This window comes from Myotis nattereri, assembly GCF_964212035.1.
Source record: "Myotis nattereri genome assembly, chromosome: 3".
Taxonomy (NCBI): Eukaryota; Metazoa; Chordata; class Mammalia; order Chiroptera; family Vespertilionidae; genus Myotis; species Myotis nattereri.
The window spans coordinates 165,952,728-166,096,906 of NC_138077.1; the positions used below are offsets into that span (position 1 = coordinate 165,952,728).

The 144,179-nt window shown below is 38.6% G+C and overlaps 3 protein-coding genes across 10 annotated transcripts in view; 1 reads left to right on the forward strand and 2 right to left on the reverse strand.

Moving 5' to 3' along the window:
- Positions 1-964: 964 nt before the first annotated feature.
- SRSF11 (serine and arginine rich splicing factor 11) lies at positions 965-51,787 on the reverse strand. Of its 8 annotated transcripts, none has more exons than XM_081085900.1 (13): positions 51,696-51,787; positions 38,354-38,561; positions 33,251-33,384; positions 29,344-29,453; positions 27,385-27,477; positions 25,327-25,376; positions 23,803-23,930; positions 21,877-21,958; positions 13,769-13,900; positions 8,167-8,256; positions 3,538-3,633; positions 2,453-2,591; positions 965-2,347 (listed from the first exon to the last, which is right to left on the reverse strand). In XM_081085900.1, the coding sequence occupies exons 1-13, from the start codon at positions 51,784-51,786 to the stop codon at positions 2,150-2,152; spliced, it is 1,551 nt and encodes a 516-aa protein (XP_080942026.1). In that variant the 5' UTR covers position 51,787; the 3' UTR covers positions 965-2,149. The 8 variants fall into 8 exon arrangements, with proteins under 8 accessions (XP_080942026.1, XP_080942023.1, XP_080942027.1 ...); XM_081085897.1 differs by having other exon boundaries at positions 2,453-2,612; XM_081085901.1 differs by having other exon boundaries at positions 965-2,344; positions 38,354-38,564; positions 51,696-51,770.
- Positions 51,788-51,906: 119 nt separating this feature from the next.
- On the forward strand, positions 51,907-107,756 carry LRRC40 (leucine rich repeat containing 40). Its single transcript, XM_081085904.1, has 15 exons — positions 51,907-52,069; positions 56,893-57,074; positions 60,468-60,541; positions 63,065-63,194; positions 67,726-67,849; positions 71,142-71,284; positions 72,500-72,672; positions 75,510-75,597; positions 75,705-75,750; positions 87,068-87,176; positions 89,340-89,447; positions 94,870-94,980; positions 97,160-97,237; positions 102,969-103,154; positions 106,357-107,756. The coding sequence occupies exons 1-15, from the start codon at positions 51,919-51,921 to the stop codon at positions 106,460-106,462; spliced, it is 1,809 nt and encodes a 602-aa protein (XP_080942030.1). The 5' UTR covers positions 51,907-51,918; the 3' UTR covers positions 106,463-107,756.
- A 24,109-nt stretch (positions 107,757-131,865) lies between these two features.
- LRRC7 (leucine rich repeat containing 7) overlaps positions 131,866-144,179 on the reverse strand; it is a 481,537-nt gene continuing 469,223 nt past the window's right edge. The window contains exon 27 of the mRNA XM_081085905.1: positions 131,866-133,254. Coding sequence (XP_080942031.1) covers positions 133,147-133,254 — 108 coding nt within the window. The 3' untranslated portion in view covers positions 131,866-133,146. The remainder of the gene's footprint in view (positions 133,255-144,179) is intronic.

Consider the following 144,179-nt stretch of genomic DNA (forward strand, 5'->3'; position numbering starts at 1 on the left):
AACTTAAGTGTGGAGGCAGTCAGTATTCACTTGGTTTCAACTGATCGTGTTAAAGGCTTGTGTCCTGTGCAACCTTACCACTGTGCATAAAGTGTTCACTGAAAAATAACCTAGGTACGGGTTCCCGTCACTGCATTTTACATCAGTGACACTATTTTACAGCCCAAAACTTAATCCCTTTTGAAAAGTTAAGTATATTTGTATTCAGAGATTACAAGTGAGGAAACAGACTAATACTAGGTTTAACCAGGTGAAACTGCCAACATTTTACTTGTTTTGATTTACAAAAATGGCAGTCATATGGTTCAACCATCACCTACTAAGAAAGTTTTTGTAGGTTTAAGTAAATGTCACTTCTGTTCAACAGTTTTAAAATGACTATTAGGGCCATTACTAGAACTTCATAACTATAGACAAAATTCCTTTGGATAAAATCTTTAAAAAGTTACTTATTATAAACTGTAAAAACAATGCTGCTTTCTATATGGCATTTCAATTTTAAAAGTTAAAAAAATTATCAGACTTGGATAAGAGTTATACTTCCAAGTCTCATTTCCCCCTTAAACCCAGCCACTCTACACTACTCATTTCATAAATGAATAAATATTTAGTATTGTACATTAGATACATACCATTGAATTGCTATACTATTCCAGCAAAGGCAAATATTTCATTGAAAATATAAATTTAGTAGATATAGGTGGGATCATTTATCCTACAGTTACTTTACTCAACCCAATTCCTACACCCAAAATATGAGAAATTTATACTAAGAAATAGATTGTTTTAGAAATTAAAGCAACTTTGATAATTCTGATGGTAACTAATCACTACAGTGATGGATTGTATAGTAAATATGTAGATTGTAGGGGAAAGGACTTGATTTGTAAAATGAATGAGGTAAATGTCATACATTCAACAGCTTGTAAATAAATACAAATACGGTTTTACAGGAACATGAACATAGGTTTAAGGGTTTTATTATCAAAGACTTGTAAAACAATTTCGGAAACTGTACATCAACATGGCACAGACTGTAGCCTACTTTTGTTTTTACTGCACAAAAGTGAAGCTGGAAACTCCTGTAACTAAGAAAACAGTTGCCTAAACTACTTTGCATTTAACATGGAATCACCGTGGGCATAAGATTACTACTGCAGTAACAGTAACACAAATTTATTGGTTTTATACAACTTGAGATCAAATAAAAAGTACATTATCAAGTACATTTGTCTCACTTTAAAAGCATATGGTCAATTTAAAATGCACTACCCCCTTTTTCCAACATTGATATTAAAACAAATTAATAAAAGTGAAAAATTGAAAATTAGGACAAGAAATAAGTCTTTTACAGATGGACTCAGGATAGGCAGATAGCTTTCAATGATGTAGGTGTGAAATAAATTATTTCAGGGAAAAAAATTCCCAAACACCTTATGAAAAAGTATACAACTCTACTTCAAAATATGCTATTTACTCACTGCCAAAGACAGTTTTATTTCAAATTTTGTTTCTGTAATTAAAGCCTAAGCAGCCATCAAAAAAGGTTAGTGCATATATAACCTTTCAAAGTTAAACAAAAGCCACAAAATTTCAGCCACAAGGCTTAAAGGATTATCTATTTCAAATGCTTATTTCCAGATGTAACTATAAGAATGTTAACTTGTCATATCAACGAACAAGACCATAAGTAGATCCATCATGTTGGAGGATTTTAATGACATTGAGGATATTCCTGTCACAATTAACATGCAATCAGTGCATTCCCTACATGGCTCTATTACGGCAATGAATCAAATTCTAGAAATACTATAAGTGAACTTACTTAATAAAGGAGATTATACAACATAAACAATCCATGCCTGCTGTAGATGCATGCAGCTTTTCACTTCTGCTATGAAGCAGCACCAGAATAGTCAAGCTGCTTGGTTACTCAATCAGATTTCACCACATCAAGAATTGGTTACCCACATAGCATTTTCTAAAAACTTTTGGATGTAAATAATATCAATTACAGGAGCGTTATAACCATTTGTAGCTCAGAGCTGTATACATCTAAGGTTTGAGATGAACAAATACAGCATGAAGATATCACACAAAGGAATGACACTGATGCATGTATACAGGTGGATTCTCATGGAGGCCATATTCAGTCACTCATATCCATGTCTTCTTCATGATGATCATCACCATTCACTTTGGATTCTCTCAGGGGATCACCAGTTCCCTTTTCCACAGAACATTCTTTTGTTTTGGGGGAAACTGGTTCTGTTGGTTTCTTCTCCTCTTTTTTCTCTTTCTCGCTGTCATACCCCTGTTCCTCTTCATCATAATCCCGTGTAACCTGCTTTGCCAAGGAGAATAATAAAAGTAAACGTCTTCACAGAAAAATCACTTCTTATAAGTACTAGTACCACCTAAAATACCAAAATAAATTAGTATGTAAACATACTTTTACATCTTTATCACTCTCAGATTTTCTTTCCCGATCCTTTTCTTTATCTTTACTTTTCTTCTTCTTGCTTGTTGATCGTTCTCTTTCATCTCTGCCTCTTTCTTTGTCTTTATCTTTCTTCTTCTCCTTTTTATGCCTAGGATAACAGTAAAATGTTCTCAAAGAAAAAAAAGATGCTTTAAAGGATACGCTTGAGAATTTTAACCTGTAAGTATAGCAATAAGTTTTAACTTGTTTAGATGCTAAGCTTGACCCACGTTCACATGATATAAAGAGGGTACAGGGCCCTGGCCGGGTAGCTCAGTTGGTTAGACCATTGTCTTGATACACCACTAAAGTTGCAGGTTTGATCTCGTCAAGGCACAACAGGGGTGGGGAACCTTTTTTCTGCCAAGGACTATTTCGATATTTATAACATCAATTCCTGGGCCATACAAAATTATCAACCTAAAAATTAGCCTGCTGTATTTGGTCAAACATTTAATTAACTCACCCCTAATGCCTTGGCAAGGCCAGACCAAAATTTAGCAGGACCCGCGGTCTGGACGTTTCCCACCCCTGGACATACAAGAAGCAACCAATAAACACATAAATAAGTGGAATAACAAATTGATGTTTCTATCAAATTAATAAATAATAAAAAAAGACTAGCCCAGCCAGTTTGGCCCAGTGGTTGAGTGTCGAGCTATGAACCAGGAGAGGTCAAGGTTTGATTCCTGGTCAGGGCATATGCCCGGGTTGCAGTTTCAATCCCCAGTGTGCAGTGTGCAGGAGACAACCAATTAATGATTCTCTCGCCATCACTGATATTTATATATATCTCTCTCTCCCATATCTGAAATCAATGAAAATATATTTTAAAAAATATATAGCAAATATCCATTTTCAAAACACTGGACACAAGCCATGCTCAATAATAGAAGAAAACTAATTTGGTTACAGGCATAAAATGCTCAATCCTCCACAGTGTTTATTAAAACAGTTTCAAATTGTAAGAGAAAAAAGCACATTCATAAGCATTTTAATGGAAAAAAAAGTTCTGAAAATTAGAAAGAGTACACCTAAATCATTAGCATTCTTACCTCCTAGGGGACGGTGAGCGAGACAATTTTCTTTTCGGAGACCTGGGCTTTTTAGGAGATCTTGTGCCACTCCTGCTTCGTCGACGTCGTCTCTCTCTAGGACCACAAATGTACAAACTAGATTTTAAAATACAGACACATCATAGCAGATATGTCTATGATGGAGCTCCATTAGGAACTCAGAGCATTTTCAAATACAGTTTTGAGCTGAAGAATCAAATGAGTAGTAATAAACCACAATTCTTTTTCAAACCATGTCCCTTTCCTTTAATGCTCTCAAGAAAACCCTCATTTCCAGCAATTCTTAAAAAATTACATTATCAGAACATCAGATTTGTTAAACTTGAGGAAAGATTAACAATCAGTTTTTGATTCATACATCAGTGTCCAGAAGAGGTATAGGATCGTATGTTGCAGATACTAGTAAAATAAAAAATTACTCTTAAATTCACTGGGTAAAATTTAGAGAACTAAAGTTAATGTTAATGTAGGATCAAATTGATTCCCTATACTCCAGCAAGCCATGTTCCCCAACACTGCTTTGAGCAATCATTGTTTTAAGAAATATAGCCCTTTCCCTCTCTTTAAAACAGGGTGCAGAACCTTTTTTCTGCCTAGTGCCACTTGGATATTTGTAACATCATTCGTGGGCTATACAAAATTATCAACTTAAAGATTAGCCTGCTGCTGCTGCCAAAGCCGGTTTGGCTCAGTGGATAGAGCGTCAGCCTGCGGACTGAAGGGTCCCGGGTTCGATTCCGATCAAGGGCATGTACCTGGGTTGTGGGCACTTCCCCAGTGGGGGATGTGCAGGAGGCAGCTGATCGATGTTTCTCTCTCATCGATGTTTCTAACTCTCTCTCTCCCTTTCTCTCTGTAAAAAATCAATAAAATATATTTAAAAAAAAAAAAAAAAGATTAGCCTGCTGTCCTGGCTGGTGTGGCTCAGTTGGTTGAGCGTCAGTCATGCACCAAAAGGTTGCCAGTTTGATTGCTGGCTAGGGCACATGCACAGGTTGCAAGCTAAAACCCCGGTGGGTGGTGGTGGTGGGGAGGTTTGGTTGCAAGAGGCAGCCAATCAATGTTCTGCTCTCACATAGCTTTTCTCTCTCACTGCCCCTTCCTCTCTCTTGGTGAGATGTTCCCCACCTGTGGTTTAAAATGTGGCTTAAAAAAAAATTCTGCTGGTTACTATTCTCAAAAGCTATTAGGACTTGTAAGATTACAATTTAGGCACAAAATAAAAATAAAACCCCATTAATTTCAGTTGTCTAGCTTCCATAAAAGCTTTAGGAAAAAAAACCCCCACAAAAAACCACCAAAAACCAACCAAACAAAAAATTACCTTTACAACCCTGTGTGGCACCTCCCCCCACTGTCCTGGAAACATTACACACAACTTTTCATTCATCAAATATTATCAAGGTGATCCAATAATTAAGCAGTGTAAAGTGCTTATGAATAAGTATATTAAATAAAGGAACAGGCAAAAACAACAAAAAGAAAAAATAAAAGGAAAAAAATAAAGAGCCACTAGTTAGCAAGGTAAGAAAAATAAATGCTGCACACCCCACCTTTCCCTAAGACCTAGTTTGTCATTTTCTTAAATACTTACACATGGTTTCATTTTCTGTTTTAAATAGTTGCCTCTCCGTATCTGCAGGTTTTACATCTATGGATGCCAGAGGGTTAACTGTATGCATTATTCTATGCCATTTAATAAAAGGTGTGCCCCCCAAATGTATACACATATTTTGAATAATTATAAAGGCAGTGTTTATAAAATACATTTCATTTTCAAAATTGAGGCTTCAGCAGTTAAACTGTGCATACATCTTTTGGGGACACCCTGTATAAGGGACTTGAGCTTCTTGGATTTTGGTTCCTGCAGGGGTTCCAATATAATTTACATTTTCTGAAAATATTCCTCACCCTGAGAAGAAACCCCATAATAAATTACCTTTAGGTATCACACCCCAACCATCAATCTACTTTTTGTCTTTATAGATTTATCTATTCTGGACACCTGTCAATGGAATCCTACAATTTATGGTTCTTTGTGACTCACTACTTTCATCTAAGTTGCCAAGGCTCATCCACCTGGTAACATTTATCAGTATTTTATTCCTTTTCATTGCTGGATAATTCATTGTGTAGCTATACCATTTTATTCACACACGTTAGTTAATGAACATCTGGGCTGACTTTTTGGTTATTATGAGTAATAACACTGCTATGAAAATTAGTGTACACAGTTTTGTGTGTAACATTTTCATTTCTTTTGGGTATATCCTTAGAAGTGAAAATACTGTGTCAAAACTCTTAATTTTTTAAAGGAACTACCAACCGTTTTCCAAAGCAGTTGCACCATTTTATATTAATGCCAAAAACATACAGAGTCCCAGGTTCTCCACATACTTGCCAACACTAGTTACCATCTGTCTTTTTAAATAATAACCATCCTAGTGTCTGTGTTTTTTGTTTGTTTTTTTTTAAGTATATTTTATTGATTTTTTTATAGCGAGGAAGGGAGAGGGATAGAAAATTAGAAACATTGATGAGAGAGGAACATTGATCAGCCGCCTCTTGCACACCCCCCACTGGAGATATGCCCGCAACCAAGGTACATGCCCTTGACTGGAATCGAACCCGGGACCCTTCAGTCCGCAGGCTGACGCTCTATCCACTGAGCCAAACTGGTCAGGGCAGTGTCTGTGGTTTTGATTTGCATTTCCCTGATGACTAATGTATATCTTTTCATGTTTATCAGACACTTGCATATATTCTTTGGAGAACTGTCAATTCAGATTCTTTGGCAATTTTTTAATTAGGTTGTCTTACTATAATTGAGTTGTAACAGTTCTTTGTATATTCTAGATACAAGTCCCTTTTTGAATATATAATCTGTTACTTTCTAGCACTCTGGGTTGTTGTCTTTAAGTTCTTGACAGTATTCTTTGAAACAAACGTTTTTAATTTTGATGACCTCCAAAATTTACATTTATCTTTTGTCATTTATGCTTTTGATGTCATATCTAGAAAACCACTGCCAAATTCAAGGTCATGAAGATTTACTTCCATTTAGGGTTTTACATTTAGGTCATGTATCCATTTTGAATTAATTTTTGTACATAAGTGACCCTCCAAAGCATTTAATAATCAATGTAAGAAAACAATCACTACAGCAAAATGTGTAAACTAGATTGGAAGAAAATGGAGTTACTAAGTATGACCAGCCCTTACTAATCCTCTAATAAAATCCTAATATGCAAATCAACCAAACAGCAGAACCACCAGTCGCTATGACATGCACTGACCATTAGGGGGCAGACGCTCAACGCAGGAGCTGTCCCCGACTGGGGGCAGCTCCTGCGTTGAGCGTCTGCACCCAAAAGGGAGGCAACCAGCGGTGGGGACCCTGATCGCCAGCCAGGCCTACAGACTCTACCCTATATATTGGGAAGAGTCTCTTAGATTTAAAAATTAAAACCTGACAAGGCTACTCTAACACTGAAAAAACAGGATGATGCAGTGATGACATTCAAGGACTTTGGCTTGCACATTTTGTAGTCAGCCCTGATTCTGACACTTGTAACAACTATGTGACAAAGCCAATTACTTAACTTCTCTCTGCTTCAGTTTTTCCACCCATAAGATGGGGAAAATGGTACTACTGCCTCAGAAGGATCATGTTAAGTACTACTTTTTATAATCAGGGCAAAAAAATGTAGCTGCCCATACAACAGCAAGATGCCTTTCACCTGTATGAAAAGTATGATCACTGGTGCATGCAGCGTCCTGGATTGCGAGTCATGTCTGACTGCCCTGAGGGCACAGGCCAGGTTTAGGGACCCTCCCCCGGCTGTGCACGAATTTCGGGCACTGGGCCTCTAGTTTCATAAATATCAATGTTTATATACCATTGCGAAAAACACATTCCTGTGGAGTAAAGTTAGCAACATTTAATTTTCACACTATGGCAGAATTACAAGTCTAAGAATGACACAAATTAGAACTTGACTACTTGCTATTATTTTATCAACAAAACCCTATATATAGGGGGAAAAACTCTTTTGACTATTTATGTGGACATTTAAAGCATGACTTACTATGTAATAAAAATAAGTTTCATGTAATAATTCAAATCAGGATACAAAATGCATGTAGCAAACTAGAAAATGACCGCTGTTGAACTCCCTATTACGTCAAATTTACTCTACACAGGCATTCGCCAACCAGTGGTCCACAGACCACACTGGTGGTCCACATGGTCCAAAAGGTTGGCAACCGCTGCTCTACACTAAGCATGTCAAACTCACCACGAATTTGACATGCTTGTTCTACACCATAAAAAGTAAGTAAAAAGAAAAGAACTTTAGGTTATTCTTCACAAGTTGCCTCTAAAATTTGTTAACAATGAAGTATGTACAGAGGTAGGCAAAAGAAGTTTTACAGTTCATATGGAAAACAATACAATAAGTAATAATATGAGAATAAATTTTTCTGTATTCACAACTGTAAACCTACTTTTGCCCACTCCTGTACGTACTAGAAAACACGCAATGCTCACAATCTATTGACATCCTTGCAAATAGTTTTAAGAAATGCCAAGAATTTATAATGTCTTACCTGCTTGCACTTCTGGACCGTCTGGCCGTGCTATAACTTTTTGGTGGTGTTTTGGAACGTTTCTTTTCTTTGTCTTCTTTCTTTTTGTCTCTAATAAATGAACATAATTTATGAATGCATTAATAAGTTTCACCTAATAAAAACTTATACAGTACATAAAATAAACACAAAAGCACAGTGAGATCTAATTCAATCCTTAAAATAAAATGAGCATTATTCTGATACTAAATATAGAAATATAATTCAAATGGTATTACTTGTGATTAAAAATTTTTAAGAAAAAGAATCCTACTTTTCTGGTATTCTACAGAAAACTTCTCTCCAATAGAGAGCATAGACTATAGAGAGAAAATGATAAAGGATGTTGGCCAGTTTCTTGATTGACTGGTACAAAAACCAATCCTATCTAATAAAAGAGAAACATGGTAATTAGTGTACGTCTACTACCCTTCCCATTGGCTAATCAGCAAGATATGCAAATTAACTGCCAGCCAAGATGGTGGCCGGCAGCCAGGCAGCTTGAAGCGAACATGAGGCTTGCTTGCTTCAGTGACGGAGGAAACCAACGTTCCCCGCCTGCCTTGCCGGCCTCTGAGCTTGCAGTCTGAAACATTGTTACAAATATAGAAGCTAAACAAAACCCCAGAAACCTGCTTTCAGCCCGTGGGGATCTCAGAGCTAGAGCTGAAATAGTGTTTCGATTATAGAACACAAAAAAACCCAGATACTTGCTTTTAGCAACAGAGGCCTCAGAGCTGGAGCCAAAGCTAAAGCTGGCCCAGAATAAAAAAGAAAAAGAAAAAAAGGAGCAGATGGGAGCTTCAGTCACCCGCCAGCCTGAAAACAGCCCTCAGCCCCTCACCCAGACTGGCCAGGCACCCCAGTGGGGACCCCCACCCTGAAGGTTGTGTGACCAGCTGCAAACAGCCATCATCTCCTCACCCAGGCTGGCCAGGCACCCCAGTGGGGACCCCCACCCTGATCCAGGACACCTTTCAGGGCAAACCAGCCGGCCCCCACCCGTGCACCAGGCCACTATCCTATATAGTAAAAGGGTAACATGCCTCCCAGCACCGGGATCAGCGGAGCCGCGAGGCCTCCTGGCACCGGGATCAGCATGACAGGGGGCAGCGCCCAAACCCCCTGATCACCCTGCGGCTCTGTGTGTGAGAAGGGGCGGGGCCACAACCTCCCTATCCGCCCTGCTCTGTTGGTGACAGGGGAAGGCACCCCAACCCCCTGATCAGCCCTGCTCTGTGCCTGATAGGGGGGAGCTCCCCAACTCCCTGATCGCCCTGCGGCTCTGTGTGTGACAGGGTGCAGCGCCCCAAACTCCCCCACAGGCCCTGCTCTGTGTGTGACGGGGTAGAGCCATAACCTCCCCATCGGCCCTGCCCTGAGTGTGACAGTGGCGGCGCCCCAACCCCAATTGGCCCTGCTCTGTGGGTGATAGAGGGCGGCGCCCCAACCCCCTGATCCGCCCTGCTCTGTGCATGACAGGGGGGAGCTCCCCAACCCCGATGGGCCCTGCTCTGTGCGTGACAGGGCGTGGCGCCACAACCTCCCCATCGACCCTGCCTTGAGTGTGACAGGGGGCTGTGCCCCAACCCCCCAATTGGCCCTACCCTGAGCGTGACTGAGAGTGGCATTGCAACCTCCAGATCTGCCCTGCTCTGTGCATGACAGGGGGCGGTGCCCCAACTCCCCAATCGGCCCTGTTCTGATCCCAACCAGGGGCTGCACCTACGGACTGGGCCTGCCCTCTGTACCCCTCGAGCAGGCCTAAGCCAGCAGGTTGTTATCTCCCGAGGGGTCCCAGACTGCGAGAGGGCACAGGCCGGGCTGAGGGACAAATTTTTGTGTACAGGGCCTCTAGTAGTTTTAATAATTGTCTCTAGGCTCTTCAATAGTCATTTTTCTCTCAAGTGATTTGTTTTCCAACCCACCATTGCTCTATGTCTTCTGTCAGGCCAAAACCCATTATAATGCACTATCAAAATTAATTATTAGTATTCTCCCAAAGCACACACTCATGTTAACCTCTTTCATGGACTTAGCCGACTTTCTACCTTTGTTTCTGCTGCTAACTATTCTGGGCTACTTGGTGCTACTAGAAAAAATATCACATCATAATCAACTGGTACTGTAACCTTATCAATTCTAAGTCTTTTTACAGATTGTTATGAATTGACTTTTATTCCCCTCAGCATGTTGTTTTTTTAAAAAAATATATATTTTATTTATTTTTTACAGAGAGGGAGAGGGATAGTTAGAAACATCGATCAGCTCCCTCCTACACACCTCCTACTGGGGATATGCCTGCAACCAAGGTACATGCCCTTGACTGGAATCAAACCTGGGACCTTTCAGTCCACAAGCCGATGCTCTATCTACTAAGCCAAAGTGGTTAGGGCTCAGCATGTTTTTTAAAGGAAGTTATTATTTCTTTATAACAGTTTCTCTATTACTTGTGCTCAGTCTTCTCCTTCTAGTATCCCTATGATACAAATGTTTTGTTTCATGGTGTCCCAAAGTTCCCTTAAACTATCCTCCTGATCTTCAATTTTTCCTTTTGCTGCTCTAATTGGTTTTTTTCCTACCTTGTATTTCAAGTCACTGATTCTATCTTCTGCCCCACTTAATCTACTTTTGATTCCTTCTAATGTATTCTTTATGTCAGATATTAATCTTCATTTCCAACTGATTCTTTTTTTAAAATATATTTTATTGATTTTCTACAGAGAGGAAGGGAGAGGGATAGAGAGTTAGAAACATCCATCAGCTGCCTCCTGCACACCCCCTACTGGGTATGTGCCTGCAACTAAGCCCTTGATAGGAATCGAACCTGGGACCCTTGAGTCCAGAGGCCGACACTCTACTGAGCCAAACTGGTTAGGGCCCAACTGATTCTCATTTATGGTTTCTATTTCCTGTTTCATGCTGTTGTAGTTCTAAGTTTCTGGAAATCCTCACAAAGTTCCTGGATCATCTTTAGAACCATTACTTTGAACTCTGTACCTGACAAATTGCTTGCCTCCTTTTCACTTAGCCTTCTTTCTGGAGATTCCCCCTTTTATTTGTGTGTTGTTTGTCTCCCCATTTTTGCTGTCCCTTTGTATTTGTTTGTATGTATTAGATCAAATTGCTATGCCTTCCAGTCTTCATGGGATGGTCTTATGTAGTAAGTGTATTGTGCAGTCTCATTGGTGCAGTCTCTCAGACCTCTTGAGTTGGGGCGGGCGGGCTAGGAATGTCCCTTGTGTAATTTGTTATTTCCTATTGTAATTGGGTCTTGAATGTTGTTGTCCCATTCGTGGGAAGAATCTCCTTTCAGGATGGGTGAATGTGAGGCCACCCCATACACATTGTGTTGTGCAGGTGTGCATCTGATCACAAATGGTCTTGGACAACAGCTCTCCCACCAGGCAAAGGTCTTTGTTTCTAAGCTAACAGCTTGCCTGAGATCAACTGAGAACACCTGTTCCCTGTGAGGAGATTTGCTACAGAAATACTCCCCCCCACCCCCGCTTTGGATCACCATTTTCCCCAAGACTATGGACAAAGGGATCAATACTGTATTTGTTGAATGAGAAATCCCGTCCATCCATAAACATACATATACATTCATCCTTAACTATTCCACAATTTTAGAGATTAAAGTGTCTCTTGTTGCTCTAAGCCGATTCTCCCATCCCTTCCTTCCTTGGTCACCCTGTTCCATCAGTCACCCCTTCTCTTCATTCAAGTCATTTTATTTTGTTAATCCTCACCGAAGGGTATTTTTCCATTAGTTTTTAGAGAGTGGAAGGGAGGTGGGAAGACAGAAAGAGAGAGAAACATAGATGTGAGTCACAATGTTTGGTTGCCTCTCACACATGCCCTGACCAGGGTCAGCTATCAAACCTGCAACTGAGGTATGTGCCCTTGACTGGAATTGGACCCAGAATCCTTCAGGGCATATGTGGGAGGAAGCTTGTTTGTTTGACTGAATTAAGAGATGACCCACCTTGGAAAACACAACTAAAAGTCTTGTTACAGTCTCAAACAGTCAGCAAAACTATCCCAGAATTTTATGTTCCCAGTTGTTATATGTTTGCCAAGAATAAATGTTGTTGGTCCCCTTCTGTCCTTTTTAAAAATTACATAATTAAATGAATAGGTAAAGTAGTATAAAGAACTGCTTCTAAAAAAATGAGGCAAATATTTTAGAAAGAGATAAAGGACAGTTGCTAAAAGAAGTATTGTGTAGCCGAAACCGGTTTGGCTCAGTGGATAGAGCGTCGGCCTGTGGACTGAAAGGTCCCAGGTTCGATTCCGGTCAAGGGCATGTACCTGGGTTGCGGGCATATCCCCAGTAGGAGATGTGCAGGAGGCAGCTGATCGATGTTTCTCTCTCATCGATGTTTCTAACTCTCTATCTCTCTCCCTTCCTCTCTGTAAAAAATCAATAAAATATATTTAAAAAAAAAAAAAAAAAAAAAAAAAAAAAAAAAAAAAGAAGTATTGTGAAACAAAGTGTGACAACTCTACATAGGAAAAAAAAAACTAGGTATTTTTCAAGTGACAGAATTCTCTTGCCACTTTAAAGGTGGTTCAGAAGAAAACAATGATTTGGTAAACGTTACTCAAGGCTATCATGCTAATTTAAAGTTTCACTTTAAATGAAAAAGACTGATTATTGAACACATATTTAAGTCAAAATGTTTGCCTTTGATTGACAAATTATATATTTATATTGATTTCAGAGAGATAGGGAGAGGGAAAGATAGAAACATCAATGATGAGAGAACCATCAATCAGCTGCCTCCTGCAACCACCCCACTGGGGATCAAACATGCAACCTGAGGAGTCCAATCTCGTGGTTGATAGATCAACACTGAATCACTGAGCCATACCAGCAGGCAATATATTTGCTTTTTAATAAATCCTCACTTCAATTCTCTACTGGTCCCAAATCATGGGATAAGAGACTCTAAAATATGGCATATAGTCAATTTTAATATGTAACATATATTTATTGATTTCAGAGAGGAAGAGAAAAGGAGAGATAGAAACATCAATGATGACAGAGAATCATTTCTTGGCTGCCTCCTGCACCCCCCTACTGTGGATGAGCCCCCAACCCCGCGTGTGTTCTGACCAGGAGTCAAACCCTGACCTTCTTAGTTCATAGGTCAATGCTCAGCCACTGAGTCACAGCAGCCAGGCATTAATAAATATTTTTAAGTATTGATGATGAAATGTGTAAAGATGAATTAAAGCATGGTTGTCTGTCATAAACTCCTTGGCATATCACAAGGGATGGCTGGTAGCACTAAATCCTTAGTGGTGGTTGAATGGATAGGAGGAAAAAAGGAAAGTAGTAGGATAGCTAAGAGTTTCTACTACACAGAAATCTTACCTGGATCTTCAGCTATAAATAGAAATCTGAAGTTTATAAAGGAAACAAGAAAAACAAATGCTAGACTCATCAAACTTTAGTTTCTTCCCCCTCTATTGGTATTTCCCAATACCATCGCTTTTGTCTTTAAGTAGCACAGTATTTGGGGTCTTGAGAACTCTAAATTTTGTCTTCCCACCCAATGTTAACCGTCCACTATACCTGTTTTTGGATGTGCTCCTTGACCTTCTACCTCTCTCTCTGGAATGAGATCTTCTCCGTCTGGGACTTTTGGATCGTCGCCTACTCCTTGACTTAGAATGTGACCTCCTTCTAGATCTGCTTCTTGACCGCCTAATGAAAGAAAGCCAATACATGCACTTAAATAGGAAAGGTTAGTTGTGTTTATGACTATATCACTTCGTATCAGATAAAAGACTTATAAGCTTCATTAAGTGGGGACAATTTACTACCAGTTGCTATCATTATTTAGTCCATATAATGAACATTTTTATTACCCTAGAAATATGAATACCTTTTGTTGAAACTATCAAACTAGTCCTATGTCCATTGAAACTACAATAGCAAATGTAAAAATACTGCTAGAGCATGAAAAAAAAGATCAAATTAAAAAAAACCCTGAATGATTTGCATTATCTTCCTCAGTATATAGCACCCTAGCATGTTATTGATTCCTCACTATTGCATGTTAAATCTATCAATTACCAAATATTCATATATGCTTACTACATGCTTTATAAATACTCATAATGAGCCTATAATGTAGGTATCATTACTCCCATCTTATAAATGAAACCACTTAGTGTTGCTTCTATAATTTCTAATTTTGGTTCTCTAAAATATATCCTACTTCTTTAATTTGCAATTTAAGAGCAATGAAGGCCTTCCTTATACAGATTTATATAATTCAGTACAAACTGCCTTATTCTCACTACCATTCCTTCCTGTCATGTAAAAGAAATGTCTCTGTACCCTCTTCATTCCACTCCTCCCTCCAAACCTATAGTTTCTTTCTCTCCCAGAATTTAGGTAAAATTAACCCTTTTGATGTTGTCATTAATCCTCCTTCCTGTAGTTTACTCCCTTCTACATTAAGATTAAAAATAAACTGCAATATTTTGCTTAGACTTAAATCATTTATTTAACTTTTAGTGACGATTCAACCTTTCTCTGAAAATTTTCAAATATATTCTAAACCTTTTGCCTTCACATTTTCAAGGTGCCACAGGACGGACATTTTATAAATGGAAATTATCTCATTTATAAGCCAGCAAACAACTGAGTGCATTCATTAACTAACCTCTTTCAGCCTACTACTTTAGCAAAGAAAAATAATAGCACTTCCATTACAGAACATTTGTAATTTAAAAGGAATTAAAAAACCCAGCACTCTGGCCTTAGTATAAGTATGTACATTAAATACTGACCCTCTTCTTCTTGCTTATGTATTAACAAAATTTCTGTTGCCATCATTTTCTAAAATAGCTGTTTCAAAATTCATCACTGGTGTTTCATCAAATCCAACGACTTTTTATTTTAATCATCTTATATTTGACCATATTATGCAACTATTTACTAAAACATTTCCCTCTTAAAAACATGTCTATATCCTAGAAAATTTTCATGTAATGCTTACCTTTTTGTAAGTTCCATAAGGACAGGAAGTGTGTATATCTTACTGACCACAAACCCTTGAGAAATTACTAGTGTGTCTGACTTAAATGAAAGGTATGAATATAGGGTGTCCCCCCTCAAATGTATACACACACTTTGAATAATCGTAAAGATTTTTTTGGGGACACTGTATTTTGATTCTAATATAAAATATCAGATTCCTCACTTTCTTGAAAAAAAAATTATTTTAAATATATTTTATTGATATTTTTACAGAGAGGAAAGGAGAGGTAGAGTTAGGAACATCGATGAGAGAGAAACATCGAACAGCTGTCTCCTGCACACTCCCTACTGGGTATGTGCCCGCAACCAAGGTACATGCCCTTGATTGGAATTGAACCTGGGACCCTGGAGTCCGCAGGCCGACGCTCTATTCACTGAGCCAAACTGGTTAGGGCAAAAAATATATATATATATATTTTTTTACCATTGACAGTAGTACAGATGACCTCCATTTCCTCCCCATGTCTCTCCCCCTGCCCAGGCTTTCACCACACTATTGTGCGTCCATGGGCTGTGCATAACCTATCTAATAATAGACAAACATGGTAATTGACCATATCTTCGCTACGCCTCCCATGGGATAATCACCATGATATGCAAATTAACCGCCAACAAAGATGGCAGCTAATTTGCATACTGCAGGCAGGGCGGGACAGCGCCATTCCGCCTGCCCTGCTGCCTTCCGGGCCTGCTATCTGCGACCTGACCCGGGGCGGCTGGGCAGGGCAGCAGCGATCGGCCAGCCCGCCTGGGCGTCCCATGTGCGACCAACGTGGGGCAGCAGCGATCGGCCAGCCCACCTACCTGGGTGTCCTGTATGCGACCTGACTAGGGCGACCCATGTGCGACCCGATCCAGGGTGGGGCAGGATTGGCCCTGCCGTGTGCAAGACCTGGGGAGTCGGTGCAGGCACCAAGGGTTCAGGCCTGCCATCTGCCACCCGGGAAGTGGGCCTAACCCAGCAGGTGGTTATCTCCCGAGGGGTCCTAGACTGTGAGAGGGCACAAGTGGGGTTAAGGGACACCTCCCTCCCCTGCCAGCGCACAAATTTTTGTGCACCGGGCTTCTAGTAGTATATAAGTTCTTTGATTTATCTCTTTTCTGTCACACACCCTCTGATGTATGTCAGTATGTTCCATGTTTCCATGGCAGGGACTTATTTTGTTGGTCAATTCATTTTGATTCTACAATCCTTTTAGCTAAGTTGAATCACATTTTTCCTGCTTCTGAATGTATATAGAAAAAATATAGATGCAGAAAAGAAAACCATATGCCCATTCTTACACAGGATTTTTCCTAAACAAAGTGATTAATAATAGTTTTTAAAAAGCCAATAAACAGAAGTACCACATCAATCTATTTATTATAAGGTCCTGAAACAGTTATCTTTCAAGAATAATGTACAACAGAGCCATTTTAACACACTAGTTTATATGAGCTTTTAAAAATCACAAAAATAGAGACTTGTATATAATGTATCTAAGTAAAAAAACTTATTGAAAGAAATGGCCAATTTTATATGCTAGGATGCTTAAGATATTAAAAGCTATAATAATTATCTGTTATGAAGTGTTATTGCAAGTGTCCAAAACACTTTGTTCAAGGAAATACATGCTTCACTGTTATTTCCCATTAATCATACATATCAAAGTAATTCAAATTAAATGTTGAGAGCCCTGGGATGTACTTGGTACTATATGTAAAAAACATAGGTTCTCCTTTTTAAGTGTTAAAACTAAGCTTATAGGAGCACTGACCTGAAAGATAATGGAATTCTAAGTAGTATCAACATTGCATGTAAGAACAAAGAAAAAGGGGTCCCTCAAGTGGAAATGAAGGTATCAGAAAGAGCATTAGGTAGAAAGGAACATCAAGAGTAAAAACTTGAAAGCATAAAGAAAATGATTATATTCAGGTAAGCAGTGCTTTGGTTAACTGTTTTGGAGTGGTAAATGACAAGTGTGAAAAGAAGAACTAGGTTGAATAGTAAAAAAACCCCTGAATGCCACTCTAAGGTTTAACACCTTCAGGCAATAGGGAACTTCTCAAGGTTTAATAGGTTGTGATATAATTCTAATTTAGGTTTTTAATAGACATCTCTAGGAAGAATAAAACAGGGTGGGGGAAGATAGGTAAAGGAAATCAGACAGTTATACCACATGTTAATATTCTGCTATGGACTGATTGTTTGTGTCCCTCCCAAAATTCTTATGCAAAGCTTAATCTCCAATGTGATATTTTAATGTGGGGTCTTAGGGAGGTAATTAGGTCAAAAGGGTGCAGCTTTCATGATTAAGAGTAATGTCCTTTTTGAAAGAGATCTTAGAGACCCCTTGGCCCATTACAATACGAGGACACAGCAAAAAGATAGTACAGTATAAATAATAGGTCCTCATTAGACACCAAATTTGCTGGCACCTCAATCTTGGACTTCTCAGCTTCGAGACCAGTCACAAACAAATCTCTATTGGTTATAAGCCACCCAGTTTATAGTATTCTGAGTAGAGGAAGACACTGGATGAGAAATGACTTGATAATGTCATGGGGTCCATGAGGCCAAAATTATTTTCAAAATAGTAAGACTATTTGCCTTTTTAACTGTGCTGACATTTGCACTAATGGTAAAAGTGCTGGCATCACCTTAGCACAAACAAAGGCAGTGGCAACTGAACTGCCCTAGTAGTCACTGTATTCTTCACAGGCATTTGTAGTAAGTACTAGCAGTAAAAGAAGAAATAAAAATGTCACTCCCCATATGGATGTGCACTGACCACCAGGGGACAGCTCCTGCATTGAGCGTCTGCCCCCTGGTGGACAGTGCATATCATAGCAACCGGCCATTCTACCGTTCAGTCAATTTACATATTAGCCTTTTATTATTATTACTAGAAGCCCGTTGCATGAAGATTCATGCAATAGGCCTTCCTTCCCCTGGCTGCTGGCAACGGTTTTCCTCCGGCATCCGGGACCCAGACCTTTAGTCCTGCCACAGCGAGGCTTGGCTTCTCCACTGCAGCTGCAGCGGAGAAACCAAGCCTCTTCAGTCTTCGCTCTGCGCCTGCATATGCAAATTAACTGCCATCTTTGGTTAATTTGCACAGTCGCGATGATTGGCTGGTGGGCGTAGCAGAGTGACACCAATTTGCATGCTTCTCTTTTATTAGTGTAGATATAGAATGTCCCTATTTCCCCCCTTTTGCCCCCTCTACCCAGCTCTTGCCCCCCACTTCTCTCTGGCTATCACCATACTGTTGTCTGTGTCCATGGATTGTGCATATATTTTCTTTGGCTAATCCCTTCTTTAAATTTTTATTTTCAGATAAGTGCTAATAATTGCATTATTATATATTCTCTATTATATTACTTAGAATTAACACATTTTTTAATTGAACCCTTGTAAATTTTAGCACAATTTAATAAATTATGCTAGAAGCAATTAGGAGATTTATCATGTAATGCAGATACATTTCAATTAATATTTTATTAATTTTTAATATTTTAATTTGAAATAATCTCATACATGTAAAAAAAACCCTATAAAATACTACAGCATATATTCTTTTTAAAATATATTTTATTGATTTTTTACAGAGAGGAAGGGAGAGAGATAGTCAGAAACATCGATGAGAGAGAAACATCAACCAGCCGCCTCCTGCACATCTCCCACTGGGGATGTGCCCGCAACCCAGGTACATGCCCTTGACCGGAATCGAACCCGGGATCCTTCAGTCCACAGGCCGACGCTCTATCCACTGAGCCAAACCGGTTTCGGCAATACTACAGCATATTATATGTACCCTTCACCCAATTTCTTAGGTGTTAATAATTTAAACATAACCATTATACAACTAACAGAATTTGGAATATATTTTTCTTATAATCTCTTTAATGTTACTTAAGCCATTTACTTTGTTTCTGTTAATCTTCACCCAAGGATATCTTTCGATTAAATTTTAGAGAAAGGGAAAGGGAGAGACACATTGATTGGTTGCCTTCTGCACATGCTCTGATAGGGACTGGTGATCAAGCCAGCAACTGCGGTACATGCCCTTGACTGGAATCGAACCTGGGACCCTTCAGTCCAATGGCTAATGCTCTATCGACTGAGCAAAACAGGCTGCAGCTTAATTCATTTACTTTTAATCTATATGTATCTTTATATTTAAAGTGGGTTTTGTTTTTGATTCAGCCTCATTATCTGTCTTTATTTGGTGCATTTATGCTACTGACTTTCAGAGTGCTTACTGATAGAGTTACTGCTATATTTGGTGGCTTCTGGGGCTTGCGGGGCCGGCCTGCCTAGGGCCCAGGACTGGATTGGGTCCCGAGTGGCAGGCAAGCGGCTTCTGGGGTTGCCCACGGGGGCCTGGATGGTGGCTCGTGCTGTCCCGCCTGCCTGCAGTATGCATATTAGCTGCCATCTTTGTTGGTGGTTAATTTGCATATCTCGCTGATTAGCCAATGGGAGGCATAGTGAAGGTATGGTCAATTACCATGTTTGGATATTACTAGAGAGGATACTGTAAATGGGAGATGGCGATGTAACCACGAAACGACATATGTTGAGTCCTACATAACCCGAGGACTGCCTGTATAAAGTTCTGAGCTTTTAAGAGAAAATTTTGGAAAACTTGAACCCGCCATTTTGAACTGACAGCATTTTCTAATGAGATTTGTGGTGGTAGCACCAAATGCCATTTTTGTTGTCATATAACAAAACATGTCAACATTTGAAAACTTGCATAAAGCAATGAATTGATTATTTTGCAAATTGCCAACACACAATTTTACAAAAGTATGCTTGGGAAAAAGATTCATTCAAAGTTTAAGAGGGTACGAAAGGTTCATTTATGGTTTCAGATTCCCTACTGCAGCTATCTTTTAAGAAACTATCACAGGTCAAGTTTTGGTGGTATATCAAACACTAGTTGCAGTTTACCTGGAGAAAAGTACAGCTTTTTCCTTTTCCAACGATGTTTTTGTGAAGCCAGATTTTCTCCCTCTCTCCCTCTCTCTCTCTCTCTCTCTCTCTCTCTCTCTCTCTCTCTCTCTCTCTCTATGTATGTGTGTGTATATATACATAGTTTTTAATCCTCACCTGAGGATATTTTTTCCCATTGATCTGTAGAGAGTGTGTGGAAGGAAGGGAGGAGAGAAGGAGAGAGGGAGAGGGAGAGACATCAACATTGACATTGATGTGAGAGACACATCGACTGGTTGCCTCTCACTTGCACTCAGACCAAGGCTAGGGATCAAACCTGTAACTAAGGTACAAGTCCTTGACTGGGAATCAAACTTGTGACCTTTTGGCTTGCTGGCTGATGCTCTAACCACCGAGGAAAACCAATCAGGGCAGATTTTGTCTATACAACCAAAATTTATTGAATGTAGAATCTTGTGTGTCTATATTATAAATGTTAAAGAGATTTGCAAAAAGTACAACAGTCACTCTTCTAATTTTTTCTTTAAAAAGGTTAGTTTTGCTTGGCTGGTGTGCCTCAGTGGTTGAATGTCAACCTATGAACCAGGAGATCATGGTGAGATTCTTGATCAGGGCACATGCCCAGGTTAAGGGCTCCATCCCCAGTAGAGGGCGGGAAAGAGGCAGCCAATCGATGATTCTCATTATTGATGTTTCCATTTCTCTCCCTCTCCCTTCCTCTCTGAAATCAATAAAAAAAAACATATTTTTAGAAAGTTAGTAGTTTCTAAGTTGTGTTAACATGAATGGGTTTACTGTCATTTTTAAATTTTAATATGGCCACCCATCTGGTTTGGCTCAGTGGACAGAGTGTTGGCCTGCGGACTGAGGGGTCCCAGGTTTGATTCCGGCCAAGGGCACATGCCCAGGTTGTGGGCTTGATCCCCAGTGGGGGGTGTGCATGAGGCAGCCAATCAATGATTCTCTCCTCATGTTTCTATCTCTCCCTTCCTCCCTGAAATCAATAAAGATATATTTAAAAAAAAAATTTTTTTTAATATGGCCTACATTAATAGCTATGATCAATATAATCAAACACTATTTGGGGTTCTCATATTTTCTATTAAGTATAAAGAGGTCCTAATACCAGCAAGTTTGAGATCTACTGGTTTAGCAAACCTTACAAATTTATACAGGGATGTCATGTGGAAAAGGCAATAAATTTATTTAGTCTTACTCTAGATATGATAAAAAGTTATAGAATCATTTAATTTATCCAGTAATACAAAAAACAATCTCAAAAGAACAGCAAGTGGTGTCATTTGCAAATATTCATGCATTAGAGAATCAATCTATAGGTTGCATGATGACCTTCCAACTTAAGTCTTAGGAGAGACTAGTGAAAAGCAAAACTAGAATTCAAGTCCAAGTTTCAAGTAAGGGTCTTCCCATAGTACTAATTTAGTGCTCAAGTCCCAGTGCCTTTCTCCTGCCCCTGAATGTTTTTGGGTTTTAAAGTACCAATCACCTACTTACCCATACCTTTTTTCCATTTATGCATGTGTGAACGATTATTTACATACTCTGCTAACAGGATTGGTTACTAAAACACAGTTTAACCACAAGATGCAAGGTGAAGAGTAAATTATGAAGGATGTGGCATACCGAATTCATCTTTGTACAACTGAATACCAAAAGCAATCTATCTAACCTGTGTCTAGAAGATGAAGGAGTCCTCCTCCTCCTAGAGCGTGATCTTGATCTTGAGTGCCTTCGTTTTTCTTCTTTTTTATCTGGATTTAAAAGAAAATAAATCTGGATTTTAAAACCATCAAATAGATTAATCTGATTCAGGAATTAATGTAATCCCATTTAGGAATTGGGTAAGAATTCCATCATCTTAATTTTCAGCATTTACATAAATTCCTTAAATATTATAAGTGATCATTTTACAATCAAAACTTTGAAGCTTACTGAAGTGACACAAATTATCCAGGGTTTTGATAGATTCAAATTAGACTTCTGATTTTGGCTAGCCAAATGGACAATTTCATTTTCTAGACTCAGGAGTCTGATAAGTGTTGTTCATAAAATAATCTATGAAGAGTTATCTTTTTCACCCTTTATTCTTTAAAGTTTTATAAACAAGGAGTCCCCTTTTCCACTCCCAGGTACTACTTTCACAAATTTCACTACATTTCACTGAGATTAATACGTTAAACCTTTGGCCCATGAGCAAACATTCTAACCACTGAGAAAACCAGCCAGAGCCTCATAATCTGTCTTTCCTCTTCCTCACCAATGTTTAACTGTGTAGAGGAAATAGATCTAGACTGATTTGTCCCATTTCCTAGTTTTTAAATAACACATAACAAGAGAAATAAAGCCATTACACTTATGAGCAATCATCTCAGTGAGAATGAGTCCTCTTTCACACTCACAGCCTTTCATTAACAGAATTCAAATTACTGTTAATGTCATTATTAATAATTTAAAAAACAGTGGAGAGATAAAATTCATACAGAAACCACTTTTAGTCATTCTGATTATAAGTTTTCACTGAACACAATTACAGCACGGTGTTCTAGCTTTGGTGTCAGTGATCCAGTTGTGTACTGAAAGTATCAGGTCCTGTTTGACATGTTACCTTGGGATAACGTTTTGTTAAATGAGGTAACACACATAAAGCACTTAGTATTAACTCATCCAATATTGTATATAAATTATTTTTCAAAAGCTCTACCTACTAAAAATTCTTCCTACTTACTAAGAAGTAACAGTGAAAAATAAAACACTATTTAATGGGGGAATCAAAGATTGAAACACAGGCCAACAGTAGGATAACCATTCATTTCATCTCAAAAGATAATCTGCAAAAAATAAGGTCTGCTTTTCTTTAAACAAATGGCATCAACAGAAGCATCATCTCTTGGTCAAATAAAAGACTAAAATCAATTAGGCTATCCCCATATAACAAACATGAATGATAAAAAACAACCCCAAACTATAAATTAAAAAACAAACAAAAAAAATCACACTAATTATTAGATAATCCTAGGCCAGCAGTGGGCAAACTACAGGCCCGCGGGCCGGATTTTGGCCCGTTTGAAATAAATAAAACTAAAAAAAAAAAAAAAAAGACCGTACCCATTTATGTAATGATGTTTACTTTGAATTTATATTAGTTCACACAAACACTCCATCCATGCTTTTGTTCTGGCCCTCCGGTCCAGTTTAAGAACCCATTGTGGCCCTTGAGTCAAAAAGTTTGCCCACCCCTGTCCTAGGCTCTACTAACATTTAGGAATGGATCATTTGAAGCAGGGGTGGTGCCTGTCCTGTATGGTGAAGGATGTTTAGCAATATCCCTGACCCTCTGCCCACGAGATACATTTGGTACCAGCACAACAACTAAGTGTCTCTAAATATTTCCAAGTATGTCTGGGTGTCAACTCCAACCAGTCCCCCCCACACCCCTACTGAAAATCACTCCACTAAATGATCTTCTATCAGAATTTGAAAAAATTAAAAAATGACTAGAGTATTAAGTCAAAAACTTTTCAAACTAATGCACTAATCATATTTGCAAACAATCATGTAGTTTAATATTCAATACAAGTGCATTAACATATTTTACCTGGTTCTATGGCAGCAGATATTAGGGACTGTGCTTCTCGTACTCTCTTCATGGCTTCCTCTATTTCTTTACTAGAGGTATCTGATTTCAGACTTGGTGAAACAAGACCAGCAGCTACATGATTCAACCTGGAACAGAACCAAGAATTGAGATAGGAAACATTTTAAAATGCACAACAGCATTTCAAGTAAATACGTTGCATATAACATTTTAGTAAGACATTCCTTCGGAAAAAAGGGGAGGATTCCTTTTTTTTTTTTTTTTTTTGGTAAAACCATACATAAGCACCCTTTTGAATATTTAAATGCCACCTGCATTTTAAAGACTCAGGATATCTGAAATAAGAAAAATGCCTTCTTAAACCTGAATGAACATTCATCCAATTTCCATAAACACATTTTGTGAAATGCTAGTACATGGAAATATGCTAATGCTAAAGATTTTTGAATAATGGAACTTTTCTTCATATGACTCAAAAACTTTCTACATCATAATTCTGTTGGGGAAGAGCATTTTAAGTTTGTGGAAGAAACTGGGGCAGAGGCTGATGGCACAACCAAGTTACTCATGAAATTCCTGATCGGAAAGGCTAAAGATACACTTTCAAAGGGTTTATACATGTGAGAAAAAATTAGACACCAAATTTAGGACAGTAGTCATTTGTGGGGAGAGTGGGAAATGTAACTAAAAATGGGTACACAGGCAATTTCAACTTTATTGATATTTCATTTTATAAGCTGGGTGACAGGTACCCGCTTGAACTTTATCTCGTTTTTAAGAAAAAAGTCCACAAAGTACTACAGCGAAATAATCCTGTCTTCCCTTTTCCCATACTCTTCCACTTATTGATAGTGACTTCCACCAAGGAGAAAAAGGTTTCAGTTCAAATTTAACATACTGACAAATTACAATGAAAGTAACTATGACTTTGTTTTATGTATACCAAGTAGGAAATAGAAAAGTGACAGCATGAAGAGAACTTTTCAAAGCACTTAAAAGATGTTGGCCATTATTATGGTGACATATGCCAGTCCTTGGCTCTAGGATTGTTTTTCCCTCATTTATGTCTCCTAACTCCTATTCATCCCCTAGGGCTTAGCTTCTCTGATCTTCAAACTAAGTTCTTGTAATAAGTTCTTTCCATAGCACCCATGTACTTCATCTAGTTGGATCCACATGCTTTAAATAACATCTCCCTTCCAAACTAGTGTATAAATGCTATAAAGATACAACTTTATAGTAGGCATTCAATATGTACTTTAAACGAATCAACTAAAAATAGTGTTTAGCTCTTTCCCCATTATTTTGGTATAAGTTATTTACAATTATTTTGAAATACTCAAATTACACTAAGACAAAATCCTCTTATTGATGGACTCAACACTGGATTTTTCTGTTTCTAGAAAACTGAATTACGTATTGCATGCCTTGAGATAACTTTCTTTTTAGCTATCAAAACACTGTTCTCTAGACATTCAAATACTATATCCATATCATCAATGGAAACACAGAAAAAAACCTTACTTGGGATCAACAGTACTCATAAGCTTCAGCAACTGATCTGCAGCAAGAGACTAAAAAAAAAACAAACCACAAAATATAACAACAGTGAGAATACATGAAGCAATAATGATTTCCTTTTATTTTTCTCAGGATGTTGAAATGTCCTAGGAGACCCTGGCAAACCTACAAAAAGTAACATACCAGGCACATCAATGACCAACAGAAATACAATGCCAGTTGAATGTCAGTTAAGTTTTCCAGTAGCCACATTAAAAAATAAAACAAAAAACAGATGACATTAGTTACTACAGTACTGATTGGATACTCAAAGGTGCTTTATCCAAGTTAAATATCCTAGAGGCCCGGTGCATGAAATTCCTGCACTGGGGGGGGGTGGGGGGGGGTGGGGTGGGGTGGGGGGGGGGGAGGAGGAGGGAAGAGGGTGTCCTCTCAGCTCGGCCTGCGCCCTTTCACAGTCTGGGAGCCCTCGGGGGATGTCCGACTGACATGGATGGGGAACAGGCTCCCACCACCGCCGCTGTGCTCGCCAGCCATGAGCTCGGCTTCTGGCTGAGCGGTGCTCCCCCCGTGAAAGTGCACTGACCACCAGGGGGCAGCTCCTGCATTGAGCGTCTGCCCCCTGATGGTCAGTGCATGTCATAGTGACTGGTCGTTCCGCCGCTGGACCAAAACTGGCTCTCCGACATCACCTGATGTGTCCCAGATTGTGAGAGGGCACAGGCCAGGCCGAGGGACCCCACTGGTGCATGATTGCGGCTGGGGAGGGACCGCAGGAGGGCTCCAGGGTGTGTCTGGCCTGTCTTGCTCAGTCCCAAATGGCTGGACCCCAGCAGCAAGCTAACCTACCAGTTGGAGCATAATAAAAGCCTGATATGCTAAGTGTCCGGTCACCCAGTTGGCTGTTCAACCAATCAAAGTAAAATATGCTAATGATATGCTAAGACCGCTCAACCATTCACTATGATATGCACTGACCACCAGGGGGCAGATGCTCTGACTGGTAGGTTAGCTTGTTGCTGGGGTCTGGCCGATAGGGACTGAACGAGATGGTCTGGACATACCCTGGATCCCTCTCGCGGCCCCTCCCCGGCTGGCCAACCTCCTATGAATTCGTGCACCAGGCCTCTAGTGAAGATTATAAAACTGAACAATCTGCTTTTTATAGAAAAACTAGAGGCCCAGTGAACGAAATTCATGCACTGGTAGGGTCCCTAGCCGCTGCCCGTTTCCAGCCAGGGCTTCCCTCCCTTCCCCTAGCTGCCTGCAGCAGCTACCGGCCAGGGCCTCCCTCCCTTCCCTTGGCCAGCCCTGTCCCCACCCCCTGGTCATACTCCTGGAAGAACTCAGGTTGAGGGGACAATTTGCATATGCTTTTATTATACAGGATTACCTCCTGCTTATTTAAGACTTTATGACGGAAAGTAATGCTTAAAAGAAACATGTAAAACACAACTCAAAGTACTTAGCCAATATAATAAATCAAAATATTTTCACAAAGGATGTCCAAAAAGGTTCAGCCAAATTACAATGCGAGAAAATTTCCAAGTGAGCAAATGACAGAAAAAAAAAAAAGTCTCCATAACATATGATGTGTTAAATTTCTGTGAAACTACTCTCTACTTTCAACTATGTAAAATGAAAAACTTTTGCCTTGGCCAGGTGGCTTAATTGGTTGGAGCACTGTTCTGTATACCAAAAAAAGTTGCAGGTTCGATTTGTGGTCAGGGCGCATAACCTAGGTTGCAGGCTGGATCCCTGATTAGGGTGCGCACAGGAGGCAACTGAGTGATGTTTCTCTCTCTCTAAAAGTCAACAACAAAAAATCCTTGGATGAGGACTAAAAAAATAAAATAAAATTATATAAAGTAAAATTCTTTAATGGGTTAATAGGCTAATAATGCAGTGATCTTTTAAATCTTTTTAACAAGACTATATGAGAAAAAATACTACACCATAGTAATTAGTTATCTTCCACTGTTTAAATGCCCAGTAGTAGTTATAAATAAAATAAAGTCTTTAATTACAATGAGCTCAAAGTTGAAGGGTATTGAATTATACCTGAGAGTTCAAGTTTGCTCCAGGAAGCCCAAGTGCAGCAAGGGCAGGATCAAGAGTAGGAGCTCCCAAAGCAGCCAATGGAACAGCGCCAATCTGTGAAATTACAAATTTTATTTAAAATTTCATTTGTTCCTTATAGTGTGTGTGTGTGTGTGTGTGTGTGTGTGTGAGAGAGAGAGAGAGAGAGAGAGAGAGAGAGAGAGAGAGAGAGAGAGATGTGTGTGTGGAGGTTGTCACCTTATTTTGCCCTCTAAAGGGCAAAGAACTAAGTTTAAGTCCATAGGCTATGTGCTGTCTGTTGCAACTACTTGACTTTACCATTATAACCTGAAAAAAGGCATATACAACAAACAAATGGACATAGTTTGCCTACTTCTGGCCTCATTTTCCACCTGTCATTACAGCACATTTATCCCTACAATAAGAATTTAGGGGAAAAATTTCAATACATTTTTGTGCCAATCAAAAATATTTCTCTTAGCTCCAAATCCAGTTCTTTGCCCTGTTTTGTGATATTGAAGATAGCATTTCTCCATTGACAGATGGAATCTTAAAAGCTTTATCTACTGGGGGATAAGAACTGGAATGACATTGTAAAATGGATTTTTCTTCCTTGTTTCTATGCTCCCTTTTTGATTGTTACTGTAGCACCATATGAAATACCCAGTGGCCTTTACCTCTCAGAAAGTTGCAGAGCCATCTTCTTGGGCAACTACCTAACAAGTTCTGTGGCACTCTGGGAAACTTCTCTAGCATACAACCCTTTCAAAGGTCTGAATCTTATGCGAGGAGCGTTGCAAAGCCCTTTCATCTAAATGTGTTTTTTCCCCTTGTACTCTTTCTTCTTCAGCCCTAGAAGTAATGGTTGCTTCCTATATCTGCAATTTATGTATTCTTACAGTTCCCTTAGTAAGGTCCAGTTACAAGTTACTAATTCCTTATACTAAACTCTCACTGTTCAAATTACTGTGTGATTATGTCTCCTGTCCAATATAATTCTGACTAATCAATAATTTAAGATACAAACCACACAAAATCTTATAGCTCTGAAGGCAGTTTGACCTTCTCTATAAAAGTTCTCCTAGCTTCCAATTAATTTTTAATAAATATAAGGTTCCAAATTTTCTGTGATTTAACTATTTACTAGTAAGTACAGTTAAAAAACTGTGTTAATACTATTATATAAGCTATTTTGGCTTTTACACAATTTTATACATCAAAGTTGTCTACAAATTTCTCAAGGTCCACATTTTATATGGGACAAAGTCATACTCATAAAAGCTGGGAATTCCTGATCTCATTCTCCTTCATAATACATACTGTTCACTAAACAGTTAACTAAACTATTTGGACAGGCAAAATAATTTAATAAAAAGAATGTTGTTATAAAGTTCTAGTTGAGGCTCTATCATTTGCTTTATCTGTGAAACCACTGACCAGTTACAGTCTTTCTGAGTTGTTTCAATACATAACATTTAAAGAACCTTTTGCCTCTATAATGATATGCTTTTTATATTACCAAGTAAATTTTTCTCCAACTTGAATATTTTATTCCCCATATCAAATATATATCCACAAATACATTTTTATTTCAAGACACCTACTTAATTCAAACCCCCCAGTTAAGAGCAAAAGATTAAAAAACATTGGTAAAGAAACAAGTCTGAAATTCACCTTTATTTTTTTTCCTGGTTAAAACAAACTATGCTCCACGAAATTTTTTTTCACATTACTGAGTTATTCTGAATCAGTGGCAAAACCAATGTAACAGATATTCTTAAAATGCAAACTTCTAAGAGATTCTCTTTAGGATTTACGATTGCAATAGCCTTTAATATCATAAACAATGGTATCATTCTGTGAACTAGAATCACAATACTTAAAAAGCTCAAATATGTTTAGCTTTATCCACAATTCTGTGTTCCTTTCTATCCTTTAAGATTTCAATAGAGCTAGTACCTGGGTAAGTGGGTTAGGAGTAGGCAGGAGTCCACCACCAGGCAGAAGACCTGCCACTGCATTAGCTGGTGCCAACAGAGACAAAGCCTTAGTCTCATCAGGAATAACTCCTGCAGAGAAACATCCTTGCATTAGAACACACCCTTTTGCAAGACAGAAAACACACAAAAACACCCAGAAAATGTCTCCCTGATACACCACCTGAGTTTGTTGAAAGTACTTATGTTCGCTAAAATATAAAGCTTGATTTCTATTATTATTTATCATTAACTTTATGTCAGAATGAAACTTCAATGTGTGAAAGTTTGTTTCCTTTTTTTTCTCTACAAATGGTTAAGTTTCTAGAGTAAAAAAAAATAGCACAATACACACTACTTTTTTGTTAACACTGCCAAGATTTCATCACCTGTACTCGATTTTTAAGTCATGAACCAAACGTAAGCAAGCACAGTCGGTTCTCCAGGGGTGTGCTCTCAACTTTCAAAAGCTGTTTTATGAACAACGACTCGTGTCGGCTGCTTCACTATAAAGCACACAGAAAAATCAAGATACACAAGACAAAAAAAGTTTGATTTAGGGGTTAATAATATGGTACAGTTACTATGATTTTCTTTTACACCTACCATACAAATTTTGTAAAAATTAAGAGAAGGAAAGTATGTAAAGGAAATATTCTGTTGGAATCAAGTGTAGGGCTTTTGCTGACTCATGAAAATGAATGTTTCTGAAGGTCTCTGAATACACACTGGATGTGTGTGAGGGAGTAAGAGAGAGAAAGAGAGAGAGAGAGAGACAGAAGGGGTAAAATAACATGGCACATTCCTTACCTGTACAGTAAAATGCTTTATATTCCAGCATGTGCCATGCTAACCATACCAAAAAATGCTGCTATACAGTGTGAGTTCAAAAGCTAACTTAAGCAAACTCCTAAAGTCGAAAACAACATGTATATCTGTTTTTAAAGCCTAAACTGTGTATTCAGATAACATCTAAGGGTCCTAAGACAAATATTTATGTACACAATTTAAATTCTATCCAACAGCAAAAGCCCTATACAGATGGATTAATCTGTTAATGTGCCCAAGCCCCCAAAATGAGAGTTCAATAATACAATTAAACTATATATTTGCAAATACCAGTAGTATTTCTGTAATACATATTAAGAAACTGCATCTCATCATAAAACATACAATATGTACAGGGCACTTAAGAGAAACTGGATAAGCTGCAGAAGAAAACTGTTGGGTGGTATTTTCAGCAGGGCCTGGTATATAGTTCAGGCTGAACCAGGGAAAAGAACTGTAAAACACAACAACAAAAAAGAAAAACCACTGTTAAATAAAGGTAATGGTTCCTTCCACCTATACTGAGAAGTGCCGATAATATAAACAAATGTATACTACACAGCACTGTTATCTTGCTTGTGTCAGAGCTGTCATCAATTTAGATACCCAGAGTTATGGAGGGGGGATGGGGAGGGAGAAGATCATTTAGATATAGGGCATTAATGCATCAATATTAACAAACCTACAAAGATTATGGGATAATCTTGCATGCAAAATTATGTCTCAAGAGGATAATATTAAATATCAACATCTTATTCAAATTAGTGCATTTGCAACATTTCTGGCAAACTACAATCCTCTTGAATTTATTGTGAGACACCTGATAGAAGATCTGCATCCATTAAAAAAAAGTCATGCATCTGATCCTCTGATTAAAAAAAGACTATTTGAAAATAAAACTACAATTTAAAAATAGCAATGAGGCCCCTCACCAGTTAATTTTCATGCGTCAAGAGTATTTTTTTTACTGCTGCTTTGATAGAACCATGAAATACTGCATGAATGTGTAGAAATGAAAGAAAAAGAAACAGACAAAAGAAACAAACATTAACCAAGGAACCTAAATAACCCCCAAATCCATTACTATTAAGAGCTCCTTCCAAATCCAGCTCAGTTTTACCAATTAAAGATTATTCCTTACCGTATACTTTGTGTCTATTGTTCTAAAACATGATCAAGAAGCAACACCAAAGTGTCAAAGCTAAAACTAGGGTGAATGGTGACAAATGGATTGAGTACATCAGTTATTTAGTGGAGATAACATTAATACAGCATACCATACCATTATTAAATACACTAAAAATAGATTCCAGAACTAAGTATTTTGGTAATTCCACATACACTCCTAAATATTTCACTTCTGAAATAGATTCAGAAAAATTACCATAGTCTAAAAATATTTATAAAAGCCAATTATATGATGATATACTGTATTATGTCCAGGGCTCGGGAACTATGATATAAAACTTAGCCAATAAGAATTATTTAAATTTAAAGGCTAATGTTTTGTACGTTACTCACATGATTTGACCCTTGTTCCAAAAACTATCATCTATATTTTACTTATTCTAAATTTGAATTCTGTAAATTTTCTTTTGGTGATAAGTCTTATCCTACAACAGGCAAACTGATATAAAAAGAACTGCTTAATCAAAACACACTAAATCAAATGTTTATCAGCATATATATTTTAAAACCTTTAAATTGGTCGACACACTTTAATATCATAGAGATAGATGTACTATTATATAGATGCCTTTACCCCATCTATGAATGCAACTTAATTTCTTTAGAAACCAGAGGCAATTTGTTTAAGTTTTAAGGACTAGACATTTCACAACTTTTACAAGGTATGGTGTAAATGTTCACATTGGTATTCAGGAGCCGAGATAGCATTTAAAGTAAACAATATCAAGATTCTGCTTCCACTGACCAGTACATTAAGGAAAGGGGAAAGCATTAAATTCTGGTCAAAATTAACTTAATGCTGTAAATTAACTTAAAACCCCATAATTATTAACTTAATTAAAACCCAGTAATTTTATATTTCAGTTATTTCTTTGATCAAAATTTATAGATAACAAAAAGCAAATAAAGTAGCAGTACATTGGGAACAAACTAATTATAAAATATGGCTTAGAAAATTTACAAAATGGAATTAAAATAGTGCTGTTTTGTCACAGTGGCTTTTTTTAAGATCCCCAAACCCTGCTCATTATTTCTGTCAAGTTACTTTAACCTCCTAAAATGTAAAAAGAAAAGAAAATGTAGTTAACAAATGGTTACACCAGAAAAACACTTGGGGGACTTGAGTGCTTGCTGGCCTTTAGTTAATGTCTAGAATCCCCTGTAGCTGCAGAGGACCCACTGTTTTTCAGTCATCAGGAAGAGTTTTGCATTTGCCTTCTCCACTACAAAAATCACACACACAAATAACAGAGAGAAGAATTTATTATTTAGAGATATTCTAGAAAATATAGCAAGAATGAACAAGAAAATCTGGCAATAAAAACAAAACACCCAGTGCCCATCTGGCACCTAGGCTATAGGAAATCTTGAATTTTCATACAAACCAAAATCATTGCAACCCTTGGTATACTGGAATTCAATATGGGATCTTTTTGTAAAGTTGTCAGTGAGGAAGCACTAAAAAAATAAAGCCCAGTCCTTTATTCAAAACAGAAATAACATCATGCATCTACTTGAAGGTCCCTGTGTAAATGTGCATGGAGTGAACCATTCACCTTCAGGACTTTTTCATAAAACTCAATGTTACATTAACTAAGTAAATGAATCTTAAGGAATTACAATTAGGGACATGGTTTTAAAGAACTTAAAAATGTTTTAAAATAATGGAATGGTTAAATATCTTATAAAAACAGATCCGATTTCTAATTTTTAGAATTAAAATCTCAAGTAAAAATATGGACCACAGTATAACAAGGGTTTCAAATTGTTAATAGCTTAGATTTTTAACATGCTACTAACACTCACTCTAAAACTATACTGAGGTAGATGGTCATCATTGGATGCCCACATAGGTAGGTAAACAAAGCACAAACCTTCTGCATATGGTACGACTATCAATGCTCTGTCAACGAATACAGTGTTTGTCAGATGCTGTGCCACAACTGCTGAGTCCGGATCATGGAATTTAACAAAGCAGACACGGGATGAGACCGGCAAAGGTGAATCACTGAAAAACAACAAATTGCATAAAAGTAGAGGAAAAGAATATCAACTAAAACATAAGTGTATGATTCATAAACCCACACCTGCATTTCTAAAGCAAAATAGGCAGATATTAGTAACTGCACATATATTAGTTAGCTAGTTTTAAAAAATGACAACACAAAGAACTATCCACTAAACTCATGGAGAGCAAATTGCACACATGCAATCATTGTTTAACTTTATAGTTTACCAAGTTAAAAACTGTTTGAAACTCAAGTGTCAGAGGTTGAGCAGACCACAAAAATGTCAACACTTGAAGAAAAATAATACCAATACCAGTTATTTTTAAATACAGGTAGCAAGTAGTCTTGGCTTAGAAAACTTTTCAGAGCAAAAAATATACAGAATTCACCAATTTAGGAACAAAAGAATATTGTGGAAAAGTATATCTATTTGACAATCGAGTTTTCTTTACCTGCCTACTAAATAAAATGCCCTGTCCTCTTTCATCTATAGCATCAGAGAGAGAAAAAATTTTAAGCACACATGGCAACAGTACTCCACCCTTTAGTGTTACTAGTATGCAAAATTTCAATAAGCAAAGGAGTCACTTCCCTCAGCAAACTGCTTTCTTAGATAAAACAAAAACCAAGTGCTAATGTACAAGTTATAGCAGACTACAAGGTAAGATAAATTAAGAGAGTGCAGATTTTGTTTTATTTTAAATATAGGGTGGTTCAAATTTCTGCCACAAAACTTTCCATCTATGAGAGGGAAAGATTAAATATGGGCAGGAGTTACTCCCTAATCCCAACCCAAAAGTTGTTTTAAAACCAATGCCCTATGGCAGCAGTAATCACATCATCCTGGTCATACATTAGAATCTTCTGTGGAGAAAAAAAATACCCTGGCTCTCTACTCCACAGCAATTAAATCAAGATCTCTTATGAAGTACTAAGTGTTTTCCCCTTCTTTATTTTAATTCTGACAATTTTTATATGCACCCAGGGTAAAGAACCTCTGCCAAATGTAAGCCAATTACATTTTAAGACTCAATGAAAAGGAAAATCATATAGTATCTTTGAATGTCATTAGAATGAGGCTTATTGTTAATTTTCTTAATAAACTAGATTTTCAAGTGTACACAAAAATGTATTTACATCAGATTTGGTTACCCTAGGTATAGCAGAGATAAGTATTTGCTGACCGCCCCCCCCCCCATCTCAATTTGTGCGCTAACATGAAAATAAAACCTCGTTACTTATAATGAAGACTAACATAAAGCTGTATAACCCTCAAACCCGTTAGAATTTGTAAGTTTACCCAAGGCATTGCCCTTAGATACTAAGCATAGATCCTAATCTAAGCTCAAAGCAAAGTTGACAATATATTCATCCACATAGAACTTAAGCCACCTTGTCATAGAAGCTTACTGCTAAAAATTTTTGAAAGGCTACAGTGTTTTTTAATGTAGACATAGTGTTGTTGTTTTTTTTAATATGAAGGACCACTGGTGGAAAAATGTAATGATGTTACACCCAAGAGTAGTGGAAAGAATACAATTCCAGCAGTTTTAGTACTAAAGCTATATACAGCAATTTGTATTTCTTTCCTGATATCCATATTTTTACCACTAAAGAGCTCTTTAAATGCTATAGTTAGATAAGGGAGAGAACTTAGTTTACCTTAAATTTTTTTTAAGGTAAAGTAGCATATAAGTTACTTATATAATGATTAAAGTATCTATTTTTGGTCATTGAAATATTTACTTAAATAATGAATTTAAGTTTACCTGCAGTGTTACAGTAGCCTGTAGTTACTGTGCACTTTTGACATATATGCTTTGTTGGGATCATTACCCTATCAACATTCCAGTTATATTTTCCATTATGAAATCCCACTAAAACCAAACATATGAAGAATACCTACTACGTGTAAAAGAGTGATTCCACTCACAAGTTGCGAGGCTAAATCAAGAAAATCATGATCAAGTTATAAAGGACAATCACAACACTGAAGTTCCAATACTAGGTCTGACACTGGTAGAGTGGCTTGGGTGTAAAAAACTACCTACGTGAATTACAGTTCACTCATCTGTGAGATACGGTTAAATACATTCTCCCTCTAGATTTGTAAGAGCAGAGTAAGATGAAATTAGAAAGCATCTAGCACTATTTAATTTCCAACATGCATTTTAGGAACTAGAATTAAAGTAACCATTTTTCTTTTAAAAAGAGAATAAATGGGAGGAACAATGACAGATACTTTCAATGGCTATAGGGCTGTCATAGTGAAGAGAGGGTTACAGTACCTGTTGTGAAGACAGGCAATTTTATCACTGGGTGAAATTATAAGCCAGCAATTTTTGGCTTAGAAGAACCAGGAAATAGATGGATTCAAGAATAAAACAAAGGGAGAAACCTTCTTGAGGAGGTTACCACTGAAATGTTTGGCATGATTCAGATCCTAGGATCCCCCACCCCCCCCATAGGCAGGGGCTCAGTCATATATGTACTTTAAAACATGCCAACTTCCAATCTCCCAAATTATTGATGACCCCAACCAATGACCTCATATTCTAGAAGAGGGAGAACTAAACTTAACCTGTTGATGATTGGTGCCATAGAGAAAAACAAAGCAGTTAAATTGAATAAAGACGAAGCAGGTGTGCTGTATTTTTATACAGGGTGATCAAGAAACAGATTACGTGGCATCTGAGCAACAAAAGGAAATAAGCATATCATGGTCATATCGAGGAGAAAAGAGTTCCAGGGGGATATGAATGCCTTTGGTGGGGAGGAGGATGTACACCCTAAAAACAACAACAACACACCATGTGCAAATGTGTCTATAATAGTCATAATTTTATGTAATCTGAGCCAATTAAGCATATTCTAAGAGCCAAGTTTTGACATAATGAACCCTCTTGGACTACTAAGACTCCACAGCACATTGTCAACAGGGAACTACTGAAAACTGTAGCAAGCTTAAAGAAATTGTCTATCAAATATTTCCAAATTGTGCAGGTCAGATGAGCTATTGGGATGTAAGATTAGCAACAAAAGTAAACATCTACATAAGTACTATTCAATTTAGGGAAGCCACTAAGATAATACAGCATTTACTACATTGTAACTTTGTACATTTTCAGGTGAGAAAATAGTCTGTATGTGGGAACACATATGGAGTCAAAGAGCAGAAACGTGTCAATATATAACTCCTTCTTCCAAAACAGGGAATGTCCTCTTAATATACAGTACCCCAAATCATTATCTGGTGTACATCTGCTATCCTGGTTACATGATGAAACTACTCCTTGGATTATAAAGCAAAAAGCCCTGAGTCCAGTATCCCTCTAAGATACTGACCATGGAATGGGTAAAGGATAAGCCAGAAAGCTGATTACACCTCCCTTTGTCATCTTTTAAATAAATGAATCATAAAAAGAGCATCTTCAAAATAAACAAAACACTTCAAGGTCAGCAACTGGGAGCTGACAAAACTAAAGGTCCCTGTGTAAATGTGCATGGAGTGAACCATTTGAAACCCTTGTTATACTGTGGTCCATGTTTTTATTTGAGATTTTAATTCTGAAAATTAGAAATCGGATCTGTTTTTATAAGATATTTAACCATTCCATTATTTTAAAACATTTTTAAGTTCTTTAAAACCATGTCCCTAATTGTAATTCTTAATAACTTGTGGGACTGGAAAGAATTATTTTGTAAATAAATCCAGTATCTCAAATACTTTGAATATAATCAAATGTGTGACTAATTTTTCTGCCATTTACTGTTTATTAATTTTACTAACAACTCAAGGAGGAATATGTGAGAAAAAGTAACAGGAAAATATCTATTTCTGTATGTTCATATTATGAAAGCTATTTGTCCTTCATTACCAAAGCAAATTGAGTTTCTATTCAAGATTACTACAAATACATGTTCCCAGAACTGTACACCTCATGCAAGTAATTCTAAAATCTCTCTCAGGTATATTCCCCTAAATAGTCAAGACAACACAACAATTTGAAAACACTAAGAATCATCTGAAAATATTTTAAATAGGAAGTGATAAAATATGACAATACCTCACAAACACCACAGTATGGTCAACTTGTATTATTTCGGTGTAGAGAGTATATAGAGTAATGATTTATCACATCCACCAAAACAGCAGATTCCTATTTCCTGTTTAGAACTAAAGTGAAATCATAAAACTAAGTGGGATGGGAGAAGATACTGAAAGTAACATTTGAATTTTGAAAGAGTGCAGACTCTTTTATTCCTAATGTTTGTTCTAATAATTATCACATCTTATCTAGCGTCATAGCTTCTTTACTTTTCTTTACAATCCACTCATTTAATACTTTTGCAATAAAAATGTGAGACAACAGGATAAAAAAAGCCATATACTCTAAATTAAAAATTTAGAACTGTAAAACATCATAACTATATACGTTATTTAAACAAAGAAAAAACTCTTTCAGCTATAACCCATTTCTTTTGTCATTAAAATTATGTACTCGGGTTCACTGAATTTACTGCTGTGAAGAGTGTTAATATATTAACTCTGTATGTATTCAGTCGGCCAGAATCCCGGAACAGCAATACCTAGCAATAAGTGAACGACCACCTACAAAGTTCAATAATAAATTTACATAGGAACGGGCAATTTTGTTACTTTCCAAAGAACTCAAAGAAACAACTTTAAAAAAAAGATTAACCAAGACACATAAAATGCAGTTATCATGCTTTAGTTGCTCAAAGAACGACCCTGTTGGCACGATTTAAGGGGCCGGGGGTTGAAGGTTAACCCCCGAACCCCCGGCCCTGCCGCCGTAGCCGGCCCAGCAGGCAGATGCTTCCCCAGGGACCGCCCAGCCAGCTCAGCCAAAGCTCCCGCTCCCGAAGCATCGACAGGGCCTAGGAAATGGTGCTAGGCCCAGGCTGGGAGGAGTTAGCGAAATGGTGATGGTGGACGATACTCACTCCGGCGGGAAGAGGCGCAGTTCGTCGATCTTGCCTAGGAAACCGAAGAGGGTCCGCATCTGCTCAGAGCTAGCGCTCGGGGAGACATTAGTCACCTGGATTACCTCGGTGCCGCCGCCGCCGCCGCCGCCACCACCCGGCCCGCCGCTGGGGCCCGGGCCCGCAGTGCTGGGGACGACGGTAGTGTTGCTCATGGCGCTGCTCGCTCCTGCTTTAACACATCAAACACACAACAAACAGTGAGAGGGAGGGGAAAGAGGAACCGTTTGCCGGAGAGGAGACAGGAGGGGGTCCACTGTTACAGCCGCTGCTGCTGCCTCCGCCGCCGTTTCTCCGCCCCACCGCTCGCCAGGGGGGAGGGAACAGAGCGCGCGAGTTCGAGCCCACGAGAAAACAAACGGCCTCGCCTCCAACCACCTCAATTGCGGGCCTAACTTCCCCACAATGCCTTGCGGCGCACGGGCGCGTCACCGTCGGCTCCGCCCCGCGCAGGCGCAGGCCAGCCTCGCTCGCAGCCAGGAGGTCGCAAGAGGCTCCGTGGTCTACTGAAATACGTCATCTTTTCGTTCCGCCCCCCCTTATATTTTTAAAAAGTGGAATTTTTCAAGGCAATATCCACTCCCCTGCAAAATAAATATGCACACTTTAGTAACTATTCTTATTAAAAAAATGCCCACAATATTTTTATATACAGATACTTCTAACTACAGATCTGTGGAGTTAACTAATGAAATATCCACCCTACCTACCAAGATTTTCCTCTCCACCAGTATAAAATTTTCTGCATCTCGGTAACATTAAATTGTTATAATTTGCTTTGTCAGTAAACCTTCAAAAAAGGTATTTTAATGTTACATTTATTAGTGCTTTTATAAGCTAATTTTATTTCACAGGTTGACTAAGAGCACATTGTAATGTACCTAAATATATTTAGGTATAAGATCTGAAAACTACAGAAAAAATTGTTTTACATGCATATTTTTGCTTAATAATTTTTTGAAGCTTTTGACTATAAAAAGATCCTTGCATATTTTTTCAGCCACATCTAAATTATTTTCCTTTCATCTAGTGTTATTCAATGACTAGCAGTTCCCCAAACCTGACAAAATATTTCATTTCACTGTCTTTATACAAGTTATTAATGACCTCTCTCATTTTATCTACCATCTTTTGTAGGGGTTTCTTCTCTCACTGCCACAGCTTCTCTGCGTAACAACAAGGGATACGTTTAATTTGTTATATTGGCATGCACCCCCTGCCCCACAGCAAAGCTGTGAATTTTCTGGGTCAGTTTAGGACCTAGCACAATGCCTGTTACACAGTCAATACCTAATAAATATGTTGAACACGTGCCTTAATAAAGAGCCATTTATTCTATGACAATTGTTTAATAATTTACCTGATCCTGAATATTTTTGGAGGTTAACACCTGAGGCTTTATGGAATATTTTCATTAGTAAATACCTGTGTGAAATAATGCAGTTAAGAGTATAATTTGTGAGAGATCAGAACACAAAGTTATTGAGATTTGATGTAGAGCCAACTGGCCTAGTTTACTTACAAGCTAAGTTACTTCTGCTAGCTCTTATATAGAACAGGATGGGTTGGTGAATGTAAGCCTCAGCAAAATTACAAATTACAACTAAATCTGTGTCAATCACAAATGTGTATCTCTGAATAAAAAAATGTAACTTACCATTTTGAAAATGACATACATACTAAACTGCCAATTACAGATTCTTAACAGTTTGATAAAAATAATTTGTGTATCATGCCCAGCCAGTGTGCCTCAGTGGTTGAGCGTCAAACTATGAATCAGTTGGTCATGGTTCCATTCCAGGTCAGAACATATGCCTGGTTTGTGGGCTCGATCCCCAGTAGGGGACGTGCTGGATGGCAGTCGATCAATGATTCTTTCTCATCATTGATGTTTCTCTCCCTCTTTGAAATCAATAAAAATATATTTTAAAAAAATCTCATATATAAAAGAATGAAACTAGACCCCTATATTACACTACTCACAAAAAGAAACTCAAATGGATTAAAGACCTGAAACCATAAAACTCCTAGAAAAGAACATAGGAAAAAAGCCCCTGGATATTGGACTTGGCAATGATTTTTTTGATGGGACACCAAAAGCACAAACAATAAAATAAACACACAGGACTACATCAAACTAAAAAGCTTCTGCACAGCAAAGGAAACCATCACCAAAATGAAAAGACAACCTATGGAATGGGTTGTCTAAACTTATATAGTGCTACAAGTCAGTTATCATATATAATAAAGAAAATAAGTTAATATCTAAAATATACAGGGAAGTCATATAACAGGGAAAAACAAATACAGTAATCCAATTAAAAACGGCAAAGGACCTGAATAGACACTTGTCTAAAGAAGATATATGAATAGCCAATAGGTACCCATAAAGATGCTCAGCATCCCTACAAATCAAAACTACGACGAGATATCACATTATGCCTGTTGGAATGGCTAGCACCAAAAAGACGGGTGATAAATGCTGGGTTTGGACGTGGAGAAAGAGGAACCCTTGTGCACTACTGGTGGGACTGTAAATTGGTATAGACCAGGGGTGGGCAAACTTTTTGACTCGAGGGCCACAATGGGTTCTTAAACTGGACCGGAGGGCCGGAACAAAAGCATGGATGGAGTGTTTGTGTGAACTAATATAAATTCAAAGTAAACATCATTACATAAAAGGGTACGGTCTTTTATTTCAATAGTTTTATTCATTTCAAACAGGCCGGATCCGGCCCGCGGGCCGTAGTTTGCCCACGGCTGGTATAGACAGTATGCAAAATAATATGCAGGCTCCCTACAAAAATCAAAATATAATTACCATATAACCCAACAATCCCACTTCTGGGAATATATCCAAAGGAAATGAAAACACTATGTTGAAGTGATTTCTGCACCCCCATGTTCACAACAGCATTATTTACAGTAGCTCAGACATGGAAATAGGCAAGTGTCCATGGATGAATACACACACACACACACACACACACACACACACACACACTCTCAAATATTATTCAGCAATAAAAAAGTAAATCCTGTCATTTGTCATTTTCAAAAACATGGATGGACCTTGAGGGCATTATGCTAAATGAAATATGTCAGACAAAGAAAGACAAAATACTATATGACATCACAGTAGGATCTAAAACGAATAAACAAACAAACAAACAAAATAACTCATAGAAAAAGAGATAGGATTACTAATTACCAGAAAGGGTGTAAGAGGGTGGTTGACAGGTACAAACTTCCAGATATAAAATAAGTACTAGGGATATAGTATACAACATGATGACTATACTTAACACTACTGTGTGGTATATATGAAAATTATTAAAAGAGTAGATCCCAAGAGTTCTCATCACAAGGAAAAAAAAATCTTTATTTTTATATGAAATAGATGTTAACTAAACTTATTTAATCATTTCACAATACATGTAAGTCAAACCTTTATGCTGTACACTCTAAACTTACATAGTGCTATAAGTCAGTTATATATAATAAAGAGCTAATATGCTAATTAGACCGGACAGTGGAACAACCTTCCAGAACGAACAGGGGGGGGGGGGCCATCAGGGCCGCGGGGCCTTGAGGGCCGAGTCCCTTGCACGAATTTCATGCATCTGCCCTCTAATACCTCAATAAAACAACAACAAAAGAAAACTACTTGTAGCAAAGACATTTCTAAGAAAAAACCACCATATTTAGATAGAAGTTCTCCAATTTAAAAACAGAATAGGCACAGATATCACTCTACCTACTGGATAAAAGTTCTCAGTTGGCTAAGTTGCCACCTCTATTGTTAAATACCTTCTCACCCACTAATGGAAAAGATGGTGGAGTCCTCCAAATTGACACAATTTTGTGTATCTGCAAAAGCAACAGGTCTTTTAAAAAATTAATTGTTAAGCCCTAACCGGTTTGGCTCAGTGGATACAGCGTCGGCCTGTGGACTCAAGGGTCCCAGGTTCAATTCCGGTCAAGGGCATGTACCTTGTTTGCAGACACATACCCAGTAGGGAGTGTGCAGGAGACAGCTGATCGATGTTTCTAACTCTCTATCCCTCTCCCTTCCTCTCTGTAAAAAAATCAATGAAATATATTTAAAATAAAATAAAATTAGTTGTTAAGTAGATCTTTTCCTCTAGCAAATACACTTTTTGAAGACAGGAAAGACAATGTATTATACTTTGTGTTTCTAATGCCCAACAATATTATATTGGAACTAATTCAGCATTTGATAAAAACTTACTGAGTATCATCTATGTGGTGGAAACTTTACAAATGCTTCACATAATCTGTTAAACAAAGGCTGGGTGAATGAAGACAGGAATACATTTGTTTGATTTACAGGGAAATTTGATTGAGATACACTGTCAAAGTATTTGGCTATAGACAGCATTAAGAAAAACCTAGGACATAAATTACTACTTACAAATCTGTAACTTTAAAAAAATTTATCTGCAGATCTATTTTAATTTGTATCTGTAATTCTACATATTAGATCATTGTATTTCCATTCTATTCCCAGTTCTATAAATTAGATAATTCTACAAATATGAATATCTATTTTAAAATCGAAATTGTAAATCTCATGCTCCCCTTTCTTCTGCTCCATCTAAATGAAGGGGAGAGACTAAAGAATGAGTTAGCACTAGAGGACGATGACAAATGGATGGATGGACACACACATCAAGACATAATAAAAGTCTAAGTTCATTTCCAAATACTTGTTTCGTATTGTTCAACTTATTAACAGTAGGGATTCTAGACTTACATTTTAAAATTGACAGCACAGGGTCTGTGAGCACTTTGAAATTATAGGCAAAAAGCTGTATGTGTCCATTTTTCAAAGCTTTATTTTTATGATTAACATAAAGGAATAAAAGTAGTAGTTTGAGCCATTAAGATACTGCTGTATCCATATATACAGTATTCTCAGCTATCATGCCCAAGCTTGGAAAATCAGTCAATTTATTCCTACAGATATTTGGCTTTTTTGTTGCTGTTGTTATTCCTCATCCAAGGACATTTTCCCATTGATTTTTAGAGAGAGTGGAAGACAGGGAGAGAGAAAGAGAGAAACATCAGTGGGAGAGAGACACATCGATTGGTTGCCTCCCACATGTGACCTGATGGGGGCTGGGGAATAAATATATTTTATTGATTTTTTTACAGAGAGGAAGGGAGAGGGATAGAGTTAGAAACATCGATGAGAGAGAAACATTGATCAGCTGCCCCCTGCATACTCCATACTGGGGATGTGCCCGCAACCAAGGTACATGCCCTTGACCAGAATCAAACCTGGGACCCTTGAGTCCGCAGGTCGATGCTCTATCCACTCGGCCAAACCAGTTAGGGCAGTTATATATATCTTTAAGTATTTTAACATTTCAAGCATTTTAACATTAAATACTTTTTCCAAATCAAGAAATTAAACATTTGCACCATTTGAGCTCCCTTTTCCCCTTATGCTATAAAATTTAGTTTCTCTTCATGAAAGAAAATTATTTCTAGAGTCTTATAAAACTGGTATAAAAAAAAGGATACTCAACTCAGTAACAAGTGAATGTACAGTAATGGAATGCTTTTAAAATGCCTGTTCATCCTCCCAACATATAAAGGCACTACAGGTGATTAAGAATGTAGGCCTAGACATTAAAAAGAACAAAATCACCATTTGTGACAGCATGGATTGATATAGAAGGTATTATGCTAAATGAAATAAGCCAGTAAGAGAAAGAGAAATACCATATGATTTCACTTATATGTGGAACATAAAGAACAATCTAAATGAACAACAACAACAAAACACCCACAGAAATAGCCTCGTGGTTTGGTTCAGTGGATACAGTGTTGGCCTGCAGACTAAACGGTTCCAGGTTCTATTCCAGTCAAGGGAACATGCCTGGGGGTTGTGGGCTCGATCCCCAGTAGGAGGCCTGCAGAAGGCAGCTGATCAATGATTATCTCTCATCATTGATGTTTCTATCTCTCCCTCTCCCTTCCTTTCTGAAATCAATAAAAATATATATTAAAAACACACAAAATACAAACAAATAAAAAAACCCCCAAAGAATAGTTAACACTTCTAGATAAAGGATTACTATACAACAGCATACTGTAATCATGGTCTAAACACAGCTTGAAAAAAACACACACAACACAGAAATAGACTCACAGATACAGAGAATAGACTGATGGAATCTATCACCGATTAGGTTTATTGTGACCTTTGGTTCATTACATTGTGGTTCAATTTCCTTCTCTGAAATAAAGCTTACCTCACTGGGTTGTTGTGAGGTTGAAGTGAGAATACTAATGCAAATGCTTAGTAAAGCTAAACATTAACTACTCTACAAGTGATATACCATTCCTTTAGGCTAGTACCTTGGACTAATGCTACTTTATTATTCACATGAAAAATATGAATCAGAAGAGTGAACATATATACAGAAGTTTCTTATTTAAGATCCCACATTTTAACATGGTTTCTTTTTGTGGCATAGTAAAAATTTGTTATAAAGTAATAAATGCAAAATGCTAAACAGTGTGTATCTATGTGAGTGTAACAAAGTATAAGTCTCCCATTCCACTCTCCAATGTATGTTGTCAACTACTATAAGTACTGCCCATAATTAGTTATGTGAGCCCCAATTCCCTTATGTGAAAAATGAGAATAATGATACTATTTAAAGTTTCCAAAATTTGAAATATTATGGATATGAAGAAACTACCACAGTGCTCAGCACATAGGCACTCAACAAATGGTATGTAGCATTAAAGGAAAATGTGTTCAACTATCTCATCTTTTCAATGGATGAATAATAACAATAATACTTTTTGTCTTACTTAGTAAATTATTGTCAACTGTGAAAATACTTTGTAAACTGTTAAGTGGTAGTGAACATGAAATATACTACTCTTAGATGCCCTTTCTCCTTTAAGAAACTGTTGTAACAGAAACATGACACCAACAGATTTCAAGTTTTCATATTCATTTTGATCCTAAAGCAGCATTTTACCAATTAATTGCATGCATAGATAGATGGATGACAAAACACAATTGTTTTATGGAAAACTCTTTCTAGGAAGGATTCAATTACTTTTCTACATTTTCAGAGCAAGAACATTATTCTTATTTTCAAAAGACACAACTATAGATATGTTTCACTAATCTATACTAATAAAAGCATAATATGCTAATTAGACCAGACAGTCGAATGATCTAGAGACGAAGCCGTGGCAGCAGGGGTCGAGGCAGAAGCAGTTAGGAGTAATCAGGCAGGCAGATGAGCAGTTAAGGGTGATCAGGAAGGAAGGCAGAGTGGTTAGGGGCAATCAGGCAGAGTGATTAGGGGCGATGAAGCAGGCAGGCAGGCGAGCGGTTAGGAGCCAGCGGTCCCAGATTGCAAGAGGGATGTCTGAGAGGTCCTGGAATGTGAGAGGGTGCAGTCCGGGCTGAGGGAGCCCTCATGCCTCCCTCCACCCCCATGCACGAATTTCATCCACCGGCCTCTAGTCTTAAATAAAAGTACTGTGACATGGGTCAGAGCAACAGACTAGGAAATAACGAAAAGCACAGATTAAAAAAAAAAAAAGGAAAATATTACTAAGTATATGAAACAATTTGAATTCCCAACATGCACTAAAGCTAAAAGCTATAATACTTCTTTCCCCTATTTGTCACCCTATCACTTGAAACTATGAGTTAGTTTCAAGCCACAATTTGCTCAAACTGAAGTCTAAAGCATGTGGAGACATTGATCAAATAATTATTTTGAAGGAGGGAAGAGATAGTAGAAAGGTAACTTCCTAAGGAAATGACAAGTTAAAAGAAAAGCAAAAAGTTTAGCATCTCTAAAATGAAAAAAGTCAAAGCTATATTAACTGTAAATTTAGTGATGAGTGCAAAACACATATCTTTAGAAATAAGAAGAGTAAAGCTGGGTTCGAAGATTTGCATTGTAGGCCAAGTATTTAAATGTTCACTAGTATTTCAACACGCCAAAGATGGTATCTTCTAAATTTAATTGTGATATTTTAAAGGATTAAGAAAAATTGATGTAGAAAAAAATTAAACTGGAATTTATATCAATTGTATTTGTGAGTATAAATATTCCAACTCAAAATTTGAGTATCCATTTTTTAAGTAAAAATCTGATTGTGATTGTCAATAGCTGTCAAATTATCCACATTTTCCTTCCTTATCAACTTAAGTTGACACTAAAAATAATCTCAGGGACCATAGCTTGTCTTCATAAGACAGACAGTTAAGGAGCTTTCCTCATATAGAACAATATATGCCATGTATAATCATTTATGTCACTTTAAAAAAATGTTATTTAATTTTTTTTAGAGAGGAACAGAGAGGGGGGAAGGAGGGAGGGAGAGGGGGAGGGGGAGGGGGAAGGAGAGGGAGAGAAGTGAGAAAGAAACATGATCCATTGCCTCCTGCACAATCCAGGCATGTGCCCTGACCAGGAATCCAACAGTGACAATGCTCAACCAACCGAGCCACTCCAGGGGGGCAATGTCACTCTCTTTCAGAAGTACTGAGCAAATGAGGTTGCAAGTTGAATCCAATAGGACAAAGCTATTGGCAGGGGGTGATATAAAGTCAAATTCTAATTTAGTGGATTTTAATTAAACTAATTTTTAAACAGATTTATTTGGTAGTGGTTTTTTTTTTTTTTAATATATTTTATTGAGTTTTTACAGAGAGGAAGGGAGAGAGATAGAGAGCTAGAAACATCGATGAGAGAGAAACATCGACCAGCTGCCTCCTGCACACTCCCCACCGGGGATGCGCCCGCAACCAAGGTACATGCCCTTGACCGGAATCGAACCTGGGACCTTTCAGTCTGCAGGCCGACGCTCTATCCACTGAGCCAAACCGGTTTCGGCTGGTAGTGGTTTTGTATGTGTTTAAAACAGAGATAGAATGGTACTATGAAGTACCTTCTAGGGCAGTGGTTCTCAACCTTCCTAATGACACGACCCTTTAATACAGTTCCTCATGTTGTGGTGACCCCCAACCATAAAATTATTTTCATTGCTACTTCATAACTTTAATTTTGCTACTGTAAACAATATTTAATTATATATGTGTTTTCTGATGGTCTTAGGTGACCCCTGTGAGAGGGTCATTCGACCCCCAAAGGGGTTGCGACCCATAGGTTGAGAACCACTGTTCTAGGGTTTGGTACCCTAATTTTCTCTCTGTATTACTTTACTATTTTAAAGCAAACAAACTCATAAATCCTATACAATTAATATTAAGACTTTAGGTCACAGAATACATTAATCTTGAAAAATGAGCAAGAAAACAAACAGCTATTAAGTTTAGGAGTAAGACTCACTGGAATAATGGGAAGCATTTTCAGCTGATTTGAGAAAAAAACTATAAATGATACCATAATGTTTTTATTTAATGACATAAAAGTGCTTTACAACCAAACTGATTTCGGCTTTTTTTTTTTCCCAATAAAAAAAACAAACCAAAAAAAGAAAACTGAAATTAGGATGAAAAGAAAAATATTTTGAAGTAATTCTTCCACTTTTCTTCATGTTTAAAACACTAGCATGTAAAAACCTTTTTATAAAAGGAAAATGAGCCGAAACAGGATTGGCTCAGTGGATAGAGCGTCGGCCTGTGGACTGAAGGGTCCCAGGTTTGATTCCGGTCAAGGGCATGTACCTGGGTTGCGGGCACATCCCCAGTAGATGTGCAGGAGGCAGCTGATCGATGTTTCTAACTCTCTATCTCTTTCCCTTCCTCTCTGTAAAAAATCAATAAAATATATTAAAAAAAAAAAGGAAAATGAAAATATTTTCCTAAAGCTGGTGGGCTAAAATTCTTTTGTATTGAAAGTAGAGAGAACTGTATCACTCAACATTTGAATAAAATATTAAACCTCCTAGAGTAAGATCACTACTTTATGAGTCAAAAACAAGAAAGAGAAGCACTGGAAACAAAAAATACACAAATGAATAACCTAAAATAAAATGCACTGTCTCTATAAAAAAAAAATTGCCACAAACTCCAATAGGAACAAAATACACATCAAAGCCACATTTGAAACCATGATTACAAATGCAAAATATATATGTCTTCAAAGAAATAATACAGCATTTTTTGCTACTTTTAAAAGTTGGCAGTTATGGAGCTGAATGGAAAACAAATGTAGTAATGTTCATAAGAGTAACACAGCCATGTTTGAAAATGTCATTAAATTTTAATGGTGGAGATAAGCTACTCTTACTTTGATAATAGTCTTATTTTCCCTTATGAAACAAAACATTTTTTTTCGGTCAATGTAATTCTTAGACTCAATATATTTTTGGTTTCTTCACTTTCTTTTTTTAATTTAGCAAATAAGTTAGAAGAGTGAAACCTTCCATTACTTTAAAAAAATGAGTCAATTATAGCTAGACAAATTTTGTTGCAAAAGGTAGCTATGCAGGAGTCTCCAGATTATTTTAATAATCTGTTTTTTTTTTAAAAGCAAACAAACTCATAAAGGAGATATCCATATTGTTTTTTTTTTTTAAATATATTTTATTGATTTTTTACAGAGAGGAAGGGAGAGTGACAGAGAGTTAGAAACACCGATGAGAGAGAAACATCGATCAGCTGCCTCCTGCACACCTCCCACTGGGGATGTGCCCGCAACCCAGGTACATGCCCCTGACCGGAATCGAACCTGGGACCCTTCAGTCCGCAAGCCGACGCTCTATCCACTGAGCCAAACCGGTTTTGGCCCATATTGTTTTAATAATCTGTTTTTTTAAAAAAACCAAGTACTTTAACTTATGAATATTTTTCAACAAATATGCTCATGTTGAAAAAGGGCTGAGTTTTTAAAAATTTGTAATGCATTTTTCCTAAAGTAATACAATTGATAGAACATGTAATTTTCCAAATTGCATGAGGAAATAATTTTCATCCATTTGCACTTGCTTCAGATGCAATACTAGTGATACTGTGAATACATTCTAGTACAATTTTTACATGTCACTTTATACCTATTGTTTACTAAAAATGTAAGTCACTTGGATTTTTCACAAGTACTTTTCCATTAAACAGGCTGTGCTTCTCTTAAACAAAATGCAACAATGTGCTCTGACGGTAGCTCAGTTGGTTAGAGTGTCACCACCTAGATAAGCCAAGGTTGCAGTTCAATCCCCGGTCAGAGCAAATTAAATACCAATAATGAAATACTTAACTTCAAGTAGAAGCACAATAAATGAACAAATTATACCTTGCATGTTATTTAAAGCAATGCTGAAGAACTTATTGTAGGGAGAAGGGTGGCTATTGTAAAATTTGCTACTTGAACAATTCATCCTTCAAAGGTAGGTTCAATCCTACAGAAGAGAAAAACGGTTTTCTCTAACAAATGTATGTCTCCTAAAACATATTTGAAGGGTCCCTTAAAATGGGTCCAGACTAAAAAGCAAGTTGAAAATGATGAAATAAAAGCCACTAACCGAATAATAATGATTAACAAGAAAGGTTTAGGAAAGAGATCTAGGTTCAAGTTCTTGGCCATAGAACTTATAGAAACTTGTGACCTTATATATAAATTTCTTAATCCCTTTTAGCATCAATTTCTTCATCTGCAAATTGGTCATTGTGCTAAAAAAGAGATAGCAAAGAGAGGTATTATTAGCACTGAGCCTGGCACGAAGTAAAGGCTTAATATTAATAAGGTTGCTATAATCAAATCGTCAAGACAAACTGGAGGGAGGGGAGATCTCATTAGTGACCTTGCATAATCTGCTATCGTTCTTGCTTTAAAACTCATTTAAAAAAATTGATTTTATAAAGAGAAGGATAAGAGAGAGAGAAATATCCATGATGAGAGGGACATCAAGGCTGACTCCTGCAGGCTCCCTAGTGGGGGTCAAGCCCCCAACCTGGGCACGTGCTCTGACCTGAATCGAACTCACAACCTCCTGAGTTCACAGGTCCACACTCAACCACTGTGCCACATCGGCTGGGCAAAACCCACTCTTTTCTTGCTTGGTAGTGTAAATACTGGTACTTTTCTGCTGTTCACTCTTAGTGTACAGGGCTCTACAGAACTAAAAAGAAAAAAAGCGAGAGGGGGTTAAAAACCGACTATCAGAGGTAGCAAGAACCAGGACTCGGGCAAAACTGTTTGTGCTGCAGATTTTGTCATTCTACCTTTCAAACATCCCACCGATCTCCCGCCGAGTTGATGGGGCTCAGGAGGGCATTTCCCGGTATATGCTTTTCAAAACAAAGTCACTTCTGAAGGCAAAAGAAAAGTCTAAAGATGATGAGTTCTTATTTCTTTAATTAATAAAGTTGTACATTTCAGACAGAAACTAACTTTCCAGGAAAACCGACCTAACTGAACAAAATTGTCCTTTGCCCGGCAGGCGTGGCTGAGCGACGACCTATGAACCGGGAGCTCACGGTCTGATTCCCGGTCAGGGCACATGCCCGGCTGCCGGCCGGCGCGATCCCTCGTGTGGGCGGGCAGGAGGCGGCCGATCAATGACTCTCTCTCATCTCTGGTGTTTCTCTCTCTCCCTCTCCCTCTCCCTTCCTCTCTACAATCAATAAAAATATTTTTTTAAAAAATCCTTTTCTATTCTGGATTGGAGTCCCCTCCTTCACTAAGCGCTCAATATTGAAAACGTTAGCTTCACTTAATTATTTTAAAAGTCAAATAGATACAAAATTATTCTTTCTAGATTAAGTTTTAAAAAGTGAGCTTTAAAAAGAGATCAAGTAAATTGCCTACAGCCACATCGCTGGTAAGATACAGAAGCAGCTGGGATTCGAACTCGTATCTCCGGGCTTCCAAGCCGTTTCCGCTCTGCTAAAGCTTGCGCCTCCACACGATTCCCGGGAAAACAGTTACTAAGCCTGTCCCCCTCCTCTCCCTGTGGCCAACCCTTCCACCTCACACTACTTCCGATGCTGGCCTATGAACTCCATACAACAGCGGGCCAGGCACACCAACTCTGGGAATCAGAGAATACAGTCCGGAAGAACAGAAACCAGCTTTCTTTTCTAGGCCGGGCGGAGATTTGGCGCCACCACAGCGACAAACAGGCTAGGGTCCAGCTAGGCGGCAGACCGCGCCCAGGTCTCAAGTTTTACTCAAGGCCCACGTTCAGTACAGGCCAGAAGGAGGAAGCAGAAAAGGTTATTCTTTCCCGCCACCCTGGCCACGGCGGGGGCACCGAGAAGAAGGAGGGCATCGCGGGAACACTGCACACAATACATCCTCAAGTCCTTCCTCGGCCGCTTACACACACTTACTTGAGCGAAGTAATTCCAAGAGACCAGGCTGGCGCCGGCAACGGGAAGGGCTCCTCTGTCCTCCAGCTCCAGTCACGGACAGTGACGTCATCGAGGCCGCGACGCCAAGAGCGGAAGGCCCCGCGCCCCGAGCGCGCGCGCTCCCGGGAGGGCGGGGCCGAAGGTGGCGGCGCCTTTGAGCGTCACGCGCAGGGCTCTCTGCTTCGGGACTCGGGGTGGGAACATGTCGCGTCTGAGAGGGCTCGCGGAGCGGGATCCCCGAGCGGGTTTCAGAGCTGAAAGGGGAGACTGCGGTGCCTCCGTGCCCCAGGGGCTGCTAAAGGCGGCGAGGAAGAGCGGCCAGTTAAACCTGTCGGGGCGGAACCTCAGCGAAGGTAAGGTCCAGGGTGCGACCCGATTTGCGTCCTGTCAGAAAGCCCTCGTTCCGGGCCACCTCCCTTTCCTCTGGCTTGGCTTTGGCCACCTTTGCCTAACGCTTCTGGCCAGGACCCCGTGGCTTTCATCGAGGTACTCATCGCACTCCCATTGGCTCGGTCAGCCCGGTTCGGTTCCGACGCTCTCTTCAGAATGTGTGGTGAAGGGACCCTGATGGGAATGGGCCAACATTTAAACGGGATGCCTTCCGGGATTCCCACAGTCTGTGAGATAAACGACCTAATGTGTGACTAAATTAGCTATCACATGATGGGCAAATGCTTTGTTGCTTTGGCCCTCATTTCCCTCCTTTTAATTTGACCTAAAATTCTGCACTTTATCAGCTCCTTTGTGAACTTTCTGCATGCCGCTGTTCCCTGACAAGACACTTTCCTTTGTGCACCTGAGCTGTCCTAAAATACAAGGAATCACGAGCATATTTCCCAAATTGCGGATCAGGATAGATGCCCTACAGAGTGAATTTGGGGCCATCCTGATAAACCGAATAAAAGCTCAACAATCACCAATTTGGATACCATGAGTGAAGAATAAATAGCCAGATGCTCTCCCGACTATCTGGAAGGTAGTGGGAGGTGGGGAAGGAGACAGTGGATCATTCTTCCAGTAATGATTTCCTCTATTTATTGTCAGGTTTTAGGCTATCTGGTATTAAAACTTTCCACTTTCCTTCTAATGATTGCTTTTTTGTGTGTGCCATGCATGTGTAGAGTAGACCAAGAAATCATGCTGAATGAATGAAAGGGTATATGACCTAAAATCTCTGCTCTACCCGGTAAAGCTTTTAATCTATGGGAATACAAGTATTTTAAAACAACATGCATATACACTTCGTTTTCCCAAAGCTTGGAAAAATTTCCTTTATCCCTGACAGGCTCACTCCTCTGCTTCCTGTAAGGCTCTGTTCAGAGGTCCCAGGTCAGAGAGGCAATGGGAAGTGCCACATACTTATTTAAACAGCATTTGTTGTATACTATCTATGTTTCTTCCAGATACGGTACTAGGTAGGTACCAAGGAAGCAGAGTGACACCTAGAACAATTCATAGTCACATAAGCACTTTAACATGAGCTTTATTCAAATTTATTTATTAAGAACTAGAGACCTGGTGCACAAAATTCATGCACTGGTGTGGTCCCTAGGCCTGGGCGGTGATTGAAGCACAAGCGTCTGGCGTGGAAGGGCAGGTACCATCTGACCTCTGGGCCCTGGCAGCACCTGGGCTCCTGGACCCCCCATGCGTCCCCCTCCTTCTGTGTCACGGCGCCTGAGTCCCCACACAGATGCGGTGAGCATGGCCAGATGCCATGGGCTGGGGTACAGCGTGGGCCTCTGGGCCTGGCAGCACTGCATGGAAGCCAGGCGGGCAGCGCGCTCTCTCCCAGCCAGCCTCTCAGACTGGCTCCTGCGAGAACCCATGGGGAACCCGACTGGCCCCTGTAGTCCTTGTGGCTGTGGCTCGGCTCACCTAGAAGTGGGTGCAGTGGGCTCCTTGCGGGCGCTCGGTACCTGAGCACCTGAGCTTCCCCAGCACGCAAGCGCTGGCGTCCATGGTAGGGTAGCAGGGGGAGTGGGAGTGAGCTCGGTGGACACCCTGCATTTTCACCGCCCCTCCGTCCCCATCACCCCCACCCCCAGGTAGCCAATGAGAGGTCGCAGCGCATCACCGATGCCCGCCATGTTCTACACTGCCCTCTGGTGGTTAGCACACATCATAGCGAGCGGTTGAACTCCCGGTCGAATGACCACCCAAGGGGACAATTTGCATATTAGGCTTTTATTATATAGGATTGCAGTTGTTAAATAATAAATTTTTGTTATACTCCAAGTCTTTTCTTTTCTCCTTTATATATACACACGCATACATGTGGATATTTGTTTATTAGACACACACACACACACACACACGGTTACTTTCATATATTACATTATCTGGATTTTAAAAATTGGCACCTTTTTTTATTTCAAGTTAATGTTATTGGGGTGTAATTTACAAACAGTGTGTGCACCCATTTTAAGTATATAGTTCGATGAGTTTTGGCAGATGTATAATTGTTTAACCACTACCACAATCAAGTTATAGAACATTTCCAACACTTCAAAGTTCTCTTATGCCCCTTTGCTGTCAATCTAACCCAGTGCTCCACACAAATATATATTAGCTTCTTCCAGAATTTCATTTAAATGGAATTATACATTTCTGCTTTTTTTGTTTTAGGCTTCTTTTGCTTAGCATTCTGTTTTTTTTTGTTTTGATTATTTTGCTTTTCGAGACTCATTCTTTTTATTTTTAAAATAGAGACCCAGTGCATGAATTCATGCACTGGTGGGGTCCCTTGGCCTGCGGGGATTGGCCGAAACCGGCAGTCCTACATCCCCTGATGTAGGTCAACCAGTCACTTCGGCTTTTATATGTATACCCCTGAGGGATGTAGTAGTGTGCAAAGCGGCAGGTGGCCCTGGAAGAGCCCGAGCCGGGGAGGAGCCCGAGCTGGGACCGGGGCACCACTCCTGCTCATCCCGGCCCTGCTGTGCTGCCACCACTGCTCGGTAGGCTCACTGCTGCTCTACTGTGGTCTCCGTGCACCTCTCCTAGGGTGATACCGCTGTGCCCATGAGCAAGAAGTGGCCGCAGGCTTGCGCCCAGTCAGTCGCATTGCAGTCCCAGTCCTGGTCCGGATGGGAAAGGGGCGTGCAGGAGTGTCTGTGGGAGAGGCTAGTACTGCCACTGCTGTGTTCGCCAGCCATGAGCCCAGTGTCTGGTGCCCATTGGTCAGCTGAGCAGCACTCTTGCTGTGGGAGCACACTGACCACCAGGGGGCAGCTCCTGCGTTGAGTGTCTGCCCCTTGGTGGTCACTGCCCGTCATAGCTACCGGTTGAACGGTCAACCAGTCACTTCGGCTTTTATATATATAGACTTTGTATATATAGATAGATAATCATCCATTCACTTATTGAAAGACATTTGAGTTTTTTCTAGTTTTTGGCTATTATGAATAAAATTGCATGAACTTTCAAGTACAGTCTTTGTATGGACATATGTTATCATTTCTGTTGAATATGTCAGGTAAATTAGCAGCTACCAGAAACAGGTATGCCTTCCAATTCACTGAGAGGCAAGACTATATAGTTTTGCCAAGGTTTAAATCCCATCTCTGGTGTTTACTAGCTGTATAATCCTGGGTAAAGTCTAATGATCTTTGTGTCCCATTTTTCTCTTCTATGAACTAGAATAGTATTAGCATCTACCTCACAGAGTTGTTATGAGATTTAAATGAGTTAGTATGTTAGAAAATTGCCTGTTATTTGTACATCTTATTTATTATTATTATTACTAGAGGCCTGGTGCACAAAAATTTGTGCACTCAGGGGGGAGGGGGTGTCCCTCAGCCCGGCCTGTGCCCTCTCGCAGTCTGGAACCCCTCGGGAGATAACGACCTGCTGGCTTAGGCCTGCTCCCGGGTGGCAGAGGGCAGGCCCAATCCCTAGGTGCAGCCCCTGGTCGGGCTCATAGCAGGGCCAATCAGGGGGTTGGGGTGCCGCCACTCTCACACTCGGGGCAGGGCTGATGGGGAGGTTATGGCTCTACCCCATCACACACAGAGCAGGGCCCCGTGGGGGGTGGGGGTTTGGGGAGCTCCCCCCTATCAGGCACAGAGCAGGGCTGCTCAGGGGGTTGGGGCCCCGCCCCCTGTCACACACAGAGCCGCAGGGCGATCAGGGGGTTTGGGCGCTGCCCCCTGTCACGCTGATCCCGGTGCCGGGAGGCATATTACCCTTTTACTATATAGAATAGAGGCCTGGTGCATGGGTGGGGCCGCTGGTTTGCCCTGAAGGGTGTCCTGGATCAGGGTGGGGGTCCCCACTGGGGTGCCTGGCCAGTCTGGGTGAGGGGCTGAGGGCTGTTTTCAGGCTGGGAGTGACTGAAGTTCCCAACCGCTCCTTTTTTTCTTTTCTTTTTTTTTATTCTGGGCCAGCTTTACCTTAAGGCTTGGCTCCAGCTCTTAGGCCTCCAAGGCTGAAAGTAGATTACTGGCCTTTGCTGACAATGTTGCGAATCTGCTGGCTGAAGTCTGGCGGTATTTGTTACAATGTTTCTTAAACTGCCCGCTCAGAGGCCTGCAGCTGCAGGCGGGGACAGGGGGGAACGTTGGTTTCCTCCAACGAGCCTCCATCACTGAGGCAAGCAAGCCTCATGTTAGTTTCAAGCTGCCTGGCTGCCGGCCGCCATCTTGGTTGACAGTTAATTTGCATATCTCGCTGATTAGCCAATGAAAAGGGTAGCGGTCGTACGCCAATTACCATGTTTCTCTTTTATTAGTGTAGATTATTAGCTATTATTGTTAATACCAGTGCTTTCTCAGACTTAATACACACTTGTGTTATGAAATTTATAACATTACCTTATAAGTGTTAATTTTCATGCTCTCTGTTACTCTGTTAGCTTAATGGTAGAATCCCTCCTTTCTCTCTATTAGGTGCTATGCAGATTTCATGTATAGTATATATAGTTAGATAAAGATAAAAGTGAGGTATAATAGGTAAAATACATATCACATTGTTTTTTAATAAAATCAACTTTTACTCTAATCTAGTTACAATTCATTGTTACTTGACTTATTTGAAGTATTTTTTTCTTTTATTTAAATGTTTCAGCAATTGCTTTTCAGTAGGTAAACTGAATAGCTGTTATAAAAGTATGTCACTTAGTATCTAACTGCTTGTTTTATGTCCTTCTTTTTGGGTCTGGTTGTGTTGGAAATAGTACCTCAGTGTGTCTGGAGAATAAATGTGGATATCCCTGAGGAAGCTAATCAGAATCTTTCATTCAGTGCTACCGAGCGATGGTGGGAACAGACGGATTTGACCAAATTAATAATATCCAACAATAAACTTCAGTCACTTACAGATGACCTCCGACTCCTACCTGCACTCACTGTTCTTGATGTAAGTTGACTGATTATAAATTTCGGTCCTTAGGTGAAGAGACTCTAATTTAAATTTAGGCTTTGATGAGCAGAAAACCCATTTCACTTGGTAAAACACAAGGAAGAATAACAAATTATCATTAGACATAACATAATGGTTAGGAGTGTAGAGTCAGAACATCACGCTGCAGATTTTGGCACTGCCATTTGTTAGCTGTGTAAACTTGGGAAAGTTACCTGTTGGTGTCTCATTTTCCACATCTGTAAACTAGGACTGATACTACTACCTAATTGTAAACATTGTTTTATAAACAGAATCGGTATTTAACAAGTGGTTGCTGCTACTCATATTTTTCTATTGCTATAATTTGTAATATCATTATTATTCTGGACATTAAAGCAAATACAGTTGACTATGAAAAATGCAGGGATTAGGGACTCCAGTCTCTGCACAGTTGAAAATCCATGTATGACTTTTGACTCCCCAGAACCTTAATTGCTAATAGCCTACTGTTGACCAGAAGCCTTACCGATAACATAAACAGTAGATTAACATATACTGATCACGTTATATGTATTACATACCATATAAATTAAGCTAGAGAAAAGAAAATGTTAAAATCATAAGGAAGAAAAAATACATTTACAGTGTTTACTGGAAAAAAAATCTGTGTATAAGTGAAACCGTACAGTTCAAACCCATGTTGTTTAAGGATCAACTGCACTTAAGATTAAATTTTTTATATAACTTTCAGCATTGACTTCAGTTATTGAACTTATACTTTTGTGTGTTTATTTAGTTTAGACTATGTTTTAGTCTCTAGTTGCCATGTCATGTGATAAAGCGTGAATAGTTTATTTCACAATGTACACACTTTTAATGTCCTTAACTTAGGAACGTCAACTATCTTCCAATTCATATATGAAAAGTTGGATCTAGTCAGATTTCTAGAGAAGTTTTTTTTTTTTTCTATTCATCAGATTATTCACTTGATTTTTAGATTCACTTGTTGATAGATGTGTATTTGTTCATAATTTGTATCTTTACCTTTTTCTTCTTCTTCCTCTTCTTAAAGGATACCTTTCAGCATTTCATATAATACTGGTTTGGAGGTGATGAACTCCTTTAGCTTTTTCTTATCTGTGGAGCTCTTTATCTGACGTTCAATTCTGAATGATAGCTTTGCTGGATAAAGTAATCTTGGTTGTAGGTTCTTGGTATTCATCACTTTGAATATTTCTTGCCACTCCCTTCTGGCTTGCATGGTTTCTGTTGAGAAATCAGCTGACAGTCGTGTGGGTACTCCCTTGTAGGTAACTGACTTTCTTTCTCTTGCTGCTTTTAGGATTCTCTCTTTGTCTTTTGCTCTTGGCATTTTAATTATGATGTGTCTTGGTGTGGTCCTCTTTGGGTTCCTTTTGTTTGGGGTTCTCTGCGCTTACTGGAGTTGTAAGTCTATTTCTTTGACCAGGTAGGGGAAGTTTTTTGTCATTATTTCTTCAAATAGGTTTTCAATATCTTGCCCTCTCTCTTCTTCTGGCACCCCTATAATTCGGATGTTGGTACGCTTGAAGGTGTCCCAGAGGCTCCTTACACTATCTTCGTATTTTGGGATTCTTTTTTCATTTTGCTTTTCTGGTTGGGTGTTTTTTGCTTCTTCGTATTTCAAATCTTTGACTTGATTCTTGCGCTCCTCTGGTCTGCTGTTGGGAGTCTGTATAATATTTATTTCAGTCAGTGTATGCTTAATTTCTAGTTGGTCCTTTATCACAACATTGAGGGTCTCACTAGATTTCTTGAGGGTCTCATTAAGTTTATCGGCGGTTTCTAGAAAATTTTTGAAAAACCTTAAAAGTGTGATTTTGAACTCTATATCCAGTAGTTTGCTTTCCTCCATTTCTGTCATTTGTGACCTGTTTCTTTGTCTCCGTATTTTTTTATGCTTCACTGTGTCGATAAAGTGGCTTTCTGTGCTAAGTGTCCTATAGGGCCCAGTGGCTCAGCCTCCCCAGTTATCTGAGGTGGACACTCTTGGTGCACCCCCTTGTGGGCTTTGTGCACAGTCTTGTTGTAGTTAAGCCTTGATTGTTGTAGGTAACACTGGGAGGATTTGACCTCCAGGCCAATTGGCTGTGAGAATCAGCTGTGTCTATGGTGGGAGAACTTCTGTGCTGAAGACACCCTTATGGGGCAAGACTTGCTTCAGTGGGGCTTTGGTGGTCACTGAGTCTGCCCCCTGAGTGTCTCCCTTATGGATCTGAGGAGTTGTAATTGGATGGTCCCACTCTGACCACTGGGTACACTGGCTCTTGGATCTGAGAAGGTGCTAATCTAGCCTCTGCCTTAGGCTACCCAGCAGAAGCCAGCTGTAAAGCAATGCAAGTTGCCCTGGGGCCTTGGGGCAGCTGCAGTTTGTTAAGTTATTTTCAAATTACAAAGGGCTGGGCCTTTCATATGCAAAAGAATCCGTGCATGGCTTGGGTGGGACGGGGTCTCAGGGGATCAACAGAACGGGTGGAGCGAGCAGTATGGCTGCTCTCAGTCCTGCCTTCAGAGGTCCTGGCAGTTGCTGCGTGTGCCTCCGAGAGGAAGCTGCCCTCAAGTTCCGACCGATGCCAGACAGTCCCATTTCTCCCGTCTGAGTCTCGGTCCCCAGAGACTCGCCTGGAACTGGAGCTCATAGCCTGAGACTCCCTCCCGATTGAAAAAGACAATCGTGTCCTCAGCCGCCAGCCCGCTCCGCATGCACCTCCACACCTTTGTATTTTACTTCCGCACCGCACCTCCTCTGAGTCTCGGTATGCTTTTCTCTTTCCTTCTAGTTGTAGAATTTCCACTCAGCCAGCCTTCCTGTGGTTCTGAATGATGTCCGTTATGTCTTTTAGTTGTATTTTTGAAGTGGTTGTTCGAGGCAGCAAACTCCGGTGTTTACCTATGCTGCCATCTTGGTTTTCGAGAAGTTTTTTTTTTTCTTTATTTGTAAAATGAATGGATTGGCTTAGGTTCCTGGTACCATGAAAACAATATGATTCTTTGAAACCGTGAGAGAAGTCCCTCACCCACTTCTCATTTATTTTTATATATGTTGACATAAATCATGCCATCAGAGGATTATTGTTAGTTTCTAACCCTCCCATCTCTCATTTGAGATTGAAATCCCAATCAGTGAGGTAAAGTTCTTTTTTAATTGTAATTTTTAATAGTGATGATGTAACTTCATGATATCTGAACAGCAGTTTGATCAATTTCAAACTCCTTTTCCTCTTCTATACACAGAACAAATTTCCAATACTCAACTCGATTCTATTGAATTAGAAGAACGGGATTATTGTTGAAGAATTTTGTACAATGGCAAAGCTAATATATGGTTAATTATAAGATTAAGATATTGACTCTTTTAATAACTTTTAGATACATGACAATCAGCTGATATCCCTTCCTTCTGCTATAAGAGAATTAGAAAATCTTCAGAAACTTAATGTCAGGTAAAATTTAAACTTATTTTTTAAAAGAGTACTTATATTTTATTTTTTCCATCACTGTGTATCCCCTCTATGCCCTCTTCCTACACCCCCCTCCGCAATCACCACACTGTTGTCCATGTCCATGAATTCTCTCTCTTTCTTTTCTTTTTTGCTCAATCCCCCCTCTGCCTCCCCTTTAACCACCACCGCTGTCTACCTGATATTTTTAAAAATGTTTTGCTAGCCCTAGCCAGTTTGGTTCAGTGGATAGAACGTTGGCCTGCAGACTGAATGGTCCCAGGTTCGATCCCGGTCAAGGACACATGCCTGGGTTTTGGGCTCAATCCCCAGTAGGGGGCGTACAGGAGGCAGCCAATTGGTGATTCTCATTGATGTTTCTCCCTCTCCCTTCCTCTCTGAAATCAATAAAGATATATTAAAAAAAATTTTTTTCTAACACTAGAAAGTATTTTTGTATTACCTTAGAAAGTGGTTAAAGCAGAATAAGAATGGTAAGTTTTAATTCTCAGGTTATTTTTATTTTTTGTTTTAGAATTGTCTATATACTTTCTGGTTTTACAGATTCAAGGCCAGTTGATTTTTTAAAAATACTTTTGTTTTGCCCTGGCTTGGTGGCTCGGTTTGTTGGCGTGTCATCCTGTACACCAAAAAAGGTTGGGGGTTCAATTCCTGGTCAGGGCACATAACTAGGTTTTGGGTTCGATCCCTTCTGGAGCTTGTGGGAGGCAACTGATAGATGTTTTTTCTCTCCCCCCCCCCCCTTCTTTCTCTGAAAATCAATAAAACATATCTTCCCGTGGGAATTAAAAAATTTGTTTTATGAAACAATTTTATGTGGTTATTTTAGAAAACCTCTTTGTTGATATCTGAAGTTTTAAGTTATTTTGATATAAAAATATCTAAATGTTAAGCAATAGGAATAAATTGAAAACAGTTCTTTCATTAATGATGAAAAATTTGGTGGTTTTGATATTAGTGGTTTTTAATGTTTTCTGGGGACTCCTAGGATTGTGTGAAAATGCTTCTGGTACTCATTGACAGATGTCTGAGAGGCCAGGCAGCCAAGGCTCTTCATTGCACATCCAGACATTCAAGAAAGAATAACCATCTACCATATATATATATATATATATATATATATATATATACACACACACACACACACACACACACACACACACACACACACACATATATTAGGAGAAAAAGGATTAGGGAAGCATTCATTTAGGAGGAAAAAAAAAGGTGTAAGTATTCAAAACATAGTTTGCAAACTAAGATTTATAAAATAGATATTGTTACAGATCCGTCTAACAATAGTTTATAGCCAAGTGTCAGTTTTCTGAAGGTATGTTAACTGGTTTGAGGAAAAACAGTACCTCAAACGACAGTCCTCATCTGGTGAAAACTTTAAAATCACCATAAATCAACAAAATTATTTATACACAAAAAAGGTGCTAATTGTTTAGAACTATATTAGAACTTCCCCTTACAAGTCAAGGCATGGGTGTGGCCTGCAAAAGCAAGACTAGGTTGGGTTGAGAGGAAGAGTGAGGGAGAATCGAGGGCATGTGGCTTTAGTTTTAGCTTCAGAGTATGAACATTAGGAAGGAGGAAATAAATGATGAAAAGAAATGGAGGAAGTACATAGCTAGAATTATTCTGCTCAACTAGCTCCCCATCAAATATACAAAGATTTTGATTATATAACCAACAGTAGTAACCAGTTTCTCACAATTTTCAATGGTTCTTATTTTAGAACACCTTTTGGCATTTTTATTTCAACTAGTTCTATTTTAATATAACTTAAGGTTATTGTTAGTTACCCCATTATACATTTCTCCATTATCTGTTGAATAATTGTATGTGGCGTGAAAAGAGAGTGGAATTCCCAAGTGAATAGTTGAGGTAAATCAACTATTAGTTGGGAACAACCTAAGCCATCTCTTAATTATCCGGGAGCGTGTCATCCTCGGTGACTTGGGACTTATCTTAAACCAGTAAGCCAAGTGTCTCTATAGAAGGACTGAGCTGAAATGTTAAAACTAGGTACAAAGAAGAGTGGAGTTTTATATTACATTCAAATGGACATGCCAGGTCCTCAGACAGAAACAACTATTTTTGTCTTGGGCGATAACTTTAAAACATAACCCCCATGTAAGATGTGCTGCATTGTAGTGTGTGTGTGTGTGTGCACATCTTTGTAAAAATTCTGAAACTCAGGTGCAGTATAAAGTAGTAAGAATCCAATGTATCCTTTCACACTATATGTAAAATTAAGAGTTGATTATAAGGCAGCAATCAAAAGTTTACAAATTATTTGGTTAATAATCTTTTATTTCTTTGTTGTTTTCCATTGAAACCCTCAATTTGATTACTTTAGGATATGAAGCTTGATAACTTTAATATTAGTAAACATATTTCATGTTTTTAATGAGTTCATGTAGTTGGTCAGCATAAAAAAACCTTTATAAATATTTAATAAGTTGTCAACTGATGATTAGGCATTTATTTTATTAATAGCCATAACAAACTGAAGATACTCCCTGAAGAAATTACAAATCTAAGAAACCTGAAGGGCCTGTATCTCCAGCATAATGAACTAACTTCTATACCAGAGGGATTTGAACAACTGTTCAATTTAGAAGATTTGGTAAGTTGTGATTTTTCAATTTTTATATAATTTGGGACTGATCACATTTTTCATTAGGCTGGAATCTTTATGTATGATTAAAATCATGAGGAAATGGGCAACTGATCATATGATTAGGTTACCAGAAACTATGCATTTCGATTAGATCATTAAATTAGTAATTGTAAATTTGTTTTTCTTGTTTTCCTATGAAATCACCTTAGGTTTTAATTTAGGAATAGAGTTTGGGAAAGGGGTGATGAGAATCACTTTGTTATTCAGTGGCTTTTATGGCTTAGCAAATTAGAGGAAAGGTGTTTTGAGCATATACCAATTCCCTTTTCTATACCCGTTCCACTTCCTCCTTTATAGGCCTTATAGCCTTCCTGTCCTCTGATTACCCAGGTAACCCCTTAAAGGCCTGCCTTTTTGCTCTATTCTTTAAAATTGCAACATAATCTGGCAAAATTTTTATTACATCTGTGTCACATCTTAAGAGATAACTGTAAAGCAATAGAAATATTATTTTAATCATATTATTATGTATTTTAAAAACAATGGGCACTTTGTTTTGTGCTTTACATGGCAAGGTAGATAGTTTTATCCCCTAATACAGATAAGAAACTAGGCTTATAAAAAAGAAACTAGGCTTATAAAAAAGAAGCAACTTATTGGAAGTCATTCAACTAATAAGTAAGGAATTCAGGATTTTAACATAAGTCAGTTTGACTCCAAAGTGTATTTATCCCTCCACTTTACCACTGAAGGAATAACATTCCACTGTAAGGTATCCCATCAGAAAGACATTAGCTATATTAGATCAGATGTTCTAATAATCTCTACCCCACATAGTAATTCAGTATTATGTTTTTGTTCTTTTCCCTCTTACATGTTTGGAAAACTAATTTATGTTATTTTAGCCTCAAAGTTTATTTCTTAGGGAAAATTACTTCTTTCACTTCTATTTTTTTTTTCTGTAAAAACATCTTTCTTGATATATCCCATTATCTCCTCTAGTGTTTGAAATCAAAATACACACTCTTCAACCATTCCTTTAGTATCACTGTCAATCTAGTTAGATTGGAAATAAGGTTTGGAAAGTTAGGTAGATAAAGTGAATGACAAAGGAGGGAAAGAAGGGCTTTTCTTAGGAATTTAATGGAAAAGGGGAGCAATTGAATTTTTTTTAAGAGTCTATAGTAGGAAAAAAACGTGATAAACTACAGCAGTTCCCAGTTATTTCTTTGAATAGGTTCCTGGATTACAGGTAGCATAATGAAAGGATGTTTCAGTGAGAATTGTGTTAAGGATTCAGTATCCAATAAACCATAATGTGAGCAACAATATATTAAAACATCTACACTAATAAAAGAGAAAAATGGTAATTGGCGTACGACGCTACCCTTTTCATTGGCTAATCAGGGCTATATGCAAATTAACTGCCAACTAAGATTGGCAGTTAACTGCCAACAAGATGGCGGTTAATTTGCATATGTAGGCACAATGCAGGGAGGCGGAAGGGAAAGCAGTAAGAAGCCCCCTGCCACTGACAGTGATCTGAAACCCAGGGGGGAGCTAAGAGCTGGGGGGCAGGGCAAAGGCGGCCCTGGGGCAGCCTTTGCCCTGCCCCCCAGCCATGATCGGAGAATCAGGCGCCTTTGCCGCCCTGGCCAGTGATAGCAGGAAGTAGGGGTGGAGCCAGCGATGGGAGCTGGGCATGGTCGAAGCTGGCAGTCCCAGGAGCTAGGGGTCCCTGGCCTGGGCCTAAAGCGAAGCCCACGATCGCGGGGCCGCTGCAGCTGTGGGTCCCCGCTGCCCGGGCCAGTTGCCTAGGCCAGAGGTATTAGGCCTGGGCAGGGGCGGAGCCTGCAACCGCGGGAAGCTGGGGGTCCCCTGCCCAGGCCTGACACCTCTGCCGGAGGCCTCAGGCCTGGTCAAGGGGCCGATCCGGTGATTGGTGATCGGAGGGTGATGAGGGTCAACTCTTCTGGCTGAGGCATCAGGCCTGGGCGGGAGGCTGGGGGTCCCCTGCCCAGGCCTGATGCCTGGGCCAGAGGCATCAGGCTTGGGTGGGGGGCGGAGCCGGGGATTGGGGGGATATGATGGTCCCCTTGCCCAGGCCTGAAGCCTGGGTCAGAGGCGTCAGGCTTGGGCAGGGGGTGGAGCAAGCGATTAGAGGGAGATGGGGTTTCCCTGCCCAGGCATGATTCCTGGGCCAGAGGCCTCAGGCCTGGGCGGGGGCCAGAGCCAGTGATCGGGGGGAGATGGGGGTCCCCTGTCCAAGCCTGACACCTCTGGCGGAGGCGTCAGGCCTGGGCAAGGGGCCGATCAGGCTATCCGAGGGTGATGGGGGTCTACGCCTCTGGCCGAGGCATCAGGCCTGGGCAAGGGGCAGAGCCAGCAATCGGAGGGGTCTGGGGGTCCCTTGTCCAGGCCTGATGCCTGGGCCACAGGCATCAGGCCTGGGCTGGGGGCAGAACCAGTGATGGGGGGAATTGAGGGTCTCCTGCCCAGGCCTGACGCCTCTGTCAGAGGTGTCAGGCCTGGGCAAGGGGCCGATCCTGCGATTGGAGGGTGATGGGGGTCAACGCCTGAGGGCTCCCAGTATGTGAGAGGGGGCAGGCTGGGCTGAGGGATACTCCCTCCCCCCCCCTCACACCCAGTGCACGAATTTCGTGCACCGGGCCCCTAGTTAAAAGTGTAAGCATCTGTAATTATTTACACTGGTAATATTTCTTAGTTAGGTAAGAACTAACTTTGTATAATGGTACTAAATAAATATTTACTGAAGAATTGGCAGTATAAATACCTATTTAGATATATAATTAAATTTTAGATCTAATTTAATAACTACAATAATTAAATGTTTAACTTTTTTAGTAATTAGTTGATTTTGTTTATTTAAAATGAATTTGTGAAGACAATATCTTTTCTCTAGTAGGAACTTTTATTTTAAGCTTTTTATTTGGAATAATTTTAGAATATATATATATATATATATACACATACATATATATATAGTTAAGTGATCGACCGACTGACCGTCCAACTGACCATCTGGTACATATGACGCACACTGGCAGTTTAAAAATAAACGTTGTCTTGGGCATGCTCGATACATACAAAGCTCTTGGCGCCTATCGCATGTGTGTGTTAATTTTATAATACTATATTACATATACTATTATAACATTTAATTTTTGCAGTAACATAATTACTGCACAAATCTTTCTTCTAATTAATTTCCTTTCAATGTGCATGAATCCGTGCACCAGGCCACTAGTAGGAATATAAAGAGAGTACAGAGTTCCTGTATTCCCTTCACCCAGATTTCCTTAATGTTGGCATATTACATAACCATAGGACATTTGTAAAAAGTAAGAAATTAATATTGGTACAGTATTACTAACTAAGCTATAGATTTTATTAAGATTTTTCCAGTTTTCCACTAATGTTCTTCTTTCTGTTCCAGGATCCAATCCAGAATACTACATTGCATTTAGTGTCAGTAACTTTTAATATTATACAATATTTATTTATTAGTAATCTATTAATTCTTAGAGTTTAGAGTATTGGAGTTGTAGATTATTATGTTGTATGTTATAGATTACGGTGATATGTTATTTTCCTATTGTTTACAGTATAACAGTACTGTACTTTTAATGCATTTTTTACCTTTTTGTATCTTCTTGATTTATTTAGAATTACAGAATACAATTGTTTAATTTTAGACTAGTTGAAAGTCTTCAGAGAGAATTTCCTTTAAGTTATTTTTTTTTCTATTCATTGTTACTATTGGACCTACCTAACAGTTTCCTGAAAGCTAATGGAGTACTTACACCGAATTCAAATATCATAAGAAGAATTATTTGTTTTATAACATTGTCTTTTAAAGGGAGTTTCAAAAAGAAAGTTCTTGTGTAATTGTTTAAAGAAAAAACAGAAACAATGACTAAAAGAAACATTGTGGTATAAAGATTAATTAGGCAAGCTTGAATGAATGAATACTGTAGTAGTGTAGTGGACTTCTAGACTTAGTCAAAGCAGACTTACTGAGGTCAGCAGAAAATCAAGAGGGAATATTTTTTCCTCAAAAATTAAAATGGCCATATTTTCAGCTTTAGCCCCCCCCCCCCCCAAGAATATTTCTTTCTTGCAAAGTTATATTTCATTTCGTATTACGGTTTACCCATAGTTTGCCCTATTTATCACAGTCAATCAATAAATATTGGATAAACAAATGTATTTTTCTTATTGAAAATAGGATACATAGTACAGCATGACTCACATTTTATAAACTGTTTCTGAAGTCAGAATTTATTCTGATCTCTCTGCTACATTATTGGGCACCTAGAGGGCCCACAAAATATTGAGGTAATGAATGATGATTTGTGAAATTATCAGTGAAGGAGGGTTAAAAAATACCCTCAGAAATATATATGTTTATATATTTTAAAAATGTTTCAATTCGTGCATAATTCTGGAATACCCTTAGGGATAATTTATTTATTTTTATTGTTCATTCATTCATTCTGTATTTCTCTTTTTAAAGGATCTTTCAAATAATTGTCTTACAACTGTTCCTGCTAGTTTTTCTTCTCTATCCAGTCTGGTGCGACTCAATCTTTCCAGTAATCAACTGAAGAATTTGCCAGCAGAAATAAGTGGAATGAAAAGTAAATCTCAGTTTTAAAAAATACATATATTTGAAGTTGGTGAAACTTACTTTTATCAAAATAAATTTTAATACAGATACTTGCAGAAAAGTAAAATAATAGATTATATGGTGGTAAATGCAAACAATAACAACTAGTCAGATTTTTCTCCAGGCCATTATTATCTATCAACTTCCTTAACAACACCAAAAAATACTTCGGCATATAAAAAAAAAGGAAAAGAAAATATGATTATAAATTGTGACAAAATTTTATACCTGAGAAATTTAGGTTTTGAACTGTGCTATATTTTCATTCTTTCATTCAGTATTCACTAAGAGGTTATTCCCTTCTCATAGGTGTTTCTGTCTATGACATATGGTTATGTCATCGCTGTAGCCTCCTTGTGGTTCATAATTAATAATGACAAGAGATAGTCTAGTTTTGCCTAAATTATGAATCCTTTTTAAAAAAAATGTTAAAATTTAGTGCTTCTATTACAGTTTTCCACTGAACCATCATATTGAAAGTATTACAGAACTAATATTAAGGGATAAAAATACGTAAGGTACATTCTAAGTACCTTTCAAATAACTATACTTAATCTTAGAATTCTTGAGTTAGAGTTCAAAATCATTAAACCGCTTTTTTTGTTTAAAGGCAAACTGTTATTTCTTGGTTGATGATCACAGTGTGTATCAGCTGTAGACTATCTAGTCTATTCTGCTAATCATATGTAAGCCCTCTTCATTTTTTTAACCCTTGTTTTGTAAAGGAAATCGTAAAAGTGATTTTGTATAGTTGATTACAGATCATTTGGAGGTGAATTTGTAAAATTGTGTATTTTATTTTAATAGTTATTTGTCATTTATAATAGGAATTATAAATTAAATCTGCATAAATCAAATTGATGTTTCAGGGGAGCCTTTACTTGTGATACCAGTTAAGACTGCTTGTCTTTGCCATTTCCCAATAAAGGTATTAGGAAGTAGAGTTAAACATAAAATATGGTATCTGGAGTGAGTATATAAGAAACATTTTTTTTTTTCGTAATATGAGTGGAAATATCTTGAGATACAGGAACAGATGAATATACAGCAATTTTTCTAATATCTATAATAATAAAACCATAATATGCTAATTAGACTGGACAACCGAAAGATCTTCTGGATATCCTTCTGGACAACCTTCCGGACAACCTTCTGGACAAAGCTGGGGCTGCAAGGGCCGAGGCAAGCCACCACGGCTGTGAGGGCTGAGCCCCTTGCACGAATTTCGTGCATTAGCCTCTAGTACTGTATAATTAATGATCAGATGCTTTCTGTACTTCAGTCACAGCAGCAATACTTTAAAGCTGTCATTATTAGGACATTTAGTAGTAGTTTCACTATTAATGACTGGATTCTAAGGACAATATCTAACATTTGTATGCTTTTTAAAAAACTCAAAATGCTTTTACATATAAAGTTTTGACATTTAGGGGATGTGCATATTATTTACATTTTAAAGATTCATAAACCTAGACTAGAAATTCTATTGTAAATTATAGAGCAAGGGATTGAGTCCTCTTACTCCATCATCCCCACTACTCTTTAAACTATGTACTGTTTGTATTCTCAATCAGGGCTTTTAAGGTGCAAACAGTTGTGAAAACTGCAGCCTCTAACTTTCAAACACACTTTTGTTTATAGAAGTTACTGGATTTGGGGTGGATGAGGTTGTGATATTTTTCTTAATGCTCTAGCCAAATAATGTACTATATTATTAGTTGAAAGTAGTACTATTACATTTAATTAAAGAAATTAGCTTTTTAATCACTAAAAGACTGCAGTCTAAGGTATTGTAACAACTCAGTCTTGAATTATTTTAAAATTGACAGGCTTACAGTACAGGAAAAGAAATGTTGTAAAATATATATAGCTTATTCAAACTAGAGGGTTGAGAGTGAATTATGGAAAATTGTGGCTATTATAAGTGGAAGAATCTGTATTATGGGTTAGGGAGAGAACTGCATTTTGAAGTTTTAAGTGAAAGAAGACCTTTACTTTTTTCAGTTTTGTTTTCTGTTTTTTTGTTTTGTTTTTTAAATTTGAGCTATCAAGTAAATATTAGAACTTTGGAAGACTTATATCTACCATCATGAGTTTGATAGCTTCTTTATTTTATTTTATTTATTTATTTTAAAATATATTGATTTTACAGAGAGGAAGGGAGAGAGATAGAGAATTAGAAACATCGATCAGCCGCCTCCTGCACACCTCCTACTGGGGAATGTGCCCACAACCAAGGTACATGCCCTTGACCGAAATCGAACCTGGGACCTTTCAGTCCGCAGGCTGATGCTCTATCCACTGAGCCAAACTGGTTACGGCAATAGCTTCTTTAAAAAAAAAAAAATTTTTATTGATTTTTTACGGAGAGGAAGGGAGGGGGATAGAGTCAGAAACATCGATGAGGGAGAAACATCGATCAGCTGCCTCCTGCACACTCCCTACTGGGTATGTGCCCGCAACCAAGGTACATGCCCTTGACCGGAATCAAACCTGGGACCCTTGCGTCTGCAGGCTGACGCTCTATTCACTGAGCCAAACCGGTCAGGGCCTGTTCTGTTTTTTAAGAAAGAAAGGTCCAGGAGGTAAGAGTGAGATGCTGCAAGTAAGAAATTCTTGTCAAGGGTGTTAGCTAAGATGTGAGAGAAAACATGTACTTAAAGAAAAAAAAATAGAAGAAAGGATGGAAAAAAGACAGAGGCAGTATGTATGGAAGAAGAATAAGAGGGAATACATAAAAATCCAAGGCTTTTTGACAGTCAATTTCCCTATTTTAAATACTGATATGTCTAAGCTACTGATATCCAATTTTACATATAGTATGCATGGAGGAAATAATCTCATAATGTATACTTTAAACAGGGTGGGGCAAAAAAGGTTTAGAGTTGTGAGTATGCAAAATAGTTTATTATTTATTATTGTATTATTTTTTATAGGAACAACTGTAAACCTACTTTTGCCACACCTTGTACATTTTAGAGTACTTTAACAGAGTACCAAAGTTTTAAAAAATCTGTTACAATAATGACATGGACTATTATAAAACAATTTTAATATCAATTCTCATAGTTATATGAAAAAAATCTTAGTTCATGTTTATTTAATTCAGTGGCATTCTAGGATTCTTGATTATTACAAAAGTATACAACAGCACAGATATATAACTTCTCATGATTACGTATATATTTTTTGAATGTACATAAAATTATAGACCAATATTTTTTCTCTATTAAAATAATTTTTTTGCTAAATATGTATTACAGGATTAAAGCATTTGGATTGTAATTCAAATCTGTTGGAATCTATACCTTCTGAATTGGCTGGCATGGAATCACTAGAATTGCTTTATTTGCGGAGGAATAAATTACGTTTTTTACCAGAATTTCCTTCTTGTAAATTATTAAAGGTACTATTTAGTTGATTATTGAGTAACTATATATTTTCAAAAGTTATTTATGAAAATGAAATTTTTAATATTGCTTTACATTGGAAATATGTGTTGTATGTGGTATGTTTTTCCTGTGTTAATAGTTTTTGGAATTTTAATATGGCTAAATGCATTAATGGTATTAGTAATGTATACATTTTTTAAAAGAAATAACTTAAAAATAGAAATTTGTCCATTTTACCTGCTGATCAGTTTATACCTGGAGAAGTAGTAGATGGTGCGGCTAACATGGTAAGTGGAGACCATATTCTGGGAGACCTGGAACACCAGTGTATGTGTCTGTTTCTGTAAGTGCCACCTCTCACGTTTACCTGATCATGATCAGATCTGTTTAAAATTAATTTCTTTTGGCTATAAGTATTTAGCATTAACATTATCTTTTAAATTTGCCATGCTTTGCTTTCTTTTATGTATACTTTTTTATGCGTTAGTGTTAAAAACATTTAATACATGATGTTAAAAGATACTGTTAATGGGAAATCATTATATATAATAATTATCATTGAAAGTGTGGAATAACAAACATAACAAGATAAATAACTTTAACTTATACTGATTTGTTTTAAAACTTTAATCTTTTGCCCTGGCCGGTGTGGTTCAGTGGTTGGAGCATTGGTCCATGTACCACAGGGTCTCGGGTTCAATTACCGGTCCAGGGCATGTACGTGCATTGCAGGGCATTCCTGGCCATGTTCCCTGGCCCAGGTCGAGGCGTGTTCGGGAGGCAGCCAATTGATGTGTTGTTGCTCCCTCTCTCTCCCCACCCTTCTCTCCCCTCCCCCTCCCCTCCTCTTTCCCTTCCCGTTCTCCCCCTCAAAAGAAACCAAAAAAAACTTTAATCTTTCATCAGTATAGTTCTTGGATTTGTATTTTTATTCTATAAATGTAACTATTAAATCGTTTCTCTTCTTTGGTTTTGTAAACTTTGAACTTTGTTAGACCTTTAATTATTTTTAAATTACTAGAAAAATTTTGAAAATTTTCTTGCTGTCATTTTTCTTTAGCTGTAAGATAGCTTAAATGTAATTGAAAATTTAAGCACTTTGGTGATTAGGAAGTTACGTTTTTTCTATGTGTTTTTCAATGATTTGAAATTAAAATCTCAATTTTATTTTCATTATGTAATATAACATTGATTACAGAAATATACATGATTGATCTTTGGTTTTGTAGGAATTACATTTAGGTGAAAACCAAATTGAAATGTTAGGGGCAGAACATCTTAAGCATCTGAATTCTATCCTTGTGCTAGACCTCCGGGATAACAAGTTAAAATCTGTTCCAGATGAAATTACACTACTGCAATCATTGGAAAGGCTTGACCTAAGCAACAATGATATTAGCAGGTAAATTTAAAGATCAAGTGAATAAGAAATCACATTTGTATTTGGTTATAATTCATAAGTTAAAATACTTATAAAAAGTACATAAAAAGATTTTTTTTTCTAAATTAAATATTTTCTGTGCAGGTATCAGGTACAGACATACAAAGAGTTATTAGATTTTGTCCTTTACAGCAAGCCTAATATGCTAATAGAATGAGATTCATCTACAAGCTACTCTGACCTACTAGAATGTAAACTCTCAGAAGGCTGCATTTTTATCTGTTTTGTTCACTGCTCTAACTTCTAGATCAGTGTCTGGATATATAGTAGATGCCTGGTAAATATTTGTTGAATTTGTTAAATGACTGTAAAGCCATGGGAGAGAGATAAAATGCTTTGGGGGTTGAAGGAGCTAGGAATTACAAGTTATTGAGAGGTATCAGGGTAGACTTTGTGGAAGAAGTAATATTTTTAGATGATCTTTAGGACTGGGACTAGGGTGAAGCAAGTTAATTGTCTAGACTAGAGTACAAATTTAAGAATGTACTCATTTTCATGGTCATGCTTCATTCTAGTGCCAGCCGTGGGCAAACTATGGCCCGCGGGCCGGATCCTGCCCATTTGAAATGAATAAAACTATTGAAAAAAAAGACCGTACCCTTTTATGTAATGATGTTTACTTTGAATTTATATTAGTTCACACAAACACTCCATCCATGCTTTTGTTCCGGCCCTCCGGTCCAGTTTAAGAACCCATTGTGGCCCTCGAGTCAAAAAGTTTGCCCACCCCTGTTCTAGTCCAAAGCTTTGAAAGTTCAGAAAATTATAGGGATGTATTCAGAGAACAGTAGAGTCAAATTGAACTGGTGAATAGGATGCAAGTAGGCAGATTATGAGAATTTAGGACTTAAGAGGTAAGTTGAGGCCATGTGGAAGAGGTTCTTGAAATACCTATGAAGAGTCAGTTTTCATTAGTTAAGAGGTGGAGAGCTATTGAATGATTTACAACAGAACCAAATTTATTGTAATTTATTAGAAAATAAATTGGTGATAATGGGTAAGATACATTGGATAAGAGTGGTTTTGTAGGTGGGAAATCTAGGTAAACTCTATTAGATTAATCTAATGATGTTTAGCATTAAGGAGCACTTTCTACTATATGCAATTCACTGTATTGACAGCTTTGTAGATTTCCAGTTCACTATATTGACAGTGTTGGAGATGGGGAGGAGGAGGGTAGTGAGCAAAGAATCATAAACTGTTATAAAACTATAATATGATTACAGTTAGTTGTGAGTACATGAAACATAGTTTATTGTATTATTTAGTAATTATTGTATTATTTTCCATTTGAACATATGTAAACCTACTTTTGCCCTTATTGTATTTAGAGATAGAATTATTTCTACAGATACAAAAATATGACTCAGACTTACCTGGAATTATATACCAGTTAGATGTCTGAAGTTTTGTGTTTGGATGTCAAAAACAAGTTTTGCTACGTATAGCAGGTGAAAGGTTAGGCAAGGCAGATTTTCTTCTATGTGTATATTTTAATAGTGTTTTAAAAAATCAAAGTTGTTTTCAACTTTAGAGAGCAACACTTTTCACTTCTACTTATGACAGTTTTAATAAGTGGCCTGGATATCACTTAAAGTGCTTACCAAACAACTAGTGAATGAAATAAATCTCTTGCCTCATAGATATTGACATGTAAGTTTTTCCTCATGGCAGTTTTATTTTGGCTACTGCATAAAAGCAATGGAAAGCAAATATTTAAAACAAAAACTATGATACATAATATTAAATAAATAAAGTAATTGGTAGAAATATTTCTGATATATATGTTCCTCTTTTTCCAGAGCTCTGGATATTGAAAGAGAGAGAGAGAGAGAGAGAGAGAGAGAGAGAGAGAGAGAGAGAGAGAGAGAACGCGCGCAAGCGTATGGCTTTTGTGATTCATGCATGTGATTGTGTGTATCAGCAGTTCCTTTTCATTATAATGAAGTGTTAATCCATTATACAGCTATACCACAATTTATTCTTCTCTTCGTAGTTAGTTGATGGGCAGTTGAATTATTTTCAGTTTATTGGCTATTGTGAACTATCATGTAAAAGTCTCTGTTAGGACATTATTTTCATTTCTCCTGGGTAAATCTGTAGGAGTGGGATTGCTTTGTTGTCTGTTAAGTGTAAGACTCTGCTTTTCAGAGTGGCTGTACTAATTTAAATGCTCACCAGCAACATAAGATAATTTCAATTTATATTTTGGTTAAGTGCATATGTATCTTTTCCCCTGAGAAATCTTTAAGGGCAATAATCTTGATATCCTACACCAATGCCTATTTAAATATTTAATTGTAGATGCTTAATTTTGAGATTGGATATCCAGTCTCAACAGGTTATCTTTTTGTGTGACAAGATAAAAATGACTTTTTTATTGAGTGAAAATAAGAATTGGGCTATTAAAATTAATTTTTTTTTCTTTTTGTCTTTATTTAGGAAGAATTTTATTTGCTTTAACGGCAAAATCAAAATATTTAGTATCAGTGAGGATAACTATTTTGAATCACTGATTCAGTCAAATTTATATTTTGACCATTTACTTTTAGCACTGGATACAATTTAGCGAATGTTTTATAGCTCACATTCTTTTTTAGCAATCACAATATGATAATTTCAGACAAATCTGTTTTTTCTTTTACGTGTACAGCTACCTCAAAGGGAAATATTGTAGGCCTTTATTACTTGGATTTTCTTTGACACTTACTTATATGTTGTTAGTTTTATAATCAACTATTTGGTTGAATTATTCTTACCCTTAATGTTTTCCCTGAAATCAATTTAATCTTTTGTAGTCTGCCCTATTCTTTGGGAAAACTTCATTTGAAATTCCTGGCACTAGAAGGAAATCCTATGAGAACCATTCGAAGAGAAATTATAAATGTAAGCATATTTGGAAATCAGTTTTTAAATTTGAAATTTATACATATGTGTTGATGTATAAAACTTTTAAGATGTCTTAGTGAATATGTGCCTTTCCACCTTTTCAGAAAGGAACCCAAGAAGTCTTAAAATATCTACGAAGCAAGATTAAAGGTACTTTTCAGTTTTCTTCTGCGTTAGAAGGATGATATGAAAGGTAGTAAAGTACTAATAGTACATAAATTTACATGTATTTGGGGTATAAATAATTAGAGGAAATGGTTCCTGCCAGGTGTGGTTGTAATAATCCATATAGGCCATAAGTATGTTGAAGTTATAAAAATATCCTTAAATCCACAATAATAATGTTCTGTCTTTAATCTGTTGATTTGTGTGTTATAGTGTACCAATTAGAAAATGTAACAAAGCAAAACTTGACTTCTATCGTATAATATATGGGCTTTATCTATATCTATCTATCTATCTATCTATCTATCTATCTATCTATATCAGTGGTTCTCAACCTTCCTAATGCCGCAACCCTTTAATACAGTTCCTCATGTTGTGGTGACCCCCAACCATAAAATTATTTTCATTGCTACTTCATAACTGTAATTTTGCTACTGTTATGAATCGTAATGTAAATATCGGATATGCAGGATGTATTTTCATTGTTACAAATTGAACATAATTAAAGCATAGTGATTAATCACAAAAACAATATGTAATTATATATGTGTTTTCTGATGGTCTTAGGTGACCCCTATGAAAGGGTCGTTCGACCCCCAAAGGGGTCGCGACCCATAGGTTGAGAACCGCTGATCTATATACACATACATACACTAGAGGCCTGGTGCACGAAATTTGTGCAGGGTGGGGGTGTGTGTCCCTCAGCCTAGCCTGTACCCTCTCCAATTTGGGACCCTTTGGGGGATGTCCAACTGCTGGCTTAGGCAGTCGGACATCCCTCGCACAAACCGGGACTTGTGGCTCCCAACTGCTCGCCTGCCTGCCTGATTGCCCCTAACCGCTCCTGCCTGCCAGCCTGATCACCCCCTGACCATTCCCCTGCCAGCCTGATCAACACCTGTCTGCTCTCCTGCTGGCCCGATTGCCCCCAATTGCCCCCAACTGCCCTCCCCTGCCGGCCTGGTCACCCCCAACTGCCCTTCCCTGCAGACCTGGTCCCCCTGACTGCCCTCCCCTGCTGGCCCAGTCGCCCCTAAGTGCCCTTCCCTCCACAACTGCCCTCCCCTGCCAGCCATCTTGTGGTGGCCATCTTGTGACCATATGGGGGCGGCTATCTTTGACCACATTGTGGTGGCCATCTTGTGCGAAGGTGTGACAGTCAATTTGCATATTATCTCTTTATTATATAGGATATGCTTATTTATGTAGTATAATGTATGGGTTTTATATACATGGTATAATCTATAATAATCTATAATAATAAAAGCATAATATGCAAATCGACTGAATAACCGAACAGCAGAATTATCATCCGGATGACCACACTATGACATGCACTGGCGCCAGGCCAGCCAAGGTGGGCGTAATGCGATTGGTCAGGGGGCCCTGCCATCCCCCAAGATCGCCCCTCAGAGGGAGGCCCAGGCCACCCTTTGTTGGACGATTGATGGGGGCTCCGCAATCAATCGCCCCGCAGTGGGAGGCCCAGGCCAGCCAAGCGCTCTCACCCTACGCCTGTTGCCCGCAGAGGGAGGTGACCGGTGGCGGGGGAGGGGCAGGCAGTGCCGCACAGATGGTGAGCAGTGGCAGCAGCGGAAGTGGGGCCAGCTGCTGGCAGCTGGGGGAAGGAAAGCCCTGACAGGCCCTTTTCACTGGCTAGGCCTAGGGACCCTACCTGAGGGGTCCCGGATTACCAGAGGGTGAATTTCATGCACCGGGCCTCTAGTATATAATAATATATGTGGGTATAAATAATATTGACTAGGAAGTATATTAGCAGGTATTTGAATATCTTTTGCCTTAGGTAAGTTCTGACAAAAAATAAATACAAAACACATTTTTCAGAATATGTTCATTTAGCACAAACAAAGGAGAAAATGATACTATAAATTTAATTCTTAATGCTTCACTAAAATTGTGATATATCCCATGCACCCCTATGTTCATAGCAGCACAATTCACCATAGCTAAGATCTGGAAACAGCCTAAGTGCCCATCAGTAGATGAATGGATTAGAAAACTGTGGTACATCTACACGATGGAATACTATGCTGCTCTAAAAAGGAAGGAACTCTTACCATTTGCAACGTCATGGATGGAACTGGAGAGCATTATGCTAAGTGAAATAAGCCAGTCAATGAAGGAAAAATACCACATGATCTCACTCATTCATGGATAATAGAGACCATTATAAACTTTTGAACAATAATAGATACAGAGGCAGAGCTGCCTCAAACAGATTGTCAAACTGCAGTGGGAAGGCCGGGGAGGGTTGGGGGGCAGGAGGTAGGGGGGTAAGAGATCAACTAAAGGACTTGTATGCATGCATATAAGCATAACCAGTGGACATAAGACATTGGGGGATAGGGGAGGCTAGGGGACGGTCTAGGGCGGGGGGATAAAATGGACACATATGTAATACCCTTTGTAATACTTTAAGCAATAAATTAAAAAAAAAAATTGTGATATATCCCAAATTTTTATTTAGTGTATGTCATTGTGGCATACATTAGAGCATTAAGATTTAAGCAAAAACATTAGTTGTATGAGTATATTGCTGTAGATACCACTAAACCACTCCAAAACTTAGTGGCTAAATATAGCAGCTGTTAATTTAGCTCAAAACTCTGTTGGTTATGCACAACTTAGCCTAGCACCATATGGCTAGTCAGTATATGTTATATAAATAATTGTATACTTCAGTATATTCTATTTTCTGCCTTGTCCTTTAAACAAATTATTAAAATCATATTCTAAGACTTATTTCCTGCCAAAGAGTTTCCTTTCTTCTCCAGGTATGCTTTCTCTTCCAGAAAAATTTATTTATTCTGATATGAATCAAGTCATTTCAGATCAGAATTTTTTTAAGACATAATTTTTTAAAAAATATATTTTTAAAATTTATTTCAGAGAGGAAGGGAGAGGGAGAAACATCAATGATGAGAGAGAATCATTGATTGGATGCCTCCTGCACACCCCCTACTGGAGATTAAACCCGCAACCCGGGCATGTGCCCTGACCTGGAATCTAACCGTGACCTCCTGGTTCATAGGTCAGTGCTCAACCACTGAGACACACCGGCTGGCTTAAGACTTAATTTTTTAAGAATAGTTTAAAGTTTACAACAAAATTGAGAGAAAGGTACAGGAATATCCCATATAGCCTTTGACCCCCATATGCATAGTCTCCCCCATTGTCGATATCACTCACCAGAATGGTACTTTAAAAAAAACTTTTTTTTTTTTTTTAACCAAGGATGAACCTATATTGACACATCATAATCATCTCAAGTCCATAGTTATCTTATGGTTCACTCTTGCTGGTCTACCATTATTGTAATATCATATAAAATATTTTCACTGCCCTAAAAATTCTCTATGATCTGCCTCTGCATCTCTGGCAACAACTGATCTTTTTCTTGTCTCCATAGTTTTTCCCTTTCCAAAATGTCATATAATTGGAATCATACAATTTGTAATCTTTTAAATTGGCCTCTTTCACTTAGTGCTAGCATTTAAGCATTCTCAGTATATGTTTTATACCTTGATTGCTCATTTCTTCTTAATGCTGAATAATATTTCATTGTCTGGATGTCCTCAGTTTATCTATTAACTTACTGAAGGATATCTTGTTTGATTCCAAGTTTTGGCAGTTATGAATAAAGCAGTATTTTTTTTGTTTGTAGATGTCTTGTTGATTTGGTACTATATGAGGAAAACATGACCTTTGCTACATTATATTGCCTTTGCTCATTTGTCAAACATCAGTTGACTATATTAATAGGGTTTTACTTATGAGCTTTCTCTTCTATTACTGTAGCTTTTGTCTCTATTACTGTAGCTTTATAATAAGTCTCAAAGTTGGATAGTGTCAGTTGAAGGAGCATCCCTTCAACTTTTTCTTCTCCTTCAATAGATTGTTGGCTATTCTGGTCTTTTGCCTTTCCATATAAACTTTAGGTTCAGTTAGTCAGTATTGGCAAAATAACTTGTTAAGATTTTTATTGTGATTGTGTGAATCTATAGATCAAGTAGGGAAGAATTGATCTTGACAATATTTGGTCTTCAACCTGTGAACATGGGATATCTCTTATTCTTTGATTTCATTTATGAGAGTTTTGTAGTTTTCCTGTTAGTTCTTGTACATATTTTTTTAAATATATTTTTTGTTGATTAAGATATTACATATGTGTCCTTATCCCCACGTTACCGTCTACCCCCCCAACCCCCACTAAGGCCCCCCCCCCCCCCCGTTGTCCGTGTCCATTGGTTAGGCCTATATGCTTGCATATAAGTCCTTTGGTTGATCTTTCCCCCTTACCCCCACCCTCCCCTACCTTCCCTCCAAGGCCCGACAGTCAAATCAATGCCTCTCCGTCTCTGGATCAGTCCTTGTTCATCAGTTTATGTTGTTCATTATATTCCACAAATGAGTGAAATCATTTGGTATTTATCCGCTCTCCAGTTCCATCCATGCTGTGACAAATGGTAAGAGTTCCTTTTTCTTCTTCCTCTTCTTAAAGAATACCTTTCAGCATTTCATATAATGCTGGTTTGGTGGTGATGAACTCCTTTAGCGTTTTCTTATCTGTGAAGCTCTTTATCTCACCTTCAATTATGAATGATAGCTTTGCTGGATAAAGTAATCTTGGTTGTAGGTTCTTGCTATTCATCACTTTGAATATTTCTTGCCACTCTCTTCTGGCTTGCATGGTTTCTGTTGAGAAATCAGCTGACAGTCATATGGGTACTCCCTTGTAGGTAACTGACTGTCTTTCTCTTGCTGCTTTTAAGATTCTCTCTTTGTCTTTTGCTCTTGGCACTTTAATTATGATGTGTCTTTGTGTGGTCCTCTTTGGGTTCCTTTTGTTTGGGGTTCTCTGCGCTTCCTGGACTTGTAAGTCTATTTCTTTGACCAGGTAGGGGAAGTTTTCTGTCATTATTTCTTCAAATAGGTTTTCAATATCTTGCCCTCTCTCTTCTTCTGATACCCCTATAATTCTGATATTGGTACGCTTGAAGTTGTCCCAGAGGCTCCTTACACTATCTTCATATTTTTGGAATCTTTTTTCTTTTTTCTTTTTCGGTTGGGTCTTTTTTGTTTCTTCGTATTTCAAATCTTTGACTTGATTCTTGGGATCCTCTTGTCTGCTATTGGATCTCTGTATATTATTCTTTATTTCAGTCAGTGTATGCTTAATTTCTAGTTGGTCCTTTTTCATATCCTCGAGAGTCTCACTAGATTTCTTGAGGGTCTCACTAAATTTATCGGCGGTTTCCATAAAATTCTTGAAAAACCTTATAAACGTGGCCTTGAACTCTATATCCAGTACTTTGGTTTCCTCCATTTCTGTCATTTGTGACCTGTTTCTTTGTCTCTGCATTTTTTATGCTTCCCTGTGTTGGTAGAGTGGTTTTGTGTGCTAGGTGTCCTGTAGGGCCCAGTGGCTCAGCCTCCCCAGTTATCTGAGGTGGACACTCTTGGTGCACCCCCTTGTGGGCTTTTTGCACAGTCTTATTGTAGTTATGCCTTGATTGTTGTAGGATCACTGGGAGGAATTGACCTCCAGGCCAATTGGCAGTGAGAATCAGCTGTGTCTGCAGTGGGAGAACTTCTGTGCTAAAGACACCCTTCTGGGGCAAGACTTGCTTCAGTGGGGCTTTGGTGGTCACTGAGTCTGCCCCCTGAGTGTGTCCCTTATGGATCTGAGGAGTTGTAATCCGGATGGTCCCCCTCTGACAACTGGTTACACTGGCTCTTAGATCTAAGGAGGTGCTAATTTAGCCTCTGCCTGAGGTTACACAGCAGGAGCTACGAAGAGAACTGCAGATTCCCCTTCCTTTTTTGGAGTTTGGAGGTACCCTGATGAGGCCCAGCTGTGAAGCAATGCAAGCTGCTGTGGGGCCTTGGGCCTTCTCTTGGAAGTTCTGGGTCTGTCTGTCCCAGCCGCAGTTAGGTAATTTTCAGGTTGCAAAGGGCCGGGGCATTCATATGCAAAAGCCTCTGCTGCAGCCTGGGTGGGGCGGGGTCTCAGGGAATCAAAGGGCGGAGCAAGCAGCTATGGCGGATTCTCAGCCCTGCCCTAAGGGGCCGCGCATCTCAGTGTCCCGGTAATTGCTGCAAGCACCTCTGAGGGAAAGCCGACCTCAAGTTCCGAGTTCTGCCCGCTGCCAGACAGTCCAGTTTCTCCCCGTATGAGTCCTGGGTCCCCAGAGACTTCCTGGAACCGGAGTTCAGAGTAGTCGGGAGCTTGTGACTCCCTCCGGATTCAAAAAGACAGCCGTGTCCTCAGGTGCCAGCCCCTTTCTGCACGCGCAAGCCTCCGTACCTCTGCACTTTACTTCCGCAGCTCCTCTGGCTCTCAGCGTGCTTTTCTTTCCTTCTAGTTGTAGAATTTCCACTCAGCCAGCCTTCCTGTAGTTCTGGATGATGTCCGTTTTGTCTTTATGTTGTTTTTTTGAAGTTGTTGTGGGAGGCAGCAATTTCCTGGTGTTTATCTATGCCGCCATCTTAGTTTCTCCCAGTTCTTGTACATATTTTGTTAGATTTATACAAAAGTATTTTATTTTGACAGAGGCTAATGTAAATTACATTGTGTTTTTAATTTCAAATTCTACTTGTTCATTGTTGATAGAGAAAAGCAATTTACTTTTCCATATTAACCAGGTATCCTCAACCTTCTGTAATAATTTACTTAGTTCCAGGAGGGTTTTTTTCCAGTTCTTTCATGTCTTCTACCTAGATGATTGTGTCATCTGTGAACAAAGACAGTTTTATGTCTTCCTTCCCAATCTCTATACCTTTTATTTCCTTTTCTTGTCTGATTGCTTTAGCAGAGACAGTACAATGTTGAAAAGGAGGGTGAGAGGGGATATTCGTGCCTTGTACCTGATAGTAAGCGGACAGCTTTGAGATTTTTACCATTAAGTTTGATATTACCCTGTAGGGTTTTTGTACATAGTTTTTATCAAGTTGAGAAAGTTCCTCTTGTGGAAGCTAAAAAAGTAAAACTTTTCCTTTTTCTAACTTTTTCTAGCTGGGCTAATTAATTTAGGGACAGGATTAACAGGAGAAAATAAAATTTTAGTACATGTATATGGGGAATTTACATAAGTATGAAAATTCCATAAATAGTGAGATAATATTTGGTACATGTGACATTTTGGACAAAGGAGGACAGGGAAGGAACAAGATACTAGATTTCAGAAATGACAGTGGTTGATTTATAGGTAGTTGAGGAAGAGTAGAACACGTGTCACGCAAATCCTTGCTATGCAACTCAGAAACAATGTGACACAGACCCCAAAATATGTACAAGAACTAACAGGAAAACTACAAAACTCTCATAAATGAAATCAAAGAATAAGAGATATCCCATGTTCACAGGTTGAAGACCAAATATTGTCAAGATCAATTCTTCCCTACTTGATCTATAGATTCACACAATCACAATAAAAATCTTAGCAAGTTATTTTGCCAATACTGACTAACTGAACCTAAAGTTTATATGGAAAGGCAAAAGACCAGAATAGCCAACAATCTATTGAAGGAGAAGAAAAAGTTGAAGGGATGCTCCTTCAACTGACACTATCCAACTTTGAGACTTATTATAAAGCTACAATAATAGAGACAAAAGAACAGAAGAGAGAGCTCATAAGTAAAACCCTATTAATATAGTCAACTGATGTTTGACAAATGAGCAAAGGCAATATAATGTAGCAAAGGTCATGTTTTCCTCATATAGTACCAAATCAATAACAGACCCCTACCTGAAGTCTTTCTGTTTACCATACTTATTTCAAATTAGGCTAAGGCAAACATGGTAAGATTTCCTTCCTGTAGCAGGTTTTTTTATCTGAATCTCTTGGGCAAGAAAGGGGTGAAAGGTTTTTTTTCCCCCCGAGTCTTTTGTTTCTTTTTTTATTGGTAGAAAGCCTTAGTTTCATGGAATCACATCCCTGGATTTCTCAAGTCCCATTTCCCTTAGTCCAGTCATAGAAAAATATAGCTGGAGTTTCAGTAAAGTTAGAAGTAGAGTCAAAGTCTAGAGTTTCCATTCTGTGTTGCAGCTGGGCCCAGTATAATAACATCAGGTTAGCTGTAGTCCATTTGTCCATTGTGTATGGATGAATGCAGGGAAGCAGGAGCAAAAGAGCCCCCACAAGCCAGGAGTTAAGTGTAATGCACTAAGAACCTGTTGTTTCTTAATAGCAGCTTAAAATCAACATTCTAAAAGGAAGTTTCAAGATGGCAAGACTTTGGTCTCCTTCTTCCTCTATTCCTAGTTTGTTGAGTGTGTGTGTGTGTTTTTTTTTAAAATCATGAATGAGTGTTGGATTTTGTCAAATGCTTTTTTATACATCTGTTGCTATTGTTATCGGTGGGGTGCCATCTGTGTCCCCATTTGTTATCGGTGGAAGTGGAGTTCTTGGGATGTCACAAGGAAAGGAATTTCGTGAGACTCGCAGGGAGGATGAGTGATCTTTATTTCCATGGAATTAAGCCCCTGGGTTCCCAGTGTACCATTTCCCTCCATCTTGCCATAAAAAAAGTTCAATCTTGTCTTCAGCAGGGCTAGAATTAAGGCCACTGCTCACAGTCTCTGCTCCATATTAAAGCACAGTCCAGTCCAGCATCTGGCCAGCTTAGTTTGTGTTCCCAGCTGTACTCCATCCATTGTGTGTGTAGAGAGAGAACAGGCAAGCACACAGGATGAGTGCGGGTCATGGAGCAAGAATGTCAGAGCACAAGAGCAGAACAAGAGAGCGGGAACTCTTTGGGAATTATGTAGTCCCAAATTTTCAGGAGCTTGCATTGGGGTCCGTGCTCCTAACCAGTCCATTGTTTCCCAGGCTAGACTGATAGGCAAGTAGCTTCCCTACGTCACCCCTACTTCTCTGTGCATGCTTCCTTATCCCCCTTTGTTGGATTTCTTCCTTCAGTGTTCTGCAGGGAATGGACCCATGGCTTCCTGGTGAAGCTGCCTAGATGACCATGCTTACAATGTCTTGCCTCACCTTTGCTCTCTTCCTATTATTAGTATTAATAACTAGCTAATTATGACAATAGCAGTATGGTCATGCCATTTTTCTTTTTTAGCCTGTTTATGTGAAGGATTACATTAATTGATTTTTGAACCTTGAACTAGCCTTGCATACCTGCATCAAATTCCATTTGGTTGTGGTGTGTAATTTTTTTTAATACTTTTTTAGATTTGATTTGCTAGTGAAGGGAACCAATGTTTTGCCATCCTGAAGTTGCCTTTTGGAATATTGATTTTCAGAAACAAGACTCAGAGGTAGGCTTTGACTCTCTTCCCTTTCCTGCCCAAGAGATTCAGAGAAACCTGCTTTAGAAAGAGAGCCTGGCTTAATCACTTTAAGAATCGTTACGCTAGCATTAGTTAGGAAGACTCCAAGTGTGTTTGCTAAATGCATCCTGTGTCCCATTGTTTCTGAGTGTCTGGCAAAAAGTTTCAATCGCACTGTACGTGTGTGCCCACACATGGTATTTTGTGGAAGAGCCACACTGAAGGGGCCAAAGAGCCGCATGTGGCTCATGAGCCATGGTTTGCCGACCACGGGGCTATCCAGTTTCCCTGCATCACTTGTTGAAAAGGCTATTCTTTTCAACAAGGTCTTTCCATTCTCGTTGAAAATCAGTTGACCATAAATGTAGGGTGCATTCTGGCCTCTCAGTTTTATTTCACTGATCTCCATGTCTATTCTGTGCCAGTACCACACTGTCTTGATGACCATTGCTTTGTAGTAAGTTTTGCAATCAGGAAATGTAAGTCCTCCTACTTTATTCTTTTTCTCAGGCTTGTTTTGGCTCTTCTGGGTTTCTTGCAATTCCATATGAATTTTACAATCCACTTAATTTCTACAAAGAACTCAGCTAGGATTCTGTTAGAGGATTGCATTGAATTTGTAGTTCAGTTTTGGGAATATTGCCAAGGCAGTGTTAAATGTCTCTGGAGATTAGTGAGAGGGTTGATTTGTGTGTGAATGTGTGAGTACACAGACATGTTAGGAAATATTTATTGAAAATAGCCCAGCTCGCTGAAACCGGTTTGGCTCAGTGGATAGAGCGTTGGCCTGCGGACTGAAAGGTCCCAGGTTCGATTCCGGTCAAGGGCATGTACCTGGGTTGCGGGCACATCCCCAGTAGGAGATGTGCAGGAGGCAGCTGATCGATGTTTCTCTCTCATCGATGTTTCTAACTCTCTATCTCTCTCCCTTCCTCTCTGTGAAAAATCAATAAAATATATTTAAAAAAAAAAAAAAAAAAAAATAGCCCAGCTCAGTAGTTGAACTGTGAACCAGGAGGTCACAGTTCGATTCCTAGTCAGGGCGCATGCCTGGGTTGCAGGCTTGATCCCCAGTGTGGGTTGTGCAGGAGGCAGCCGATCAATGATTCTCTCATCATTGATGTTTCTATCTCTCTCTCCTTCTCCCTCCTTCTCTGAAATAAATAAAAAAGAAAGGAAGAAAGAAGATAGTCTTACATTTGCTAAAAAAAAAAAATCTTAATGTAAGTAATATATTAAAAGTTTCCTGGATTAGACAAATTAACAGATTTTAAATGATTGAGGATATCAGCTTCATTGTATTCTAAAATGAAAAGATAGGCATATGCCTATTTTGTAGACATTTGTGGGAAATAATCATTTTTTTGCTGTTGTTTTTAATATATTTCTTCTAATGGACTATATTATTTTGCTTAAGAGGAAGGATTCCTTGTTGTTTCTTCTGAGACATTTTAGTTATTCTTTTTTTTTTTTTTTTTTTTTTTTTTTTTTTTTTTTTTTTTAAATATATTTTATTGATTTTTTACAGAGAGGAAGGGAGAGAGATAGAGAGTTAGAAACATCGATGAGAGAGAAACATCGACCAGCTGCCTCCTGCACATCCCCCACTGGGGATATGCCCGCAACCCAGGTACATGCCCTTGACCGGAATCGAACCCGGGACCCCTCAGTCCGCAGGCCGACGCTCTATCCACTGAGCCAAACCGGTCTCGGCAATTTTAGTTATTCTTAAAGGTTCTTTCCTACTTCTGAGTTTCCTTATGGTACGATTTATTAATAGATTTTGAAGCCATATTATAGTAACTTTATTTTCTATTAATTAAATATTAAATTCAAACTCAGATTTGAGTTATTGGAGATAAAGCATATGACTAAGACATTCTCACCAATTACATAAAGAAATCATATATATAATTTTTATGTATTTTCTTAATTTTCAAAAATGACTTTATGCTATATTTATTGGTTTCATATAACATTTCCCCCCCCCAGATGATGGACCTAGCCAAAGTGACTCTGTTATTGAGACTGCCATGACACTACCAAGTGAATCTAGAGTCAATGTACATGCCATCATCACATTAAAAATATTAGACTATAGGTATGTAATTCATTTTTTTTTAAACGTAACAAAACGTAGGAAATTTTCTGAAATAAACCTTTTGCAAAAGTGCATTAGTATACTTGACTTAGAATAATAGCAATTGTAAAAGCAATGATGAGATAGAAGCATATTAAAAGTTCAGTGAACTTAAATGCCCATTTCTTAGGTGGTTTGTATGTATTATGCTAGAGTTGAATCAATAGTTATTAATAGTAAAATGTTTATAATAAAGAACCTTTTGCTATTATGAAAAATAAAGGGTGACAGTATTGGTTGGTAATAAAATTTTCTGACCAGCATCTAGAGAGGATTTTTATATTGGTATGGAGCAAGGGGGAGGCAGGGAGGCGTGTCTATGTTAGTAAATTAGAAATAAATATAATTTAGTTAATGAACACCCCAAGCAGGCAAAGCTTGAGAGGTTGTATTGTGTTAATATATCTGAATGAAAATAAAATAATGTCATAGTAACAATGTGCTCTGGTAGCACATATATTCAATCTGAAACAGTTACAATGTTGGTATGTGAACTGAGACAAAGCTTAAAAATTTTTATATATTATGGAAGTGTATTTGATTGGGGAATGAGGATACCTATGCAAAGTTTGGGAGTGGTTAAGTGTTCTATCAGTACTGAGGTGACAAAGATAAAAATAACCAATACTATCAAAGCTCTTGCAATGATTGGCTCAGTAACGTAATGAAAATACAGATAACACCAATTCATCTACACAGCCAGCTTTCATATCTGCCTCTTTTCCTCAGTGTGTCAGTAGGAACCACCTTCTCAGTAGTCAGTATCCTCCAAAAAAATCTACACAGTAATAGTAACACAATTTTATTTGAGATAATCAATCCTACTTTTTAAAGACACACGTATCACTAAAGCATAATAAATACAACATTTAAGACTACACATCTTAGATTACATACTTAGATTCTGAATTTATTGTAGTTTGTTTTCCTCAGAGACTTTAGTTAGAAAAGAGTATACCATTTAAGATACAAATTAATTCCCAATTTTAAGTTATAAATGCCTTCTACTAAATTTTAAAAAATAGCATGAATCTTCAAAGTTTGATTAGAATAAATCACTTTCTGATGACTTGAACATAGCTGATTGAAAAGATAAAAATGCTACATCTGCCCAGCAGAAAATGGAGCCCTAAGCAGAAAAAGTAGAAGGCATAATACGTATGGAATTTAGGCTGTCTTTTTTTCTATCTGTATTGCAATAACTTTTTTACACAGTTCTCCCATACTGCACACATGATATTGCTTTCTTGTACATACAGTCATTCAGTGGACATTCTATCGAGGATGCTTTTAAGTGGATGATGTATTAGGCATTAAAAATTATAAAAGAAGAACGTAAAGATAATGGCTAATTATAACAACAACAGATTGTTAAATGTCAGCAGTCTATAGTTTCATTTAAGATTAAATTATATTTCATTAAAAATCTTACTGAAAATTTTAATTTTACTGAAAAGGAAATTTATATTTACACTTGTAAAAGATCTGGCATAAATAAAAATTAATAACTTTCAATTCTAATTTCAAAGAACTGAGGTTCAGGGAAGGTGAATGATAAAGCTCCTTAATGGTAAAACCAGAAATTGTTTATTCTAAGGCCACTACTCTGTCTACCTTGTCACATGCTAAACGAGAGAGAAGTTGGTTTAGGTTATGAGAACTCTAGTACAATATTGAACATTTAAGAATGATTCTTATCTTGCAGTTTAATATATACCTAAAGAAAGTTGACAGCCTGTTTTAAAGAATTTTTAAAAAGGGGCAAAAACAGTTTTTAAAATTACAGATTTAGTTCTACTCTGAGGTAGAGGAATCCATTTACTGAGTTACTAGCTATTTACTATATGACTTCTAGACATTAGAGTCTAGAGATATATCTTTATTTTTATTAACATTGAGTATATGAATGCTCAGAAGGTACATTGTGTTGTGACACAGTATGTTGTCTAAATTCCTGACAGTTAACATTTTGTGGATTGGCAGGTTTTTGTAGCATTCTTTACAGAACTACATTATCAACTAACTACCTTAAAATTGTCTTATAAAATCTTCAAAGTCCTTTAAAAGTAAAAAGTGATAATCATGTTTTTCTGGACTTCTCAAAGTTAAACATTTTTCATTTAGTGATAAACAGACAACCTTGATTCCTGATGAAGTGTTTGATGCAGTAAAAAGCAATATTGTCACTTCTGTTAACTTCAGTAAGAATCAGCTGTGTGAAATTCCAAAAAGGTAAGAACTGCTCATGATGCCATTTCTATTAAGTTGTTACTCATTCTAAGTTTTGTTTCATCTTAGTTGCAAAAATATTTATTTTATAGTTTTTAAATTTGAAAGTATATATAAAGTTTCTTGCATTAATAATACTTGAGGGATTTAGCAAAATTTATTTAAATATTTCCTGAGACACTTTTGCTGTTTTTGTTTGTTTGTTTTAAATATATTTTTATTGATTTCAGAGAGGAAGGGAGAGGAAGAGAGAGATAGAAATATCAATGATGAGAGGAAATCTGATTGGCTGTCTCCCACATGCCCCCTACTGGGGACCGAGCTCACAACCCGGGCATGTGCCCTTGGCCAGAATCAAACCTGGGACCCTTGAGTCCGCAGGCTGACGCTCGTGAGCCAAACTGGCTAGGGCTGTTATGAGAGGTGTATATATGTAGATTTTTTTCTAAAACTTTCTTTTTTTACATTTTAAACTTGGAGACTAGGTATCAATTATTAAAAGTATTAAATTACTTTTCCCCACATAATGAAAAATACATGAGGAAAGTTTTAAGAGACTATCCAAAGCCAGGTTCATGTAGATTAATAGGAATTTATATTTGGGGCTTTATATTAGTGAATTGAGAACCCACTGAATTTTTCTACTGAAAGCAAAAATAAAATTGATTGAATCCTATTACTATTTTTTTTCTAGAAAAGGATTCTTTACTTCCAAATATTAGAAGTCTTTTTCATTATATTTTGTTTAAAACATCTTTTTAGATGTAAATTATAGCAGAATTTTAGGTTTTGAGAAAAAATTAGTTTAACGTTGAACTTTTACAAATGAATATTCTCTTGTAATCTATATATATATAAAAAGCCAGTGATCCTAACGACTGGTCACTATGACGCGAAGCCCACTGTGACCAGCGAACTGGCCCGATCGGGTACATATATCTCCTTTTTTCCCCATTGACCCAAGAGCTCTGTATGCTGAGGCTGATCCCTGGCCAGCATTGCAGCTTTACTCTGCTCAAACCTGCTCTTTTCCCATTCTTCCCAGTTACTGTTCTCAAAAGTATCCTTTAATAAGTACTGCCCACTACCGGACTCTCCCACTCTGATGAAGGGTGGGGCCTGCTGGCCAAATGCCTCATCCCCTTCCCCCCGGCCAGCCCCGCCCCTGATCAGGGTGGGAGGGTGCTGATCAGGGGCAGGGCTAGCCAGCCAACCACCCATGGCCCCTCCCCCAGGCTGCTGGCCCCCTATCGGCACCCCCAACCCCATTTGGGGGCGAGGCCAGCCGGCCCACCGCCCACAGCCCCTCCCCATGGCTGGCCCCACCCCCAATCAACCCCCCCCCCAAACCCGATTGGGGACCGGGCCCCCAGTCAATTGCCCACGACCCCTCCCCCCAGCCGGCCGGCCCTGATCAGGGTGGGCTGGCCGGCCAACCTTCCCCCATCTCCTCGTCCTGACAGGCCCAGCCCCGATCCGCCCCCATTGAGGCCAGACCAGCTGGACCCAGCCGTGCATGAATTCGTGCACTGGGCCTCCAGTTAACTATATACCCAAAGAAAGGTGATAGATAACTTTGCAATTAAGACAACAGTATGGGAGGCAGGATTGGGCAGTGTTAAAGAATTGGGACAATATAGTTGATTGTTTATATCTATATCCCAGATCTATCAGCTGTGTGGCTTTGGACAAGTTAACTAGCTGCTCTTACTAGTGGTTTTCTCACCTGTGAAGTAGAGATAATAATTTATTATTACCTATTAGAGGCCTGGTACATGGATTTGTGCACCGGTGGGTCCCTTGGCCTGGCCTGTGGGGATAAGGTCATAACTGGCTCTCCGACATCTCCTGAGGGGTCCCGGATTTCAAGAGGGCGCAGGCCAGGTCAAGGGACCCCACTGGTGCATGATTGGAGCCGGGTGGGGACTGTGGAGGGTTCCAGGGCATGTCCGGCCTGCCTCGCCCAGTCCTGATCAGCTGGACCTCAGCAACAAGCTAACCTATTGGTCAGAGCATCTGCCCCCTGGTGGTCAGTGCGTATCATAGCGACTGGTCGAATGGTCAAACACTTAGCATATTAGGCTTTTATATATATAGATGTTAATAGCTATTTATAAGAATCAAATGGCATAATCCACATAAAGCATTTAACCAGTGCCTAGCATTTGGTAAGTACTTAAATACTTTTTAAAAAAGAAGAAAAAGTGATGTATTTGGAAAATAGAATGACTTTCATCTGATTGCAAAAAAAATTTTTTTCGATCTTTAAAATTTTTAAAAAGTCCAACAAACTATAACTTTACAGAGCATAGTTTGGGGATGTAGATCTTGAAAGATGATAACTAAGAGTTTTCACTGAAAAGGGAGATTTAGTTCATTTTCTCATTCTCTCTTTAAGGGCTCAGGAGATATTTGATAGAGTAGTTGAGCATTGATATTTGCTGTCAGATAGGATAAGATTGTCTTGGGGATCCTGGTTCATACAAGCTAATTGGGAAAAAAGATGAAAGGAGTTAAAAGACTTTACCTTATCGCTTACTTCCTTGTTTTATCTCACAATCTGGTTATGCAAAACAATGTTATTCTGTTACCACAGTTATTTTATCATCATGTTCACTGTTTAGAAGGCCAAAGAAGAAATACAGTGTAGACATAACTTGCTGTAGAGAGTTTCTGAACCACTTTCCCTCTTTCTTAATTTTTTATTCCACATGTTAGAGTTTTCACCATATTATTATCTGATTGTAAAAATAATATTTATTCATAGGATTTTATACTAAATGAAGGGAGAGATCGCTAATAGTCCCATCACTAATTTATTAACTAATGGCATATTTTATTTCAAGCTATTTCCCATTTATAATTATACTAAAGGCCCAATGCACGAAATTCATGAAAGGGACTCGGCTCCTGCTGCTGCGGTGGCTGCCTCGGCCCCCGCCTGCCTTGGCGGCCGGGGGACTCTGCCTTGGCCCCTGCCCACTGTGGCGGCCACTTCTGCCTTGGCCCCCTCTGGAAGGACGTCCAGAAGGATGTCTGGTCTAATTAGCATATTATGCTTTTAGTATTATTAGCATATTACGCTTTTATTATTATAGATTACAATTTGTATCTTGACTGGTTTATTTTTCCTAAATAATTCACTATGTTGTAAACAGTACTTTAAAAATAGATCCAGCCCTAGCCGATTTGGCTCAATGGATAGAGCATTGGCTTGCAACTGAAAGGTCCCAGGTTCGATTCCAGCCAAGGGCACATGCCCATTTTGTGGGCTTGATCCCAAGTAGGGGTTGTGTAGGAGGCAGCTGATCAATGATTCTCTCTTATCATTGATGTTTCTATCTCTCTCTCTTTCCCTTCCTCTCTGAAATCAATAAAAATACATTAAAAAAATAAAATAAAATAAAAATAGATGCAGAGTCCTAGCTGTTTTGCCTCAGTGGATAGAACCTTGCTCAGCCCGAGGACTGAAGGTGTGGGTTCAATTCCAGTCAAGGGCATGTACCTGGGTTTCAGTCTTGATCCCAACCTGGGTTGGGGCACATGCAGGAGGCAGCCGATCTATCAGTGTTTCTCTCTGTCTTTCCCCCTCCCTTCCACTTTCTTTAACATGTTAAGCGCCAATCTGGTTTTGTCTTCCTTTCCGTTTAGCCCACGATATCCGATTTCACCGATATGCTGGCGGCACCAGTTACTGACCGGTTCGGACAGAAAGTATAGTGTCAGTTACTGGTGCTTAATGTGTTAAAAGTCAATGGAAAAATATCCTTGGGTGAGGATTAACAACAACATAGATCCATAGATATGGAAATATGGAATGAATTGACAAATATCAGAGGGAAAGTGGGGAGTGGAAGGGGGCGGCATGAGGAGATTAACCAAAGAATTTATATGCATATATGCATAACCCATGGACAGAATATAGTGCGCTAGACTTCGGGGGGGGCGGTAGGTGTGGGGTTGAGGGGGTCATTGGGAGGGAAAAGGGGATATATGTTATACTTTCAACAATAAAGACTAAATATAGAAAAATTTATATATGATAAAGTTGATTATGGCAATAAATAAAAGAAAACATTTCTTTAGGCCAGATTTCTAGATGACTTACTAAATCAAAGAGTATGGCTATCTGTACATATCCAAACTCATTGTATCTTTCATTGTATCTTCTTTAGCACAGTATTTGATATTCTTTTTTTCTTGCTAATATAGACAAAAATGATTTATAGTCAATAGTTTAATTCATTTTTTGGCTAACCATATATAGCATTTCATGTTTTTATAGTTCAACGAGAGGCCTGGTGCATGGATTCATGCACCAGTGGGGTCCCTCGGGATGGCCTGCACCCTCTTGCAATCCGGGACCCCTCAGGGGATGTCGGAGAGCCGGTTCAGCCCAATCCCCACTGGCCAGGTTGAGGGACCCCACCGGTGCACCAATTCGTGCACCGGGCCTCTAGTATGCATATAAAATCTTTGGTTAATCTCTTCCCCCCTTCCCTTCCCTCTGAGATTTATCAGTTTGTTCCATGTTTCCATGCCTGTGGTTTCAGCTCCTGCATTGAGTGTCTGCCCCCTGGTGGTTAGTGCGCGTCATAGCTGTCAGCTAGGGGGACAGTTGCTTAGACTTTTATATATATAGATTAATAGCATTCTTTTAACACATTAAGTGCCAAGCCTGTTTTGTCTTCTTTTCCGTTTAGCCTGCAATATCTGATTTTACCTATAAGCTGGCGGCACCAGTGACTGACCGGTCCAGACGGAAAATATACTGTCAGTCACCGGAGACTGACATGGCGCTTAACTAAGTGTTAAATTATTAAGCTTGATTAGGCTTACTTAGAAATGTTCAGTTCTTCCTTTTTAAGTTTTTGAGTTAAGTTGCTTAGTAGTGACACTTATCAAACCTAGGAATTAACTTAATTTTTCTTACAGTCATGATTAAATGTAATGATAGGATAATAAATACTATACTATACTTCTAAAATGTGGACATATAGTATTTAAAAAACATTTTGAAGTACCCAGATGGTGTCATATAATGCACTCTAAAAAGAATACTACTATGTTATAGAGTATATGCCTAACCATTTATTTCATGGATTCAAATCATTAAAAAAATTGCCTAGATTTCACTTTTCTTTAATTGGTTCATTTCTTTATCCATAATTGGTTTAAATATAAAATAAAGGGGCTGTTAAACTTCATCATACATTTAAGGATAAGTAGAAATTCTGGGATAGATAATATTAAGGCAGTTTTTAAAAACTACTTTTATCAGTTACACATCCAAGCTGATTAAAATTTTTATGAGGAAAATAAAATTTACAGAAGATCTTAATTAGCAGAAATAATACAGGATTTTTATCCTCTATGGTCTTCTTATAGTTTGAGTGCTAACATTTAAAAATTATTTTTGTTTCAGGATTATAGAACTGAAGGAAATGGTTTCTGATGTCAATCTCGGTTTTAATAAGTTTTCCCTTATATCTTTGGAATTATGTATGCTTCAGAAATTGAGTTTTTTAGATCTCAGGTATGTATTGATACTGTTCTTCACTTTTTCCATTATAACTTGTCTTTGAGTTTTGCCTAACTTTTGCCCTGTCCCTCATATTTTCCTAAGTAAGTCTGGAAATTGGTCTTTAGTTTATTAATAATATTTTAGGATAACTCTAAAATATAGCATTTAGGAAATATTTTAATCAGATATCTATCATTGTAGGCAATTTACAAGTTAGGTTATATGACAAAATTATTTTAGATATTGGAAAATATTAACACATTTTTAGATTCTTGCTTATGCAAAATTACAAATAACATGTGGAAAGTATTTGCTTCACATGGTTCCTTTTCTGAAAGTAAATAGCATAAACTGTCAATCCTGTACTGGCATACCAGCTAGCTGGCATGGCTTTCCCTCTCTCTTTTTAAATATATTTTTATTGATTTCATAGAGGAAGGGAAAGGGAGAGATAGAAACATCAGTGATGAGAGAGAATCATTGATCAGCTGCTTCCTGCACGCCCCCTACTAGGGATCAAGCCCACAACCTGGGCATGTGCCCTTGACTGGAATCGAACTGGGGACCGTTTAGTCCACAGGCTGACACTGTATCCACTGAACCAAACCAGCTGGGGCTAGCATGGCTTCTCTTAAAAAGAAACTATTTGGTTCCAAAATATTATATTACATAGACATGCCAGAAATAATGAAAAGGAACACTGTGGGTGGCAACAACAAGAAAAGAAACTACTTAAGGTTCTGCAGATGTAGTAGGAAGTTTAATATGTTCAAAGTTGACGTGACAGGATCAAAAGTATCACAGTTCTCTGAAGGTAATAATACATGTCTCTGTGTTAGATAATCATTTATTTGCATGGGCTTTAATACTATATGTCTACTACCTAGGTTTCTTACTTCTCATATATTGTTACTAGGAGTGATTTTTAGTTTAAGTCTAACTCCTCTTGTTCTGCTGAAACAGTAGTTAAATAACAATAAGTTAAGTTATATCTTTTTTTATTTATGGGATGAAAGCAAATCTACTCTGCTCCTACTAAATGTAGACTAATTTCTATTTTTGGGTGGCAGCATTAGCAAAACAGTGTAAACCATGTTTTAGTGTAGTATTGTCAGAGTAAAGAGAGTGAATTTATGTCCACGTTGCTGTTGTATTTATTTCTTTTTGTCCCATTCTTCAATGGTGTGTGTATGTGTGGCCTTTTTCTGTAACCATATCTGGAGGTTTCTAATTAAGTGCTAATTAATATGCTAATTAATATGCTTTTGTGTCTAATATAAGTAGGTATAAGACTTTCTAGGAAAAGGATAGAAATGAGCAGTAGGTTATTCAGTACACCTTAATAAAGACAATAACTAGAGAAAAGAACAGAGAAAAGAAAAAAAAAACAGGTTGAAATGTAACTATTACACTTGACTTCGAATGTAAAGAAATAAGTTAGAGGAAATTATTCAATTGTAATATGTAGCCATCAGGTTGGATATAATTTTTTCACAGATATTTTCTATTGTTAGGTATATATAGCCTCTATAATCCTACCTTTTTGTTAACCTTCCTTCTAAAATTGTTCCCAGGTCCTTCCAACAGTAAATGAGATTCTGTTTTCTGCCATGGTTCATCATAAGATCTAAAAAAAGAAAATGCACTGTGCAAATTTAAATACCAAACTTAGAGTAGAAATGGACTTGCATAATACCTATGTGGTAGAAAGTTCCACATTTCTAAATATGTAGCATCTCTCTACTTTCCTGTCAAGTTTTTAATATAATATTTAAAAATTTTTTGAGTAGAATTTCATGTCTGTATGCAAGATATCTGTGTATTTACACCAATCAAATATCTGTAGTATCAAAGAATGTGGTATTTCAAAGCATGATGTAAAGGGCCCTGATCTGGAAAAGTATTGCTGAACTCAGTTTGAAGGAGATAAGGAGTTAACAGTGTTAGTCCTATTAAATCAATTGTTAAAGAGTTGATTATATTATCAATGGGATGCATATTGGTATTAGAATTTGGTAAAGTAATCAAATACTTGAGGTAGCGGACTGATTTAGCATTCTGAGGACTCAGCCTTAAGCAGATCAGATCGAAGATTTATAAGCAGAGCTGTGTATTTTTTGTGTGTGATGAACACTAATTATAAATTGAAGCTGAACAAAAATTTTTTGTAAATCATCTTTTTCTTTCTTAGAAACAATTTTTTAAATTCCTTGCCTGAAGAAATGGAATCGTTGATAAGACTACAGACAATCAATCTTTCCTTTAATAGGTAAGAGACAGAACAGACAAATCTGTGACTAACTGTTATTCTGTGGAAAATTTGTAGGTTTAATCAGAGACGACAACTAAAAGAGCAAACAAAAAAGGCCCTATATTTTTACTTAATTTAAATGTCCAGGTTTATTTTCACTTAGTTCTACTTAGAATTTAAAGTGTTGCTTTCTTAGTGCTTTCACCACTGGTCTGTAGTAGATTTCTTGTTCCTTTTAATCATTTTAATAATTATAATTGCTATAATGGAAGCATTGTGCACAGACAAAGGTGTTTCCTGAAATTACCTGAAGATAAAGGAGGTAGCATTAAAACTGAGACTTAGGAAAAACTGGTAGACATTTGCCAGATACACAGGGGTAGGGCACCCCAGGTAGAGCAAGTAGCATGTACTAAGGCACACAGATATGAGAACATGCTGTGTTGGGGGCACTTCAAGAAGTTTAATATGGCTCTGACCATAAAGTATGGGGCTAGAGCAGTGGTCGGCAAACTGCGGCTAGCAAGCCACATGCGGCTCTTTGGCCCCTTAAGTGTGGCTCTTCCACAAAATACTGACTTCTGTGCATGGGCCACGAAGTTTCAATTGCACTGTACATGTGCGCCCGCACATGGTATTTTGTGTAAGAGCCACACTCAAGGGGCCACAGAGCCGCATGTGGCTCACCAGCTGCAGTTTGCCGACCACTGGGCTAGGGGAGTGGAGGTAACAACTGACGTTGGGTATGTAAGCAGCATAAAAACCCCTCAAGAGCTTTTTATCCAAAATGAAACTTAGATTTTATTCTTTAAAAACTATAAAACTACCACTAATTATTAAGAACTAGAGACCTGGTGCATGAATTCATGCACCAGTGGGGTCCCTCAGTCTGGCCTACGGGATCGGGCCGACACCAGCTCTCTGACATTCCCTGAGGGGTTCTGGATTGCGAGAGGGCTCAGGCCAGGCTGAGGGACCCCACTGGTACACAGTCGGGGCCGGGGAGGGGTACAGGAGGTTGGCCAGCTGGGGAGGGACCGCGGGAGGGCTCCAGGCTGTGTCCGTCTCGACTCGCTCATTCCCGATCAGCCGGACCCCAGCAGCAAGGGAAATTAAATTAGTCAAGCACTCTGAAAGTGTTTTCACTTTTAATGTGGTGTACAGGGAGATATTAGAATAAGTTTATGACTTTATCAGTCATTGTTTGCATCACTGTTGTTTTTATATCATGCCTCTGTTGTTATATCCTTTTGTTACTGTTTATTAATAAATTTATATATTATTTTCATATACATTTTACTAATTTCCTTTCATCTCTCACAGTTTTATTATAGAGAAAGGGCAAATAGCAATATTAAAATATCCCTGCTAATTAATTCCCTTTATTAAAAAAAAATATTTTATTGATTTTTTACAGAGAGGAAGGGAGAGGGATAGAGAGTTAGAAACATCGATGAGAGAGAAACATCGATCAGCTGCCTCCTGCACACTCCCCACTGGGGATGTGCCCGCAACCAAGGTACATGCCCTTGACCAGAATCGAATCTGGGACCCTTGAGTTCTCAGGCCAGTGCTCTATCCACTGAGCCAAACTTGTTAGGGCAATTAATTCCCTTTTAATGTGCACAAATTTCGTGCACCGGGCTACTAGTTTACTATATTTCAGCTACTATCTGAAGGTCTTCAAATATATTCATTCAATCCTGATAATCCTATATTATAAAAGGCTAATATGCAAATTGTCCCTTCCACTAGGAGTTCGACCAGGGGGTGGGACCTGCAGGGCAACCACCTCGGCACCTCCCCCTGGCTGGCCCCGCCCCTAATCGGCCCCCCCTATCTCAGTCAGGGGCAGGTCCAGCCAGCTAACCTCCTGCATTCCCTCCCTTCATCCCAGCTGGCCCGGCCTGATTGGCCCCTGTTGGGGTGGGCCGGCCAGACCCCACTCATGCACGAATTTGTGCACCGGGCCTCTAGTAAGTATATAAGTTTTATATCATTATTATTCCTCAGTGACATAGTGATGTTAAAATGATGCCTTTTAAATTTTTGTTCTGTCTGCTCCATTATTTTTGCTTTCTCATGGGTAAGTTATACTACTGTTGTCCTTATTTTAAAATGTATGCACTTCTCAGATCTCTCCTAATTTTTATTTGTGAATTGAATTTTCATTTCTCTCTTGAATTGGCTATTATGTTATCAGTTGCATTGTCAAGTAATATCTTTGGAGAAGTGGCAAAAGTTAAGCCTAACTTCTGTGTTAATATTAACAATTGAGCCATGTCATTTTTTTTCCCTTTAAAGTGTGTAATTATTGGTTTATAGTATATTCACAGATATGGACACCACCATTACAGTCAATATTTTTATTGCCTTAAGAAGAAACTCTTGTAAACTTTAGCTGCCACCCTCTTATATCACCTTCTGCCCCTTCTCAGCACTAAGCAACAATTAATATATGGCAGACATTTTATATAAATAGAACTATATGTGGTCTTCTGTGACTGCTTTCTTTCCCATAGCATAATGTCTTCAAGATTCATTCAAATTGTAGCATGCATTGGTATTTCATTTCTTTTTATTGCAGAGTAACATTTTTTATATGGATGTACCACATTTTATTTACCCATCAGTTGATGGATATTTACATTGTTTTCAACTTTTTGGTTCTTTTTTTATTTTTTTTTTATTTTAAGTAGACAGAATTTATTATTTTTTTAAATTAAATCTTTATTGTTCAGATTATTACATTTGTTCCTCTTTTTTTCCTCCCATAACTCCCCTCCTTCCAGTTCCCAACCCACCCTCCGCCCTCACTTCCCACCCACTGTCCTCATCCATAGGTGCACGATTTTTGTCCAGTCTCTTCCCGCATCCCCCACACCCCTTTCCCCCCCAAGAATAGTCAGTCCATTCCCTTTCTATGTCCCTGATTCTATTATAATCAACAGTTCATTCTGTTCGTCAGATTATTTATTCACTTGATTCTTAGATTCACTTGTCGATAGATGCATATTTGTTGTTCATAATTTGTATCTTTACCTTTTTCTTCTTCTTCCTCTTCTTAAAGGATACCTTTCAGCATTTCATATAATACTGGTTTGGTGGTAATGAACTCCTTTAGCTTTTCCTTATTTGTGAAGCTCTTTATCTGACCTTCAATTCTGAATGATAGCTTTGCTGGATAAAGTAATCTTGGTTGTAGGTTCTTGGCATTCATCACTTTGAATATTTCTTGCCACTGCCTTCTGGCCTGCAAAGTTTCTGTTGAGAAATCAGCTGACAGTCGTATGGGTACTCCCTTGTAGGTAACTGAGTTTCTTTCTCTTGCTGCTTTTAGGATTCTCTCTTTGTCTTTTGCTCTTGGCATTTTAATTACGATGTGTCTTGGTGTGGTCCTCTTTGGATTCCTTTTGTTTGGGGTTCTTTGCACTTCCTGGAGTTGTAAGTCTATTTCTTTCAACTTTTTGGTTCTTATTGTTAATGATGCTATAGACATTTATGAACAAGATTTTGAATGGACATATCTTTTCACTTCTCTTGGATATATACCTGGGAGTAGATTTGCTGGGTTATATGGTAACTCTGTGTTTAACTGTTGGAGGAACTGCTAGACTCTTCCAAGGTGGCAGCACCTTTTACAGTCCCACCAGCAATGTATGATTTCTCCACATCCTCTGATTTCTCCCCACCCTTACCAATTCTTGTTATTTGATTTTTTAATTTTAGCCATCTAATATTTTTTGACTTTTTAAAAAATATATTTTATTGATTTCAGAGAGGAAGGGAAAGGGACAGAGAGATAGAAGCATCAATGATGAGAGAGAATCTTGATCAGCTGCCTCCTACACCCCCCCCCCCCCCCCAATGGGGATCAAGCCTGAAATCCGGGCATGTGCCCAGACCCAGAATTGGACCGTGACCTTCTGGTCAGTGCTCAACCACTGAGCTATACTGGCTGGGCTAAAGTGGTATCTTGAAGTTTTGATTTGCATTCCTATGATTTCTAATGATGCTAAGCATCTTTTCATGTCCTTATTGATCATCCTATATAATAAAAGCCTAATATGCTAAGTGTCCGTTTGTCCAGTCATCCGTTTAACAAGTCAAAGCGTAATATGCTAACGATATGCTAAGGCCACTCAACTGCTCGCTATGCTGTGCACTGACCACTAGGGGGCAGACAGTCGACCAGTCAACCAGTTGTTATGACGTGCACTGACCACCAGATGCTCCGACTGGTAGGTTAGCTTGCTGCTGGGGTCCAGCCGATCAGGACTGAGCGAGACAGGCCAGATACACCCTAGAGCCCTCCCGTTGTCCCTGCCTGGCTGGCTGACCTCCCGATCATGCACCAGTGGGGTCCCTCGGCCTGGCCTGTGCCCTCTCTCAATTCAGGACCCCTCAGGGGATGTCAGAGAGCCAGTTTCGGCCTGATCCCACAGGCCAGGCCAAGGGACCCCACTGGTGCACAAATTCATGCACTGGGCCTCTCGTTTGTATATATTCTTTAGAGACCTGCCTATTCAGATTTTTTCTCCAATTGTCAGTTGCGTAGTCTTTTTATTATTGAGTTGTAAGTGTTCTTTATATATTTTAGATACAAATCCCTTATTGGATATATGACTTACATTATTTTCTTCCATTTTGTGGGTTATTTTTTCATTTTCCTGATGGTGTCCTTTGAAGCACAAAAGGTTTTAATTTTGGTGAAGTTGTTTATTTACCTTTTGTTGTTTGTGCTTTTGGTGTTATATCTGTCAAATCTAAGGTCATGAAGACTTAATCCCTGTTTTCTTCAGAGTTTTATAGTCTTAGCCCTTCCTTACATTTAGGTCTTTAATCCATTTAGAGTTAATTTTTGTATATGATGAGAGGTAAGGGTACAACTTATCTTTTTGCATGTGAGCCATGCCTTTTCATGGGTTGGTGGGAAAGAAGAGGAGGGACTACTTGGAGGCAGTTTGGTTGGTCTGTACTCCTAGATATTGACTCCCAGTCCCTCTGGAAATACAGAGCTGCCTTGAGTTTACCCTTTGCTATTGCATTTTTTTATATAGGGAAGTGAAAGGCCACAGCTGTGAAGGTCTACAGCCCATCCTATCTTTTCTAGTCCATTTTATGAGATGCATTTTGCCTCACACTATCCTAGCCTCTGTCCCCCAAGAGACACTCGAGGATTTTGTATTAATTGTTCTGAGAGCCATTAGTTTTCTTATCTCTCTTGTGGAATCTTTAGCCTTGCTTTGGAAGAGGAAGCTGACAGCCTATGCTAGTTTGTCATCTTTTCAAGAACCAAAAATGCACTCATTTTTGAAACTTCAGTCAAAGCAAAATAGGAACCTTGAATTTTTACTTAATATTGGCAGTGATTCTGTTTCATAGTAAAAGTGAACTAAGGAAGAATACCTAACACAGAGACATTTTATATAAAGTATTTCAGGATGATTTCTTTGTCTTCTGAATGTGAAGAGGAAAACATTGGATAATTTACTATAAACTTTCATTTGATTTTATACAATAAAATAAACTGTTTCAAATCTCCACTTAACATACATTTCAAGGTTTCCAAAATTAGTTCATTTTCTTTATCTTCTTGTAAATTTGAACATAGGACTTGAACTAAATATAAAATAATTTACACTAAAGAAAACTTTATCTCAAGATATGAAACTTAAGATCATTGTTAGAAGGAATGATTTTGCCTCTGATTCCAATATATTTAGGTGTGCTATTCATCTTTAAATAGGTTCAAAATACTACCTGAAGTTCTGTATCGCATCTCCACACTTGAAACAATTTTAATTAGTAACAATCAGGTTGGATCTGTGAACCCTGAAAAATTGAAGATAATGGAGAATCTGGTCACATTGGACCTTCAAAATAATGACCTCCTACAAATTCCGCCAGAGCTTGGTAATTGTGTAAACTTAAGGTAACTACTCCATTCTACTAAGATTTTCCATTTATTTGATTGCTTTGTTGAAGTGTCTGTGCTTTCTGTTTGTCTGTTGTGTTTCGGTACTCTACCAGGAAAGTTGAAATAAAAACATAATGTCCTGTTAATAATAGGTAACAAACCCAGAATCCCAATTCTGTTTTCCAGATTTTACCAAATTTATTTTTTAAGCTTTGTTTATGTGGTATTATATATGTGTAGATAAAGTAATTGATTGTTTCTAGTGATACTTTTCTCATCACTCAGTGTAACCTGAAACGAATGTGTAAAATGTCAGGGGGATAAATTTAGCTGTGCATATGGGTTTTTTCCCCCTGCCAGCCTGGTCGCCCCTCACTGCCCCCCTCTGCTGGCCTGGTCCCCCTAACTGCCCCCTGTGCTGACCTGGTTGCCCCCAACTGCCCCCATGCTGGCCTGGTTGCCCCTCTCTGCCCCCCTCTGCCAGCCTGGTCGCCCTTCACTGCCTCCCCTGGCAGCCTGGTTGCCCCCAACTGCCCTCCCCCTCCCCCCGCTGGCCTGATCGCCCCCAACCGCCCCTTCTGCTGGCCTGGTCACCCCCAACCACCCTCTCCCCCCCCCACCAGCTTGGTTGCCCCTCATGGCCCCCTCTGCCAGCCTGGTTGCCCCCAAGTGCCCCCCCCTGCTGGCCTGGTCACCCCTCACTGCCCCACTGCTGGCCCGGTTGCCCCACACAGCCTGCTGTTCAGTCATTTGGTCGTCCCTCATTAATGCCCTGCTGTCCTGATTGCTCCACGCAGCCTGTTGCTCAGTCGTTTGGTCTTCCCTCACTAACCCCTCTGCGGGCCTGGTCTCCCGGTAGCCTGGTATTCAGTCATTTGGTCGTCCCTCACTAACCCCCCTGCCGGCCTGGTCACCCCACTCAGCCTGTTCGGTCATCCATTTGGTTGTTTCGGATGTGACGGCCCCTGGCTCTTTATATATGTAGATGGTCTTCATGCTGGGTCATGATCTTCCTCACTCTGTGTTCGCTGTCACCCTTAGTCTCAAATGTTTTTACCCTGCTTTTATCAATAATCAACCTAAATATCATATTTGAAAACCTTCCTTATTCTCCAGGCAGAATTAGTCACTTCTGTAATTTTCCATCCTGCTTTGTTTAGACTGATATATACCATTTCTTTGTCCTCCTTTAGAAAAGAGTTGTTCCAGTGCCTAGAACAGTGATGGCGAACCTATGACATGCGTGTCAGAGGTGACACGCGAACTCATTTTTTTGGTTGATTTTTCTTTATTAAATGGCATTTAAATAAATATCAAAAATATAAATCTTTGTTTTACTATGGTTGCAGATATCAAAAATTTCTATATGTGACATGGCACCAGAGTTAAGTTAGGGTTTTTCAAAATGCTGACACGCCGAGCTCATAAGGTTTGCCATCACTGGCCTAGAACATAGTAAGCACCCAATAAAGCTTGTTAAGTGACTATAAAGGTAGTTGGAGATGTTAACAGAAAGCTAAGTAGTGAAGCAGAATGTGTCAGAAGTAATATAATTATTTAAAACTGCACATGATGGTTTGACATATTTTACTTTGCTCGGGCAGCGCTGGCATCTGCTCTGGTAGCCTTATTAGTGCATTATAGGAGGCAAGTACAGTTGGTTCTCGTTACTGGAAGCAGTTGTATTCTATAAAGTCTCTGTAAATACCAAATGAGTGAATCCTGAAATGTTACTCCTAGAGGAAGTACAAGAGGTAGGTCCTTTTGAGCCTCTGGTCACGACATTTTCAATCAGTCAGTGCAGTACCCCTTTTTTAATGTGTTTGTATTAAGACACCTTATTTAATATTGTTAATTTATTAATATTGAACGATGGCCAAACAGCTCTGTAATACATGCCTGAATGAAGCTTATTTAATATGTATTTTTTCTGTAAGGCACATGGCAGCCTTCTTGTTAAGAAAACTGGCGAGCACTTTAGCACTACACTTGCAGGCCATTTTAAAGAGTGAAGTTACCAATAAGGACAAAAATGGGAAAAAATGCCACGTGAAATAGACCAGGGATAGGGCACTTGTTTACAGAATGAGAGCTGAAACAAGAAGGCAGTGTCACCTGCTCAACTTCAGCAGAGAATGTGCTTATCCAGCAACTCAAATTTTTTGCTGTTCTATGCGTGTCAAAAAATGGCTTTTAGAGTGCCAGCTGCGTTGATTTTTGGGTTGCAAATAAGTTGTAGTGAGTAGGCAAATTAGCAAGTACTGAGGATTGACTGTAATTAACTTCTTTTTCTATAAATTAAGAAAGTCAGTCTTTAAAAGAATTCCCAAGGCACATAGAAGTATTTGAAGATATAATTTAGATCTGCTGTATATAGTGTGGTGTGATTCCTTTGACTTTTGTTTACACAAACACTCAAGTTATTGAAAATTAGTATAAAAGTTTCTTTATCTCATACGTTAAGGTATTTCATTAATTATTAAAGAAACAAATTAACAAGCCCTTAAATCTTAAATTGGAACCTCATTTTAGAACATATAAATAGATTTTTATGTGTGTATCTGGTCAAGGCCGGGGGAGGGGATAGAGGGCAGACGTGTCAATGTTTCCCAGGGCGGAGGGGGATAATTTGGTTACGTTTTAGTCCTCGGCATGAGTACTTGTATGCTCATTCTACACTTGTGTAAATACAGGGGCAAAAGTAGGTTTAAAGTTGTTTGTATGGAAAGTAATGCAATAATTAGTAAATAATAATAATACAAGAATAAACTGTTTCACGTACTCACAACTGTAAACCTACCCTGTATAATTCAACCTTTTAGTCTGTGGTCATAAGATTGAGAAAAGGATGTGTTAAATGGTGGTTCAGATGACAACAACTCTCTGTAATAGCTGTAGGATCTTGGACAAGTCTTTCTTACCTCCCTGAACTTGTATTTCCTTATCTCTAAAATAGGAATATTAACGGGGCCTATATTATAGGTTGTTAAGATAACTGAGTCAGTGAATTTAAATTACTGAGCAGAGTACCTTTCACCTAAGTATTGTTGATGTTGTCTTGGTTATTGTTGTAGTTATAATTCCAGCTGTTTAAATGGTTAGATTTGAAAGAGACAAAAAAACTACACGAATCTTATTCATAATATTATAAATGAAATTAGAAGAAAAGCCTCCCTAATGGACAGTGTTAAAGTTCTTATTTCTCTCTTTTGCTTAGAACATTACTGCTAGATGGAAATCCATTCCGTGTTCCGCGAGCAGCCATATTAATGAAAGGAACAGCCGCTATTCTGGAATATTTGAGAGACCGAATTCCTACATAAATTGGAGTTGTTTTATAATCTTGGTCATGCTAATTCTTAGAATTCTTACATTGATAATGAAAGTTTTTCTAAGGTGTTGTGTACATTTGTAATGGTGATAACAGTGTTCTGAGTGTTTTGTACAAGATTTATCCTACTCATTTTCATTCCATTATAACAAAACAGTTTCTTCAAAAGTGAATTTTTATTTAATGAAGTTTAATATTTTTATAATGACAAAGCATTTTTGTAGAAGTTGGTTTTTTCCCTAGTTCTGTTTTTGTTACATATAACGTGACCAATTGACTTGAGTGTGACCATCCAATTTCTTTCGTTTAATATAAAATTAACTTGAATTTTATTCAATGTTGTTCTTTGACATTTAAAAATAAGACTTCATTACTGATAGGACTTTTGTGATGTTATTGGTCTCAATATATGTTTTCCATTAACATGCACTGTATTGTTTTGTTTTAATCTAGTTAAAATGTCTTTAGCCTTTTCCCCATGTTTTAGGAAATCATTTTGTCATGATTTCTAATGTCACAGACATGCTACACAAGATATAGTTATAGTTGGAGAAAATAGTAAGTGTTGTTAAAATTACCCTCACCTTCTTGAATTAAAAGTTGACAAGGTTTTATAAAATGATGTCTTAGTATTAAGCTTCCATATAATAATCTGGTACTTCTGGATGCAAGAAATTCAAAGAGATTGGATCTGCATATTTTTCCTTCAAAGTGTTAGCAGTTTAAAAGTACTTTTTTTTCTAAATATTGAAGACCTTATTTTATTCTACAGATATTAGAAACAGGACATAACCAATAATGTATACTGCATAGAAATCTTGAAATGTGCTTTGTTTAAATATTTACTAATTAAGTATTTGTATACATCTATTCTGTTGGTGTGTTCTAATCCAGCCTTGTATATATTTTTTTTCCAGGGGCTTAATTTTAAAATTTGCTTGTAATCTTCATAAGATTAAACTTGTAATCAGGCAGTAATTTTCTAAAAGGGAAGTTACTATAGGTGACTTCATTTAATAAATATCAAATATAAACATTTTTATTTACATCAGAAATATCAGAAGTAGGCTAGGCTGATCAGTCATTATAAAACTTACCATTTGATTCTATTAAGTAGCCAATCAATAGAATGCATATTAACTTACACAGATGGGTGGATAGATAGGTAGGTAGGTAAGTAGGTAGATAGCTTTTGTATGATCGAGGCATGCTTATATGAAAAAGTCAATTGCTACTAAAGATAAATAGTACATGTTCATAATAAAAGTTACATTTTCAAATGTTAATTACAATGTTTGTGTTTTTGGTTTAAAACAAACATGCTTTTTTCATACTATAACTTTGGTTGACTAAGAAAAATCTGCTTTGACATTAAACAAAAGACACTTTACAATAAGGTGACATTTTATTATTTATACAATAAGGAGACTTTTATGTTATTCAAAACACTTTTTAAATACTGAAAAAGTTGAGTACACCAAAGCCGAAAAATGGCTCTGCTATACACTGCACAGCATTATTTTAGTCCCTGTATTTTTATCTGTACAGAAAGCATCTTCAAAATGCATTCTAATCACATTGTACACCTTTGCCGATTAGTGTCAATACATAAAATAAAACTGCAGAATACAGCTTGCATTTGCAAATTAACGAAGTAATTTCACTGATTCAGTAAATTTAAAATATAGATTCATAGGACTTCTTTGCACATAAAATGAAAGCAGCTTTCAAGGTTGTTATGGTCTCATACTGCAAAAGAAAAACCATTAAGTACATTCACAGTCTATGTTAATAAAGTAGTAAATGTCTTCATTCAGTTTTATTTACATCAATCTGTAGTTCAACTAAAAAGTACTGTTAATTGTGGTACTGTAGTTCTTTTAACACATACAAAAATGATAATTTTTATATATAATTTAAGCTCAAAATCACAATTATCTCAAAATATTAATTACAATACAGCCATCTCAATTAAACATGTGATTTATTTTTTTATAAAATGGTAAAATTTTTTATTAAAGTAAGCAATTAGTTTTGAATTGGCTAGAGTTCTCCCATGTAGAAAACCTTAAATGTTAAGAGGTGTTTCCTGCCAACTCCCACTCGAATTTGTATACAGCCACCTAGGCTAGCAAAGAGACAGAAAAGGCCCCAATTTATAAAGATTAAGCCTCTTTTGCTATACTGCTGTGGCTTGTTTCTTCCATAAAAGCTTTACAAGGGGAATATCAATAAACTATGCAGTGAAATGCATGCATTAATATACAATATGTTTATGTAAAATGTTAGTATTTACTAGTGCACATTAAAATGTTCACAAAGACTGCAAAAGAAGTCATAAATAAAGAAGCACTTATAAAGACCTATCAACTGCAAATTGTAAACTTGAAAACTACTTGATAATATAATGGAATTTCTGTGAAAACAAATCCCAATTCAAGTTCTTTCTCTGGCTAAAGGAGCTCCAGTTACTTGGCCTTAAGATGTCACTGTTGCACTGCACATACGGTAGTGAAGTCAGTTGTCAAAAAGAATATGGGTCTAGAGATTGTCTTAATTTTGCTAAAGTACTGGCCTAATGTTGCATCACTGTGTAGGAATTTTTCTTAAACTTACAGAAGAGGGAAATATTTCACTACCCGAATTATATGACCTCAAATGAAAATTTGTGTGTGTACATGTGTTTAGCATATGTAAAAATATTAATATAAGTAGGTGGAATTAGTATTTACTTATATAGTAATAAAAGGATTATGCCCCCAAAATAACTAAGGTCCAAAGTAATCAATTATCGAATAGTTTAGGAATGAGAGAATATTTTTCACGGCTACATAAAAAATTCAAACACCCTAAAACCCTTTTACTTAGTAATTCTTTACAAACCAATTAGAAACCTATCACTGTCTTTGTTTAGAATTGCTGCTGTTAATATTTCTTCTCTGAATAGAAAGAGACTGTAGTTCATATTATGGTTTACTTTTATACAACTGGGGTGTGTGTGTGGAGGGGAGGGCACCCTTGCATGGCTATAACATGGGAAAAATTAAAGTACTTGCAAACTACTTTTGCAAGGTTATTTGAGATGGTCTTTGAAATTCATAAATAGAATTCAATAGATTTACCTCTGAATTTCAAATAGGAAAAAATTTATCCTTCATAAGACGATAATGTCATGTTAAGCTTCCTTTAGTTCCTTCTATACACTCAGTACAAAGAGAAACTTGATTAGCTCTTGGGACAAAAATATCTGGTTTATCTATCAATTATTTTTCTCTTTATTCCAAACAGAAAATAATAAGACTTCTATTTTCAAGGAGGAAAATGAAGTTGAGGATGTTAAAGGAAAATGCCCAAACATCATAAAGCAGTATTAAAACATTTATTGCATTCCGTTGACACTAGGTGTCATCAAAGCTAAAACCAAATTTCCTAGAGTAAAACTAAGCATATGACATTCATTACTGTCCTGAACAGGTGCCTTTTCCACATTCAAGACCAATAAGGCTCCTCTGAGTGGAAAGACTCTACAAACATTGAAAATAAAATTTATTTCAGCACCACATTGTGAAAATAAATTACCATCCCAACAAAATGAGAACTCCTTTGTGTTCTATCTGCCTGAGAGTTTCATCTTGGTTTTCCTATAGACTTTCAAAAAATTATGTAAGATTTCCTGATTAAGAGAGGTTCTTTAGTAGAGTGCTGGGAAAGGGAAGAGGGATGGAAAGATACAAAGAAATATAATGTGATTTCTTTTGTCCATCAAATGCTTTCCTTAATTTAGTTATCATAAAGATTAGTTGACCCGAATACTTGGGCATAATTTAACCTCATTACCTGTGCAAAACAAATGCACAAAGAAAAACACCTATGTACGTGTGTCTCTACAGAGACACAAAACCTGAGTCACAATAAAAAGTTTTTAATATAAGAAATCTTAATGTAGGAAAATAACCTTTAAAGGGCCAAAAAATATCTTTGTACAATATAATTAGCTAACTGAAACTTCACTGTGTTTAAGTATCACATATTTTATAAGACCTAACAAAAAAGGAATAATTTACATTTGATAATTTTCTTAACTATAACTGATACCCCCATTTTTATTTCTAACATCTATTTTCATTCCCCTGAATTCATTAACTTCTCCAAAAATAAAAGCATCCTATATAATAAAAGGGTATATGCAAATAGACCGAACAGCAGAACAACCGAACCACCAATCAAAGTGTAGTATGCTAATGATATGCTAAGGCTGCTCAACCGCTCGCTATGACATGCACTGATCACCAGGGGGCAGACAGTCAACTGGTCAACCAGTTGCTATGATGTGCACTGACCACCAGGGTCAGATGCTCCGACCGGTAGGTTAGCTTGCTGCTGAGGTCTGGCCGATCGGGACTGAGCTAGACAGGCCAGACATGCCCTGGAACCCTCCTGCGGTCCCTCCCTGGATCATGCACTGGTGGGGTCCCTCAGCCTGGCCTGCACCCTCTCACAATCCAGGACCCCTCGGAGGATGTGGGAGAGCTGGTTTCAGCCCAATCCCTCAGGCCACTCCACTTTGGAGGGCACCAGATGCAGGGCTCATGGCTGGTGAGCGCTGCTGCAGCAGCTTGAGCCTCTCCCAATCGGGATTGATTAGGCATGAGCCCAGAGCAGGCACAGTGGGGCCAGGATGAGCGGGAGTGGCAGGGAGGAGCTGCAAGCGGCATTGGACTGCGCGTTTCGGCCCGATCCTGTAGGCCACCCAGAGTGACCTCACCTGTACACGAATTCATGCATCGGGCCTCTAGTACTTAAATATGAGGACTGTTTAATTTCTGATGAACAATTCTTACTCTTATCTAAATATTGAGGACGTAGGAGATTTGGGGTTGCTAGGCATATAACAATGCCAACCCAAAACAGAACTCTAAAATTCAAAACAAAATATATATTTTGAAGGAAAACATTACTTGGAAAATTATGTTGTAGATAGAGTTGGGCCAAAGTCTGCATGAAGCTATTATGTGCAGGCTCCTTTTCTGCAGATAGTTATCTCTTTAAAAATCCCTTTTCTCTATGCACAACTTCCTCAGCTTTCAGTGGGTTTCTCACCTTTTCCATACTTGAACCCTGAATTCTCCCAACTGAATGAAGCTCCCTTGCTCACACCCAACCACCAGTTAGTGTCCTTTACATCTTCGTTAGCTCTTCCTCATCTTTAGTAGCTGAGTTCTCTGTGATGATTCCTTGGCTTCCCCTCATGTGCCACTTAACTACTCAGGAGGAAATCTATCTATTTGTCCCCACTGTGTTATCATTGGACACTTTAAGGCTCGATTCAGGACATACTTATTCCCTGGGCTGCATCCATCCCAGATGCAATCTGGGAGTAGTTTATAGGAAAATGAGTGTGAGTTGCTGCTCCACACTGCCCCCAAACCGGCCATTGTCAGCTGGGACATTGCATTGATTATGCATTTATGTCAGTTAAGTCACTAATACCTAAAAGAGGAATCCTTCTGAACCAAAAGATTCAATCCTTGCATTTGTAAGTGAATAGTTGAACCAGTAGGGATTCTGGACAGTATCTTTGAATGCTGTCTTTTGGGTCAGTTGGGCTGATTTGGGGATAGGGTGGTAAATGCACACAGTAGGGTGAGAGATTAAAGGCATTAACCTAGTGAAGGAGTCTCTTCTTGCCTTTTTGTAATGACACTTGCCTGAGGATCACGAGAAGGATTCTGTAATGTGCAGAAGGCTAAAAGCAGAGTCACACTTTCTCTGCCAACAGACTAGTTACCATGGGAACCAATGCAGAAAAATGAAAATATGACAAGAAGCTGAGGATTAAATGTGGAGAAAATTGATAGGGAGTTGGTTTCTACATGGCAATTTGAACATTTGGGATTTAAAGAATAGGCTGTTCTTCATGTGACCAGACCAATGACAATGAATAAAATGACTTGCCGGTCGGTAGCTGGTCCTGGCAGCTGAGATGTGAGGGATACAGAGAGGAAGCAGTAAGCATGCGGTAGGTTGGAGAAGGGGAACTCTATAAAATCCAGTTCCATTCCTGGGAAGGCTGAACACCAGTTCAAAGGGCAAATTAACCATGTGGTCCAAAGGTGCCCCTTGAAAGGCATATCCATCTTCCCTTGATAAACCAAACCTGCTGCAATTCTCACCCTGCCAAGGCTGGCACACACCACTTGACAAAAGTATTGCACATCTAATATTGCTTGAAACATCTTCCTAAGTATTAAAACAAAAAATACCCACTTTTAAATCTGCAGCCCTCCCCTGCCCCAACAAGGCAGCTATTGCAGTGACCTAGAATTTAGTTTTTCATTAAGGAAATAATTATTCCACTTCACGGATACAAGTCCTCCCTTTGGACACCTCTCTGTCATTCTACCAAACCAGACTACAGGGTTCCAGGAAAATCTATAACAAGGGCTTGGCTTCCGCCCAGTCTGAGAAAGCCGACCTGCGCCTTGTACTTTCAGAGGCTCAGGGGAGACCACATCTGTCCTGTCCCCTAAGCTTCCCCAAAAGCTGTTTTCTGAGATCCTATGAATGCCTCCTTCCTATGACTTCAGCCTTTGGTCCACATTGAAATGCAATTGCCCTGAGGAGATAAGGGTAGGTCAAAATATTGACGATCTGATTCGACCCTTCCTAGAGATCTAATTTTCAAGTAGTAGTGATACCCTTCAGCTGACCCACCCTCCCAACACACACAAACAACATCACCCAGGAAGTAGGAGGCAAGCCATTGTTAGAGAGCTGTCTTTAGGATACATCCACCTATAAATGGTCTAAATAAAACATGCCCTTTGTACAGTGCTAGGTCCACTGGACACAGGTTTCACCACAAATGTTCATTTCTGGCTCGCTAACGACAGGCTGTTCTATTTGTCAGAGTCCCTTTGACCATCTCAACAATGAGTTCTTGAAATGCCCAAAGCCCATTAATTTCTGTTTTCCCAAGAGAGCTTACAGAGTTCACAAATCCAGGAAAGCCTGAATTTTCTCCCACTGGCAGAGTCTGAAGGCAAACTTGATGATAAACAGAGAGTTGAGTACAGTGATTTTGCTTATGCTAAAATAATTTCTTCCTCAGTATTCCAGCGGGTTTCAGAATTTGAGACTTCTAGGGCAGGTTTTTGCAGGTAGGAAGTGTGAGAATAGCCTGATGCAGGACTAGTCTTGAAAGCTACACAAAGCATGGCGTTACTCTAACAGGTAAGCAGATCTCTTTCTGAGATAGGCCAACAGACCCTAAGAGGGTCTTCACAAACAGCCCTACCTTTGGAGTTGACATGGTAAGTAAGACAGTGCCTTTTTTCTTTAATTTTTTTTAAAAAAATATATATTTTATTAATTTTCTTACAGAGAGGAAGGGATAGGGATAGAGAGTTAGAAACATCGATCAGCTGCCTCCTGCACGCCCCCCACTGGGGATATGCCCGCAACCAAGGTACATGCCCTTGGCCGGAATCGAACCTGGGACCCTTGAGTCCGCAGGCTGACGCTCTATCCACTGAGCCAAACCGGTTAGGGTGAGAGTGCCTTTTTTCATTTCTGAGATGGTCTCTAAGATCAGGCAGCAGATGCTTGGAGGACTTTCTGGTCGGGATTCAATGGAGATTTGTGTGACTTGGTACTGGTTCTCTCCCTGGTAAATCGTTCATTGGACACGCTTGAGCGCCTCCCGGCTGAAAGGCCACCTGACACTGCCTCATTTAATAGTTTTACCACATCTGTTCATTCTCCAGACAAGAAGATAAAAACATGTTATTATAAAGCACATAACGTCTTGAGAGTTTAAATTTGACTCCAAATTTTTTAACCAACTTGATTTTTTCTCCTTATTTTCTTTGAGGTTGTATAAATGACTCCCTGCTATATGTTCCTTAAATGGTTACTGACTTTTACATATTTTTTCATAGTTTTCTTTAGTTTATCATACAGGTGAGTATATAGTCTGCAAAAGAACCAGTCTTGCCAATATTAGAACATGCATTGCTTTCAACCACAAGTATTTGAAATAAAAAAAGCTGACTTATCTGTGAAAAGATTGTGTCTATCTTGTGGGCATATGATGAATAAGTCTGCAGATCGAATGGACAGCATGATGACTGTGGTTAATAATATTGTATTGAACACTGGAAATTTGCCAAAAGAATAGATTTCAGATGCTCTCAAAACACACACACGCACACACACACACACACACACACGGCAAACCTGTGAGGAGATGAGACATTAACTAGTTTGACTATAATAATCATTTTACTATGTCTATGTATACTTTAAGTATATGCAATTTTTTTAAAATGAAAAGCACACACACACACACACCTAAAACAAGAAAACAAGGGCACCACACTCCAATGCTTATATTTCTTGATTAAGATGATGTGTTAAATAAGCAAATAGTTCAATTCAATTGTGAAGAAAAAAAAAAGATGGCTTTTTAATGTTGGCCATTGAATAAATGTTTATAGATAATGGGTGTTTTTCAACCTTTCAATCTTTACCTCCAGCAATATGACCAGAATAGTACTTTAAGGTCAGGAGCCCTGTGATTAAGTACTTAAGAAGCACAATCTCATGTTCAAATGTAAGCATGCTACACAATCCGCTACATATAGTTTTAATAAACTCACACTTTCAAAGTTGATGCACAAAGACACTAAATTGCTCCAAGGTACAACCCACCACTTCACCACCAAATGGCAGCCAACTTTCCAGACCACGGTGGATCTCATATAATTTTGAATCCACTATTTAGGAAATCCTCAATTTTAACCTCTACGAGCAAACGCAATCTTTGGATTTGTTGGCTGTAAAAACCCATCTGCCATTCCTCTTGCCAATGTTGTCTCTGAGGAGACTCTTTCCTCAGAATAACCTGTGGGGATTTAGATGGCTGCCACTTCTTAGTGCTGAGCCACATTGTCAGGACAGCTCAAATTCATAGCTTTGGAGGCCCTTCGAGGAGGGTCTGGGCCTGGACACATGCTATTCCAGCTGTCCATCTGACAGACACACCTGAGACTGGTCTGTATGTTCCTAGGAAATTTTGTCAGAGGTGCTGTTCAAGTTGCACTTCTTACTAGATTCTAATGGGTCCTATTCTGTTCTTAAAACACGAAGCATCCCCCGAATGGTGGGGTGTTTGCTAACAGGAAAGAGCACCACCTTTTCCTTGCATGTATGTGCATGATGAGTGTGTAGAACATGCAAATCCACCAGAACCATGCACATTTTATTTTTGATGTTTAAAACAAATACGAATTGTTTTAAAGCAGAGATTTTAAGAGAAACTGTGTCCAAGTGGAAGAATCGCCTTTGTCATCGAGCCTCAGTGCCCTCCCTCCGGGAGGGAGGAGTTGCCTGTGACTCCTGAAACCCCTCTGACTTTAACTCTGAAGAGGCAACCGCTTGTAAGGACAAAGTCCAATTTCGGTGGAAAGGGGGAACTTAACTAACGAAGTGACTATGGCTCCCTGATACAGTTCATTCAAGATGAGACTGCAGTTATTTACATTCTCACTGTCACCTGAGACTTTCTAGAAAGGACCACATATGAGAAATGGGAGCCTACCTTCCTAAGGGAATAGAAAAGATTCCTCATCCACATTATAAAACAATAAAGCTAAAAGGAAGCACTTGCCGTTTTATTAGACTGGGAGAGAAAGCGATACGGTTCTGTTCTCTATTCTTCCCTCCTATTTTGTACCTGCACAGTAGCATTTATTAACTTCTTATGTGTCTATCTCCCTATGAGACTGTGTTTCTTAAGGGGAGGGACCATGGCTTTTTATATTTATATTTCTAACTGCCCTCAAAATACCAACGGCATACTTCAGAGATCTAGAACGAACTCTCCAAAAATTCATCTGGAATAAAAAAAGACCCCGAATAGCTGCAGCAATCCTGAAAAAGAACAAAGTAGGTGGGATCTCAATACCAGATATCAAGTTGTATTACAAAGCCACTGTTCTCAAAACTGCCTGGTACTGGCACAAGAATAGGCATATAGATCAATGGAATAGAATAGAGAGCCCAGAAATCGGCCCGAACCAATATGCTCAATTAATATTTGACAAAGGAGGCAAGAACATACAATGGAGCCAAGATAGTCTCTTCAATAAATGGTGTTGGGAAAATTGGACAGATATATGCAAGAAAATGAAACTAGACCACCAACTTACACCACACACAAAAATAAACTCAAAATGGATAAAGGACTTAAATGTACGACAGGAAACCATAAAAATTCTAGAAGAATCCAAAGGCAACAAAATCTCAGACATATGCCGAAGCAATTTCTTCACTGACACAGCTCCTAGGGCACTTGAAACTAAAGAGAAAATAAACAAATGGGACTTCATCAAAATAAAAAGCTTCTGCACAGCAAAAGAAACCATCAACAAAACAACAAGAAAACCCACTGTGTGGGAAAACATATTTGCCAATGTCATATCTGATAAGGGCCTAATCTCCAAAATTTATAGGGAACTCATACAACTCAACAAAAGGAAGATAAACAATCCAATCAAAAAGTGGGCAAAGGACCTAAATAGACACCTTTCAAAAGAGGACATTCAGAAAGCCAAGAGACATATGAAAACATGCTCAAAGTCACTAATCATCCGAGAGATGCAAATCAAAACAACAATGAGGTATCATCTCACACCTGTCAGACTGGCTATCATCAACAAATCAACAAACGACAAGTGCTGGAGAGGATGTGGAGAAAAAGGATCACTTGTGCACTGCTGGTGGGAATGCAGACTGGTGCAGCCACTATGGAAGACAGTATGGAGTTTCCTTAAAAAACTGAAAATGGAACTCCCATTTGACCCTGTGATCCCACTTCTAGGAATATATCCCAAGAAACCAGAAACACCAATCAGAAAGGATATATGCACCCCTATGTTCATAGCAGCACAATTCACCATAGCTAAGATCTGGAAACAGCCTAAGTGCCCATCAGTAGATGAATGGATTAGAAAACTGTGGTACATCTACACGATGGAATACTATGCTGCTGTAAAAAGGAAGGAACTCTTACCATTTGCAACGTCATGGATGGAACTGGAGAGCATTATGCTAAGTGAAATAAGCCAGTCAATGAAGGAAAAATACCACATGATCTCACTCATTCATGGATAATAGAGACCATTATAAACTTTTGAACAATAATAGATACAGAGGCAGAGCAGCCTCAAACAGATTGTCAAACTGCAGCAGGAAGGCAGGGGAGGGTTGGGGGGCAGGAGGTAGGGGGGTAAGAGATCAACTAAAGGACTTGTATGCATGCATATAAGCATAACCAATGGACATAAGACACTGGGGGATAGGGGAGGCTAGGGGACTGTCTAGGGCGGGGTGATAAAATGGACACATATGTAATACCCTTTGTAATACTTTAAGCAATAAAAAAAAAAAAAAAAAAAAAAAAAAAAAAAAAATTCTTCGTTCATTAACATTTGTTGATTAAATAGCGTGTACAGCAAGAAAAAGAGATGAATTGTTCTAATCACTGATATATGTGTTTTTAAGAATTAAAACATAGATGGCTAAAAGGCAAATTTTAGGATGATGCAGAGGAAGACTTAGGAGAGGATTACTTAAATACCTCTTTGGATAGCTGGGTCTGTCCAAACTTACATACAACAATGGATACTCTATGAGTATGTATTGTTGTGGGAGGTGTAGGTGAACATGCTGGAGGTATTATGGAAAGTTAAAAAAAGAAAAAGAAAAGCTCAGTTGGCGTGGCTCAGTGGTTGAGGGTCAACCTATGAACCAGGAGGTCACGGTTCCATTCCCGGTCAGGGCACAGGCCTGGGTTGCAGGCTCAATCCCTAGTTGGGGGCGTGTAGGAGGCAGCTGGCCAATGATTTTATCTCATCACTGATGTTTCTATCTCGCTCTCCCTTTCCCTTCCTCTCTCTGAAATCAATAACAATATATTTTAAAAAGAAAAGAAGACATGGCCCCTTACCTTTGAGTAGTTTATGAAGATTTATGTCTCTAGGTCACGTTACTAATGATTATTTTTGGTAAATATGTGAAACCTAAAAGATAAGTTCCTGAGTGTGTGTGTGTGTGTGTGTGTGTGTGTGTGTGTGTGTGTGTGAGAGAGAGAGAGAGAGAGAGAGAGAGAGAGAGAGAGGGGATTGAGTTAGAATTTCTCTAGGAAATGGTCATAAATATAGATCTTGATAGCAACTTTCATGGTTTTATAAAGAATGTATCACAAGCAAAAAAATAAAATAAAGAACATATCAGAATGATGACTTGCTAGAGAATATGTTTGATCATAATGAGACTGTGATTCTAATAAGTACAAAACACTTATTGCTAAGTTGAACGACACCACAAGTATGGCTGAAGAGTAATGCTTAAAGACTGGCTATCAAAGGTGGATAGTTTAAAACAAACATAAGGAAGACAGGGAAAGACAAGTATTATAAGTCAGAACAGTTTGTATAATGATAACATAGAGGAAAAATCAAATTTGGAGGTTATACATGCCCACTACCTACAACCTCTTCCTTTCCAGGTACATCCTGGCTATTGGGCACCAGTGAAAGTAAGTGGAGTCTTGAGTATGACTGTCACTCACTTTCTACTTTGCAGGGAGGTCACGTGATCCATGCACAGTCAGCATCCTGGCGGGAGTGGGGAGGAGTGCAAAGAGTGTTTCAAAGAGCTCCAGGCATTTTAAGTAACAGTTTCTCACTGCTTTCTTCTCTTCCCTCAGCTGCTGAGGGCCCCGCTCTCCCACCCAACGTTGGTGATCTTCCTTTGTTGTACCTAAAAGCAGAGCTTCCCTCCCAACCTCTTTGCATTATGGCACAGAGAGAAAATGATCATGTTTGTTCTGCATAATGGGGTACAGGTGGGTAAAACAGATAAGGCTCTTCAGGCCCCAAGTGAAAGCAATAAGCCACAAGCCCCCACGCTCTCAGGGAATCAATATCTCAGCACTTAGGGGACCTACGCTAGTGGCTGGGTAGGAAGTACTGACCTACAGATTGCTCCCAGGAACACAAAATTAACATTCTCTCTATATTACAAAAAAATTAAAAAAATATTTCAGGTAATAGTTGATACCAAAAAATCTGGAGGTGCCACCAGCAGCAACAAAACAAAAACACAATGGGAGTCTATAAATAGCTCTCAAGCCATTTTTTTCCCATCAGTATCAGTACAAATTCTAATTTCCATTCTAATGCTTAGTTCCAGTCTCTACAGCTAAAACTATGATGAAAAGCTAATGGGAGTTTGAGAAGGGATGCCAAAAAAGATGAAATAGGGAACAAGGCAAATGGAAGAGCCGAGAGCTGTGTTCAGAAGAATGGTAGGTGGGCCCCTGCTGCATTCGCTGTAAAATGTGTGGCCACGTTGTATACGATGTAGGTTTGTTCATTACGCTGAGGCAAACAAGCCGGCCACAGAAAGGTAAGTATCACATGATCTCACTCATATGTGGAACCTAAATGAACAGAACAAACAGGTGAACAAAATAGATCCAGAGACACTGAAGCATGGAACAGACTGGAATCTCAGAGGGAAGGTGGGGGTGTGAGTGGGTGGGGAGAGGTTAACTGGGGAATTTATATGCATAACCCATGGACACAGACAATAGTGTGATGAAGGCCTGGGAGGGATGGTTGTAGGGTGGAGGGTGTCAATGGGGGAAAAAGGGGAGACATGTGAAATACTTTTAATAATAAAGATACATTTAAAAAAAATTGTTCAGGAGACATTTATCTCCCCTGAAAAGAGAGGAAATGCACTTGTTAGGCAAACCCAAGACTGCACTAACTTCGTCAGTTTGAGGTCAATAAAGAATTTAGAAAACAACCACCAAAGAAGGCTGAACTGATTTTGCTAAGAAAGCCCACACTGTACCAGTGGCTGGGGATCAGGTGGCCTGAAGGAAACGGTTTCCTCTGGAGGAAAAGGCCAGAGGATTGAAATAGTTTCGCAAAGACTTGGGGAAAGAACACCTTGTTCTCTCTACTTTTGCTTGGGGTTGGAAGAAAACAAGATTAAGTGGTTGGCAGAGAAACAACAGAAACCTTCAAATAAGTAGGGCTATGATGGAATCTGCAAAGGCGAGGCCCAAACAAGGGTGCTGGCTCAATTAAGCTGTGAGGGTATAATTAGCTTAGAAGAAGCAAACAGAAACGTTCGGTGTTTAAATGAATAACCCAGTTATTAGTGGCCCGGAAGTTCCAAATATCTAAGAATCAAAACAGCTTAAGGACACGTCACCAAAGCTGCCAGAGTCTCTGGGCCTCCCACACCCAGACGTTCCTACTGATGGAAGGGGCTGCAAACTGCCCCTTGAATCTGATGACCACTAGATGGCATATATTTTGAAATACATGCCTATGTACTTTATAGTTAGGTAAAATCTGATTATAATATTGTGGTAATTTCTTGTACACATATATAAAATGAAAAACTAGTAGTTTATACTGGATGCCTAGTTACTGCCAGATGTCACCTGGAAATAAAGCTATACAGACATTTTCAGATAGGACTAGTTTTAGAATATTAGGAAGGCTTTGCTAGGCAAACTTAATTCCCAATGTTTAAATTTTGGAGAGCTCATTTAAAAAATATATTTTAAATAAGTTGAAGCAAATATCTTATTTTGGAATGAACATGTGTGAAGGAAGCTTAGTTAAAACCATGGCAGATAGGCCCAAAATATTTGGGAAACACAAGAATGTTGGAGAACTATTAAATTGGCAGGTGTAATGATTAAACTGAACAATTAGGAACAACAAACTTTAAAGCACATATTCAGCTGAGGCTTAGAGAGAGAGCAGGTTCTTCCTATGATTGAGTTCTGGGAGTGGTTGATACACAACCTGAAAGGTTTAGTAAAAAAATATAGAGACTGCTGCCAGGCCGGCGTGGCTCAGTGGTTAAGCATCGACCTATGAACTGGGAGGTCACAGTTTGATTCCCTGTCAGGGCACATGCCTGCATGTGGGCTCCATCCCTGATGTGGGGTATGCAAGAGGCAGCCGATCAATGATTCTCTCTCATCATTGATATTTCTACCTCTCTCTCCCTCTCTGAAATCAATAAAAATGTACTAAAAAACAAAATAAAAAAATCTCTCTCATTATTGATGTTTCTCTCTCCCTCTCCCTCTCTGAAATTGAAAAAAAAAACCTGCTTAAAGTAAGCTAACAGCTCTTAAATATTTCTTCTGTGTTTAAATTTAGAGTTTTGTTTCAAATTAATTCTCTCATGATAATATGGAAAGGGGTGTTAATATATTTCTTAACAGCCACATTAGTACAACAGGTATAAATATGGACTGTCCAGAGTGTGGTCAACCAAGCTAGAGAATTGCCAAGGCTCGGATATAAAATATAGCTAGAAGGGCGCCATCTAGTGGCGCCTCTTCCTAACAGCGGACATCTTCCTAAAAAGTATGTAAATCTGTCCAACTCTACAAGGAACGTGTATTTGTTGGACTTGAACCCAGTAATTTAAACAGAGAGTCTTATTGGGATAAGACATATGGTTTGTTGCTTTTATAAGAGTGTTTTAGTGAGGGGAGTGATAGCATCTTCTCTGGAGGTATTTAAAAATAGCATTAATTCTTCCCTGAAGATAAACAGATGAATCAGATCCCCTCAAGGTCCTTTTCTGTCTTATGACAGAACCATAATTTTTCTCATTTCCCCACAGAACTTTTATCCATACGATATTATTTTTTAAATTTTTTAAAATTGGTTTTGGAGAGGAAGGGAGAGGGAGAGTCTGAGTCTGGTTTCCCTCTGTTCCACTTTATCTGTCTTTTATGTCCTTTCTGATGGCTTTCTCATTCTTACTCCATTAACTACTTATTACCTTCTCTCATTCCTCCAGTCCTCATGTCTATTACTCATGATCCTAAAATATCTCTATATATTAAAGGCTAAGCAACCATCCAACCATCTGACATTCCGACCGGCCGGTAGGTATGAAGTGCACTGACCACCAGGGGGCAGATGCTCAGTGCAGGAGTGGCCGGGCTGCAGTGACTTGGCAGCAGCGGTTCTCAGGTGATGCACCCTGGAATCAGAGAGGAGGGAGCCTTATTCCTCACGGGGCCATGCAATTCCACTTTTGGCTGTGGGTTATGTTGTTGCTGGGGCACTGTCGACCCCAAATCTGGTATACTGCAGAGCTGCAGTGACTGAAGATGCCCTTTGAGGCATGGCACTGCCACAGGTGCAGCTGGCCATTGGGGGACCGTGGGAGGTTGGCTCCAGGGCATGTCCGGCCCGTCTTGCCCAGTCCCGCTCCACCGGCCACCTTCTAATTAATTTCCTTTCAATGTGCATGAATCCATGCACCAAGCCACTAGTTCTTAAAATAATTAAAAGTACTCTTAAACAACAACAAAAAAGAAAAGAAAAGAAAAGAAAAAAATACTCTTATTATTCTAAAATACTTTGCCCACTTACTATACTAAAATAATGTTCCCCTTTCAATTAATATTTTACTTTTCGTTTCCACTTCATTTCTGTTCAAACAGACATTGGCATTCTTTTCCTCATATAAATATATAGACACTGGGCTATAGGACCAAAGTGTAGGCCTCTGGAGAGCTATAGGCACCATAACTATAAAAGAAAAGGATAATGGAAGTTTCCTTCAAAGAAACTTTCTTTCATGGACAGAAGCCAAAATAACAAAGTCTCTTTATACAAAGAAATTAAAAGGCAGAAGCAGATGAAGTAATTTGTATTATTGGTGTAAGCAAAATAGTATATGAAAAATGCATTTGTTGGGGGAACATTTCACTCACCTTCTGTAATCAACTTGCTATGAAACATGAAGAGAAAAATATGGGAAATATTTTTGAGAGAATGCTAACAAAGAAATGTTTTACCTGCAAGAAAATCAAGATCCTATGTGGTAATATAGGAACTGAGCTTAGGAGCTTACCAACCTAGGGCTCTCCCCACTTAGACATTTTTTCTTTTCAAGGATTCCTTTTTCTTTTTCCTCGCCCTTACAAGGGAGGTATCTAATGAAGCCAATGCTCATGGCAGTATAAGTAGTGTTCTTTCAACTCTGAAATCAACAGGCCAGATTCTGACCTCTATAATTGGGAGGGGGCATGTAGTTTTTATCAAGATGACCCAGATTGTCTGTGGTTTATCTAAATAGTTAATCATTTTAATTCTATAGCTTTTGCAGTGGCCTGAGAATTTTGGCTGGAGTGTATGACAGTTTCACTTTAGGGATGCAGGTGGTGGAATCTGTCCATGAAATGATACCAAAATGCAATGTGTAAACATTGTCATGCTGAACTATGGCCAAAGGCCTGTGCTCAGATTTTTTATTTTTCTAGAACAGGCAGCACAAAGCAGCAGTTGTATTTGTTTTAGAGCTGAAATAGGGTTGGGGACTCCCTCTTCCCAACTACTTCTCCCTATCTCTATCCCTATCCCTATCCCTATCTCTATCCCTATCCCTATCCCCATCCCCATCCCCATCCCTATCCTTACTCCCTTTACTGTTCCCCACATCCCCAAATTTTAAACAATAACTTGGGCAAAGGAATCTACCAAGACACAAAATACAGGTAGAAGTACATTAAAAATGAGTCTCAAACCAGATCAAACCATCTGCTTGTGTTTCCTGAGTTCCCAGAGTCACTTCACCTGTCTAGACCTTGGGCCTCTGGTAAAATGAGGGAGCTGGGCTGGTTACCTCTAAGACCCTGGCAAGGCCAAAACCATGGCTTTGTCAGTTCAACCTCACACATTCTTTTCTCTGGGAGGTTTCTGACATATAGACACATGACTTCTAAGAAGAGAAATAAGACCCAAACAAATCAGAAGGATAGATACGATGAACTTCAATTAAATGAATGAAAGACACTTATTAAAATTTTTGGAGCGTGTGAAGGTCCTTAGAACACATTAAAGGGAAATTAAACACAATGGCTGGAACAGTGCAAAGAGCCTAATAGGTCCCTTAATCTTAACTGGAAGAAAGTTCTCTTTCTTAGTTTCATGGTGGTGTTGTTCAAGCTGGACCCTGAAGGCTGAATATAGTTTTGATAATTTATAGTGGGAAGGGGAAAAGGAAGACATTTCCGTAGGCATGGGCAAAGGCTGAGGCTGAAAAGCACGGGGAGTACTCAGGGCAAGGTAAGGACTGCCAGGTCTCTAAAACACTGAGTGTGTATAGAGGGAAGGAAAAACAACACCCAAGCAATTCCTGTGTTCAGAGGATCAAACTTTCCTTGGAAGAAGAAATAGAGGTCTATGATATGTGGATATGTGAGACCAACCTCATGCCAACACTATTTTCATGGGATGGGCTGAACAGCACACAGTGAAAATGTTCCTCACCCACTGAAAGAAGCGAAGCAAATGAACATGAAATGCAACCGCCTCAACGACTCTTCAACTCATTCGTCTCCGGGTACGTCATTCTAATATTGGATCTTATGGACTCCCATGCACCCCGATAGTCTACAAGAGGCCTTGGTCATAGGAGTAGCCTTACAGGGACACTCAGCATAGACGAATCCTTCCAGTCAAACGCCCCAGGCCTTTTAAAGTGCTGACTTTCTGTCTCTTTTCCCCATCATGTCAGGGGCATAACGACATGGTGCTGGGCCCGGGCAAGGGACATCTTCATTATATTCTCTTTTCTTTATGACAAACTGACAAAATTCTCTTCCAGAGATTCAAGGGAATCTGGTTGCTATTTATCTTGCTCGTTAAAAGTATCCACTAGCCTACCAGATGTTGCCCAAATCCCAGCAAACAATCATAATGGCCTCCCAAAGGCCATGAGACCCAGTAGGGAGACTTATCTCTACCTTCAAATGGAACAACCATGCTCGACTCAAAAAGAGATTTGATTAAAGAGGCTGCTTCCTTTTGCAACACATGAGTGGGGATGGAACAAAGGGACTCACCACATGTCTTGTACCGTCTTTGATCTGGAAATTCTCTCATCTTTCCACTTGATTATGAGATTCTGAGCAGAGGAGACCATGTAATATCCCTTGAAGTGCCTGGTATATAGTTGATGCTCAACAAATATTTATAAACTTCGCATTTAATGTTTTTGTTATATTCTTCAATAAAATATCCCCCAATGTTTTGAATTTATGAATGACATACCTTAGGCATCTGAGACTCAGCTATGGTCATTGCTTTCCTGTGGAGGAAATATGCAGTTGCTGATGAAAGTAAAAGTCTCTGTACTAAGATATTTTACTCTAGGAGTAGAGATGCCTGACTGTTTGTAGGCTGCTTACTCATCAGGTTATTTTAAAGAAGGAAAAAACCGGCACAGATAATATAATTTTTAAGAAAAAAAATGTACCTTCAAAACTAGAGAGAGATTGGTTGATGCATTTAATTTTTGCCTTAATACTCATTCTTACATACATTGAACAGCTTAAGGACTGTTTTTAGGAGAGGAAAAAAATCTATGCAAGGTTTGAAAATCACCACTATGGAAATTTGATGCATGGTTTTGTCTTTGGGTCAGTCTCACATTGGTTCCAACCCCAGACTAATTAGGGTGACAGGGTTTCAGTGCTTTCTACATAAACATTGCCCGGATTTTAGAACCTGCCACTGTTTGAGGTGCTTCTATTAACAAAATCAGGCCAAACAACAACAACAAAAACAACAACAACAAAACAAAACCCCACAAGTGTTTTGCAGCCAGGATCACGTGGAGAAGTATTGGTGCAACCGATCCTTCTCGTCTGTGCCTGCCTTGCAGCCCAGTTAGTGACCACTGGGTTGTCACAGTGTGAGCTGACTGTCTGACAGCCGAATCCAACTGGGCAACTACCAGGTGAAGTGATGCTTCTAAAGTTGGAACCAGTGAATTATTTCTCCTCTCTTAATTCCCATGGAACTGCTCTCATGTAGTTAAAAGCCTAGGTATTCAATATTCCTCGATTTTAATTTATTCTTTTTTTTAACCAAATCTTAGAGTGGACTTTCCCCTTCATTTATCAGAAATCTCTGAATCCCCCAAAGTAGAAGTTGTGCAATGTATACCCTCAACCAGGAGAGTTTTCCCAAGCCATTCTGTTGCAGACAGGGTCCACGTGGAGCAAGAATGGAACCTGTCCCAGTACCAATCAGGTAGGAGGAGACTAAGAGAAGGTCCCTGGGAAGGTAAACGTCAATATTTTAAAACCGGAAGTGGAAACAAAGTTCTATTAAAGCATTGCCACCCTCACCCTTGTGCACAAGCTTTGTTTGCTGTTGTCAGAGACATGACAAGCGCTCTGCCTTGGTTAATGGTACTATTCCAGGTTCCGGGATCACCCAAGAAAGTTTTTCCCAAACTGGCAGCTGGAACCACCATCAGCTGATATTCAAGGGTCTCTGAACAGGTAGGACTCTAAGGGGGCCTCTTATCCTGCGTCAGGAGAGAAGCAGCCACTCAATGGCCTTTGGAACATCACCGGAGTTGGAGGGATGATCTACAGCAGCAATGAATAGAGGTCAGTTTTACACACGAGAAGCAGAAATGCCCCAGAAGGTTCAGCATAGAACTAGAAAACTTGGTTACACCTGCCTTACTTTTGTATAGTGGGGTGTTCTGGAAAATACATTTTCCGAATAGTTTAGACCAAATGGAGCTCAAGGGATGCCTGGGAGAGCGGACACCTGGGATCTCCTATAACATGAGCCCACATGCTCCCAATAGTGCCCGTCTATTTTCCCTCGCCCGTCCTCTGTTTTCTGGCTGTGACGTATCCTTGGGTCTTGCCGAGATTGGGGAAATATTCTGGGCCAACGCAGGTTGCCTTTCTTAATAAAAGGCAGTTATATTGCAAAGGAGAAAAGTATATGCCAGTGATCTCAAATATGAAGATTTCCCTCTAATTCTTGAATGATCAGATAACTAGCACCATCAAACACATCACCAAGCCAGTGTTTGAACATTTTATTGAGCTTCAGAGAGATCTGGCATTTCTGTGATTGAAACTCTACTAGAACCTAAACCCTGCTTTTCTTGATGCTAGTAAAGGACCCATCTTCTTAACTTACTGGATTTAATTACCTGCGTAACTGTTTACTGACCCAGTGTTTCAATAAACCTGCTGTTGGGTCAGTATATCAGGAATCAGTGAAATTGGTTTCTGAATGAAATTGCCAAAGAAAGACCTTTAGAGCAGGGGTCCTCAAACTTTTTAAACAGGGGGCCAGTTCACTGTCCCTCAGACTATTGGAGGGCCGGACTATAGTAAAAAAACAACAACTATGAACAAATTCCTATGCACACTGCACATATCTTATTTTGAAGTAAAAAAACAAAACTTCAAAAAAAAAAGGGGGCTCTCCTAACTTCAAAAAAAAGGCCCTACTAACTGCAAAATAAAAAAAAAATAGACCTCCTAACTTCAAAAAAAAAAAAGAAAATCCTAACTTGTTCTTACCTCGGTCCTCAGGCAGCAGCAGGCTCTGCACAGGCAAGCTCGTGACTCGTCCGATCACACCCGAGACTGAGAGGAGGAGTCGAGAGACAGAGAGAAGGAGGGGAGTCGGAGAGTGCAGCGCACATTCCACACATGCGCACTGCGGGCCCGGGCCAGGTCGGCTGGCTGCTAAGCAACAGGCAGCGGCAGTAAAAACACCCGGCGGGCCGGATAAATGTTTTCGGCGGGCTGCATGTGGCCCCGGGCCATAGTTTGAGGACCCCTGCTTTAGAGTGTAGTCCTATGCTAACATGGCTTTTTATCTGGTGATGCTATACTGTCGCCTCAGGATGAGTGTATCATCGGAATAGACATCTTGATCTGTGTGCCAGTGAGGGCAGAGATGGACTGAAGACAGCATTAACAGCCAATGGAAAGATGAGTTGGCAAAGGCTGTTTTTTAAAGCTTTATATTGTGGTGGAGATACTAAACCCATTTTATCTTTAGAAGTAAAATGCTTTCCTGGCTTCCGTCATTAATCATTTTGGTCGACTGAGATACTTTTCACTTAATATTTGAATATATAAATCTAATTTCTGACAGTGTCCTCGGTGGTCCCGGATCTGTCTCTTGCTTCAACAGTGGATAGAACAGACCCAGGGACACCCCTTCTTCCAAACTCCGGCCACTCTCCTGCGTCTTATCCAGTCACGACCTTCAGAACCACCTCTGGGACCAGCCAACACACTTTAACTCTTATCGCCAAACAACCATGAGCTCCCAAATTCATCAGAATTATTCCACCGAGGTGGAGGCTGCGGTCAAACCCTGGCCAACCTGCCTCTGCGGGCCTCTCACACCTACCCCTCTCTGGGCTTCTATTTTGACCCTGAGGATGTGGCTCTGGAGGATGGGGGCCACTTCTTCCTTGAGTTGGCGGAGAAGTACAAGGGCGCTGAGCGTCTCTTAAAGATGCAAAATTGGAAGCCGCCCTGGCCTTGGAGAGGAACCTGAACCAGGCCCTTGTGGAGCTGCAGGCCCTGGGTTCCACCGCACAGACCTTAATCTCTGTGACTTCTGGGAGAACAACTTCCTGAATGAACAAGTGAAACTCATCAAGAAGATAGGCAAGCCCTGGACGATCTGGCTCAGTGGATGGAGCATTAGCCTGCGGACTGCAGGGTCCCAGGTTCGATTCCCAGTCAGGGCACATGCCTGGGTTGCGGGCTCAATCCCCAGTAGGGAGTGTGCAGGAGGCAGCAGATCGATGACTTTCTCATCATTGATGTTTCTATCTCCCTCTCCCTCTCCCTTCCTCTCTGAAATTAATTATATATATATATATATATATACATATATATACATATATATATGTATATATATATATATATGTATATATATATATATATGTATATATATATATATGAAGATGGGCGACACCTGACTCACCTCCGCAGGCAGCCGGCTCCCAGGCTGGGCTGGGCGAGTATCTCTTCGAAAGGCTCACCCTCAGGCATGACTTTGAGGGGTCCCTCTGCATCCCTCTGGTGTCTGGCTTTTGCCTGAGCCTCTCCCTGAAACTACTAGCCATTCTTTTAACCACCCTGAAGCCCTCTCCCATGCATTGGACCAAATGAAACAATAAAGTTTTTGCAAGAAAAAAAAAAAATCTAATTTCTCTAGTGTTTTTCCTCCCTCTGAATATTCTTTTTAGTTCTTCAGGTAAAAGATATTTCAGACCTAGTTTAAATAAGCAAATATATTAGTGATATGTGTGTAATCATCTTCAAGATTAAAAATAATTTTTATTTTTAATGAAAAGAAGTTTGTCACCCTCTCTTTAAAACTACTGTCCAAGGTGTTACTCCCAGGTCAGGCCCAGAAACAACCGGAATTGTCTGATGGCTACATAATCACAGTTCTAATGAGCTGGGCCACATGTAATTTTTAGGTTTCAAGGAGCAGTAAAATAGTATGATGTAAAGATTTGTACGCATACTGACTTTGACGATTCCTTCTCAAAAGCACACTTATATTTTGAAATTCTTATGTTTGCTGAGGGGACATGTGTTGTTTGGAAGGTTGGAGTTATGGTAAGACAGCTTTTGCAAACAATGTATTAGAAGCCATATGAAGAGTTGTAAAAATCACCCAGAAACGCCTATTTGGCTTGCAAAATCTGCAGCACGTCTACTAATACAGTTCAGTGCTTGTTCTTCTCACCTCTGATCGTTCTCATTCCCCTCCATTGTGTCCTACGGACTGATCCATCAGATATAGACAGCTTCCTCAGCAGGAAGATGCCAATAAAAACCAAAGACCTGCCGAAACCGGTTTGGCTCAGTGGATAGAGCGTCGGCCTGCGGACTGAAAGGTCCCAGGTTCGATTCCGGTCAAGGGCATGTACCTGGGTTGCGGGCATATCCCCAGTAGGAGATGTGCAGGAGGCAGCTGATCGATGTTTCTCTCTCATCGATGTTTCTAACTCTCTATCCCTCTCCCTTCCTCTCTGTAAAAAATCAATAAAATATAAAAAAAAAAACCAAAAAAAAACCAAAGACCAAGAGGCAGAGTCTATTGGAGCCATCACGAATTCCACCCTTTTCTTGTTGCTGATTTTTCCTTTTTTAAAGGCACACCTTTAAAATATATATATTTTAAACATATCTATTTTTGGTTTTGGTTTTCATGAATGTAAACCAGATTACCAGATTCTCATTTCAGGCAGCAAAACCAGTTATTTCGAAAAAAGCCAATACTAAAAAAATCAATGCATTATTTGGTCACCTGTGGAATCCATTAGATCCCCCTCTCCCCTGACCTTAAGTGCTTCATGGTTTTTTTATTCAGTCAACCTAAAACAATGCCTCTTTTCACCATTACCTGCCTGTTCTCGGTCTGCAGCATGGCAGTGCCATTGACCATGAGGTGCTTTGGCAATCGGAGTTCTTTTCCAGTTGGTCTGGGCTTCCTTTTCTCTTTCCCTCAGTCCTGAACTGCAGAGCATCGGCCAAGACAATGCTGTCACATCAGGAGGGGCAGAGGGTTTGCTAGGGTCATGGTCCTCTCAGCTTTGTGCCTTAGAAGCACCTCCTGAAGCCTGGGGTTGGTGTGGAGACCAGACATACGGAAAAAGACTTGGGAAGGCCTCTCTCTGGCTATTCTCCCACCTCTGCCATAAAAGATTCAACAAAACTGGCGGGAGGAGTTGAGCTGCTTCATTGCCACCAAACTACACCCTTGAGTTTGTTTTTTCCTTAAGTGATCTCGTGAGGCCAGTGGGGGCCTGTGTCTTGATTAATGATGATTATCCTCTAACAGCAGTTGGATATGGTGGCTTGGTGCAAGTTTTTGACAAAGAAAATTAGGCTCTGAAAAACATTTCTCGTCAGAAACTGTAAGTATATTAAAATGCATTTAAAAGTTACTTCTGGGAAACATATTAAATAGGTCAATCATTTAATCATTTGTTAAATGTCAAACTCTATAAAATCATGGTATAATGTCACCCTGACATAAAGCAACATCAAAATTAGTGCATCATCTATAAAGTGAAGTATCATTTGCCTTTAAGTGACAAATTCTACTGCCAAAAAATACCATTATACTTCTAATAAGTGACATTCATTTTAATAGACCCTACAAAAATACAATATTTTCAATGTCCCCATAAAACATTTAACTTACAAATATTATTCTCAGAGCTTCAGTGACATCAATATGGGCTACTACTGTGAAAATCCTAATAGAGGACTTGAGATACTAGTGTGCAAAGTAAATTTATAATATATATATATTAAAAACAGCTATATGGAAATATGAGAGATAATTCATACAACAACTTTGGGAAATTATTCTAAAATTTCAAATTAATATTTTAATCAAATTAATGATAAATATATAAAAGAAATGTGTTTAAAGGATTATACAATGAATTTATTTTTTTATTGAGGAAAACAGTTCTAATGTAAAAATAACTAAGTCCATAGGAACTATGCTTGTCTTTTTCTCGAGTGAGACAAAACGCAGGATTTTATATACTTTGAAACTTTTTTGAAACAAAAGTATTTTCTCTATTTCTGCCCACAAAAACAGGCATCAAAATGAATACTACAGGTAGACTATCGCTCTGAGAAATTATATTTGAAGTTTCATATTTAAATACCAAAGTTTTTAAATCTCCCACATTAACTTTCTAACAGCAGTTTTTCTTAATGATAAATTTTATCAATCCCCAAAACTCATTTCAAAGTATTTAAAAGTAGCAAATTAGAGAAAGCAACACACAAATAAATTCCACATTTACAAGTAAAGAAATCACAAGGGCTACAGTTTATAATCAATATAAACTTGAAAGAAATAAAGCAATACTTTTCCTGCCACCCATCATCCACTGCTTAAATTTGTGGTGAAAAGATTTACCTATAATGACCTTTAGTCTGTATTTTAACTCTGCAGATTCTGTAATTAATTAGCTAAAGGCATTGAATAAATTAGTTTGTCCTAGTTTTTATTCAGGTCCCAGAGATAAATGGCTAACTTATGAAATATTTCACTCTGTGTTATGAGAATTTAGCAAATGAATATGGAACCAAATATAAACACTTTATACCATATGTACAGTTACTTTCATAAGGCATTATCATGTAATTTTTATTGAAAAAGAGTCAATATAGTAAAGTCTTATTTTAAGATATATTTTCTTTCTCAATCCGAGGTGTTTAGTTTATGAAAATATTGTTTTGCTCTATATTCTTTTTTTGTGTGTATATGCCAACATATACCTTGTGCTAGAAATATTTAATGGGAATTACAATTCTTCATATTTGTATTTTCTATATAAAGGCAGATACAACATTGAGGCAGTGTTTCTGATGGAGAGCAGAATTTGTAAAGAGCTTGTGTGTGCTTCCGTGCTTCCGAAATCATATGAAATCCACTTTGAGAAGAAACTTATTTGGTTAAAAAAACAAACAAACCAACAACAACAAAAAAAACTGCACCAATGCACAGCCAGAGGCTGACAATTAAAACTAATACATAACCACATGAACATCATATTTATATAGTTAACATTTGTAAGGATGATCAGTGCTAACATATAGTATTATACATTTGGCACTAATGTTTGCCATTGGTCCAGCAATTGGCAAAATTTGTCTCTATGTATAAATTTATTTTTGAACATTAGGTCTGGCTAGACGTTATCTTCACTATTTATAAAAAATATTCAGACAGTAAGCTCACGTTGAATAACTAGGTCTACTGTGTTCTGGAAACTCTTCAGTAGTAATACAGCTTTTTCATGTTCCATATGTACAAAACTATGTCCATTTGCCTGTAAATATGCAAATAAAACAGGGCAATCAATGCAAAGACATTTGTTTATCACTTTATCACAGTTTCCAATCATAAGAGTCAAGGGAGTATTGAGCAACCAAAAGTTAGCAGTTTAAAAATTCACAATAGAATTGCAAGTGTGGAAACAACTAATTAATTTCACCCAGCTTCAACTCTATTAACTCAACAAATGTTTTTCAAGTACCTAGCATGTTCTACCTAGGACCGTCCTAGTGTAGTCTTAGCCACTGTGCGAACTGCAGGAACGCACTGGTGAAGAACATACATCCTTGAAATACGGCACTAGCTCAGTGTTGTTGTTCTGATTTATTTTGTTTTTGCAGGAACTTAGTTGAGACGGTTCTGAAGTGTCCACAGGACCACTGCCTACTTGATACAAGCCCGTCTGCATGGTCAAATATTTCAGTCATGCAAAACATGACAAATCTTATTTTGACTCACTTGAAAGTTCTTACCTTGTACATTTTTATATTAAAGAGGTCATTTTTATTCCTCCCATTGTTAAATGCAAGTATATCCATTAACTACAACAGTGGTTCTCAATCCCATCCCAGGGATAAGGCACATTGACATTAGAGACAGTGGACATGCCCACCATTCTTTTAGTCAAGAATCCTCAAGCTATGCAATCAAAATTCATTTTAAGCACAATTAGCTTAAGGTTACATTTTCAGGATTCAAACGGGCTATTGTTCGATATTTATTTCACAAAATGAATGTGCTTCTTTGTAGTGAGTGCTCATGGGTCTTTGTTTTTTCTCTACATTAAATTGCAGATTTTCTTGATTGAGTGAATTTTATTATTAATAGAGAGAGAAGTGGATCCCATAAAGCTTTGCTGTCATGAAGGCCAAAATAAAAGACAACCTTACTGAAATGTGGAAACTGTGTGAGTGACAGCTATGTAACTGTTCTCCTGTGGTCTGAGACTCAGTTGATTTGGAAGAGCCAGCCCAATTGGCTGCTTGGCAAAGTACAAGTAATAGAGCCAGTTAATTGGCTGATTTTTTTCAATTTTCGGTTGACTGAGACTAATTTGGGGCACCCATTGCATTTGTGATTCTACCTTTTTATGCTTCCTTAAAATATGATTAATTTAATTTCAAATAACCACTCATTTAAGGTATTTCACACCTTTGGGTTTTTTGAATTTAAAACAGCAATACTGTATAATCTTTATAATTTAGGTGAAAGTTGTCTGCTTAATTTATCACTAGTTCATTAAAATTGGTTGGTTAATGACATGATAAAGAAGGCCCTAAAATATTGATTTTTTTTTTTAAAAAAAACAACCATCGTACATCTCTGAATAAGGAAAATACTGGGAAACAAAAATGTAAACTCATGGAAAAATATGTACAAATTTATTTTAAATTAAAGAATCTTTCTCTCTTTATATATATTATTTAATAACATTTACTTAATGCTATCAGAGTTGGTACTGGCTGTTTCTGTGGCAGGTAATAGTAGCTGTGTGTGTTCACAGCCCAAATTTCTTGCCTTAATTTATGGTACAAAACAGACAACTGGGTTTCATTTGATGTTATTTGATCAGGTGGTGAAGTGGAATAGAGAATAGCATATGGTACACTCCGCTTTTTACTCTCCTGATTCTGACATCAGGAAAGTAGCAAACTTGGGCGAACTATAGTATGTTTATCCCACTATACTTTTGAAGGTCATACTAACTACTTTAATGCCTTTAATTTGGCCACAATTTAAATACCTTAATTTAAAATTTAACTAATAATGGAATTCTTGAATGTCAAATCTTAAAAATAACTAGATTTGTGAGTGCTCAGATTTTTCTAGCTGCAGACTAAAAAACTAGAATTGCAATGACCTCAAAATTCAGTGAGAACTTTCAGGGACTTGTTCAAAATTTAAATATTTCATTGTCTGGGGAGAAGGAATGCTCTAGTATTTGGAGCCCATGCATGGTATATTGTCCATTATCACATCTGATCATGGTTTTAGAAACTATTGTCACAAAATAATAGGGCATAAGTGGTACAAAACTCAGATAGCCAACTGGTCATAGTTGTTAATTCTGAATGATACTTTTATTAAAAAATCTTTGAAGTAGGATGGTCCACCTCCACCATCTTGATTTTTCCCCCCAGTAAAAAATGTCTGCCATATGCGGACTGCACCCCAGGCATTGTGCCAGGCACTGGGGATAGAAAGTAAGGGAGATGGAACACGGGGCTCCCATCAGAGGTGACCCCCCAGAGGGGAAAAAGCCATGGACATAACTAAAAACAATGTAGAAAATACCTTGCATGTAGTAAGCACTCAGCAAATGTATGCTGAATTGAATTAGCATCAGAAGAGATAAAGAATTAGGGTCGTTCAGAAGAAGGAAGGGAAGAGGGACAATTTCTAAGAAAGCTGTTTCTCTGAGGAACTTAACAAGAGTTTCTTGGTACTCACACCTGGCAAGTGTGATTAGTAAGAGATCACAAGTCCTTGTCTAGATTCAAGCCTGGAGTCTCCTCCAGCCATGGACAGAATGGTTGGCCATTTCAAGTGAATTCTGCATCAGTCCATGCAGGGAGAAGAGTTGATTCATGTATGTAATCATTTTTACGAAAATTAAAAAAATAAAAATATCTATGAATTTAGATGACTTTAGCATAAGAAGCAACCATAAAAATAAGCTAATGTGTAGGTAGGGTTAACTCATAGATCTTTTCTTCCAAAGGAAGAGAGAGAGCCCAATATGTAAAACATTTAAACAGACCTTTCTGGATAGAGAGACTGAGAGCATGAGAGAGCCAGGGAGAGAGGTGAGAGTTGGAGTGGGGATTATGCCCATAGATCAGTTTGCTTGCCAATACTTCCAACCCCATGGTTTTTATTATTATTTCTCTCAATACATCACTGAAATAATAAGACTGCTATTGCTTTCGTGATTCGAACTGACATTTAACTAATTATGATAAAATAATGAACTTTTTTCTCATTAAAATTATTACTATAGTGCCTCCTAACATAATTCTGTTCTTTTATGGCTTTTGCAAAGCCGTAATTTAGATTCCTATCAGGTTTAATTGAACTTATTTAAAAAATAATAGTGGAAATAATATTTAGTCCTAAATTGGAATCTATAGAAATGCTGAATTTCTTGTTCTCACAGTTTTAACTGTAGCTTAATTGAGTTTTTGGAGCCATTTGTGAGCCTTCTCTCTTAAAAGTAGAATACCTGCTAGGGCAGTGCCAGGAGTCTTGAGAGGAAATAGATTAAAAAGGAGAAAGCTTTTAGGGTAGAATCTATAAATTTGGCAACTGATCAAACAAAGGAATACGAAACAAACAGGAATCTAACCGTGATGCCCTTAATAGAAAATGGACACCCTGGTGGAACAGCAAAGCTTAGCTGGGAAGACAATGGAGTTTGTGGTGCGGGGGGATGCATGCAAAGGAAATGTTGATCATTATTTAGTAAGAAGAGATTAGAATTCAGGAGGAGGTCAGAGTGGCAGCATTAGCCACAGAGCTAAGGTTGTATTGCAGCGTGGTATTACCCACATGAAAGCCTGAGAGATTGATCAGAAAATAAGTTTTAAGAGAGCTTGTGAGTGAAGGGACATCTGACTAGGGGAGCAGGATATGGCTGCAGGCAGCTTTGGACACGCAGAGCAGAACTGGAAGCTAGTGTTTGCTGTCTGTCGACCTGGGCATCCAGGAAAGTCTGTCTGTAATGGGGGAGGGAAAGGTGGGTGACACAGGTCCTAAAGGACGGGGTTTCTTAGGGGGACCAATGCACTGAGGGGAGAAATCAGGCAGGAGGAGAGCAGGGAAGAGTCATCCTGAATGGGAGTATGGCAGAGTGCTCGTGAGATCGCAGGAAATCCTAGAGAATCAAGTACTTTCTAGTGGCCCCGATGCAGCCTAGCTTTGTGTAGCACAGAGGAAAGAACAGGGAAAACGCATAGCCAGGCTAACTCCGGCCTTGAATCCGGGTTCGCTGCCAATGAACCAGGCTTCAGGACGTTCAGAACCACAGTCCAGTTTCTGAGTCAAGGCCAGGGAGGCCCTTCGTATAACTTAGCTTTTAATGTAAAATTAAAGCCTCAGCTTTCCGTTTTCATGCTTTGTAAGTACAAAAGACAACCGCCAACACAAGCAGAGAGCTGATTTCCCAGAAGGAATAAGCGGACTGATAACTTAGATCACCTTGTCAAATAAACATGAGGACTCTATCTGTAATTCTAGTCCCCCTAAACGTTTTGGATCTAAACCAGAGCTTTGGTGAACCTCAAGAGGCCGGCTTAAAAGACCACAGCTAGCGACTGCCTGGAATGGCTTCAAAATAACAGGAGGAGTTTGGAAGATCAGAGAGCGTGTCATTTTGGAAAGTTATTAAATATCAAATGAATTAATATATGTCAAATGCACAGGACACCCTATACCTGCTCAATCAATAAATGTGAGCTTCTACTCTTAATGTCACTTCACTATTACTTTCCTGAAATTAAGAAATACAATTTTCATTAAACCTTGAGAATAGAAGGACAAAATGCCAGAGGAAAGAACTTTTGTTTCGTGTTTAGTTAAGCCTAACTTTTTAAAAAGATGAAAATGTAAAGATCAGAGAGGTAAGGTGAAATAGCCAAGCTCACACAGCTAATGGCGAGGTGGGAACTTATGTCGCAGTAATCAATGATCTTTCCTCTTGACGTAATTTGTTTCGCTGAGTGTTGTGAGGTTGTAACAAATGTTTTAGGTTCGTTAAATAAATGCACTTTTGAATATTAATTCATTATTTCTTGATATGGAACATTATGTTAGGCCTGATGCCAAGGTGGGCAATAACAGAGGGAGTTCGAAGAGAGGTTTGAATGGAAGAAGATAATCTCAGTTCCAGGGAACCTTTTTCCATTCAGAAAAAGTGAATTTATATTGTTTGTTGAAGTGAATATGGCTATCTGGCTTACATCTCCAGCAGTTCAGACAGGGAATCAAATAATTATGTTACAGCATCTGTGGAGGGCTTTTCCAATTAACATGGAGACCAGAAGAATCACAATATTTCAGCCAGTAAGGTTTTGTTGTTTCATGTGTGTGAATAGAAGAGCTGAGGAGATAAAGGCTGGTACTAGGGCAATATTAACTGCAGAGTAAATATTCAATGATGCTTTGGAAAAAAAGCATATATTTTACATTTATGTATTTTATATTATTATTATTTTTTTAAAATCCTCACCCGATGCTATTTTTCCATTTATTTATAGAGAGAGTGGAAGAGAGAAAAAGACAGAGAGAAATATTGATGTGAGAGAAACACATGGATTGGTTGCCTCCTGCACGAGTCCCAACCAGGCCTGGGCAGGGGAGGAGCCTACAACTGAGGTACATGCCCTTGACTGGAATTAAACCTGGGATCCTTCAGTCCACAGGCTGATATTCTATCCACTGAGCCAAACTGTCTAGGGCCATTTGATATTTTGAATATATATATTATATTAACGCAAAAGATGAGTTGAGGAATACATGCTAAATTAATAAAATTTTTAAATATATTGCAACATTTAACTACATATACGTTTTATGTAAACACAGCCTACCATAGATTATAATAGTATGTGTGCAATTTTGAGGAAATTGCAAGTAATGAACAATGAGAAATAAATGAATGACTTATTAAGTCAAGATGAAGTTAATAAGAAAACAATCCAGGAAAGAAAGTATATTCTGAGAATATTATCCTTTGAGAACATGTAATTAATGGGTTTCTGGCTTTAGCTGGTTTGAAAATGTAAAGAAATATTTTACTATGATCTTTGTTATTTATAGAAGATGTCCTTCCTTATTTTAATTCCACTTGTCATCTGAGCCACACATGCCTTTTTAATCACTCTTTTCCATGATTTAGACATGAAAAGATTGAGGGTTAATGAAAATAATATTTATTATTCCAAAAAAAAATTGGCGCTTTGCAATTACAGCTCCAGTTTACTGTAAAACACACTTGTTTCGGGATTTCATCCTCCTGGTCCTTCCTGGATTTATCTTTGATTTCCTTCTGGTAAATGTTTTGTTAAGTGAGTGAATTATGGAGTTTTATTTATACTGCAGATATTCTCCAGAGTCCAGATGACGCTGTAACTCTCCTAGGAATTCTGCTGTATCCTTACTATTCAAAGTTCTAAACTTAAAAATGAGTCTCTGAGAAATCTTGGCGACAGCGTTGGTGAGGTTATCCAATAAAAACAGCATGACTCTTTTTAGAATCCAAAAAAGATACACAGACTAGATTAGACACATGGACATGTGATTTTTTGTTTGATTTAAACTCACACTCAAGGGACAAACATTTAAAGGACCAGTGCACATGTATTTTGTACGTTAGATATACATTCATACATTAATAATTTGCACTTCAAATGCCTAAAGCTCTTGAGATGAGGTACAACTGAAAATACAGAGCTATAAGGGCAAGCTTTCATGTTGTCAAATCCTGACTGCCAGACATTATCAGAAACAGTGGGAATCTTAGATAATTATGTTTCAATTAACTGCCTGGAATTAATTCCCACTTCAGAATTTTAATCTGTTAGAATATTCTCCTTAAGTATTAGGATATATTTAGGGCTGAGAGTACTGCATAATCAATACAACAATGATTCTATGCCAAGTCATTACATTTTTTTACTTTCTATAAAATATCTGAACTACAGGTCTTAAAGACTTAGAGCATTCACATGAAAAATTTATATTGCACTTTTTATAGTGCACTTTTTAAAAATGAGAAAGTTTGAAGTCTTTAGTGGCTTTTACTGTAGCATTAAAAAAATCTTCACAGAAACCTCAGAGGGAAGGTAGAGGAGGGTGGGGGTAAGGAGGAGAGATCAACCAAAGGACTTGTATGCAAACATATAGGCCCAGACAACAGGGGGGTGAGGGCATGAGTCGGGGGAATGGGGGGGGGGGGGAACGTGGGGATAAGGACACATGTGTAATAACTGAATAAAAAAATTAAAAAATCTTCATAGAATAAAACACAGATAGAAATTTTTCTTGTGTCTTAAGTGCACACATGTACTGTGGCTTGAATGTTTCATGAATTCAGGCTAAAAAAAGACACAAGTTAGAATAGACTCAACTGAAGATTTTGCGAATTATTTGTGTAGTAATGTAGATATAGAACTGCTAATAAATAAAGATATTTACTTGGTTACCCATTCTGATTTCAGAATGTCTGCTTTCTTCTTAGCAAACATGTTGACTGAACATCTGTAAGAAATGAATTCCCTCCCTTGGTTTGCAAAGCAGTTCCCTGACGAGCTACACTTTATTCCTTTTACTTCTGCCAAGAAAAGAATAACTGTAAAAATCAGCGTCTCATTTTCAGAGGGCTCTTTGTAGCCAGATTGCTGTCTGTTTCGGTGAAAAGCTAGGTCTTAAAAGAAGACAGAGTAGTTCATTTCATTAAATGTTTGATTGTCAGCTCTTTCCTGCCTCTCTTCCTCCTCCGTTTTCTGCTCTGTGTAATTTTGGGCTTGTCTGCTTTCTGGACTAGGCTGTGTCGAGGCAGGGACTTTGTTACGGTCCCCATCACATTGCTCACATTGCTCGGCACAGTACTTTGTACACGGTGGGCATCTGATGTATATTTTCCAAATAAATAAATAAATAAATAGAAAATGTGATGACTATGATGCCATCAGTAAAATTTGCTACAGTAGCATCAGGCATTTGTAATTGAAGAAGCTCACATAAGTTATTTAACCTCTGCCAACAATATATATCTTGCAGGTTTGTTGCATGATATAAATGAGATCATACAGGTGTTTCATTAATATTATTTTAATTTCAGCCAAATGATGGAAGTCAGAGCCTGCCTAACGAACTTAACTTGTTTTTATTGGTGTTCATGTTTTATTTAATAGGATGTAATTGTTTTGATTTGCAAGAAGTACCATATTTCTTAATTTTTTAAAAAAGTAATCCATGCTGAACTTTATAGATCAGAATAAAATGAAATAATAAAGATATGCAGTGAAACTCTGGAATATAAAACTAGATACATTATTTAAAGTTATTTTTGGTTGTCTTCTAATGGAACTGTATTTCTAAAAAATCCTGTTCCTCAATGTATCATATCATTATAGGCAATAATTTCTCTGGACACTAAGAGTCAAGTGATCACTGCACCCGCCCCCCCCCCCCCGCCCCCACCCCAGGGTCCCCTTACTCACCTGCCTCCCAACCTTTCTGTTATTTTTAACTTTTAACCAGCAAATAAGATCAGATATAGAAAAGTGTTAACTTATTTGGCCTTGTTGGGGAATGCTTTAGTGACATTTCCAAATATCTTAAGCTTATTCTTTAAGGGTCTCACACTTCACTTTAACCATAACAAAATTTTCTCACTCTTTACTTTTTATAGCTTTTGGGAGAACTTCTACTTATTTATTTATTTTTTAAAATATATTTTTATTAAAAAATATATTTTTATTGATTTCAGAGAGGAAGGGAGAGGGAGTGAGGGACAGAAACATCAGTGATGAGAATCATTGATCGGCTGCCTCCTGCAGGCCCCCCCACACCCCCGCTAGGGATTGATACCGCAACCTGGGCACGTGCCCTGACTGGGAACTGGACCGTGACCTCCTGGTTCGTAGACCGACCCTCAACCACTGAGCCGCGCCGGCTGGGCCGGATCGCATTTTTTACGACCCATGTGCTTTCACTTGTCCTGTCTCCCTCCTCCAAATTCAACTGCGCAGAGGTGAGGCTATGAGGGGTCAGCTCTCCCAGCACAGCGCTCTTTCCTTTTGCCATGCTGTCTGAAAGCACCATGACTTACGATCACAGGAAGTCACTGGAATGCGCTCATTACTCACAGTGTCTATTCGGGGAAGATGAAGAGTGAAATGGCAGAAACGTCATGTAAATATGTCTTATTAACCCAAAATGTTTTAACCAACACTATTCCTTCAGGCACACATTTTCATGTCATTCAAATAACTTTCTCATAATATCAGAGCAGAATAAGAAGAAAGTAATGGGTAAAAAAGAGTTACATAAAAAGAGATGACTCCTATTTACTAAGTAATGAGTTTAGGGGAGGTTTGGGAAAGGTCTATCTATTTTGCTATTTCATCTCTCTTCTGTTATTTGCTATCGGGTTAGACAAAACTCACTTAGGGGGCTCATTCATTGCTTTTTGTTTTTTCTCCCTCTTTTACCTTAATTTTCCAGGTTGTACATTGTCATTAAGGCTTGTAAATAAATTTGTTCCAGTGATAACATGTTCTACGATTTTGCAAATGACAGATAACTCACTGAAACAAACCCGTTCTTTTCCAGTGTTCTTTAAACTAAGAGCCAATCCTATCTAATACAAGAGTAATATGCAAATTGATCATCACTCCAACACACAAGATGGCCACCCCCATGTGGTCAAAGATGGCTGGCACGGGAGGGCAGTTGGGAGGGACCAGGCCTGCAGGGGAGGGCAGTTGGGGGGTGACTGGGCCAGCAGGAGAGGGCAGTTGGGGGCAACCAGGCCTGCAGGGGAGGGCAGTTAGGGGCAATCGGGCCGGCAGGGGAGCAGTTAGGCGTCGATCAGGGTGGCAGGGGAGTGGTTAGGGGGTGATCAGGCTGGCAGGCAGAAGCGGTTAGAGGCAATCAGGCAGGCAGGCAGTCAAGCGGTGGGGAACCAGCAGTCCTGGATTGTGATAGGGATGTCTGACTGCCCGGGCATCCCTCGAGGGGTCCCAGATTGGAGGGGGTGCAGGCTGGGCTGAGGGACAAGTCCCCCCCCCCCCATACACACACACCCCCTCCCCAGTGCATAAATTTTGTGTATCGGGCCTCTAGTCTATATAATAAAAGCCCAGCGACCGTTATGGCTGACTGACCAAAACAACCAGTCACTATGATGTGCACTGACCACCAGGCGGCAGATGCTCAATGCAGGAGCTGCCCCCTGGTGGTTAGTGCGCTCCCACAGTGGGAGTGCCACTCAGCTAGAAGCTGGGCTCACAGCTGGTGAGCACAGTGGCGGTGGCAGGACCCTCTTCCACCTCCACAGCAGCGCTAAAGCCAAGCAGTAAGGAGCGAGCAGGCAGGTGGTTAGAAGCAAGGGGTCCCAGATTGCAAGAGGGTGCAGGCCGGGCTGAGGGCCCCACCATCCGCAAGAATTTCATGCATTAGGCCTCTGGTAGTATTATGAATAGAGAAAATATAACTTTCCCTCTTAGCAGCTGATTTTGACATTTATTTCAGTTTAGAATTAATCATTCTTACTTCTTTGAGAAAGTATAATTGGCCACTTGTGCTTTTCAACTGGTACGACTGAAACTCTAACTATAGTACTTTATTTGAATTAAGGTCTATGTGCATATTTCTTTTACTGAATAGAACTTAAATTTATTGTACTAGATGCAAATGAGTTCTATAGCAAAAATAAAAATCTTACATCCTCAATTGTCATTTGTGAAGAGAAGAGACATCCTGATGCAGCTCTTCTGCAGTATTTTTGGCTTGTAACTGATTTGGCTAATAATTCCTTCCTACTTCTTGCATTAGGACTGCATTCCTCTGAGCACTTTGCTATGGCTGTATACTGTTTAGGGACTAGAAATACTTAACTCCCATGTCCACACATATAACTCTTCTAGAATTTTATAACCAGAAATGTGGATTCTAACCTGGCAGCCTGACACTAACTTAATTCTCATTTCCCTTCTGCAGTATATCTCAGTATCTCTCTCTCTATCTATCGCTATCTCTGACTTTATCTCTATCTCTGTCTATCTCTATAGATAAACATAACATATTTATATCCATTTGTATATATTCCTTTTTTGAATTTGAAGAGAAAATTATTTCTTTTGCTACTTGTCATGGATGAAGGCAACTCCCCAACTTGTCTCAAGCTATTGAAAG

Bases quoted from the DNA above. Each gene is read 5' to 3' on its own strand.
- SRSF11 (XM_081085897.1), bottom strand. From the start codon at position 51,786: ATGACGTCACTGTCCGTGACTGGAGCTGGAGGACAGAGGAGCCCTTCC. The intron at 38,562-51,695 runs GTAAGTGTGTGT...GTGTTAAAGCAG, and splicing joins CTTGGAATTACTTCGCTCAA to GAGCGAGCAGCGCCATGAGC. The intron at 33,385-38,353 runs GTGAGTATCGTC...GTTGTTTTTCAG, and splicing joins CTGCGCCTCTTCCCGCCGGA to TGATTCACCTTTGCCGGTCT.
- LRRC40 (XM_081085904.1), top strand. From the start codon at position 51,919: ATGTCGCGTCTGAGAGGGCTCGCGGAGCGGGATCCCCGAGCGGGTTTC. The intron at 60,542-63,064 runs GTAAAATTTAAA...TTTTATTAATAG, and splicing joins CTTCAGAAACTTAATGTCAG to CCATAACAAACTGAAGATAC. The intron at 75,598-75,704 runs GTAAGCATATTT...CCACCTTTTCAG, and splicing joins TTCGAAGAGAAATTATAAAT to AAAGGAACCCAAGAAGTCTT.